At 33.2% G+C, this 144,179-nt stretch overlaps 6 protein-coding genes across 8 annotated transcripts; 1 reads left to right on the top strand and 5 right to left on the bottom strand.

Moving 5' to 3' along the window:
- Positions 1 to 5,409: 5,409 nt before the first annotated feature.
- On the bottom strand, positions 5,410 to 10,206 carry LOC123702762. Of its 2 annotated transcripts, XM_045650547.1 has the most exons (12): positions 10,071 to 10,206; positions 9,481 to 9,680; positions 8,952 to 9,186; positions 8,357 to 8,568; positions 7,907 to 8,089; positions 7,308 to 7,460; positions 6,805 to 6,977; positions 6,474 to 6,548; positions 6,361 to 6,393; positions 6,118 to 6,147; positions 5,992 to 6,024; positions 5,410 to 5,683 (listed from the first exon to the last, which is right to left on the bottom strand). In XM_045650547.1, the coding sequence occupies exons 1-12, from the start codon at positions 10,108 to 10,110 to the stop codon at positions 5,428 to 5,430; spliced, it is 1,623 nt and encodes a 540-aa protein (XP_045506503.1). In that variant the 5' UTR covers positions 10,111 to 10,206; the 3' UTR covers positions 5,410 to 5,427. The 2 variants fall into 2 exon arrangements, with proteins under 2 accessions (XP_045506503.1, XP_045506504.1); XM_045650548.1 differs by lacking the exons at positions 9,481 to 9,680; positions 10,071 to 10,206 and having other exon boundaries at positions 8,916 to 9,102.
- Positions 10,207 to 10,795: 589 nt separating this feature from the next.
- LOC123702634 lies at positions 10,796 to 14,623 on the bottom strand (the record flags this gene model as incomplete). Its single annotated transcript, XM_045650397.1, has 10 exons — positions 10,796 to 10,932; positions 11,306 to 11,383; positions 11,817 to 11,989; positions 12,555 to 12,737; positions 13,057 to 13,224; positions 13,536 to 13,753; positions 13,872 to 13,954; positions 14,131 to 14,282; positions 14,389 to 14,519; positions 14,599 to 14,623. Coding segments are annotated over 10 exons (1,347 nt in total), but the record flags the coding sequence as incomplete, so codon positions are not given.
- A 378-nt stretch (positions 14,624 to 15,001) lies between these two features.
- LOC123702635 lies at positions 15,002 to 20,621 on the bottom strand. Its single transcript, XM_045650398.1, has 10 exons — positions 20,582 to 20,621; positions 20,348 to 20,496; positions 19,805 to 19,956; positions 19,484 to 19,566; positions 18,221 to 18,438; positions 17,434 to 17,604; positions 16,807 to 16,956; positions 16,131 to 16,303; positions 15,530 to 15,607; positions 15,002 to 15,242 (listed from the first exon to the last, which is right to left on the bottom strand). The coding sequence occupies exons 1-10, from the start codon at positions 20,619 to 20,621 to the stop codon at positions 15,044 to 15,046; spliced, it is 1,413 nt and encodes a 470-aa protein (XP_045506354.1). The 3' UTR covers positions 15,002 to 15,043.
- Positions 20,622 to 21,486: 865 nt separating this feature from the next.
- On the bottom strand, positions 21,487 to 28,454 carry LOC123702636 (the record flags this gene model as incomplete). The annotated part of the gene is made up of 10 exons (XM_045650399.1): positions 28,451 to 28,454; positions 26,187 to 26,287; positions 25,720 to 25,865; positions 25,104 to 25,180; positions 24,460 to 24,677; positions 24,047 to 24,217; positions 23,523 to 23,669; positions 22,906 to 23,078; positions 22,031 to 22,111; positions 21,487 to 21,592 (listed from the first exon to the last, which is right to left on the bottom strand). Coding segments are annotated over exons 1-10 (1,224 nt in total), but the record flags the coding sequence as incomplete, so codon positions are not given.
- Positions 28,455 to 31,648: 3,194 nt separating this feature from the next.
- On the top strand, positions 31,649 to 71,119 carry LOC123702702 (T-cell leukemia homeobox protein 2). Its single transcript, XM_045650481.1, has 3 exons — positions 31,649 to 32,316; positions 50,536 to 50,764; positions 70,093 to 71,119. Exons 1-3 carry the CDS (start codon positions 31,767 to 31,769, stop codon positions 70,382 to 70,384), a joined length of 1,071 nt encoding a protein of 356 aa, XP_045506437.1. The 5' UTR covers positions 31,649 to 31,766; the 3' UTR covers positions 70,385 to 71,119.
- A 39,941-nt stretch (positions 71,120 to 111,060) lies between these two features.
- LOC123702829 (pro-corazonin-like) lies at positions 111,061 to 119,774 on the bottom strand. 2 transcript variants are annotated; one of them, XM_045650637.1, is made up of 3 exons: positions 119,665 to 119,774; positions 111,699 to 111,889; positions 111,061 to 111,370 (listed from the first exon to the last, which is right to left on the bottom strand). In XM_045650637.1, the coding sequence occupies exons 2-3, from the start codon at positions 111,885 to 111,887 to the stop codon at positions 111,284 to 111,286; spliced, it is 276 nt and encodes a 91-aa protein (XP_045506593.1). In that variant the 5' UTR covers positions 111,888 to 111,889; positions 119,665 to 119,774; the 3' UTR covers positions 111,061 to 111,283. The 2 variants fall into 2 exon arrangements, with proteins under 2 accessions (XP_045506593.1, XP_045506594.1); XM_045650638.1 differs by lacking the exon at positions 119,665 to 119,774 and adding an exon at positions 117,038 to 117,084.
- Between the last annotated feature and the right edge of the window lie 24,405 nt (positions 119,775 to 144,179).

The raw sequence follows: 144,179 nt of genomic DNA on the forward strand, positions 1-144,179 counted from the left end.
GGGAAAGGGAACTATGCGGGGTTTTCTCTGAAAACGCGGGCGGAAAGCTAGTACCTATATATTTATTATAAGGTACTATCTGCTTCCCACATGTTCCTAATCCTTATGAAATATCAGAATTAAAAGTAGCTACGTTACATACTCCTTGCATACTCCATAATTATATAACATCGTTTGCCTGTCAGTGAAAGACTCGTCAAAATCAGTTCATCCGTTCCAGAGATTAGGCGGAACAGACAGATAAAAAATATTTACGTTGCAATGTGAAAGAAGTAATAACAAACACACTTCCGCGTTAGTAATAAATTAATAATATGATTATATTATAGTCAGAAGAGTACCTAGGTACTACCTAACTAATAAGAGGATTGCATTTTGAATTTAAACGTATTTTTAATTACCTATATCTGCAAAGGATAAATAACGAATTAATGTAGCCAATATTGTTTCAAACATTTATTTGATATGTTTGAAACAATAACGGCAACGATAAATAGATTTTGACACGCCACTGAGTGCTATTCAGAGACCACGTAGCACGATCCTCGTTATCCTACTTATACACTTAAAAGCAACCACCTAAAATATAAGGATCTTTTTACTTTTTTTTTGTATGACAATTGAAAATGTTTAAGGTTTATTACGTAAATCGTTTTCAGTCTTGTTTTTAAATATAATTTGACTCTTAATGTGATCACGACGCGTTGTGAGTAAATTTGTCGCTTAATAGAAGCGAAGCGAATAATTGATCTTTATATTAGTTAGATCGTGTAAGAAACTTTTTACAGTAACATAAAAGTAAATTGGTATTTTATTGCAGATTTCAAACATCAGCCCGACAACTCGTGTACGTGACCTGAAGCAGGCGCTCACGGAGCGCGGTGTTAAACCGCAAATGATGACTTGGAAGGTATAATGAATAGAATTATTAATTACTAGCTTTCCGCCTGCGGCGTCGCCCGCGTTTTCAAAGAAAAACCCGCATAGTTCCCGTTCCCGTGGCATTTCCGGGATAAAACCTAGCCTATGTTACTCGTGGATAATGTAGCTTTCGAATGGTGAAAGAATTTTTAAAATCGGTCCAGTAGTTTATGAGCCTATTCATTACAATCAAACAAACAAACAAAGTTTTCCTCTTTATAATATTAGTGTAGATAATCATTACAGAAAAACATTGGAGTAAAAATTAACTAAAGCATGTAATGTAATAAAAAATTCACAAGATCAGTGTCAGAATTACGTCACTTTCGTAGATTTTAATTGTTAGTGAGGAATATATTTCTATGAATATTTTAGCAATCGAGAAGATCAAAATATGAATTTCACGAATAAAATGTTTTCATATTTTCCAGGGCTTCCGTGGTTTCTGCTATCTGCATTTCTACAAATCGGGACCACAAAAGGTATGAATGTTTTTACAAAACTGTGATACTATTACAATATCCTATAATTTCCAATTTGTTGAAATTTTGATGTTGGAATGGTATAAATTTTTGTAAGATTAAAAATGATTTAAATGTAATTTTAATTCAACATTGTGGTAGTATTCTCTTTATACAACCCTATGCCTATTTACTTTTTTCTTCTTTGTCTATCACTAAGAAAAGAGATATGCTGCCAATGTTCTTAAAAAAATATTAATGTTTTGATAATCTCCAGGGCGAAGGTGACAACATCCAAGCGCCGAACATGGACAGCGTCATTAGCGCTCTGTCCCAGATGTGTGTCGGCGGTACGGGCGAACAGACAAACGAAAAACCGCGTCTCTTGACCGTCGAACCGGCACCGCCTCGCACGCCGCACGCAAACACCACTGAGCCACCCGCCGCGGCCGCTGAGGTCATAACAAATGTTGCCTTGCTGGTTAGTAGATTGTACGATTGTTCGATGTATTATATGTACGATTGATTGATTGTTCGATTGATTGAATGGTTGTTATATGATTTTTCGTTCGAATGATGTTTCGATTGATTGATTGTTCGATTGATTGATCTTTGATTGATTGTTCGATCGATTGATTGAAAAAAAATTGGTAGACGGTTGTCGCTTGTGAGTTGTGTGTGATGGAGACTCTCTCTTCGATATCCTAAAATGATTGTAGTGTGAAAGAGCGTTTTATTTAAAAGCGACAATAGCAAAATTTTAACTGAATTTATTTCAATAAATTTCTTTTGCATTCTTACTTTTTAATTTCCTTCGATGAAGTGAAACTAAAACTAAATGAGTAATATTTTCGCGTCATGGCAATACGTCATAGCGACGATTTTGGTATCTTTGTATCTTGCCACAGTAGTTTCACTTCTTACCCGCGTACGCTCTTTTCTATAATATGTTTTTGTTTATAAATGATGTAATTTCCAGGGACACTAATACAAGAGGCAAGGCAACAGCTCGTCCCGAACACCAAGCAGCACGCAACACGAACGTTGGCCCGCTTTCAGCACGCGCATACAAGGAATCGTCGCGCATTCCGATACTAATATGTTTAGATTTAAGGTTGATTTTCCTTTGGCGACCGGCCGTACAAGTTGCGGCACTTTTGTTGTCTGTTTGTTTAACCCGATTGTGTTTTTTATTCGAGATTAATGGTAAAAGTACGTTTTTCTCGATAAAATGTTGTTTTAAGCTTGTAGTTCTACGAAACATGACATCATTGCATTTCTGCAAGCACATAATTATTATGTGTATTTTTTTAAACATGCAATAGAACCTCCACCTCCATGTAGCTTGCTTTTATTATTTGTTATCTGTACTTAATTTTCAATGGGACAATGTTCTGGAACATTCTAGAATGCGAATTAAAATTGTTCTATCACACACGGTCGGTGGGACAATGTTCTGGAACATTCTAGAATGCGAATTAAAATTGTTCTATCACACACGGTCGGTGGGACAATGTTCTGGAACATTCTAGAATGCGAATTAAAATTGTTCTATCACACACGGTCGGTGGGACAATGTTCTGGAACATTCTAGAATGCGAATTAAAATTGTTCTATCACACACGGTCGGGTTATAAAGAAGCGAATGTTCGATTTTGAGTTTAGTTCGAACGAGCGTTTTTTGTTCCCGTCGCACCAACGGCCGGCGCGTTTGTTAGAGAGAGTGAAATATATTTACAAAATAATATATGGATGTTTTGATTCTCTAGTCTTAGAATTTAATCTCTACTCTTGTTTTCAATGCATATTATATTTTAAGTATTCTTCCATGTCGTCTTATAGAAGCTATTTTAGTGTAGAATAGATGAAATATATATTTTTTAAACTATTAAGGTGCTCTAAACGGGACTCCAAATTAATGAAGGATTTGATTAGTTTTAAGGGTATTTATTTGATTGAATTTGGACTCCCGTTTATAAGATTTCGTGCCAACTTCTATAAGATATATTTTAGAACTACTAATTGTCCTATTTACCTTGTGATTCTCGACGACTCTTAGGTCTAATGGTTACATATCTAAGTTGGTATAGAACATAATAATATTATGTCCGCTCTTTTTCAGTATTAGATTTTGGAATTTAAGACTCAAAAAGTGTTATGGGGTGAAAATGTTTGATATATCCGGGAATATTAGCTTTATTAAAGAATTATACTCCATGTTGTGTTTTGATTGTTTAATATTTGTTGTTACAGATGAATTCGTGGAGATATTTTAAAAGTTGCCGTGTTGTATTTTTTATTAGTAATTTATTGTTTTATATAAATACCCGTTCTGAAGTGTTTGTTAAATTTTAAATATGAGATTTCTACAAATTTATACGATTTCTTTATGAGATTTCTTCCAACATTTGCATATAAAAGTTCATAAATATAATATATCTCTGTAACAAAAATACAAATTTTCACATTAAATTTAAATTTGTTGACATTTTCACTCTGTATGTGACATTTAGATGTTATAGTTTGTGAACGACGTTCACGCGTCCTATTGGTCTCTTATAGTGAAAAATTATATGTATTTTATAGTTACGTTTTTATATCGATATTTTTCGAAATTTTACGTTATCTCAGCATAATAATACGGAAGTAGCTTCTAGATTTTATTTTAAGCGTATGAATGAAGATTTTCATTGCGAATTATTGTTAGTTTTTTGTTAGTAAAGTTACAGAACGTCCAAGCTAATAAATAGCAGTTGATTTCACGTTGTTACATTTGGACTGTTATTTTTCACTGTGATATTGTTACGAGTATTTTTCACAGTGATATTATTTTTTATTCGTCAAGATCTTCATTCAAACGACTTATGCATGTTTACTAAACATTTTTGTTAACGCAATAACTGCCTATACAAACGTTCAATTACGCACATAATATGTATATAAGTTGTTTTATTATACACTTGTAGTTATAACATTGGGTAGCGAGCATGGATGGTTCTTGTTTTATATTTTTTTTTAATAAATTTTATTTAACACCCTTTCGTTTTTTTTATTCGTAAGCTCTATACTATGGAAATAAATGTTGTGATGTATTTGCCGTAGAGGTTGAAGTACGAATTAAATTCTATTTTTCTAGTTGATTGATGTTTTATTTCAGTATTATCTTATATCGACTCTGGTACAAGCAATTTAGTAAGGCCTGTTTTATTGGGGATTTATATGTAACTAATTATGTGTTAATTATTTTTTCACATAATTAGTTACAGATCTATCTAAAGACAAAAGATTAATTGGTAGGTAGCTCCCGTACCATGTTGTCCTTTCTTTTAAATGAATAAGGCGAAGTAAGCTGGTTCGAATCCGCTACATGATCGAAGTTTATTGCACACTGCGCTCATTTCAATCATATAATCTTAATATATATAAATCTCGTGTCACAATGTTTGTCCTCAATGGACTCCTAAACCACTTAACCGATTATAATAAAATTCGCACACCATGTGCAGTTCGATAGAACTTGAGAGATAGGATAGGTTTTATCCCGGAAATCCCACGGGAAAGGGAACTATGCGGGGTTTTCTCTGAAAACGCGGGCGGAAAGCTAGTACCTATATATTTATTATAAGGTACTATCTGCTTCCCACATGTTCCTAATCCTTATGAAATATCAGAATTAAAAGTAGCTACGTTACATACTCCTTGCATACTCCATAATTATATAACATCGTTTGCCTGTCAGTGAAAGACTCGTCAAAATCAGTTCATCCGTTCCAGAGATTAGGCGGAACAGACAGATAAAAAATATTTACGTTGCAATGTGAAAGAAGTAATAACAAACACACTTCCGCGTTAGTAATAAATTAATAATATGATTATATTATAGTCAGAAGAGTACCTAGGTACTACCTAACTAATAAGAGGATTGCATTTTGAATTTAAACGTATTTTTAATTACCTATATCTGCAAAGGATAAATAACGAATTAATGTAGCCAATATTGTTTCAAACATTTATTTGATACACAACTAAAACACAAAGAAGCAAATTATTCCTCATCAGGCTCATTCACATTATCATCTCGACTTGACTCATACGACATAGCTTTTACTTCTGACCTAGAGTTGGAATTCTTGTCTTTCCCCCGTCGTTTACCCTTTTTGGTTTTAGATTTACTCTTTTGTTTTGTATGTTTTTCTTTCGGTTTCTCCTTTTTAGAGTGTTTCAGTTTTGCTGTCTGATTTTCGTCGTCATCGTCGTTTGCTTCGCCTGAGTCTTTGGTCTTCGCTGGCTTCTTTTTTGGACTTGATTATGAATGGTAATTACTTGTAAATAAAATAAGATACGTAGATACGTAATTTATAGGTAGGTACATAATAATACGATAGTACTGTCTGTGGCTAATAAAGTTACCTAATGGTATCTATTCATCAAATTGTTAGATATCATACAACAGGAATATAGCAAATAAATACGAATTACATTAACATTATAATTCTCCATTTTACCTAATTAGGATATATGATATGATAGGCATTAAATCTTTTGAGGATACGCATTTAACATGCCAATTAAATTCTAGCCTAAATAATAATTAATTAAACCATGTTACCTTTCTTCTCTCAAAACGTCTCTATCACCGTCACTAAAAAGGTAAATAATTCCAATTAGAATGTTATTATTGCTGTAAGTATGTACTTATATTATTTTGATTAAATATTTTTATAACACATCAAACCTGTCTTCATCCGCTTTATCATTATCCGAACTGCAAACAAAAATCAAAATTTATTACGTGCCTATAAGTAATAAGTACCTAATAACACAGAGATATGTAATGACGATTTTAAAGTGCTTCTAAAAATTTGTGCGTCTAATTGAATAATAAATGTTTGAGTTGAGATATTTTAAATTAAAAAATATCTATTTCAGATAATTATAGTTAACTAGTGACGACAAATAATTGTAATTATTTTCATACCTGCCAGCTGCAGCCTTATTTGTATCATCATCCCTGTTTGGAAAAATAAAACAAACATTACAAATTTCATAATAATTAAGTATTATGTCTTGAAAAATTGATACAAGGCTTACTCTTCCACGTTATCCCAATTGACATCCCACTCTTCATGCGTGATACCAGACCGGAACACCCGCCTACAACTTTCTCTGGAAAAAATAAACCGAAAATTAATATTATGTTTATTAAAAAAAAGTATCCCACAAGCTTACCCACAAGATTTTCTTTCACTCTTTTAGCCACCTTACATCTGTGTTAATTTCATAAAAAAAAATATTAGGTACCTGTGTACCGCGGTTTCATTCGCAGACAAAAACTTTCAACCTTATATTTAAGTAACGTTTTGAAAAATCCTTCATTTGAAAACAATAAAAACGCACCAAATTATAATTGCTAGGTACTTACTCAACATCCTTATTAATAGAACAAGATATGAATTGGCGGTTTCTGAAAACACTGGTATAGAGGAAGGGTCCATGACAACTGTGGGACTTGGGGTCTATTTTGCACGCAGATATTATTCCCACCACTCGTTCCTTGCCTTGGTATCTAACTAGGAGGGGACCTCCATGATCATTCTAGAAATAATAATAAAAACAATGTTTTTAGTTAAAAGTATTAAAACTCTCCTACATAACATACACAGATTAAAAAATTATGAACGTACCTAATCCGTTTTGATTTATGTTCATTGTGATCTTAAAATAACAAGTAATTCTTTTACCAGCAGTTAGCAAGAAAATGTTTATTTTCATAAATTTAAGTCGCGAGATAGGTAAGTAAATAAATAAGGTAAGTAAGGAATATGAAAATTATTGATCAATTTGTACCTAGAATGTAGAAGCAGAATGTTATTAGAGACCACACCCAACACATTGACTGTCTAAATAAATATGTATTGCACTTACTTCACAAAAGCCTCCCTGCTTGTTAGACCGCCGGGCTGTATAGTCATCTGGGTCCCGTAGATGCCTGCCCAAGTCTACATGCACGGACTGCAGGTCTTCAGAAGGTTCCAAATGCCGCCTTGATTCCACATCCGTGCAGTTTGCGTATTTTTTCTGCAGAGTTCGATTTTTATGATATAGCTATTAACTATATAATTCATATTTCTTTAAAAAAAATCAAAATAAGGTTGCCTGACTTAATATAATTAATATTAATGATACACTGTTCGTTGTATTATATCATACATCCTTCCTCTATGATTATATCTTATCACATCTAACGGTGCATTTACATCAAACTAAAATAGAGCTTAAGCTAGAGGAAGAAAATTATTTCGTGATCTTTTATAGTGTCATAAAATCTTTTCGAACGCACTAAGAACAACGAAAGAATGCTCTACGCCTGTTTACACTAAAATAATTTTACATAGTGGGTTAGAATGAGCATTCGCTCGTTTGATGTAAATCCACCGTAAAATCATCCTTCATCCTTCTTTTACAACAACTACAAAAAAGAGACGACGACAGAACCAATTTCATCACTAAAATATAGACCATACATCACAAATTTCACTGAGCCTCTTCATAACATCTTTAGTGCAGATCATATACTGGGTGATAATGCTCCTGAACCTTTGAGCCCACTTCTTAGCACACTGCTCGTTGTCCATAATGCACACTTTGGCTTCTTGCAAATATTTCGAGTTTTCTGGTATGTGCACGCTCTCACGACGATATACACCCTAAATTAAAAATATTATAACACTCTGTAATGATTTTTTTTGTTCTGAATAAATATTTCACCACCATAACATAAAAGTTCGCACCAATTTTAATTTTATGTTATCTCATAAATGGAAGAATTGACCGGCGAAATTATGTTAACGACAGAAGACTGTTTATGAAGTAGAAATTCCACCAAATTCTTTAAATTGCATTCCATATTTTAAAAAAAATTGGTACATTTATGAATTAAAAAAGAATATCCATAAGTCCACGAGAAACCTCACCTCTCTAAACTGATTGCCGCTACCCCAGCCAGCGATGAATCCCTTAGTTCCAGACTTTTCCAATTCTCTACTAACATTGTTATAGCACACAAGATCGGTTGCGAACTCACAGCCATTCTCAACTACACCCAGTTTGAATGGCTTGTCCACTTTTACTATGGCTATGTCATTGGCGGACCATTTTATGCTGTCGTGAAAGTCGAATTTGTAATCTAGAATAGAAAAGATCTTTGTGTTATTAAATATTAACCAGATGAAACTAGAGATAAGTAAAAACTAACAGCATAGATGTAATGCTTGCAACTATGTACTTTTCTACTCTTAAAAGATTTATTATAGCTATAACTACAGTGTGGAAATTTTTCCAAAATCTTTGAATGCAGTTCTATTTCTTTTTAAAAAATAAGGAATGTTTCCTTTTAGCAAAATAAACTATTTTCAGTATTTAAAGTACTTTCCCTCTAGGGCCCATCGAAAATTTCCACACTGTATAGTCCCAAGTCCTATAATCGAAGCTTGGATCATAATATTTTTTTATTTTGTTATTTTACTTACCTATCTATTTTGTGACTGCCAAATTGTAGATAATACTCACTCTTAGGTATACACTTCCAAACAACTTTCCGTCTGTGTTTGCAAACGCATTCGTCGTTCTTATAATCGAAGCTATCTACAAACTTTGTAGTGCCAGAGACAATGTAGAAATGATCAGCGTCTTCCACACAAGCTGCTGACGTCATTACATAGGAAGGGTGGACGATGACACCTCCGCAGAGCCAGCCGCGGTATTTGTGAGCTTTAGCTGACTCTTTTGTTAGTTGGAGGTATACCTGATTTACGAAAACACCAGATATGAGGAATAATAGTAAAGTGAAAAGGAAGGGAAGTAAAAGGTCGTTGTAACCGGTTTTTTACAAATTGCTCATGTAGGTATGGTATGATTAATATACCTACTGTTGACTTCAATGTTATTCCTTTGGAATATTAAATACACTATCCAACTTTCAAACGAAGAGGAAATAACGGTCCCTGACTATAACCAAACTGTCTTAAAAAAGTGCGACATTTTTTCTATGAGCTTAAATCATAAATTAATCTATTGTTTAATTCTTACAAATAGTTACCATATAAGGTCGCTTCCCAATACCAACTCTCTTGCTATACAGAATCCGCCTCGTGTCTACAATCGTGGTGTTCTCGTAATCCCACCCATCGTCTGCGATCTCTTCAATCTCAGTGTTTGAGCTGTTCGTTACGGTGTGATTGTGTCCATCGTTGTTAGTGTGTTTTTGGGTTGTTGGATTTGCTAGTACAATGCCTAGAGCTTAAACATTGTTGTGAATTTAATTTGTTTTAATTCATATTATTCTATCTACATAACTACCTCTAATTTATTGTTCTTATATTAGATTACATTTATATTATAATATGTTTGTGGTATATTAGCTAAATAATTATAAATTGAAAGGCAACTTTGATAATCATTTATTTACCAGTAGGTATCTTGTTTTTTTATTCCCATGCAATAAAGACTATATTGTTTAAGCTATTACCTATATTGGTTAAAAGAGCAGACCGAAAGTGAGCGGATAATGCTATATAAAAATGTACACGCAAGGAACGGTGATATCAGTAGAAATTATTGTTTGTTATTTCTATATTATTCGAGTTATATTCAGAATTCAGATTAGTATTAAAGAAAATATTTTCTTACCTATTGTAAACAGGAAACATAACGACAAGGAGGTCGTCATTTCAAACCCAATATCAATTTAAAAAGGCAATCTTTCTATGCAGGTTTATTGATGCTGTTTTTAATTATATGCTCAATTTATTACGTTGCCTCAGGACATCAAAAATAATGATTTGTAAACTAATTGAAGTTTATTCAATAACTGAATTTTCCACAACTAACATTTTTTTTAAATAAATGGTTATAATAAAAATATGGCATTTTATTATCCTGAACCTGATCCTTTTATTTTGATATTTCGTTAGTTAATTGTGCTATATCCAGTCTACATAAACATTTAATGAAGAATACTTAGTCATGATTATCACTGACTAGCGATCCGCCCTGCTTTCGCTCGTAGTATCTAAAGGTAGAATTTTTGAAACGATCCAATACTTAGTTCCTGAGATTAGCTTGTCAAACAAACAAAATCTTCAGCTTTATATTATAAGTATCGATAGTATAGATTTACTATGTCTAACTACCTACAAGTTTTAACTGCAATGAAGTTTATCGAATACATAAGTATTAAGTATATCGAAAATCGAAATTAATGAAAAGCACATTAATTATGTATTGGGTTTTCAAACCCATGATATATTTTTGTATATATCGAAGTCCCAGACAGTGATTTCAAACAATTTCTGTTCTTTATCTAGGATCAATAAAAACACAATAAGTATTCATAAACACAATATTTATTTAAACTCAAGATACATGTGATTTATTAGCAACTCGATGGTCATCAGCTCGCATTATGAAGCCGCTGCTTGAGAACACTTTATCATCAGCCACTGGAGGAATGCCTTCACCGGCGGTTGCAGCTAGTTCGTTCTTTGCTGGGCTGTGGATTAAATATATAGGCTTTGATTTATATTGTATCAATGGGGATATTATGATAAAGAGTTTTTAAGCTATTGCATAGCTTCTATCGCGGGCCTTGAGCGCGGGGACCGAATCGAGAAATTCCGTAACGAAAAAACCTCACGCTCCCCACTCCGACGGGCGGATGTGTGGCTTGAAGGCATAGCATGCAATAGCTTTACCGCGGCAGTCCCCGAGTGCCACACGTCTTTTTTTATAATTCGGAGCAGGTAGTGCAGGTACTCTTGCCATGATTTAATCTTTCATTATGACATCTGTAAATATGTATACGAATAATCCACGCAAAATTAAGGGTATGTGTGTATAGATAAGATATGGATAAGAAAATATACCCATCAGGATGTTCTTTCCACGACAGAACCTTTTCTTCGTGTGTGACTCCTGAGCGGAATTGGCGTCTACATTTAGGTCTGAAATAAAAAAATATAGCTTAAAAACGATCACATTAAAAATCTTCAAACGCTTTATTTACTATTGACTAGTATATTATCCTATTAAAATAATCAATTATGGATTGTTACCTAAATTATCAGTTTATCATCACTACATAGTACATAGTATAAAACAAAATCGCTTTCTCTGTCCCTATACTATGTCCCTTTGTAAGCTTAAATCTTTAAAACTACGATACGGATTTTGATGCGGTTTTTTTTAATAGATAGAGTGATTTAAGAGGAAGGAGTTTAAGTATATAATTTATTAGGTTTAAGACAAAGCGAGCGAAGGTAAGCTAGTTTACTTATATTCTAGTGATCTTGCATCCTATTATTGTAGATACTCTGTAGTTTTTACATACCTATCTAAAACTAGTTTAAGCACAGTATTTGTCATAAACAAACTTACTCAATATCCTTATAAATAGCACAAGATATAAACTGTCGATTTTTAAACACACTAGTGTATAAGAATGGTCCATAGCATTTGTTGGTTCTTTCTTTCACAAGACAAGCAGATATTACTCCAATTACTACTGAATTTACTCCTTCACCATAAATCAAAGGTCCTCCATGGTCGTTCTGCAAATGGATTTATTATTTACTAGCTTTCCGCCCGCGGCTTTGCCCGCGTTTTCATAGATAAAAACCCGCTCCCGTAGGATTTCCGGAATAAAACCTATCCTATGTCCTTTCTCGGGTATCAAAATATCTCTATACCAAATTTTATGCAAATTGGTTCAGTAGTTAAGGCGTGATTGAGTAACAGACAGACAGACAGAGTTACTTTCGCATTTATAATATTAGTATGGATTAAAGAAACTATGAACTTATAGATACATGTTAGAACAAATAAGTGCAAACTATGCGATTAAATGATTAGTTGGTTTTTGTACTTCAAAGGTATCTATATTATATTTGACGAAATTAATAATTCAGCAATAGATATTATAGAAACTTATGAAATGTTTACTAGCTCAGTATCATCTGCAGCATAAAATTTTGAGTACCTATCGATTAAAATTAGGAAATTATATATTATGTATAAGGAACATTTAGCAATTTCCCAACTCCGTACATAAAAAAATCGCATTTAATCGATTATTAAAATCATTTTGTACGGTAAAAAAATAACTTTTTTATTTACCTCACAAAATCCACCATCAGCCTGAGACACATATCTCCTGGTATCATTACCACTATTTTTATTAGATTCATTGTGGTAAGCGGAATGCATCACAAGGTTGGTTGGTATTTGCTCAGATTTAATGTCTCTTCTTAGGTCTTCATCGTCTGAATAGTTTATGTCTTGGCAATCTACATATTTCTCCTGTAAATATTTTTTCTCAAAGTTTTTAAAATCTAAATTATGTATTTCTTGGTCTTAATATAAACTGTAAATTATACAAGGAGGTTTCATCTATACACGATTTTTCTCTAATTTAGTAGGACAAACGTTTAATCACGAATGTACGTAGGTATGCTTTTAATAATATCGATTACAGCACAATGTTAAAATTGTATTATGTAATAAACATATCTAAATTTCAATTTCAAACAATTTACTGGAAAATATTTTATTCTCTCACACAGAAATAATAAACACTATTAAAGAAATTCAAAAGAAAGAACAAGAAATGCAGCCATACATTACAAATCTCTGACATGGTTTGGCCAATATCTTTAGTGCAAATCATATAATTTTCTATAATATTGTGATATCGAGCACCCCAGCGGCGTTTGCAACGATTCTTAGGAATGATCTCGACGTGGGCTTCTAGAAGGTTCTGTTGGTTTTCCTTTCTGCGGTTGACCCACTAAAATAGTGTTGAATCAACTATTATTATTAGATAGATAGAAGTTACTTAACTATATAAATATTAAATATAACTGTTCCATTTTGGAAAGTTTAAAACTTTTTCTTGACAAGAATTCTGTTCCTGCATATCTTATTTATGTAGATGATTTTATTTAGGAACAATATTTTAGTAAGACAATATTTTACATCAGAATTCAGTATCCTAATCTATTGAGCACTATAGGCGCAAACGTAGAAATTTCGGTAATTTTCGTTTGAAAAGATGTAATTACCTAATAGTAAATTTCGTAGAATTGACGTTTAACAAACCTCATTGTATCTAGAAGTAGTTCCCCATCCAGCAATAGTTACGACATTACCAGGGTTTTCCAACGTGTGACTTTGGTTATTATAACAAATGGGTTTAGGCACAAAATCGCATCCACGAATACGTCTATTAAAATCAAAGCCATCTTCTATCTTTACTACTGCGATGTCATTATTCATCCATCTGATGTTATCATTTTCGTGACCATCAAATACGTAGTCTAAAATTATAGGATTACTTTGCAATATTTAATAGTGTCTAGACATTTTTATTTTTTATATATTAATTAGTTATTTTACTAGGAAAGATCTTAATGATCTTATTCAAATGTTACTTACTTTTGGGAACGCATTTCCATATCGCTTTCTTAGCACCATTTTTTATGCAAGGATTATTATACCGATCATCTTCATCAGAATACCTGTAAATTGATCACGATAAGTATATTATTCTCTTTACCCTTTATTATTTTCCATGCTTTAAATCTAGATTATAAGACTATAAATCTTTAAACAAATAGTGTTCATGTTATTTTATTTCATTTTTGTTTTGCGTTTATTCAAATGAGAGATAGTAAGTAACTAGTGATTTTCTTACTTATAAGATCCAGATACTACATAAAAATGTTCAGCATCTTCTATACATGCTGCTGATGTGAGAATATATTCCTCGTGTATAATCACTCCACCACAAAGCCAGGATCGGTAATTTGGTTTCTTGCTATTACTTCGGGGTAATTTCAAATAGACCTACAACACGTTGTTATTTATTACTGTATATAAATTGAAGTTCTTTTATAAGTGTACTAAATATTTAATTTTTCAAGTACAAATAAGTTTCTAAATAAATACAAACCATATAAGGTCTTCCCTCAGTTACTTCCTCACCATTAATAATTCTTCTAGTTTCGTTTAAATTTAATAATTTATTGACTTCAGGTGGAATTTGAGTTGCAACTTCTATTGCTTCAACATCTGGAAGAAAATCTTTATCCAAATGTAAATAAATAAATAATTTTACAGATGATTATGAAAATGTGGATAAAGATGTTAAAGATTTACTTACAGAAGATGTATAAAAAAATACAAATAAAGAAAAATATACAGTTCATGTTGTATTTCAAACAAAATGAGAAAAGTAAATTATGAACATGTAGATATTTGTTCGAACCAATTATACGCCTTGCGAACAAATGTGACTTTAACAATTAGATATATCAAATTAAAATTCCTGAACCCAAATGCACAGGAAGTTGTAAAAATATTTCAATTATTGATAACAGAATTATTGTTAAAATAAAATATTTCAAATTCAACAATTTTAACGATTTTAATGCTTTTCTGTATTTATAAAATCAGAAAACGCCTCTCTATATGAGTGATGAGTCTTAGTCTTTTTCATTGTATTTTCGTCAAAACATTACAAAACTTATCTTTTCCACAAATTGCTATAGTTGTATAAATATATAATATAATGGGATAAATAATAAAACTGATATAAATTTTAATGTTTATTGTTTTAAATTCGTTTCATTAAATACACGATCTGAAGCTCTCAGCACAACTCCACCATGTTGCATTACTTTATCATATGGAGTAACAGTTTCTAATTTATTATAATTTGTTTGTGTTCCTACTGTTGTATATGTACCATTTGCTTGTATATCTTCTTTATTACGTCTCGATTTAGCAACTTCGTTCTTGGCGGGACTGTAAAAAACATGTTTTATGTTACAGTTGTGATCACGTTTCTTTATATTTACTTTTGTTTCTTGGTGGTTAATAAATTTACAAAGTAAACATCACTGTTATTTACAGCAGTTATATTTAGTGCTGTTTTAAATAGTATTATCTGCAAATAATTCAGGTTGTTCTACCGAGAAGATTTGCAATTTGTTATTATTTGGATAGAATCAAAGGCTATAGATATATAATAATTAATAAGCAAAGCGTTTGAATTTGATTTTTCATCGTTAACTATTAAATAATACACCTACCCATCTGGATGATCGGCCCAACTTATTTCTTCCTCTATATGAGTTTCACTTGTCCTAAATAGTTTAGAACAGTCACCTCTGAAACAGGTAGAGTATTTTATACTATGTTCAAAGCAAGAAAAGGATATTTGCGTTTATTCTTTATCTGCTCCTTTTATTCAACTTTTTATCTCAATTTTAATATTATTTTGTCTTAAATTGTTTGTAAACAAGAATTTGTCTTCATTTAATTTGATGAATGACTTTGTTAAAAAAATTGTAGTATTTGGCATATACTTTATCTAGCTGTTGCCCGCAACTTCGGTTGCGTGGATAAGATAAATTTTCATGATATATGTTTTCATCCCCTATTTCACCCCTTTAGGGGATGAATTTTCTAAAATCCTTTCTTAGGGGATGCCTACGTTACGACATCTACCTGCATGCCAAATTTCAGCCCGATACGTCCAGTGGTTTGGGCTGTGCGTTGATAGATCACTATATCAGTCACCGTGAGTTTTATATATATATATAGATTAGTGTGATATTATATTTGCATGTGTAGGTATTTATAATTACTCTAATAACATAAATATAAATAATATATTAAATCAAGTTATACTTAGTATCCTTATAAATAGCGCAGTTGATGAGGACTCTGTTCTTAAATGCACTGGTATATAAAAATGGTCCATGACATCGATTGGTTCTTTCTTTTACAAGGCAAGCTGAAATAACTCCAATTACCACGGCGTTTGGACCGCTACCATGTACTAAGGGACCACCATGATCATTCTAGAAGATAATAAAATGATAATTTATTTATTTTAATAAAAGGTTAAAATAGACCACATATAAAATAAATATTATCTGATAGATACCTACATCAATTTTTCATTTTAGATGGTCTAGAGACTGGACTCTAGAAAAAGTTACATGAATATAGAAGAAATAGATCAAAGTTAACTGCATTGTACCAGGTATGATGTAATGATTACGAAGAAATAAGCAATTCGGTATTACAATATTTAGTCTACAAGTCCTACATCACTTCCATAATGTTCAATCTTTAGAAGAGTAAATTGAAATAACTAAGTATAAGCATTAGTTAATTGTATGAAAAATTATCAGATTCTGATGATTTTTTTTCTCATCAATATTTAGATTAAGTATTGTTTCTACGGCATGTGCGATTAATTTAACAAAAGTTTCTTTGGCTGTTTTTGGTGTGCAAATATTAGTACCACCTACCAAAGGTAAGATCATTAAGGAAATTTGATAATATTATTTGTATTTACCTCACAAAACCCCCCACTTCCAGCCAATCGTCTCCGCCAATCAGGACCATGGAATGCTGAGTGAATTATCGAGTCATTTGTATTGGACCTTCTCTCCCCTGAACCTAACTCACCGGAGTACATTATATCCGTACAGTCAGCGTATTTTTCCTAAAAGTGACATTTTTGATAACTGAAATATTATCTGAATCTGAATAGTAGGTAATTATCTACATCATGTTTATAATGGCCGAGAGCCGTAGAAGGTCTTCTTGATGCTTGTTTTTATAATATGTTGTTCTATATTTTATTTATTCACATAAGTTAGACAGATCTATTTAGCTTATGTTATCAGTTTATCACATAAGCTAAATAGATTATTGTGTTATTTATCAGGAAGATGTTCGATAAGCCCTTCATTTTCTCAATTTTTATTCTGAAATAGATAATAGTAGTTGTTTGTTTTGAAATATTTTCTGTAGGTATGTTACGTAAATATTTCTTCTTTGATTCTTAAAAAGTTTACTGAATTCAGTTATCATAATCATAAGAATCCGGAAAATAATTACACTTTCTATTTTTATGTAAACTATAGTTTTTCTACCTATAAATAGTTTTTTAATTAATAACAATAAGGTAAAATCTCACCAGACAAGGTTCGCTCAATTCAGGAATATTATCTTTAGTGCAGATCATATAATTATCAATAATATTGTGGTATCTCGGCCCCCAGCGCTGCTTGCATCTCGACTTGGGGACTATTATAACATCTGTTTGTAACAGATCTTGGGATATTGATTTACTGCGTTGATTTACCCACTGAAAGGTTGATAGATAAATATATTTTTTATTAATTTGTGGAATGCCTCTTCATTATTTTAAGTAAAGGATTAAAGGAAGAAAATATGTTGGAGATTAATTTAATTAATGAGTAGGTACTACCACTTCATAATTTCACAAATCAATGCAAGATGATATTATTACTGTAAATAGGTACCGTCTATACAATAAAAATACTTAATAAAAATGTACTTTCTGTTATTTTTTTTCCTTTCATGAACAAGATGGTGACCAGACGTAGGTAGGCTTATTGTGATAAAATTCAATAGGTAGGAAGATAGTAAAATTGTGCGGAAGGCAAGAAGGTAGGTAACTCTGTCTGTCTGTCTGTTACTCAATCACGCCTAAACTACTGAACCAATTTGCATGAAATTTGGTATGGAGATATTTTAATAACCGAGAAAGGACTTTTATTTATTAAAGACTTTTATTGCGATATAATATGTACCACGGGCGAGGCCGGGGCGGACCACTAGTTATGTATAGTTATGTACTGATATTTTCATGACGAAGATTAACTTTTACATTTAATCAAAACCAAATTTAGTGCAATGCTAGTTATTACTATTCCTATTAAATTACTATATTTACGTACATCATTATACTTCTTAGTACTCCCCCAGCCAGCTATAGAAGCAATAGTACCAGGATCCTCCAACCTACTGCTCTGGTTATTATAACAAATGGGTTTGGGAATGAAGTCACAACCTCGTATACGACGGTTGAAATCAAAGTCATCTTCTACTTTAACTATCGCTATGTCGTTGTTCATCCAACGTATGTTGTCGTTCTCGTGGCCGTCGAAAACGTAGTCTAAAATACAATACAAAACAAAATTCTTTATTTAGCACACTGACAACACACACACAACACAAATAGGCGGCCTTATTGCTTTCAAGCGATCTCTGCCAGGCAACCTTTGGATAGGATTAGTTTTAAATAAAAGAAATACATTTCAGACTCAGAATCTATACAAATGATGTATGCAAAAGAGTTGTTTACAGTACGTGCTAATCTCAGAAACTATTGCATCATTTTTAAGCTATTGCATAGCTTCTATTGGTACGGGAGCTACCAACGTTTTAAAAAAAATCATTTTAGTATAGATGGGTTTTTGATATGCTGTTTCTCTTGCTATTTCGGTTAGAGTCCGGGCTGTCTGGTTGGAGCGGATTCTATTCTCTAGCGTTTCTGCCACTTGTCTACAGGCACAGAGATTAAAGTTTTGTCACAACGCCCTTGTATGCTATTCTGTAAACTTAGACTTGTTATAAATTTTCATAATTCCGAAAATAATTCAAGTAAAAATATATTATTGTATTACGTTAATAAGTAAATAAATAATTCGAGTAAATGTCTGATAAGTGATAAGTTAATTATAATGGTGTTCGAATCACTCGAATTATTCCTATACATAGATGTTTTGATTCGAATAAATCTGAAAATGATCTGACGTTCTGGCAACGAGAAAAGTGTTATTGCTTTTTAATAAAATATTTTGAGATTTATGTGAGAAAAATTGTCTGTCATCTCCTCCAGGGGTGTCCCCAGACGAAGGATGAGCTGCACTAGCCCCCTGTGGGCTGTGCCCCTATGGTAAAGACGGTAATGGTGCCACACGTCGTTTTTTTTATTTGTCTTTTACCGTTATCTACGTAATCGTGGTGTTGGACCGTGTGTACGTATTATTTTACATTTAATAATTCAATTTAACTGTTTGATGATTAAGAAATGCTATTTAGTATCCGAAAGACTATGCGATCAGATAGAAAAGAAAGATTCATGTGTGATTAATGTTTTAATAAATAACTGTGTTTTATTTGTATTTTTTATCAAATACAATACTTATATGTCTTACTTCGAGGTACACACTTCCAAACTGCTTTTTTAGCTCCGTTTTTGATACATGGATTACTAATCCTATCATCTTCTTCACTGTATCTGAAAATTTAATTTTGATTCAATAATATTATAAGACGCACAAAGTCGTTTATTCAAATAATATGTTTTTAACTAGCAAGTAATATTATAAATTAATTGAGATGTATTTTTCAAATCAGAACACATATTTTTAAATAAAATTGTTATGCAAATAGATTAAACCAATGTAAAGTTAAACGCCAGGAAACAAAGTAAAGCCAAAGCATAAAACTAGTTTAAAATAAATAATATACAATACCTATAGGTGCCTGAAACTACATAAAAGTGTTTAGCGTCCTCTATACAAGCCGCTGACGTCAGGATATACTCCTCATGTATTATGACACCACCACAGACCCATCGACGGAAGTCTTTGTATCTCGGATTGTTTGATGGTAATTTTAGATACACCTTTAAATAAAAAGAAATATATGTAGATACATAATGTTATTACAATATGAAAATGGTTGTATAATAAAGCTTTTATTAGAAAATCGAAAAGCTTAGACCATTAATTACCTAGGAAATTGACAAAGAATAAGACGTTAAATTTTTTAAATAAATATAATGTTTTACATTTGGTGATGTGGACAATATTATGAAGGAAAATTTTAATCTATGTTTAATTCACGTATACATATATGAACGTCTGGAAACCTTGACTATTAAGCAGCAGCTCGGCTTTTCTTGCTTTTCTAATAAAGAAAAGCTTCATCTATCACAGCCTTCATTTTAATTGAAAAAACTAAGAAAGTGCTTTTTTTTAACAGATTTGCTAGAAAATATTTATCTTAATTCTTACCATATAAGGTCTATTATTTCTCACTTCGTCTCCATTTAAAATTCTTCTGCTCCCGTTTATAATGTTCTTAATATCAGTTATATTCGTTTTAGAGATAATATTTTGTACATAATTAGGTATTGTGGTTGCAACATCAATTGATTTTATACCTTAAAATAAATGGAATAAGATTACATTCACAAAAAATCGTTAATTAATTCTCATTACCTTTCAATTCGTTATTTTAGTACTTACTAAAAAACTGTGAAACTAAAAGGTAAACAAAAATAAACATGTTCAAATATAGAAACAATAATTTATCATATTATTTCGTCATCAATTTGGGATTGATTCAAAACATTTAATAAATACAATTTCACGGATGGTTTAAAGTTTTGATTGAAGCGCGATGAGCCGATGAATATTATTAAGTATTTATACTTTATAGTATAGGACCTGCCTCCTGGCAAAAGATATTTTCTGCTCTTAAAAATATGAGTAATAGCTTATTGGCTTTATTTAAGTTTATATAAATTTAAAAATATTATTTTGTTCTTTCTTAGTCATAAAAAATGATGTAATTTTAGTTAAGTAACTGCCTTGTAATGTTTTGGGTATACAGTATACAGTATACATATATATACCAGTAAATTACTTGTGTTGAAAAATAAAGAATAAAGAATAAAGAATTGGATTTGAAATGCGATTTTGAGAAAGACATTTTTTATCCTCTAAGGAAATTGTTATTGTTACTTAGTGTGGCCGAAAGGCTAGGCGTTGCCCCGGTATGGCGAAAAGACGTGGGTTCGAATACCGCCTCGTGATCGATTTTTTTCTGTTCTTTAAAAAAATTTGCAAATATTGTACGTGCTTTTAAATATTTTTACAATGCCTCAACTATACCTACAATAATTTTCACATATAGATCAAAAATTTTTCTTTCCCATGTTAATTTAATATGGTTTTCACAAAGGATAGTGTTTTTGTTGTCCTTTATATTAATAAAGTCATGTGAATTGTGATTTTTTATTATTAATCGTTATTTGCATGGACATGCTAAAAATTAAAGATTAGAACTATTATTGTTAAAGGAGGGAGAGCATTTATCATTTAAAAAAAACATACAGAGATATTTTACTAATTTATATTTTGCGTGTTTTTTGTTTTAAAATAATTTTCCCCTTAGTAGCTGAAGTTGCGATCTGTTTTGTTTTCTTTGTATTTCCAATACGAAGCAAGTTTGATTTAGATTCACTCTTAGCAGCACTGGAATAACATATAAAGTTCAAAAGTTATATAAACGATTAATTTATTTTATTATAAGTTACCGACAGATTATGATTTCAAATAAAGGCGTGTAGGTTTCAATACGGAATCTTACAATAGCCAAATGGAAGTTTTAAATTGATAAATTAAATAAAAAAATTATCAATTTTAATTTTAAACTTAAAGCAACAAAAACAGATGAATGTTTACAATGTACACAATGTACACAATGTTTATGAATTAGTTTGTTTTAGGGAATTCTACAACATTTTACAAAATTTGCTTATAACACAAATACAGGTTAATTTTCTATAGGCCTTCGACGAAAAGGCTAAAAAGCTAAAAATTAATAAAAAATATTATGTCATCATTCTATTCTTATAATACCTAATTGGTTTTCAAGATTTATTAAATAATAATAAATTAAACAAAAAATACCCTTCAGGATGACTCGCCCAGCTAAAAATTGTCTCACTCATGCGCGTTTGTGATGTCCTCAACAATCTTTTACATGATGCACTGCAAAAATATTTTAGAATCGTTTGAGGAGGTTTGAGGAATTTTGTTAAAATAATAAAAATTATAACATTAGCAGCAGATATAGCTTCTGAAAAACACAATTAAATCGTTAAGATACCATAACTATACCAGCCAATGCGCCTTTAAAAAGATAGTAAATAGGCGGATTTCGGATCAAGGCGAGAGTGGGAGTCGAGCATGCTTCGGTACCCGAATTGGGCCACGCTCGCACCGGGGAAGGTACCACACCCTCACAGAATATCGGCGCCATAGTGACAGTTTACTGTCGCGTTCCGTACGGTGAGTGAGGGGTCCGGAGGCCCACATCCCTTCCCATTCCCTCCCATCCACGCCCCTTCTACCGAAACCCTCCTCCTTCCAAATCCCTTTGAGGACAGCAACACATCCACTTCCCAGTGGAGTGGATGCTTATGGGCGGCGTGTATCGCTTAACATCAGGCGACGCGTCTGCTCGTTTGCTATCCTATAGCATAAAAAAAATCAATGCGAAGCATTTTCCACGCAAAACAACACGGTCAGTGTTGACGTGGCTAAAGAAAATGACAGCATACGTGCTTCCTTCAGCCGAGCCACGTCCACAAAGACTGAGTTGCGTCGCAAAGTATTACGCTGCTCGCTCTGTAGGACCCGCTTCTTGATGTCAGTTTTGAATTTATTTGGAAAAAATAGGACATCAATAACTACAAGAAGGGAATTCTAATTCTAGCTTATATTTATATAATACTACACATACAATATAACTACTCATGACTACAAATATTACCAATACGTACGCCATATCCTTATTAACAGCGCATCCAATCAAGTGGCGATTCTTCCACACGCTCGTATACAAGTAGGGCCCGTAGCACTGTCGCGTGACGTTAGCCGTCTGACACGCGGATATCACGCCCACCACTACGGAGCCAGTGCCGTAGCCCACTACGAGCGGCCCGCCGTGGTCGTTCTATACAAGTTAGTGGATATAATGCATCGAATGCATATACAAGTACGACCCGTAGCACTGTCGCGTGACGTTAGCCGTCTGACACGCGGATATCACCCCCACCACTACGGAGCCAGTGCCGTAGCCCACTACGAGCGCCCCGCCGTGGTCGTTCTATTGAAAAATTTGATGTAATATAACCTATAATAAAATAAATATAGCCTATGTGACTCGAAAATAATGTAGCTTTCTGTTGGTGAAATAATTTTTTGGTTCAGTAGTATTTGTAGTGTAATGTAGTCTATATAACGCAATTTTCAGATTTATCCGAGCGCGTTAGATTAACATAGGTAAGGGACGGTACCTATTGATGAGTACCCCAAGACTGTATGATCAGTGTAATATATCATGTTATAATAGCTAGTTAACAAAATCAATTGGAAGCCATGAAATACCCAATCTTACCTCACAAAAACCTCCCGAAACAACTTTAGACCGTCTCGTAGCATTGCCATGGTTGTTAGAATGTATGTCGGTATCATGTGGGACGATGTGCCTCCGCCCATCCTCCTCATCTGATAACACCAGCTCTTTACAACTTATCCCTTGTTCCTATATTTTTATTGAATTTTTTTCAGTTATTTTCTTAATTTTCTTAAGTGTGTGGAAGTATAAGTTACATAGAAACCATTAGACACTATGTAACCTAGGCGGCACAAGTAAGTTCAAATTAGAAACGTCTATGGTCACATAAATGAATGGTGTTTTCAAAAGATGTGTGTATTAAGCTGATCCATCTCTGTATAAAATAATACAAAAAATTATAAAACATTTAACTCAGCATAAAATTAACTCTGTTGAAAAAAACGATGTTAAAACGAATAAAATACTTCAAAAGTCAAGTACAAAGTTAACAGTCACAAATTACAAAATAAAAGGTGACATATCAATCAAAATTACTAACATATAAAACACGACACACAAAGTACCTTACAAAGATCGTTCATATTTTCATCAGAACCATCCTTCGCGCACACCATGTTCCCGTCAATGATGTGATGGTACCGCTCCGGCCAACGAGCCTTGCAGCTTTTCTTCGATATCAGCTTTACCTCCGTTTCAAGGAGGTCTGGTGAATTTTCTGTTGTTAGGCCATATACCTGCGGTGAGGTTAGGGTAGGTAGTATTGTCTCGTATTGTAAAATGCGTAAATTCTTGTATATAATAATTTATTTTTATTTTTGTATTTTAAATCGACTTCAAAAAAGGGAAAACTTTTTCAATTCGACCATACTAGTACAAGATAATGAGACTCTAAAATTGTAAAGAAGTAGGTAACTATATTACTTCTACTTGAAATCTATGTTCAAACCAATTAAAAAATTAAATACGAAACACATACATCCCCAAAACTATCCGTAGTGCCCCACCCAGCGACGGACGCAGTAATGCCCGGCTTCTCCAATTCCTCACTTTGATTATTATACGCTATCTTTTTTGGCACGAAGTCGCAGCCTCTAATCCGTCTCTCGAAGTTAAAGTTATCCTCTACTCGTACCACCGCTATGTCGTTGATCATCCAACGTATGTTGTCGAAGTCAGCTCCATCGAATACGTAATCTGTATGGTGTAGTTAGTAATGTCATCGAACATGACGTAATCTGAAGCGCGAGCAAAAAACTATAGTAACTATAGTATTCGTATCGTCATCGATAGCACCCTGTATCTTGTATCTAATCTGTGCCTGTAAGGGAATAAACGGAGCGTCTTTGCCGTCCGTAAAAAGAACTAATTTATTCCATATAAAAAAATTGTTACGTTTGCGTAATAGTTTTTCTGCTTGCGGTAGTTTTACTGCCTCTGGTAGGTAAATAATTATATCTAGTAAATATGTAGACAAAAACGAAATAACATCTATTTAACTGATAACTTAGTTGAATGAAAACATCTACGAGGCCCAAGTTGCTGAGTTTTATGCTAATAACAAATTCATTTGTGAGTGAGGATACCTTTGTCAACATAAATAATGTTTTTTCCTATACTTACTCTGCGGAACACATTTCCATACCGCTTTCTTAGCACCATGTATAATGCATTCATCATTTGATCCAACGGGAAACCATCTGAAATAATTTATTTTCCGTATTAAAAAGCAAGTTCATTTGAACAATAATAGTATTAGGAAATAGGACGATGTTATTTGAAAAAATGTCGTTATATGCTCCGTCTGTACTTTTGCGGAGTCATATTTTAAAGATCACTACAAAATATTATATACTTACTAGCTTACCGCCCGCGGCTTCGCCCGCTTTGTCTCAAACCTAATAAATTATATACTAACCTAATAAAACCTTCCTCTTGAATCACTCTATCTATTAAAAAAATAAACCGCATAAAAATCCGTTGCGTAGTTTTAAAGATTTAAGCATACAAAGGGACATAGGGACAGAGAAAGCGACTTTGTTTTATTCTATGTAGTGATATCATATATGATATTATCTCTACAAAGTATAAATTAATAAAGCTTGCTGTCTGTGTATGCTTAAATCAATAATTAGAGTGATTGAAGAGAAAGGTTTTAACATGTAATATTATGCTAAGTTTCCTAGAAAGCGGGCGAAGCAGCGCTTGGAAAACTAGTTTAACAATATTTTTTAGATACCTATGAGTACCAGACACAACATAGAAATGTTTAACATCCTCTATACAGGCTGCTGACGTCAGAATGTATTGAGCGTCGATGATCACACCGCCACACAGCCAGTTTGGGTCTAGTTTAGTTTCTGTAGTCGCAGGACGTAAGTACACCTGCAAAAAGACATTTTTAGGAATAAATACAGAAGTCAAAAGTATATTAAAAGGTCGTTAAATTATTTAACGTTGTTTGCCGTAGATTTTACTTATGTACATGTAGTATGTAGATGAAAGAGATTGATCTTAAAGATTTGATTCATTTGGTGTTGTGACTGACTGACTGGTCTCTCTATCAACGCACAGCAAAAATTACTGAAATTTGGTATGCAGATTGTCACTATGATTTTGGCATCCGCTAAGAAAAGTTGGATAAATTCTACCTCCAACAAAATAAAAAAGGGGATGAAAGTGTACAATGAAAACAGCTAATCTTACCATATAAGGTCTAGTATCTCCGACTTCACTCCCTCTCAATATGCGTCTAGTTTTGAGAGATAGTAAATCATTTGTGGTGTTTTGCGCATTAAGAACATTAACTGAAAATAATGAAATAAATTATAGTGTAGGTACGTACGTACTTATGACTAAAAATATAAATGTATATCACTGGTGTAGGTAAGTATCACTACATAGTATAAAACAAAGTCGCTTTCTCTGTCCCTATGTCCCTTTGTATGCTTAAATCTTTAAAACCACGCAACGGATTTTGATGCGGTTTTTTTTAAATGGATAGATTGATTCAAGATTTAAGTAGGTATTTAAGTAGATTCAAGATTTAGGTTTAAATATGTATATACCTAATTTATTAGGCTTTATAGAGAAAGCGGGCGAAGCCGCGGGCGGTAAGCTAGTCAATTATAAAACTTTTGCTGCTAATGTATGTGCGTATGTATAAGTAGTGAAAATCTTACCATGTTGAAAATGAAATAAATATATTAATAAAGTCACGAAATATTCCATTGCGCTGAGACTCAAAATCAGCTGAAAGTCATTTCATTTCACGGTCGCTCGACCGTAGATTTACAATTAAAATCGATAACATGGGACATTTTTAAAATCTAATAAACTAGCTGCGCCCCGCGGTTTCCACCGCGTGGCTCCACTCCTGCAGTTGGTCTGCGTGATTTTATATAGCCTACTCGAATTACTCGATAGCCTTGCTGCCTTCCTCGATGAATGTGCTATCTAACACAGAAATAAGTTTTCAAATCGGACCAGTAGATCTTGAGATTAGCGCGTTCAAACAAACAAACTATTCAGCTTTATAATATACACACCGGCACAATTAGCGGAACAGAAAAAAAAGTGAGACTATGAGATAATAACGCATATATTTGACGAAAATGTAATTAGACACAAAATAACAAGTTGATTAACATCTTTTAACAACGACTTTGAAAAGTTTTCGTTATTTTTTGTTGAAAAATAAAGAAATTTGAAATAAGTGAAATTTTTAGATGATTATGAACCATCACAAAAAAATAAGAAAAGTAAGCATTAAATGATTTGACAATAAAATTAAAGTAAAAATAATAACGAGTGTTTCCCCCTCTTGCTCTGATTACGGTTTCCATTCGTCTGGGCTTGCTACAGATTATGTTATCGATGATTTCTTGAGGCAACCGCTCTCACTCCTCAAGTAATGCGTTTCCAAGTTCATTCAGATTGTTGGGGGGTGGCATTCTGGATTTAACCCTTCTTTTTAGCAAGTCCCAGACATGCTTTATCGGATTCATATCGGGGGAATTTGCTGGCCACTGCATCACCGGTATACCTACGTGGCTCAGATATGCCTGTACCGATTGTGCACTATGAGCACGAGCATTATCTTGCATTAGAATAAAGTCGTCACCAATAAATGGGGCAAATGGTACAACATGTTCTTCTTAAATGTCTCTGATGTATTTATCTGCTGTCATGGTCCCTCCTGTGACTATCACTAACTCCGTGCGAGCTCTCAAACATATCCCTCCCCAAACCATAATCGAGCCGCCACCGTAAGCCAGTGTGTTCAAAATTAGACTATATTTGGCGTTCTATTCTGTCTCCATATTCGCTGTCTCCCATCGATCTGTTTTAAAAGAACTCTGCACTCATCAGTAAAGAGAACCTGCTGCCATTCGTTCAAATCCCAGACGATGTTCTCACGTATAGGTTTCTGTTCCGCTAATTGTGCCGGTGTGTGTATTAGTATAATACAGTTAGGTGGGAAAATACTAAATATGGCTTGGTTTTTAAAAACTACAAAAACTAATCTATATTTATTTTTATTGCTTATATTATATTAACTAACAAGATTAAAACTTAGATTAAAATATGTAAGAAATAGCCATTTACACTTTCAAATAATAATTTAGTAAGTCGGTAGGTACCTACTTTAGTTTTTACCCGACGCAATTGAGGGTAGTTCTGAATTCGAAGTATTTTTACTGCGTGGTCTTTGATCGATGTAATTAGGCTATTTACCTAATTAGAATTTTTTGCATATCGATGTACTGGGGACTTTATAATTATTTTGTTTTTATTATGACGTCTTATTTCCAGACAGAACGCCATGAGTAGATAGAACTGACTGGCAAATACCGCAGTTCTATGCACATGCGTCAACTACCTACAGACTGTACCAAGGAGGCGGTCAGCCTACTTCTATATTCTATGCACATGCCTTGAAATCAGTCTTACTAAACCTATTTCCATACCCATTATTATATTTACGTATGAATATAAATCAGAGATAAATATAAATAGGTATTATATAATAATATTATACGAATGTAATCCCCTTTAAATAGCGACATCTGGTGTAAAAATTCGAATTTGACGCAGCGCACAACTTTATACTACACTATTCGACCATAGATGGCGCTAAAACAAAACATTTATAGTATTGCTATTCACCGATAGATGTCAACTTGTATTAATGGTACGCGGTTCAAAAAGTTTATTTATTCATGTTCTTGAAAATAGGAATAAACCAACAAAAAGCGGGAAAAAAAATTTTAGGGACGCTTAGAATTTTACTTTTAACGTATGTAGGTATAACAGTGAATTAAATCATAATCTTTAACTGAAATCAAAACTTACAACAATCAAATCTTGAAAACGGAATAGTTGTATCTGAAAGCAGAAGCTTTATGGAAGAAGTAAGAGTTAAATTAGAGCTTCTCGTATTACCTATAAAGTGATATAATAAGTTTATTATAAGCTGGTACCTAGATATAAGATTACTTCGAGCAATAGTTGTGCTATATGTACTTACTTATCATAGAGTCATAGACACCTATTGATATCAATCACATAATCAACAATTCCTTAGAAAAGTATAAATGGTGATACCATTATCACCTATCACATAAGAGGTAAGGCCTAAAGGAGATATGGATAAAAAAATATTAATTAAGTTTTAAATTCAAGATAAAACACATTGTGCCCTTTATTTGCGCAGTGCGATAAATAACATAATAAGGCTTAATTTATTATAATTATTTTTTTGTTGTGTTCGCTATTGTCAGAAAGAAGGATCTTATGAAAGAAAAACTTAAGAAATGTTTGAAATACTTAAATTGAGAAAACATAACCGCTATATTTTAAACTTGACGCATTTGAAAGTTTGCGCGAAGACAGGACAGCGTCTGTCGGGTCAGCTAGTGAAGAATGAAAAATTTCTTGCTATATCTACTACTACCTACCTACCTACCAAGTTTTGTAAACAGAAAAATAAACAGGAATTCATTGCGAAATAAATCTTCTTGGCCTAAGTAATTTTTGTAAACTAATATCAAGTAAAAGTATAAAAAAGGTAGAGACAATTTGTTCTAGAAGTTATCTAAATTAAATCTAGATGCGTATAAATATTTGTATAGGTAGTTATAGGTAACCAAATCAAAAATATCTTACAAAACGAAATACCTACATTTATTTCATTTATGAAAGCAAAAATATGAAAAAATAACGCATATAATTAGAAGTAAAGTAATTACCTATATGCGTTGTTTAATGTTTTTTTTCATATTGTAGGTAAACACCTATTAATATTAGATATGTTATTTTCACAAAAGCTCAATATTATATTATCTGCTCTGGGTGCTTCGTGAAAAATGTGTTCATTTTATTTCAAAAAGCTCACAAAACAAGAAAGCTTATTTCATATTATGAGCGATGTAGAGCAAAAAAGTAGCTTTTGTTGAAATTGCAATCAAAGAAAATATCCTTTGACTAAAAATAATCAATTAGTCAAAAAATATTTTAGATAACAATTCAGTCGAAGCTTTTAGTAATTAAATCAATTTAATAAAATATATTGAAAGCTTTATGAAAGCATTCCATAATTTGGGTATTATTTACCTATACCTAAGTAGGATTGAATTTGTATAGGAATGTATAGGAACCTTTAGAGTTTAGACATAGTCGTCGTAACTCGTAGATACCTTCCTACATCTACTATCTGAACGTTGTCTATGTAAATACATATTATCTACCTACTTAAAAAATAAATAAATATTTCAGGACAATTTTCACACACGGCACGATCTGATCCTATAGTAGGTACCTACCCTAAGCTTTCGCTTTTGTTATGGGAACCAGATGGCTGATAAACATACTTACATATATAATTTTAAATAAATACGTTAGTATATAGATAATTAATAACCAGACACAGAGCAAACATATCTATGTTCATCACACAAAATATATTTGCCCCGGGTGGGAATTGAACCTACGACCTCCGACTTGGAACTTGGAAGGCCAACCAAGCCAACCGGCCAGTCAGTGTGTTAATCTTTAACCGTCTTCAAAAAAGAAGGAGGTTATTTTAATTCAACTTAATTCGATGTGTTGTTATAGGTTAAAATAAATATACGTTACCTACAAAATATGTAAAAACTATAGGTACCTACCTACTAAAAACAATTATTCGTTAGCGTTAGTACCTCAGTACACAACAGATACCTATTAAATACAAGCATGGTTCTATTATGAAAATAGGTAGGTAATAATTATACTGTGTTTCTATTATCATTAAAACTGCATTAACATTAATATTAACTTATAATACAAATACCATTAGGTCCCAAAATAGACTAGCGAATGAATCATCAATAAAATGAAACATGGCATTTCATTTCAAACACTAAGCATTAATGTAAAAGCAATGACTATTCATAGTTTATCACGGTAACCATAATCTAACGCCCTTTACCACTCCGACTGTCAAAACCAATACAATAAAACAGTTATCTTCCACAATACATTATTACTTATCTCAATAACATGAAACCTGGGCCCTATTTTATTATAAAGTGCATTGTCTATAACCCACTCGACCGCCGAACGTAAATAATTTAACTGTCTTAAAAGATTCAAAAATAGTTCCTTACATTGCCCCCCCTAATATGTACACCATTTGTCAGACCATAAGTCCATAACTTGATTTAAACAGCGCTTTACAGGACACGCCCACCGAGAAATGCTTTTATCTCGCTCTGGCACGCCAAATTTTGCTATTCGGTACAATGTAGAGATCCCGCTCTACCAAATAATCGACAATGTGTTTACGTTAGATGTGTGTATGTCAAAATAGCTTACGTGCTGGTCACTGTTATTTGAAATCATACTTATGTATCAAATAATACAGTTCATTTTCACTTGACTTCAAATAAGGGGTGAAGTAGAAAAGGGACAATTCGAAAGAGACAGCACAAGCCATTCTGCTAAAGTTACTGAGTCCAAACGAGTTTTTATGTTTGGAAATCGTATTAAGCTTTTGTCGGAAACTGTTCCACTCAACGAGCATAGTTGAGTTGCGGACAAACTATCGTTTGAAGAGGTGGGGCAGCTGATTGGCTCATTCTTTCTGACATTGTGTTTTGAAACGTTCGCCGCGGGCGGTGGTTAGTTTACGCGCGAATTCATCGAAGCCGCGTTTTTGCACAGATAATCGAGTGTTCGAAATTCGAATATGTTTAATTTTTTGTGAAGTAAACAATTTGTGCCAGTGTTTTGAATTCGACGAAGATGTCGTCAATACATTCTGATGATGACCAGGAGGAGATTAACGTAGATTCTGACAGTAGATTGTCTGGTCAGTGCGATAGGAGTATAGGTTCTGAGGACCATGACTCGGAGCACAGTTACCACGACAGATACCGGGATTCTCCAAACGAGCATATGACAGAAACGCAGCCGCGAGTCAATCTACCGTTTAGCATATCTAGATTATTAGGTAAACAGTTCGAGGAGATAGAAAAGCGTCGGAATTCCGGTGAGAGTGACGATAGGAGTGACCAGGACACTGAATCCGAGAGTGTAAAAGACGACGGAAAGGACAATAATATAGCGTTAAATTTTTCGCATAATCCTGGCCTGTATACGAACTCTGGCTTGTTGTTACGGCCTGGCTTGGGTCTGGGCGCTGGTTATGGGTTTTCTGGCAACCCCGGGGTGGTGAGAGTACCAGCTCATAGGGCTCTGGGGGCGTTGGGCGCTTGGGGGGTTGCTCTGGACCCCATGAGACAGGCTGCGGCAGCTGCGTTTGCACATCAAGTTGTGAAGGATAGATTAAATGGTACGTACCTATTGTAATAATTTACGTACAATGTATGTAGATATAATATTATTTATCTGTGAAATGTGAAGTTGATTGTTAAAAATTTTATCGAAATAAAATCCACAAAAATAATAACGAAAGCTTTTAACTTTAAAAGCTCTGTTTTTCGAATAGTTTTTTAGAAGCCGTTTATCCAGTTGTTTTTATTGATTTTTTCTCTAGGTGTTTGGTAGGTAGGTACGTCCTTTTATATTTTTTCGATCTTAACTAAGATTTAAAAAGTTCCTTAATTCTTTTTTATTAATTACCTAATTCCATTTAATTTATTCAAACGAGTAACGGGCATTGACACAAAAATTAATACTATAATAGCATATTAATAAATTTAGATATTCTCATCAAAAGCATAAACACATTTTTGAAAGAGAAATCTTACCAAAACATAAAAAATCGGAATGCAAAATATCCAGAACGCTTTTAAATTTCGAATCGCAATCTCAAAACGATAAATCACTTTTGGCCTGTATGTAAATCTTTAGCCAAAACAGATTCAAAATAAACAAAGTTATCAGTAGTTGCATAAAAAAAGTGGCAACGTCCGGACGATCACCGTTGCGTGTGTCACACTATAATAAAAAAAGAAAAAAGTTTTTTCTTTTTTTTTCCTTTTTAAGTTTTTTTACCTGTCGTGACGCCTAGGCTATAATTTGTCGCGGAGCGTCGCATAAGTACAAATTGGACCTTTTTTGAGGATTAAAAAATATAGATTATAGGTAGCTGATTGATGTCGGATGGGTAAACATTTTAGAGCAAAGATGCCGCCGAAATTTATTTTGATATAAAAACGTAATTTCGAGTAGGGTGCTTACTGGGTAATTAGAAATATTATAGGCTTGTTAGTTCACTATAGATATACATTTTAGCTGCCATAATAGAGTAGCTGATATTCAGAAAACTCCATGTCTTATATATTCTAAAATTATATTTTTTATCCCTTCTAAAATTATATTTTTTATCCCTGTCCCGTTTATATTCTGAGATCCTATTATAATTAATTTATCTACCTAGTACCTACATTGTCTAGATATTTAATTGCAAACATTTTATTTTTCCATCTCCTCCTTAACTTTCGATATCTACTCACAGCAAATCTAATTTTTATTAATCTCTTTAAAAATCTTAACTTCCTAAAAATATTCACTTTAGTTCATTGTACTGAACGTGTTCAAGAAGCCTTGCCAGACCATTATTCTTCCTTACCTTACTTATTATAACACTGCAATTTAGTTATTTTTTGCCCATCCCGGCGCGTGTTGGACCTCCCGATGTGATTTTTTACCACAAATAGAGGAAGTGTCGCCGCCTATAATTGAGACAGCCGTGAATTGGCAACCCAACTCCTTTGTCATTTTAGCGCCAATAATAATTTGACAGTTATTTGAAATAGGAAGTCCGGTTGGATAATTTTGTTCGTCTGTGGTCCGTCCGTCGTCAGTCGGTGCGACGAAATTAAATATTGGCGTTATTACAAAGGATAAAACAATTGACGCATTGAACTAAATCCATAATAAATAATATTACCTATTAATGCGAAAGTAACTCTGTCTGTATGTCTGTTACTCAATCACGCCTTAACTACTGAACCAATTTGCATGCAATTTGGTATAAAGATATTTTGATACCCGAGAAAGTACATAGGCTACTTTTTACCCCGGGAAATAGGATAGATTTTATCCCGGAAATCCCACGGGAACGGGAACTATGCGGGTTTTTCTTTGACTGTGCGGGCGAAGCTGCGGGTGGAAAGCTAGTGACTCATACAATAAAAGGATGGAGTGATTCAAAGTAAAGATTGAAATGAATGTAGAGTTAAAAATTACTAGGTACCTACATAGTATAAAACAAAGTCGCTTTCCCATATGTAATATTACATTTTTAAAACTACGCAACGGATTTTGATGCGGTTTTTTTTTAATAGATAGTGATTCATGAGGAAGGTTTTAGGTAAATCGGGCGAAGACGCGAGCGGGAAGCTAGTGCATCGTAAAATTCGTAAAATATTATGTTGATGCTGATCTTACGTCATCATACGAGTCACTAGACTAGCTAGTTTTCAGACGAATAATTTTGTTTCATTACATAATACATATGCATATTTAATATAACCCGCATTTTAATATAATATTTATATTAAAATGCGTGTTAATTTTCGATTCAAAACGTAAATGACAGCCTATTTAATTAAGAACACGGAAAAAATTAATAAATTATGGAAAAACGAAACGAACTGGAAATGTTTTTAGTAATTTATTTTACTTGCTACACTATAAATCTGAAAAAAAATTAATTCATAAATAACCCAAACATTTTAAATACTAGATAAAAATCGGCATTATAATTTAAATGAATCCGGTTCTTTTTTTAATTATTTTTTTTATATAAAATCTCTCAGGTTAATAAACTTTACGTGGTCATTTAATGATCATTAGAAATATAGTTTTAATAATCTGTGGAAATATCGGGAAAATGGTAATATGATCTGGAGCGTATCTGACTGGCTGGTTAGTTACCGTTTGCGGTTAGATGACTAGACTGGTCGAAAGTGTTAAGTGTGGTCTTTAGAGTTACGCAGGAATAGGGTATTATGGTAAAATATTGTTCATTTTAAAAGGAATTGATAAAAATGTATTGAGCAAAAATGGTGATTTGGAATATATATTAATTGATCCATTATCAGATAGGGATCGATATCCGATTACTAAAAGTTAACTGAGCAATTTTGACGAATAATTATACTTACCTACCTACTGATAAAATTTAAAAAAAACCTTGATGGCATGCAAATTATTGAACACGTTAAATAGGTAGGTAGGTAGGTAGGTAGGTAGGTGAGTACCTATCTGTATTTAATCTCTCTGAGAGTCCGAGATATTAAATATTACCCGAGATATTAAATATTACATAGACTTGTTTCTTCTTTTTAATAATTAATATGCAATTATTTCAAAAAAGAGACAGTTGGTGAATTTCCTTTCCGCGTTATAATGTTACAGATTGCCTCATTGAAGATACGTACTTACCTACCTACATAATTTAGAAAGTTTCATCTCAAAACTTATTTTGCAATCAAAATTATTCATAACAAAATACGCTTATGAATAAAAAACATTAATTTGTATCCATAAAAACGTTTTGAAATCAATAGCCGTCGTAATCGGTTAGATCTTGTAATACCGTTTCCGGTTATTGGAAGACCGCAGATTTGCCTAATGGGTACTTTACAGTTTACAGTGTAACGTAATACTATCGTTTTTATTTATTTCATTGGAAACTTAGTGATTATATACGCAAACATTATAAATTACTAGCTGCGCCCCGCGGTTTCACCCGCGTGGCTCCGCTCCTGTTGGTTTTAGCGTGATGATATTTACATAGCCTTCCTCGATGAATGGGCTCTCTAACACCGAAATAAATTTTTAAATCGGAGCAGTACTTCCTGAGATAAGCCCGTTCAATTAAAGAAACAAACTCTTCAGCTTTATAATATTAGTATAGATAATACCTATGTTCTTTTTCCATTTGTTTACCGGCACACAACAATTAAACAAAGTTTGATAATATTAAAATAATACATGCTTACTTAAATACAATTATCATAATATTATCAGCATGCACATTGCACACTGCTTAATCTGCTACTTGCTAGCATAATATTATCATCTCAAAGTATTATTTCTAGTTCAAGATATATAATTTCATCCCTAGGTAGGTAGGTATGGACAAAAAATAATAAGACAAATATAGCAAAATGTTACAACTTACACCTAATGAGCTAAACCGCGGTCTTTGCTAAATATAACTACTACAAATATTTCTGTATTTTTACTGCAATACCAGAAACAGTTACTACAAAAGAATATTACTGCAAATCCAAAGCAAAAAAAAAATTAAAAAACAAAGATTACGGTAGACTCCCCCAATTACATAAACGCTTTGTTCAACCGCTTGTAATTACATAATTATTCTGTAATAATAAAATTGTCTTCAATTCCACGATTTACCTTATTTTACCTTCATTTACCTCACAATTATTTTCAAGCGAATAACCATAAGAATTCAGGGCAAGACGTTTATCAAGACATTTGCAAATTGTGCATTCAGAATAAAGCTGTTTGCTTGATTGTTTTATGAACACAATATACATTTATACGCTATAAATAATAATATATTAACTCGGATGATTATAATTAATGATTTTGTATTATTTTAAAGCTTAATTTAAAGTAAATATAGGTAGGTATTGTAAAGGTTAAGGTAACCATTAAGTATACCGTGTTTTTATCTACCTATCCAAGATTTCCAAGTAGTGAATCCCCTTTCTCTTCTAAACTTCTAGAATCTTCTTTGCTTTCTGATTGTAGATCTATCAATTATTGTATTTTGTCAATTGTCTTTATTATTTCAGTAAATTTTAATTGTAGCCTTTGAGAAAAAATCATAGTTAGGTACTTGAAATATAACTAAATAAATCTTTACGGTATATTTATTCAAGTACGTACTTATTAGGTATAATTTATATTGCGAGAAATAGCAAGTAATAAATCTAACGCAAACGGGTTTAAATCTTGGACAGCCATCTTATAGGTGGGCATTATGAGTCAAAATTTAGGAATCAGAAATGTTAGTCTGCCTGAGGCTGATGTACGAATAGTTATGAAACAACTCATATATTATTTTTTATCTTTGAACTATCCTACCTATAATAAAAAGTATCAAAACGCACAGTTGAACGATTTCAGGCTACAATAATAATTAAAAAATTCATGTCCCGAAGGCATATTTAACCTGGTTGACAAAATATTATGTTTTCATTCTAATTCAAAAACTAAGCAATCTTTTCTTCAACATTGGTAACGTTTGAGCTTTATTTTCAAAAAGATTAAATATAGGCTGTAACGATTTACTATTAGTTGTTACTTTTAAAATGTAAAATTTTCAGTTTAAACCCTCCCTACGGGAATTTAGTTTCATTAAAAACATTGCTTACTTAGATTAGTATCTACCTAATTCTGAAAAGCACATAATATAGTTCTCAATAATAAATTAATAAATATGTTTAGAAATTCAACACAATATTCCTCATATTAATTCTACAGCGGCCGAATATCAATATGTTTGTACAACTCAATCCGTTTGAAGTCCGCCGACGGAGCTAATAACATAATTAATAGCTATTTGTACATAATTTCTGTTTTACAAATGTTTATTTATTTATGGCGCGTCATTTGTGTCTATAAAACAAAGTGATGATGTTGGAACATGATCAAACAGTAATGAGATGATAATTGATATAAATACTTCATTCGCTTATGGTTTTTAATGAGCAATTCGTTTAAACACTCGATTACTCCGAATTTGTATCGTATGTAGGTACCTAACTTCCAATAAATATATTTTGGTTTCTACTTAGTACTTGTATTGAACATTCATAAAATATGACTTTTGAAGTATCTTTATGAAGCAGATATCAAAATACAAGCGTTCGTAAGTAGAATCATTCAATTAATTAGATTGATTCGTTTTTAATTTTTAAAATAAGGTCCGTATTTATGAGCGACATCATATTAAAAGACAAAATTACCGTTTAATAATGTAAGATGTAGATGCCTTTATACCTATCCCTAAAATGATATTATCAGTGAAATAACTACACTTTTGCTTTCTACAGTATTTTACTCAATAGAAATCAAGTGCAGTCATATCAGATTCAGATATTAGATAAAAGCAGTAGGTAGGTACAATACCTACATACAGCTGCAGCGTACTGCTGTTCATATTCATATTCTTCCACATTCATAATATATAAAACGTTAACCAATACACATAAAACGAACATGCAATGGCCACAATATCCCAATCCATAGCAATCTATATCATTTTTCCCAACCTCTCTCTCATTTCCCCCGGGATGGTATGAATATTGAGATCATGTGAGCCCGATGATATGAGGATAATATTGTCTTAACACCTTATTTTTATAGCGTATGAAAATGTATGGTAATCTGGAATGTTCGATTGTGTTTTTGCTTTTGTTAAGGGTGGTTTTTTGTGGTTACAGGTTGTTTAGTAGGATTCCTACTACTAATATTATAAATGCGAACGATTGTGAGGATGTGTACGTGTGTGTTTGTTACTCTTTCACGCGTATATTACTGAACCGATTACAATGAAATTAAGCACACATATAGAGGTTAACTTGGATTAACACATAGGATAGGTTTTATCCCAGAAATCCCACGGGAACGGGAACATTGCGGGTTTTTCTTTGAAAACGCGGGCGAAGCCGCAGGCGGAAAGCTAGTCTTTATACCTATAAGCACCAATATTTTTTGTTCGGTTTGTATGTTTGACGGCTTGCTTTAAACCACTACATGATGTGTTATTATTTATTAATTTCCAATGCTTTTATTTGATTCTAATCTAATGTAAAATATACATACTTTCGCATTACCTCTTACAGTGTTTTATTGTGTTCTTAATAACGTAAAAATGTCATTGTCTTTATCATCTGCAAAAAAACCATAACATCATCGCGTTAACAGTCATTCACGATAAAATTCCAATAGAAACGCACTCAATACTTTAAAATATGAGCCATAAACTAAGCCCAATGCTGATATATTTTATCAGCAATCCATAACGTGCTAGGTTATAAAAGAAACCATACTTCAAACGTGAAAATATATGAAAGGCCGCGGGCATAGCGCGTAAAATATGATACCGCTACGCTTCAGAAAGATTACATATTCCTACAGAGAAATACAATTTACCGAGGGGACATTTATACTCATTTTGTGTTATGAAACGGTGAGTTTCATAAGTTCTCGTCTTAATTTTTTATCTATAAATTATAAATGGTATTTCAAAAACACCGAGAAGGAATGCCGGGTATTCTGTGATAATGTGTGTATACCATAGCATGATAGCACCTACCTATGCTATTACGATATTTATTAAATACTGTGTCTGCCTTGAAATTGGTAATAGGTAATGAAGTTTTAAAAAATCAATTCAACCATTATGTATACGTAATCTTAAAAATAATGAGTGTCATTTTTTTCAAAATCTAAATTTCATTTGAAATAGCAGCATCAATCAAATTAAGAAACAATCCACTAAAGCCCTTCTCACGCGTTACAAACATACACGCGACATACAAAAATGACGAAACATTTCAAAGAAGTATTTAAATTTAATTTTACACGATTATCCGTAATAAGGCTGATAAGCTGGGTTGCGATGACAACCGCGGGACACAATTTTAATGAGGTCGTGCGTATAATGATCCGTGCGGTCACAAATTGCTTTAGTTCGAAATTTCGTTGCGTGAATGGATTTAATACGATCTTTGTTATTATATTTTGGATGTCTGATATTTGAAATATCGGTACTTATGACCTTTTTTGTTATATTATCTACTATAGAAATAAAGCTAAGGCTGTAAGGCATTCTTTCGTTGTGATCGTGATGAATCTATAAAAAATTGAACAATCTAATAATTAGGTAATTATTTGGAATTTTATCGACCTCATTGTAACTGTAAGAGTTTTTGATAGAAAACTGAAGGCTTTTAAAAATAAAACTGAAAGCGAAAAAGTGAAAAAAGTGAAAAGTAAAGAAAAAGTGAAAGCATATACTTACGATAATTTCACAATATTTGGTGTAGTTTCACACCCGTATTCACAAATAGTACTTCCCTAAGTAAAGCATCAACACTGTGCCAAGGGTAACACTTCTCAGTGCGTTCCATTCATCGAGCCTTTCTATTCATAGACAAAACTTAAGTAATGCTTGGCAAAGCAAACGCACTGCGTAAAATGGCGACATGTGATTGGTCCATTTGTATTGCTAAGTTCATGGTAGAGTTTGACAGGAGTAAATGACAATGACAATCAATTCGAACCGTTTGTTTAGAAACATTGTTCATTTGATTTATCGTGGTAATTTTCAAATAATAAGCTTACACTTAAAATGTCGCAGCACCACGTGACTGGAAATAAAAAAAATAACGTTACGGACGCAATGTGGTCAGAGAAATTTTGTTTTACTATCTTCACAAATTACCTAAGTTTAAACATTGTAATGTTATTACTTTGCTATTATGTATGTAATTTTAACTTGGTTTGATATGGCATATTGACGCCAGTCAACTAAGGAAAACTTAAACGAAAATTTTGAGTGACGTATAAAACAATATGAGTACATAATTGTATTCCAGTTCTAAGAAAATACCATTCACCACGTCGGAAAGGGAACTAATCGTGGCTCTAGTACGAGACCGACCCATTATTGAAGACAAGCGAACTAATTCAAAAAATATTGAATTAAAAAAGCAAGCTTGGGAGGACTTGACTGTTGCCTTCAACTCACAGCCATATATATATAAACAACATCTTTCGAAAATCTATAACGTTTTCTAAACTCTTCCGAACCATAGTAATCAAATAAGGATCTTGAAAGTCCCGTACCACTTTTCTTCTTATTATTGTCCTTTGTTCAAATATCCTATCGTTAATATAATTACGAATTATTCTTCACTGCTATAATCCATTTTGACTTTTGAGGTCGAAAGTAACAACAAATTAAGACGACAAAAAAAATATAACTTCACACGTTTTGTACACGTGGCCTGTTTTTGGTCTACTATGCGTTGTCTAAAGTAGCTAACGAAGTTGCTTAGCTGTGCGTTCAGTTTATCGAGCGCATAGTGCGCTTCACCACTTAAGTATTGTTTGTGAAATGATTTTGCTACCCCTATGCGTCCATGCCTACTATGAGACCTCACAGTAACGTTTGTGAATACGGGTGTCAGTAATGTAAGTAGATTTGTGCCTTGATCGTTTCGTCCTAAAGATCCAAAGGTTTCATAGTCGGCAACAGTCACAACACACAAACTGAAATGAATACAAAATATAAACAATCACTTCTAAATCAGACGTAAATTGTTTGAACGTCACGAATGACAAATTATTTTAAACTACCCGCATTATGTTCAGGTTATTAGCAGGTTATTAGGTTATGCGGATAGTAAAAAATATACCGGCCGAATTGATAAACTCCTTTTTTTGAAGTCGGTTAAAAATAGGCTGATTTATATATTATATACTATTCTACAAAATACCTATTTGAAAGTACCTACATAGTATAAGTACCTTCTTATAGGTACTATGTAGGTACTTTCAAGTAGGTATTTTGTAGTTGTATTGCTACTATGTAATGATAATAATGACAATATAATAGGGATATTGTAGATTTTCTTTATTAACTTTACTGTATGACATTTTAAACACAATCATCACGAACCAATACTTCTACATCCAATTAGATTCAAAAGAACAAACTCTTTTTTCGTTTCAAAACATACATAACATTTTCAGCAGCAATATTGTATGTCTACATCTCAAAGCACTAAAGCGCAATGTCATAAAGCTTTGCCTTTGTTCCAAACAAACGTATGTCCGAAAATGCAACCGATTTTCCAATTGCATCGCATTCGTTCCTGAATATTCCATGAGAGTACAGGATTGAAGCGCGTAGTAACTAACGTGAATTGGTATGGTTGTTGCTTGCAATATATATGAGACTTTTCCGTTGTTTTTTCTGACCATCCGGCGTAATTGTGATATGCGAGTGGTGTTTTTGATTGCGTTCTACGTTGTTGTGTATGTGTTTATTGGTGTTTAAGGGGAAATTTCGATCAAAGTGGAATTTGGTGATTGTTTATTAGATGATAAGTAGTATGGTTCCTTTCGTACCTTCTACTATGTTGGTACCTATTATTACAGGTACCTATTATTTTATATCTACAGTCTACATAATCACTTATTAGTATCTAAATATTATGTGTTTATTATTTCATTCGTATCTTACTAAAATATTAATAAGTTAAAAATAATACCTAAGAAATCAGATTGAGACATAGTAATAAAATTTAGAAACAATGTTCACATGTAAAATGTTGCACCTAAATAAGCTATCTACATTCTACATAACACATAATAAGATTACTCACAAATACATCTTCCAGCTAAGTAAAGCACATTCAAATTGTTGCTATCAATTATTCAAAACAGAAGTTGAATCATACGGGTATATAAGTAACTTCCGAGGTGTAGACAAATGCGGCCATCTGAGTGATGGAGTGACTGGCTCTAATCCCAGGTGACGACTGACTCCAATTAGACGGCAAACATTCATCTTCCCGCCCTCGGTGCAATTTTTTTTTTCAAGTTTGAATATGGAATGGTATCGGCGCGTTGCTTTTTATTTTGTGTGTGGCCAGTTTGTTGCAATGTTTTTAAAGAGTTGCAGAATTAAAAAATAAAATATGCAGATTATATAAAATTATGTGAATTAAAAAAATAATAATAATTAAGCTATAAAGAAATAAAATAATATTTTTTTTAACTGTAACTAAGTGTAAAAATCTGATCTTTTATATGCCTTACTTAAAGAAAAGTCTTTTAAACTTCAAGGTAAGGCAACATTAAAAAGAAAAATTCCCATTTCAATACCAATATGCAAATACAAAAGGAAATAAGTAGGTAGCCGAATGTAATAAATCATAAAATGATACAACGAAACGGATTGCAAGGGTCACAACCCAAGGGATGGTATCATAAAGGGATTACAGAGACGGTTAAACCCTTTCAAACTTAATTTGTTTGTTAATTTTTCTCTCCGTTTATTAGACAAGATTAGGGGCCCATGATTATAAAACAATTTACTTTGATATGATTTTTATTAGGGAATTTTTAAGAAAGTGGACAGATTACGTAATTAAATAATAAATATAGCCTCATATTATTTTATTTATAATAATCGTAAAAGCTTTTTTTTGAGGACTCTGCAATATTGTATAAATAAAAACCTAAGTATAGATATTTATTTTAAGATTAGGTACTAAGATAGAGGTTAAATTAAAGCATTTGTTTTATTCCTGACTCTTTGTTTTTGCATCAGTATACTTTCAACTGCGCTGCGGTTAGATAAGTTGACGCCAATTTACAGCTTGGGTGGTAGAGAAGTAAGTAGGTATGTGAAATATTATAATCTAAATATAGTGGTAATTTTTATAAACTTGTATTGTTATTTTCGGATGAGATGATTTTTAATTGCAAGCCAACAGCAAAGTGAATCGTGCTTATAGAATATAGGGTACCTAGTTTTTCTTTTGCTGGTATTTTTATAAATATTTTGTAGCGCTTTTTGCAGTCTATTGTGTTACAAATAACTTACTAAGTATAATACAAAAAGCTTGAAAAATTTGACATGTATACCGTTTCTGATATCAAAGATCTCCTGTAATACTGAAATGTTTTATTCTATTAATCTATACTAATACATATTATAAAGCTGAAGATTTTGTTTGTTTGAATGCGCTAGTCTCAGGAACTACAGGTCCGATTTAAAAATTATTTCGGTGTTAGACTGTTAGATAGCCCATTTATCGAGGAAGGCTATATTAAGACCAACAGGAGCGGAGCTATGCAGGTGAAACCGCGGAGCACAACTACCTATAGTGGTTAATAAAGATTATTATCTAACTAGCTTTTCGCCCCGGCTTCGCCCGTGGTACCTACATGTTTACGTTTTTTTTCATAAAAACTATCCTATCTCTCAAGTTGGATCGAATGGTGTGCGAATTTTATTATAATCGGTTAAGTGGTTTAGGAGTCCATTGAGGACAAACATTGTGACACGAGATTTATATATATTAGAGAAGATTAATTTGTGGCAAGGAGTGGAACGTAGTATTTTTTTTTGTGATAGCTAGTCTATGCCTATATATAATATAGCTATGTAAAAATGAATTTGAAAGCAGACGAGCATCAGTTGCTTTGATCAGCTAGTTACATACTCTGTACTTATATATATATATATATATATATATATATATAGATATCTCCATGGGCACTATGTTGATCAAACGTGCCATATAGTTAGTAATTATTTGATCCGTTTTCACTTGTTGATCCGGTTGGTATTAGTGGATCCATTGCCACACCACCGTCCGTATGTGGATCCGAACGGAGCCACAAGTGTCACCATCAGTAATAATAATAATTACGTGCTTTTTATACAAATCCACCTTTTTTGCGTTTTAGCTCTTGTTGATCCGATTCAAATGAGCCAATCAGAGCCCACCGAGCTCAGCCATTGGTCGCTTGCGGCCTTAGCCATTTGAAGGTTTAAAGACATTTATTCCCGTTATAGAAACGTATGTTGCCGTTCGCCTTCCATAATTTGTTCGGATCTTCGGGAGGGCAAGATAGCTAGCTCGTCTATTAGGATAGTGGCGATTTGATGTTGAGAATATAATATTTGTATTTATGTTTTTATGTAGCGCTTTGCGGATGAACATACACGTATTATAAAAGTATAATTGTTTTAAATTCATTATTTTAGTGTCGTCGTAGATTTTATTTGTAGAAGTTAAAAAAGGATAGTTTAAAATGATTTAATGATTTTATTTTGTAAAATTTGGAGTGCCGCTAATTTATTTTTGTAAGCTTTCCCCCAGACTTCTATTAAATACATTAGGTGCGGCTTTGCTAACGTGTTGTAGATGGTGTGGCGTAATTTATGGGGTATGCAAGAAGTAATATTACGCAGAGATCTAAGAAGTGCTGATAATTTATTTTTTAGATGGTCGATATGATAATTCCATTTCAGAGAGCTGCCGATTCGCAAATCTAGGTTATTTCTCGTGGGTTTTATGTTCTAATACAACACCGTTAATTTTAAATGGAGCGTATGGCGGAATAATTTTGTTATGAGCTTTGAATTTAGATATATTTATTTTTAGGAGATTGCATTGAAACCATTTATTTAATTCATTTTGTGCTTGCGCTATCATGTCATGTATAGAGGGAACAAAATAAAACAGACAAGTGTCATCCGCATAAAGTGTTAGGTGACCATTTAGCTTTAAATCTTGTAAATTATTAATATAAATTAAAAAAAGCAATGGGCCTAGAATCGAACCATGTATGCCACAAGTAATTGGTAAGGGAATGCTATCGTGGTTATCTATTTTAACTATTTGTGAAATATTTATCGATTTTTTAAATATGATTTCAGCATATCTAGTGCTTTACCATTAATGTTAATGGATGTTAATTTCTTTATTAAAAGTTCGTGAGAAACGGTATCGAAGGCCTTTTTTAGGTCAATAAACACTCCCAAAACTATATTGTTTGTGTCAATGTTCTGTTTCATTTAAATAGTTAGGTCCATAGTCGCTGACAGAGTGTTACTTTTTGGCTTAAATCAGTATTGACGCACTGAAATAAAATTAAATGAGTCTAAATATTTTTCTGATCTCGTGTGTAAAATCTTCTCCAATATTTTTGACAATACTGGCAAAACCGAAATTGGCCTATAGTCACCAGGTTCAAATTTTGAGCCACTCTTATAGATAGGAGTTACCTTTGCTATTTTTAACGAGTCCGGAAAACGTCTTTGAATTATGGCTTGGTTAAAACAGTCGCTTAAGGTATGATTTAATTTTTCTTTGATGCATTCATTTAAGTAATTGCTTTTGTAGTAATACCATCAAGACCTGTACTACAGTTTGAAGTAAGTTTTTAAGCTTATTTATAATTATATATTTTTACTGGCTTCGGTAGGTCTGAACTTATTAGTGAGGTAATTTTTAAAATTTCGTAGTTGTCTTTAGATTTCCTCTCCTCTGAGTTATAAAATGTCAATTCTGGGAAACCAGCAAAAATTACATTTTTTTCGCGGCTCTTTCTGTCCCGTAGTTCCTTGATTAAGTTTTTATTTATATGAAGTTGATTTTTAGACGTAAAACCCGATGAGTTGGCTCATGACTGACTGATTTATTGATTGAAGATTTAATTTCAGTAATTTTATTTTACTCTCACCCTGGTTTATCTGGGATTCTAATTGAGAAATAGTACTCTTCAATAATATGTTTTGTTCAGTAATTATCATACATGCTCATGACTTAATTTCATTGATTTGATTCGTATTTTGGCGAATTAAATTCAAAGATTGTTCGTTGGACGATTTAATTTCGGTAATTTGTGTTTTTACCTCAGAAATGTTTTCATGAATTTTGTTTACTATTTTGTTCATTTGAGCATACATATTTTTCAAGTAATGTACTAATACGGCTCAACTCCGACCGAATATCCTTCATATCATCACTAAATCTGCAATCTTGTTCTAGCGGTTGTTTCCGTTTTCTGTAAGTAATTTGAGTATCAGTTGGCGTAGAACTCGTAGAAAACGAACTTAGCTTCGATAGATCGGGATGCGATCCACCGGTAGTACCCACTGCACCACTGCTGGTTAAACGTGTTGGCGATCTGCGTACACTCATATTTACTCCGCAATGGATAATTTGTGCAGGAATATGAGTCGTCATTTGTTTGACCTAAATCTAACATTTTAATTATTTTATCAGATTGATATCAGAATCAGGGCAAAGGCGAACGCTACATGTCAATAAATATTATGATAATTATCTTGATATTTACTGATGATTCAAGAGGTAGGTTGTTATTTGTAGGATGCATACTACTTGAGAATTATCACCGTCACTGTATGACGAAAGGTTCGTAAATATCTATCTTTTTAGGGTTCCGTATTTTTAGTTTCACAACATTTTCTATTAGTTTCAATTGAATTACGGTCAACTTCTTCAACTTGCATAAAACGCAGGAGATTTTTTGTTAGCCCTAATTTCATATCAATATCATGCAAGTGCATATAAATGGAACAGATCAACATACGACTTATGATTTGGTATATAAAACGGAGTCAAGAAGTGTTTGAGCATTTCAAAATTTGAACCGTTACTGAGTCGAGTTCGTCTAGTCTAGGCGGATTTAGCAATGTATGGAACATTATACCTAACTATAATATGTTTGTGTACGGAGCCAACAAATACTGTAGTGATTACGAAAAATTAATCTACGTTACTTAATATACAGTTTCGTTTTGTCGGATCAAATAAAGCTGTAATTTTGATAATATAAATGGATCTGATCAACATACGACTTTGGATTTGGTATATAAAACGGAGCCAACAAGTGTTTATGGGTTTCTGAATTTCGGCCGTTACGGAGTCGATTCAGTTCGAGATCTTAGCAATAAAAATGTTGAGTATATCAATATCTCCATGAATACGTTTGGCAACGTCGCTGAAATATTTGCGCCGTTGCCACTCCGGGCAAGATCTATGCAACCGGAGTCGAGTAATATGGGGGAAAAGGTGGAGTCGGCAATGCACGGCAGTCGGGCTGGATCAACTTAGTGCCCAAGTTGGTATTTATATATATATATATATATATATATATAAACTATAATGTTTTTTAACAGCATTTAAAAAGACAAGCACTCCACTTTTACTGAAACAAGGGTAAAGCCATAGAAGGTAAAGGAAACCACATAGAACCCAGGCATGAATCATACGCCGTAACACGATTAGGGAAGCGCAAATCTTGTTAGCCCACCCTTTTCCATCCTGATACTGTCTGACGTAAACTTTGAATTGAACAATTGTGTTTGCTCTGTTTTTGGTGCGTTTAATTGTATGCGTAGTTTTTTGTGGTTATGTAAAGCTTGGAATGATATTTTGTCATTTTTAACGGACTTCAAGAAAAAGGAGGAGGTTCTCAATTCGGCCGCTATATTTTTTTTAGGATCAGTCATCAGTAATTCTTAAAAGTATTATTATAATGACCAACAAGATGATAAGATAATAGCTAATTAAAATAAATTAAATCGGACTAGGTTCAGATTTATCTATCTATCAACAGAACAACTAGGTAGTTTTTTATAGGTTATATAATAAACATAATAGATATTATGTGAAAAATCTTGGTTCCAATCGCAAAAAATTACGTTTGCAACATCATTTTATAGATATCTATAGAATATCTAATATACAATTAATAATATTACAGTTTTCAACCGACCTTGTCATTCCCAAAACTTTTTTTCAACATGTTCAACTTGAATTTGCATCGAAAATCTTCTAACCTACCTACAGCTACCTTCTTATATCTAGGAATATATTTATTATTTTCAGACACACATTTAAATGTCGCTCTTCGATTGTTTTTATATAATCTAAACATTTCCTCACCCATATACTTTTAAACGACATATCTAAATACATACCATGTTATTACATGCAGTAACTCATGTATCATGCACAAGCCCCACAATTACTATTTGTGGTCACGTAAAGCTGCCATTACCGTTCGACCAATAAGGGCAGGCTTAATAGGATTCCATTTTTGAAAACATTATGAAACTTCGACACGGAATTCGGTATGTATTTGTCAATTTGACATGTGATAGGGATGTAGATTACCAATATAAAAAGTTGGTAAAACCGTTTTATATTTTTTCACAGAACTTTTAGACCTGAAAGTTTTTTTTTTTTTACTTCATACAATTTTCTTCATTCCTTGGAAATCTGAGCACAAAGAAATGAGCACAGATAACCTCTATACCGTTAATTAATATTCTATATATCGGTGGGTATCCTCAAAATCGAGCCGCCACGTCGTAAAAAGGAGACAAAACATACATACACCTATACCTAAAAAAATTATACTTACACAGTTAACCAAAACCCATTTAAAGTTATAGGTATACCTAGGTACATAATATCATAACAACGATATTGTAAAATAAATTAATATCGCCATAATGACACACGTTTCACGAACAAATTACTAGTGACATTGAATTCAATATCCTGTTTAAAATCAACTCATCTCATGGACGATTTAATGCAAATCAGAACTATTACAATAAACATGATCATTATCTGTATCCAATCGGTCGGTTTTTAATGTTTGAAAATAGAACATAGATAATAGAATATTGGTAATATTTTTAATCTGTTTAAGGCGGAGGCTTTTGTCACGTATTGGTCACGTAGGTAGCGTTTTTCAGTCAATATTTTACTGGTTCATAAAATTATGTTTTAAATAAAACTAAAGGTTGTCTTTCTAGTCTTAGATAGGTTATAATATAATGAACGAAATATTACATGAATGCAATGAATGCATTTACAAAAAACCTTTTTGTATTTTTTTTTTTGCTCTTGATTATATTTTGGATTTTTAATTAAATAATAAATCAAAACAAGTCAACCTTAATCATTATAGAATACTTAAATTAGGTACATGATACAATCATAACGTTCAGTCCATTTAAAAAGTTAAAAACCATAAACAATTACCAGTGTTGCCAACACAAAATTGCCAGTACCATTTTTAAACTTTTCGGTGCCTACGTTATTACGATCTTGCGGTTATCTGTATTCGTTTTATAGCGTTTTCCACGAATAGGCGCGTAATTTAAGATTTAATATGAATGGAGCGTTTTGATTGCATTGTGTATTGCTAGCAATTTAAATTGAATACAGGCTATTTAATGAGATTTTTATTTATTCATGGCGCTTTGTAATACGAGTGTTGTGTCATTAAATCGTGATTTCAATTATAAAGATAAGCTCGAATGTAATCTTGGACTAATTTCTGTAATAGCTACGATGTTATTACTGATAACTTGAGAATGTTTGAATAATATTAGTGTTATATCGCTACTAATAGTTAGCAGGTAAGTTATGTTCGTGGTTAATAGTTTTTGAAATAAATTAGTTTCTTAGTTCTGTAGGTAGGTATTTTACATAAATAATAATAGAACAATGGAAATAAAATATGAATAATCTTTCTTTTTTCAAGTAATAAAAGCATCAAATTTAAAGAACAATTATACGATACGTTAAATCTGAATTTATTGTAATGTAAGTCAATGTATATTAATAAAATAAAATGAGTATTACTGTTATGTACCTAAACCTAAATTGTAATTTCCATTAATAGATACTGTAGGTATACAGTCATTGAAATAATACCCTCTAATACAATAATAATAGGTAGGTAGGTACTTTTTATAAACCAACCCCTAACATTATTAACACTTAAAGGTAGTTCTATCAATAAAAATAGCAAAACAAACTTGGCACATAGGTATATAGCGCTATATGCATCATATAGATATAGGGTGCTATAGTATATGGTTCTGCCCTATCACTTCTTGAAGTTACAAGAAGAATATAAAAGCTCTCAATCCCCAAACTAGAATATGATGTAGGTATATTATTAACATCTCAATTTCTTTCAGCATCATTCCCAATCACACGACGCATCGGGCATCCGTATCAAAACAGGACGCCTCCAAAACGCAAGAAACCACGCACCTCCTTCACAAGAATGCAAATAGCCGAACTAGAGAAAAGATTCCACAAGCAGAAGTATTTGGCGTCCGCTGAGAGGGCGTCATTGGCAAAGACGTTGAAGATGACAGACGCGCAAGTGAAAACGTGGTTTCAGAACCGACGGACCAAGTGGAGGTAAGTTTTAAATTCATTAATTCTACTATTGGGGGTCAATAAGTTTAATTAAAACATGTCATATATTTCTTTTTTATGTCACTATTACAAAACTCGAATATAAATAAAAAAGTATGTATACTTACCCAATTCTTTCACTGTTCTATTATCAATATACATAGGTATTTTTAAAATAAATAGACGAATCGATTTATGAATGACGAACGCATTGATTTTTTTTAATTTATACATTGTCTACTAAAATTTACAAGTAGGTATTTACGATATCATTTTGCCGTGCCTTTAGCCGTGTGAATATATAATGATTAATGACTATCTTCGTATCAGTTCTTTTTCAAAGAAGCAAAAACAAAACGCTCATATAAAACCTCTCATTAAATGAAGCTAATATATTTAGATGTTTTAAAATATCTAATTTGTATTTAACATAATATACACCGAAAAAGGAAAAGACCAGATTCAATATTATTATCACAAGTAAGATTTTAACAACAGTTTTGCATAAGTCCGGTATGACTAATTGACTACCTATATATTATCTATTATCGAGTGCCAAGTTATAATTAATATTTGCTATTCAATTTATGAAAGAATTAAAATAAGGCTTCCGAAATACATATTTCAATAGAAGATAACTAATAGGTAAGTGGGATATAGAGAATAGATCGTGTCGGTTCAAATTTTAGTCCTAATAATTACTATATTTATCATATTTTGCGTATTTTACGTTTTACAATTTTAGCGTCTCGATTCTAAATCTTTATCAATTTTAAATATAATGCATCATTCCTGAAGTTAGAATTGAACATAAAATATATGTTATGACCTTTTATTTCTAACAAGTACCTACCTAAATTTTACTTACTTACCTAATACCTATCCCCGCGATCCTGTAATAAACTCCTATTACATTATTAAAGGTTGCCTGGAAGAGATCGCTGCTTTAGCGATAAGGCCGCCATTTTGTACGTGTTTGTTTGTATGTGTTTTTTCGTATTTTCCTTGTTTTGGTGCAAATAAAGTATTTTCATTAATTTATTCATTCATTCATACCTATATAACGTTATGTAAAAGCTTGAGTAAAAGCGATACTCTAGCCAATATAAGAGAACTCAAATAGAAAGTAGAAACAACTAATTGACACACAACAACAAAAAAAGTCACATGGAATTCGAAAGAACGCTAAAGCGCGGCAAAAACAAAATTCCAATTCTGTGTGAGACAATGCGTTCGTGTTGGTGGCACAGCGATTACCGTCTAATGGACAAGCGCTGTTGTGTTCGCCACAGATAACCCATGCTCGATACGAGCGGCGCCAAGCCACTGCTTTTGTGAAAAAAAAAGAGCCCGCCAGATTGTGCGTGATATACTGGCTGATATACTTTTAATTGTTTTAGTTATTGCTGGTTAATGAAATATAAATAATGTACTTGTCAATTGTTTATTTTTGCAAAAAATTAAACAAGCAATGGTTCGGTCAAACGTGAAAAAAGAGACATTCTTCATTGATATTCTTAATTATTGTAGAAAAATGAGATGAGAAAAAGGTAGAATTCAAAAAAAATACATAAAGAGAGGAATAGTTTTCTTAAAACTGCATATGACATTTAGGTACATAGCACAAAAATCATCCCAAAATTGCCACTTGAAAAAAAGAAGAAGACAAATGCTCAATAAATTCATTAACCCAGACAAAAGCCTATAATACAACAAAATACGATAGTCTATTAACTCCGGCCGATTTATCACACGTCTGTTTGTATTAACCAGCACTTAAATATTATCTTTAGTCCTTGTTTTGTTTAATATTAAAAGTGTTATCAACTAACGAGGGACAAACAACCCTGTGTTGCCAGATCCCTTTGATTAATGTGGCGGTTAATGCTTTTGACGTAACTAGAAATTGATTTTAAATTGACTTAGCTGTTTATTTAATTAACTGAGATGATGCTGTATGGTGATGGTGAACGGTTGTGTTGATTTTGATGCTATTTCTAGAATTATAAGTTATAGTACAATAGGAAGGTTTTCTAAAAGGTTTTAAGGGTGGTGACAATATGATATTAAATGAAAAAAAAGTTACACAATTCAGTAATGTCAATTTCATGTATTTACACTCATAATAGTCTACTCCAAAACATATATTCGTGCTGCTGCGGTAAAGCTATTGCATGCTATGCCTTCAAGCCACACCTCCGCCCGTCGGAGTGAGGAGCGTGAGGTTTTTTCGTCGGAATTTCTCGATTCGGTGTCCGCGCTCAAGGCCCGCGATAGAAGCTATGCAATAGCTTAAAAGCCTAATTTTATAGATCCAATTTAATTCAAGCTGGTTTAACTTGACATGAAGTCAAATAGTTTGTATAACTATACAGAAAAACTATTCCTATAACTAAAACTTGACTAAAACTATAAAACAAAATCTTTGACTTATATAAAAAAAAATTATGCATTACACAACTTTTAAAAACTTTCACATAAAATATTGGCAGTTATACCGGAATGCTAAGCACCGTGACTCATCCATAGATAAAGTCACCAAATTAATTCAATCTCTACGAACAATACATTAATATATTAACGATTTTAAAACATTGAACTTTAAGTCGCGAATAAATATCTGACGGTATTCCATCAAACTGATAAGAAACCAGAAACCAGAAAATCAGTTTTAATTTAATTGCGCTATATCCTTATGGACTATTTATTATTGAAATGTCATCGAATACAGATTAGACACAAATGAAATGGCATTTATAATCTGTGATAAATGAGCCGTAGCATTGTAACTTTTTAGTTCTCTTAGAACAAAGTTTTATGCATAAGGTGTTAGGTATTAGGAGATTGTATACACTAAAGCAACTAAGATAGAAGTACCCTCAATTACTTTACAAATAATTACATATTCATTATTAAATAATTGATGATTGGTTGTGTTGACGTACTAACACAGTATTTTTAGAAAAAAGACAGCTGAGACCTGCTTTTAAATCGAGACTTATCTTTAAAAAAAGCTGTTATCCTCATTGATACAATTTTCCAAACTAGTGTCGATATTTTTGTTACAAAAATCAATTATTAGGTTTCTATCTATCTGTCAAAAATAATCTAAATCCGATCAGCTGCAGCGGTCCAAATAATAATAAAAAAACGCAGCAGATAGCATCCTATAATTCATTCGCATTAAAATACTGGTATTGATAAGTGCATTTGTATGTATAATATATATATTAATCCTTGAATGCAGTTAAACATACAATTAATAAAATATACTATAATATAAGCACAATACAGATAATACAAATTATCTAGACACATAATATCTACTAACATCGATTATACTATAAACCTTAATAAATAGAGGTCTCAGATACAATGCTTTTACTCCTTTAGTACACCGACGCGTTCGCGTGCGGCAGCGAAACATCGAAAAATCTGTCAGTACTATGGCAGGATTTCGCATATGATATGTCTCACTCTAGCACATAGATAGATGAAATAGTTGCGTCCTTGTCAGTATAGTTTCGCAAGGAACTGCGAAATGGCCATTACACAGACGCATTGCGAAACAGTTGCGAAAACATTGCTGTGTACTACGCCTTTTTGGTACACCGACGCATTCGCGAGCGGCAGCGAAAAAACGAAAAATCTGTCAGTAGTATGGAAGGTTTTCGCATATGATATGTCTCACTCTAGCACATAGATAGATGAAATAGTTGCGTCCTTGTCAGTATTGTTTCGCAAGGAACTGCGAAATGGCCATTACACAGACGCATAAGTTTCGCTAGTGAAGTTTCGCGTGAGTTTCGCATCGCATAGCGTCCGCTCGCATTCTGTCGGTGAGGACAGATTTTCGCGTCCATGGACAATGATATTATATAGAAGTGATATAGAAATAATATATACTAGCTTCCGCCCGCGACTCCGTCCGCGCGGATGTCGGTCTTCGCGTGGATGGTTTATTTATCCATTTTGAATACCTCTGATAATAACATCTTATAAATATCTATTGGACCCAATTCCCAAATACGGCTAGGCCTATAATAATACGCAACGTGTGTTCGTGGTTCTACGGAACAACGTCTATGGATAAAACTGAAAAAATGAAGATTATTTTTTTTCTACGTATTTTTCCAGGATAAAAAGTATCCTATTTTACGCCCAGGATAATAAGGTATAATTATACCAAGTTTCATCGAAATCGAACCGCTAGTTTTCACGTGATGCCTTCACATACAGACAGACAGACAGACAGACAGACAGACAGACAAAAATTTTTTTAATCACATATTTGGGTTTGATATCGATCCAGTAACACCCCCTGCTATTTATTTTTTCAATATTTTCAATGTACAGAATTGACCCTTCTACAGATTTATTATATGTATAGATATAGACAAGAGGTACCTAGATACAGGTCAATTAAGGAAAGCTGGCATGTTCACAGTACTCACACTTATGCAATTTCACTTACAGTATGTTCAAAAATAAATGCGATTCTAGTTTCATTTTAGACTTGAATTGTAAAATGGGTACGTTGTAGATAAATATATTATGCAAATATAATTATGAAAGCTCTCATAATTTACCTATAAAAATTATACTTTAAAAGTAAATCAATTGAAGAAGTTAATTATTTATTCTAATAATAATCAATTGGATAAAAGTATTAATAATCATTCAATTATCAAATAATAATTAAATTTCAGGTCATAAAAACAATACAAATAACACGTGCGCTCACTCCCAACACACGGATGGTTGTTTTGATAATGATTTAAATAACGGACGTCTTCTGCAGTTGCATAGCAGTCTTGTCCTGACTTTAGTCGAGTAAAGATATCTAAGAAATATTATATTTGTAGTAAGTACGTAATACCTACCAATACGCGCTAACAAATATGTGTTGTTTATTGTATAATTTTCACACTATTGGTTTTAAACTCAAACTCAAATATTTATACAATTAGACTTCTTCTAGAAGCACTTTTGAATCGTCTTAGCAGTTTAACAGTTTTAACATTTACCACCAATTCAGAGAGCAGTATCTATAGAGAAGAAGAAGAATCTATTTAATCATACCTAATCGTAATCTTCTACTTCACTGAAACTCTCATCGCTCGAAGAACTCGCCGTCAGTAAATGAGTCAGTGTAATTATCTACTTTTGGTTCTAATTGAATATATTTTTCCTCATGTTCTCGCGTCTTTCTCCAAACGTCACTAAACATATCCAGACTAATATGGCATTTGCTTCCTTTCTAAATAATTCTTCCACAGTTTTCAAGTTAAAGTTCACATTTTGTGATGCTACTTTCCCTTTAATTATGCCCCATAGTAACTCTATTGGGTTGAGTTCTGGATGGTATGGTGGAAGGCGCAATACACTATGTCCATGATCTTTGAGGATTGCATCAAGTAAAAATTGTGTATAGTTTGGCTTATTTTTTTTAATAATGTGATAACTCTGATTATTAATTAGTTATTTGATTTTTGAAAAAAAAAATGCCGATTTTAGTCAAAATTTATATTTTTCTAATAACAAGATCCTTATCATCCAAATTTCCACCTTGGTGAGAAAAATTGACATTTCTAATGAAAATGAACAAAACATTAAATGATTTTATTAAATACTGTAAAATAGTCTATAATTCTTCCATTTACTGTATCACAAAATTCTTCATAGATTTTTAGATATTCGTACTACACCAATTACATCACCCTGTATTTATAAACAATTGCAAAATATGACACATACATAGGCCGGGAGATACTGACACAAAATTTCGGGTCATTTGTAACAGAATGGCGGTTCTACAGAGGTCTTATTACGCAATGACTAAAAGAAAAATGATGGTCAGAACGCTGGTACCGGCGGACTAGTCGCGTGGGCGTTAGTCGAACTCGTCGTATAAATAGCGAAAGTCAAACGATTTGTAACACAAACATTTTAGAATTTACCGATAGCCCATAAAAAAGATGTAGTCCGCCGGTACCAGCGTTCTGACCATCATTTTTCTTTTTGTCATTGCGTACTAAGACCCTTCTAGACCGCCATCCTGTTACAAATGACCCGAATTTTTGTGTCAGTATCTCCCGGCCTAACATGTGCAATGTGTAAATGTGTTGACGTTCCAGCTCTTCTTAATATATCAATACGCCACCAACGTGCCAAAATGCCAATTGCCATGGCAACTATTTGTTTATTTATATACTATATTGTGATTTGTGAGTATTATAATAACGTATCTATACATAAAATATCATTGGCCATGGATGCCGAAAATACTGAATTATTTTTGCATTCTATTCGAGATTATCCCGTATTATACGCAATTGGACACGCAGATTATAAAAATACGTACAAAAAAGAGGTAGCATGGAGAAAACTTCAAGAAAAGACTCTGATAGATGGTAAAAAATTTATTGTTTATATTTCATACATTTTATGTTTTTAATTTTCTTTGAAATAATTTACAAATTGTGATCGAACATTAAGCGCTGCTAAGTCTGCCCTATGTCTATTGGCATGCATTGGTACGAATGCTCCTAAAGTGTCCGAAAATTGTTTATTTTCGTATGTGTATACTGCAGCTTTAACAATTTTAATAGTATTATTCAAATCTGTTTCAAAGGGCCTCAAGAATATTCTAAATTTTTGTGCTAAAATGCCAAACGCACATTTTACTACTACTCGTGCCGTACTTAATGATTTATTAAATCTTTTTTTATCATTGTCATTCATTGCTGCGTCTCTTGTCTCATTAGAAAGGTTTCTAATTTAAATCTTCAATGAATACATGTGGTGTAGTCTGTTTGAAACCTGGCAAAGGTTTTGGAGCTGGCAAATTCAGATACCGTCCACTTTTTAAAAGCTGATAAAATGATGAGTTCTCAAATATTGTAGTATCGGAATCTTTACCATAATTATGATCCTACATCTATGTAAGTAAATTTGTAATGTGGATCAACTATTGCCAATAACACAGTAGAAAATCGTTTTTTATAGCAATAGAACAGTGAGCCGCTGTTAGGTGGAAATTTAATAACAATATGCTTGCCGTCAATACTCCCGAGGCAATTAGGAAAACCCCATTATTATTTCCAATCATGTTTTAGTAGAAGGAACCGGGATGTACTCTGGCTGTAGTATTTTCCAAATTTGTTCGCATACTTGAGTTACTATCTTTGAAACGGTGCATTCACCCAAACGATAAGAAAAATATATTGTTGTATATGTGTCACCAGTTGCTAAAAATGACATTGACTGAGATGACATTCTGAAATTACGTCTACACCTGCAGTCGTCAAAAATGACAATGGCATATCAATGCGAAAAAGTTGCGAAACATTGCTGTGTAGGTACTAACGTTTCGCTGATATTTCGCTACGCTGTAGTTTCGCAGAGATTCGCTGCCGCACGCGAACGCGTCGGTGTACTAAAGGCGTTAAGCCTGCCTTAAGATAAAGACGTGACAAGTCGCTATGATATATCGATAAAAGAGGTTGGGCGCGTAACCCGGTATCGATAATAATTTATTATAAAGGATGTTTGTATGTACGATAAATTAACATACAATGATGAACAACGGTACATATTTTCTAGTGATAAAATTAATTGAACTTAATATAACATTTTGAGTGCTGATTTCGTCTGTCAAAAATATTCTGCAAAATCTCTAATCGATTACACGAGCATTACATACCTACACGTTGACTAAAACACTTAGCCTGTATGTAAACACTATTGGAGAATTCTGAATTCAGGTAAAGGCGATAAATAGTACATTCAATATAAATTTGTATTCCTTGAAAACAATGGTAATAAAATAAGTTTCCAATACATTTATAGGATTCTCCAAAAGCACCAGATGTTATAAATACTATAACAAACCATTTGAATATAGATTGAGGAAAAATGTATTATGTAGCTTCGTATTAAAATTCATCAATATTCAATTACATTAACACATTTTAATTTACATCTTTCCTTTTAAATATGAATGGGAATTGATTCTAATGAGGGCTATTTATATGTATTTTATCTTGGCGACATTTTATATTACCTTATCGAATATCACGTGTTTTAATCGCTTATTGTTAGATACATTTGCTTAATAACTAACAAGATTGTTTAGAGAAACGGATCCTTGTAAAGATCAATCGATTACATTATAATTATTATAACCAAAACTTAAAAATCAATAGTAATATTTTGGCAAGTACCTATAAAAGAGTCGACTCTGAACTCCTAATCTTTGTAGAAAACTTGATTTCGAATGACAGAACTTTTGTGCCTTTTATCTATATTGGAGTGTTGCTTTAATATGATAATTGAGATGGAATCGCCCGACATATTTGCGTCCCCCAACAAAAAGTGTAATCGCTGTAACAAAGCTAAGCTATTAAGTGTTTATACATATGGTATAGATGCAGCATCAAGCAGGCGGTAACACAGGGTAGCTAGGGAGATAAATATTGTATGAGGAACACAACTCGGCAGTTTGACTCATCAATTATTAACCGCAGTGGAAAAGACGAACGTTCGCCTTTTTACATGTATTCGCAGCAAGTTTATTGCCTATTTTTGTGACTTTTACTATACCTCTTAAGGTTTATTTTACGCTCGTTTGTGTGCTGAGAAAATGGCTTCATTTGTGAAATATTGTATTTCTGGTTTATAATGCCGTATGATGAATACGTTTTTTAATATTCTTACGAAACTTTTAATTGAAATGCTGCAGTAGATTTCATGATAGTACTGCAGTCTGATCTACCTTGAGCGAGTGTAGACAGAAAAATGCGTTTAGGTCAAATCATTGTTAATAGTATTGGATATGTAATAGTACCTATTGACTTTTAAAATCAAATTATAGTGCATCAGTTATCAAAATTTTATGTAGATTTAAAACAGCGTTTATAATAATTTCAACGGGCTTATTATATTCCATTCTGACGAGAAGAGCAGGATAAAATGGTTCAAAATAAAAAATTTACCTCAAACACCGTACGTTCAATACAGAATGTTTAAGCTTTTATTTCTGGATAAGGGAAAGGCAAAATCCTGCAAACTATTCACACATTCTCGTAGCCAATTCAAGTCAATATCGAGGTGTAATTCCAACAAATCGAATCGAGATCGTACCACATCTAACACACTGTAACCCAATGGGAGGAGAGTCCTTATTTATTTACTAACCCTGTTTCATTTCCTCCCGTAATTCCTTTCCATTGTATAAGTGAATATTAAAACTCCCCGAATTAGGGGGACACGTTTGTTCTATAAAAACAGCGCTTACGCTCCTTACAAAAAGGAACATTTTCGTTACTGTTTCTTGAATTACTAATTCCTTATCTTTGTGCTCGTTCAAAGTATTGTAGCTCTTATCCTTAAGTTCATTGGAATGAAAGTAATGTAAGTGTGATTGGGTAGATACGCTTGTTTTTCTTAAATGCGATTGAATGTCTTTAGTATAATTGCTTGCTTGTAGGTTGTCTCCTTCAGAATTACGAAACAAATCCGTATCCCGATTGATACAAGACGTCAGGGAAACGGTGGCTTAACAGGACAATTTTGCGTGTTCATTTATTCTCATTTCACATAGTTTTTCTTTTTTTAGAGATTAGCTATATATACACCACTATTTTTTAATCAGTACATAAAATTTTACAGGGTGTTAAGTACCTTTAACCAATCATATTTGTGTAAGAAATAATTAAAAACACTAACAAACAGAAATGTCCCAAAATTGTCCACATAAATATGTAAAAATTGTTAAACCTATTCTTAGTCAATGACCCACACTAGGTATTGTGTTGTAATTTTCTAGCGTACGATTTCGAATAGGTCCGCTGGACAGCTCCATTGATAAATTCCGGCAAACTCGCGTCGAAGCTCGCCATCCTTCACCCCGCCACCCCCTTTCCCTCTGTGGCCTGCGCCCGCGTCGCAGTTCGCAGTTCGCAGTTCGCACCCCAACGCCGAACGCGTTGCGACAACGGACAAACAGTGCCTAATTGTTAGCGGAAGTGAGAACTTGCTTTTTTTCGTCGCGTTTGTTTACGTTTTTCCTGGTACAATATCATATCAATTCATATCACGGGATTATGTACTTATGCTTCGTGCGTTCTTTTTGAGTGGAGAAAATGCGAGTGCAGCAGTACGTATGTACAGATAATAGTACCCGAGTCCCGAACGCTCGATCGCCAAATGTACGAACCGTCCGCGTCGTGGTAAATGCTTACCAGCAGGCGTTGTCACAAAATGCTAACGTGTTAGTAATGTACTAGCGTATTTTTAAGAGGATCCTCGACGTAGTACGAATGTCGAATAACGCTGCGGTTCATGAATTTCTCACAGCGGAGTTTGGAAGTCAGTGGATCGGTCGAGGCGGGCCTGCTGCTTGGCCTCCTCGCTCACCTGATCTCACACCCTTGGACCTCTTTTTGTGGAGTGAAATTAAGTGAACAAAAGTGAGCCGGTTAGTGTCGAACAATAATTAAAACAGCGCATATTGGATGAAGTGAAAAGACAAAAAAACATACCTACTTACTTCTCTCGTTAAAAAACAATTTAATAAAACGTGCATGTCTGTGTATTGATAACGGTGGTGGACATTTTGAAGGACAATTTTATTATTGAAATACTTGTAAGGTTAGTTAAGATAATTGTAAATACCAGCTGATTCTAACTTCACACGCCAAAATCGTTTTTTCTTTCAATACAGATTAGGTATTGTAAAAACAGCTGATTCTAATTTCTTAAACACGCCAAAATCGTTTTTTCTTTCAATACAGAGTAGGTAGGTATTGTAAAAAACAGCTGGTTCTAACTTCTTAAACACGCCAAAATCGTTTTTTCGTTCAATACAGATTAGGTATTGTAAAAAACAGCTGATTCTAACTTCTTAATTTATACGTCAAAATTCGATTTTGATATTGTTTGTTTTGTAATTGCATACCTACGTACCTATTTAATTTATTGTAAAAAAGTAATTATTCAGGTCCTAAGCCCGGATGATGTATGAAGGGGAGATTTGAATTTAGGAAATTAAAATAAATAAAGTTAGTAACTACATCTCTTGTTTCATTTTATTGCCCAAGGTTAGGTAATACTATCAATGAATAAGTGAATGAACTCTGCAATGTGTCTATGATTTTAGTGAGACTTTCTTAAATAAACAAATGACTATATCTTTGCTATCTATCGATATTATGTAATTCTAACATCATGATCACGATAATAAAGTATTCGCTAACATGTCCTTAAAGTTTTTGTACTGATTTAAAAATAGTGGTGTATAGCCATGCTCACTGCCATGTCCTCGTGCATCCTCCCTTTTAGCTAAACGATGTCCAAAATTTTTATTTCCTCGGATATACAATAGTGTCAACAAACATTGTAACATAACACTATACTATCGAACTACACATGCAAGAAAGTCATAAAGAAATGGTTACAAACGCTATCTTTTGAAGAAACCGAACAATTACTTAAAGGACCACTGAGCTAACACACATGCCTTCACTCACAAACAATGACACATACTCACACACACACACACGCAAACTCACACACACACACACACTATCACGAACACGCGTGCTGCAAACCGCAAAATAATGTACTTTGTGTTTTTCTTTTATTTTTTTTTTATTAATTGTAGTAACTTCCATTACATTAGATTATTTACCTACTTGTTAACTCTCTACTGTCCATAACATATGTATATAACCAAGAAGCGCAACTCAGGGTCCCAAGACACAAGTATTCCACTTAGTTTGGGATCCACTGTCGTACTTTAATTGTAAAACATAAAATGGACAAATAAATTTATTTCATTTCATTTATTTCATTTCATTTCATTTCATTTCAATTTATTTCATTTCATTTCATATCAAGTGCCTTGTAAGTTGTGATCCTCCTATGATATATTATGTCTGGTGACTTTTATAATTTTAAATTGTTGTCTTGTTATATTGTAATTTGTTTAATTTCCATAGCATACGCCTAGTTTATACTGGGTCTAGTATAGTGGGATACGTTTATTAATCTTTAAAACATTGACTAGTACAAAATGTCAAATCTCTTAACAAATTCAAAGATTTTAAAAACTTCACTTCGTCTGGAAAATGCTTGAGGCAGGATGTTCATTACACATTCACTCTTCATTCATTATTTATAAAGATTTTATGAGATTCATCTCGGAACTTTTGAAATGTTTCTTGAATTTATTGTATTGTTTTGATTGCTGTCCATTTTATATATATCATCTTTAAATAGTTCATATTTTAAATAAATATTATATTACTCGAATGTGTTATATCTTTAAATCTAGTCTTGATTTGGATATCATGTTTCACGGAAAAGAGAACCCAAGGATGTATTAAAATTCCTATATACCACTTATAAGGTGAGAATTTATATCATTTCATTCTAAGAAACTCACGAAATTAATCTCAAAAATAAAATTTTCATTACCAAACGTTTCCCCTTATTAATATCACCTTAACATTAATTTAAACGGCTTATAAAATAATCAAGCCGAAATTGCTAATTGCCAGCCGCCACGTTTGGCTTATTTAAGGAAAGTTTCATTGTGCTTCACTTTATCTAATTATAAAGCCGGCGGCTTAAAGTGGTTCACCCTATAGTTAGTGCGGTGCGTATCTTATCGATAATTTAATTTATTTAAGATAAGCTCGAGTGAAAATATATTTAGTGTTACACATATCTGTGTGACAAATTCCATAGCCGCTGGTAGTAAAGTTCAGTGGCTATCAACGAGTTTATTACCTAAAGTTTATGTTATTATTTATAATAATTATTAATAAGATATTGTTAATTTAACTTAATCCATATTCACTCCCTGTGTTCTGCTACGCGTATGCATTATGAACTTAATTAATCTTCACATCGTCTACACATGTAATTTAAATGACTTTATATCCGATTTAAATCATATTATCTACATTTGATTGTCTACGTGGTATCTTATCCACACGTTTTAACGTTTTCATAAACCCGATATAGTGCATTAATTAAAATTATCGATATTGCACCGCACATCACTAGTTCGTTCATTTACCGTTATAATAAAGTTCTCCGCGATAATAGACTTAGCGCTTTGTTCAATGATTCATTAACAGACGGTGCCGCCTGGCAAGTAGGTCCATATATAGCTGTCAATGTTTGGGGGTATATTGAAATTATACTGAAAACAAGAATTTGTATGTGTGCGTGGTTTTTTATGTATCTATTGTTACCTGACTGCTTGTTAAGTGTGTGGTGTATTATAGGCTTTACTATACCTAGTAGGGATGCGCCGAATACCGAATACATATTCGGTATTCGGCATATTCGGCATCTTTTTCACTATTCGTATTCGGCCGAATTATTCGGTTTAGGTGCCGAATATATTCGGTATGAGTATTTCTACTTTCTTGGCTATAGAACTAAATAAATAACTTCATATTATGAATGATTTATGTCATACTATACACAAGTCAAAGAAATCCTATGAAGAATGTTTGAACCTAAGGTATACAGGGTGTAATCGTTAAGTGTGCACAGGCGATTATTCCGTAACTTTAACAGATATCAAAAAACCTTAAATTGATATTGAAAGTAATGACCTAATGAGTAAAATGACAATAATAATTTTTTAAAAATAAAACGAGAAATATCCAAAAATGTTACATGAAACGCTCCCATACATTGTCCCATACAATGTTCGAGACGACGCGACATCCTCGATTTGAAATACCATTGTATTCCACATCGAGCTCTATTTACAGTCTCTAAATGAACTTTCATTAAAATTTGCGAAATAATTATAGCACAAAATCAAATAACAAAGCAAAACCTTTCATATTAAATGTTTGAAATAGTCCTATTTCATACTAAATGTATGGGAGCGTTTCATGTAACATTTTTGGATATTTCTCGTTTTATTTTTAAAAAGTTATTATTGTCATTTTACTCATTGGGTATAGTACTTTCAATATGAGTTAAAAGTTTTTTTTTTTTTGTTTTTGTTAGTTAAATCGAACAGCGCCCCTAGCGGACGTATGGGGAAGCTTTGATTCCCCATACAAATTTCGCTGTGACGCAGACGCGATTGTAACGTTTCGTACTCGATGAAAACTCGCACTAGGCACACCGTTAGAACCGGTTTACGCATCAAAACACGTCAAAACATTGAACCGAATAATTCGGCCGAATATTCGGTTCGGTAAGGTTCTTACCGAATAGTATTCGGTATTCGGTTATTCGGTGAAACCACTATTCGGCGCATCTCTAATACCTAGTATACCTGTGTAAATTATAAGAAGATAAATTATCGAAGAAAGACCACTAAAAATAATCTTTTTGACTACAATAAGTAATATAAAAAAAGAATACAATAAGTATAATGAGTTAGATGTTCAATATATTCTGAACTTTTTAATAATATATTTCATAAACTATTATTATACATATTTAGATATATTTATTTCAAACGTCGATAAATAATTTCCTCAATTTGACACTTACCTTAATTTAGTAAATACGCAGAAAGGGATAATAAGGGACAACAATGTATCATGATCAACTCTGAATTAGAGATATTAACTCGAAATTCATTCCCTTGTCAGTTTTAATTACCCTTAAGTAATTAACTTGCGATGAAAGTTCACGAAATAATAATTTATTACGTTTGTTTTCATTTCTCTCACTTATGTTGTTGTTTTCCGTAACACCGACTACAAATAAATCTACTAAATTAATTTTTACTTGGATATTCCATTAGTAATAGAAAAATCTCTAAATATTCCTCTTAAATTAAATATTAAAGTACCTATGTAAATCTTCATTCACCAAGTTTCTTCTTAATAGGTGACAAGTGACCTAAGACCTCATTTACATTTAGTCCGATTTCGCCGTTTAAATTATTGAAATCATTATAAACTTATTGCACTAAAACTGTTATCAATCCGAAAATAAATCGATTTAAATTAAGCTCGAAGTATCCAATGATTTTCTTGATAGCGATAATCCTCTAATTGAGTCGCTTTAGGTTACTCAATGTGATATACTAAAAGCCTTAAAAGCCTCCAATGAATATTTAACCATATTTGTATAGAGATAGTGTTTGTTATTGATTGCTTTTGTATTCGCATGCAAATGAATATTAGAGCAGTAAGTCGGCTATCTTAATTAGACCGATACAAGAATATACGTAAATGCAAAGAACATTACTAATACAGCCGCTTGTGTAAGATAAATTAGACCTTCTTGACTATGATTTTCAATATAATGCTATCTCAAAGTCGGATAGATAAAAAATATAAGACTTCTGTTACTATGTTGAAGGCGGTAATTCTTTGTTTTATCTAAAACTGAATACAATCTCTCAAAGATGACTATGCAAACTACTTGATTGGCTTATTGAATATTTGTACGTATCTTTAGATCTTTCCTTATGTTGTTGTGATTATATCTGTATGTAAATAACATGTTAAGTTGAATGAGGTGGAAATGGTTCTGTATTTTTACGTTCTATCTTGTCATGATAGTCGTATTTTAGATCTGTGTCTATGTATCTGAGTTAGGTATCTTGATATTCTATATCTTTGTTATGCTGCATGCGGAATTACCTATTCTTTCAATACTTACCTAATTAAATTCATAAATACATTCATTTTTTTAATAGAAAATAAATATACTAGATTAACATAAAGTTACCAGATTGTTACAAGCTTATTCCCTAAAATTCCCAAATTCGTGTCACCCAGTAAGTTATGAATAATTTTAAAGAAAGCACCATCACTTAAGGCTTCGCTTTACCTCGGTTCAAACTGTACATAAACTTTTACTTATGTTAATAAGCAATGAGGTACTTAGCGTGAACGTATTCACCCTAAGTTAAGTGTGAGCTTAAGTCTAACATTAAATTTTCTGCTGGATTAAAAGCATTTTGCAAAATTGCCATGCCGTGTTCAAAATGTAAAGAATTAGATATTGATTATTTTTTAATGCAATAGGTACTAGGATTTATACGCGTTATGATTAGGTATGTCGTTATTATAAATAATACACAATCAATTGTTAAAATGCGTTCCAAAATTGATTATAACATTTGAATGCTGAAACTTTAGAGTATCTTGAATTCAGCTGTAGGTACTATGTAAATAGTGAAGAGCTGGTACTTTACCTATAAAACAGATATATAGACCTACAAATACCTTATGTAATCTGAATAAATGGCTAGACCTCATTTTCAGTTGTAGGTATCGAAAACAAATTAAATACTGGATTACAAACACAACAATTATGTTATCAGCCTAATATCTACATAACAACCATGTTAAAGCAGAACATTATTAAATTTACTCATTTAGCGATTGACTATAAGTGCTGATTTACACAGGGTCAGTAGACAAGTCAGTCGCGGCGCCGAATTTCGGCGCCGCGACTGACTTGACTTTAACTGTTTACATAGACTTCAAGCCTCTGTAGTCTGTACTGACTTCAAATCTGTTTACACAGGGTTTTTTTTCGGGTCAGCACTGATTTGCCTCGAATTTGTAGTCAGTTACTGACCCTGTGTAAATCAGCACTCACATCAGAATTTCCGTGGGTTACAAAATATTCTATCTATTATAATATGATTCTTTTTACTCTTTATAATAATTATAACATTTAAAAATTCACAAAATAATCGATGCAGTCGACTTGTTCCAATCGACATTCTAAATTCTAATCAACGCGTCGCTCGACTAATCGGGCGACAAATCCGGTCCCTTATTAATAATGCAAGCACTTTGTATTATGTTAAGTGGGGTCTCGAAGTTTGCAAATACTTGACTTCGTTTTAAGTTAACGAGCTTTGTATGTAATGACTTCATTTTGAGAGAATTTCTTATACTATTATTTAGTATTAGTACGGTTAAGATTTTTATAGGAGACTCATAATCTCTAAGCTCATAATATTATAATTTGTTAAAAAAATTGTATTAATAAAAGGATGTAATATAAATAGATACAATCTAGATGTAACCTTTACGAATATCCATTAGTTGTTTATAAAATTATACAAGAAGTTATCTTTTTGATAAGGACCAAAATAGATATGTAGGTAGGTATGTCTTTGAGATTATTTTAAATATTCAGTATTAATTCGCTTCATATCAAGCAACAGATAGTAAATATATATATTATATTCATATACGTATACGGTATAGTTCATTAATAGCTATAAGAGTTTTCAAAATCTCACTTAAAACAACAATTTTATCAAAATAGTAATAAACTCAAGGAAAACACGTAAAATAAAATCTAAGAAGTTAATTATGTTCTAAAACATGTTTTTAATCGACACATCTTAAATAAATAAGCAGTTAAATTAAATTACAATTAATTCCAACCGAATTCGAAATTGTTATAATAAAAATCATGTACTTATGCTTTAAAATTAAATACAAAGATACCAACTGGAAACTACTAATATTATTATATTTAATCATATCCTACTAATATTATAAATGCGAAAGTTTGTGAGGATGGATGTACCTATGTTTGTTACTCTTTCACGCAAATACTAATGAACCGTTTGCAATGTTTAGCACATATATAGAGGGTAACTTGGATTAACACATAGGATAAGTTTTATCCCGCAAATCCTACGGAAACGGGAACTATGCGGATATTTCTTTGAAAGCGCGGACGAAGCCGCGGGTGGAAAGCTAGTCGATTATAGATTGACAGTTCGCGGCTAGACAGCCTGGATGGAAATTAGCGATCTAATGATTAACTAATTGACTTGATTCTAATTGAATAAACCTTACCTCATGTATTATTTAAGGCTGTTAGTGTACCTACGGTTTACAACCGAGCCTGTTTGAATTTTAACAACTTTGATTTGTCGATGTACCTATCTACGCTACGGTCTACTTTTATTTTTAACTAGCTTCCGCCCGTGACTCCGTCCGCGCGGAAAAATTAAGAAAAATTAAGATTTTTTTCTACGTATTTTTTCGGGATAAAAAGTATTCTATTTTATGCCCAGGATAATAAGTTATAATTATACCAAGTTTCATCGAAATCGAACCGTTAGTTTTCACGTGATGTCTTCACATACAGACAGACAGACAAAAAATTTTTGAATCACATATTTGGGTTTGGTATCGAGTATCGACCCAGTGCTATTTATTTTTTCAATATTTTCAATGTACAGAATTGACCCTTCTACAGATTTATTATATGCTAGCTAGCTACTACCGCCCGCGGTTTCACCCGCTTTGTCAAAATCTTAATAAATTATATCGGTACAATAACCTTCCTCTAGAATGACTCTATCTATTTAAAATACAGCATCAAAATCTGTTGCGTAGTTTTAAAGATTTAAGCAAACATATACCTAGTGACTGTTATATGCATACCTACTATGTAATGATTTTCACCGTACATTATTTTTTAGGGAACTTTACTTACTTTTCTCTTTCTTTATAACTTGAAGAATTGAGATTGACATTATAAATAATAGTATTCAAAATTTTACCAAATGATAATTTAAGGAAGGGCGCACAGCATAAGAAAATCGAGCTTTTTTTCATTCAAACTTTAAAAAAACTTAACAAACGATATACTGAAATCCTCGATAATCTATTAAAGAAACCGCATTCAAATACGTTGTGTTATTTTAAAGATTTAAGCATAGGTCTGGATGGAAAGACAGACTTTGCTAAAAAGTTTTTTCATCATTTTAGAGCAACAAACATCTTGTTAATATAGTCTGTAAATACACTTACCTAGTCTGTAAATACACTAACAACTGCTCTTCAGCTCTTATTAGATTCATTAAAATGTACATTTAGCTACTCGTTATTTAAATTTAACTAGGTATCAGTTAAGTGTTAACTATGGCCGGTCAGTCGACTAATGCATGTTGACTATTTAGCAAACATCAATATTAATATTTAATGATATAATAGTTGTTTCACACCTGTGTTTAATAGCTTAGAACGAAAATACTTGTAAATGCCAAATCTATTTGAATATTAGTTGGATAATGTATCTTGAATTAATGATTTCGTCATTTGGTCATATTAACTGAAATATTGAATGAAAGCTTTATACAATTCTAATGATATTTTCAACTTTTGAGCACATACTATCATTATTGTATAGACGTACGAGGGCTTAAAGCTTTCAGAAATGTTAATAAGGTTTTATTTACTACATATTTTGTCATTGGAAATATCCCAGAAACTGCTGAAACAAACATAACCAAAATAATAAAAGTTAATAAGTAAAGAATAATTAATTTATTCCTTCTTAATTTGTTTCAGACGTCAAACAGCTGAAGAGCGGGAAGCGGAACGTCAAGCGGCCAACCGCTTGATGCTTTCACTGCAAGCTGAAGCGCTGAGCAAAGGCTATATGCCTGAACCACCACCGGGTGCACCGCTTTCAGCGCTTCATTATCAAAATCCACAGAACGCTCAAGCGCCCGCGTCGAATACAGCGCTAAGCGCTTTACAGAACTTGCAGCCATGGGCTGGAAACCATGCCTCTTTTATGAACGCTTCGAATCAAGCGCCGACAGCGCACCCGCCGCCCGTTGCGTCGCCTATTTGTTGAAATTCTAAATTCAAATTTTACTTTTTTATGCACAGCCAGTAATACATAAAAATGAGGTTTTATGTGCAGTATATTTTAAAGCATTTTGTAAAAACGGTAGAAATTCTAATAATTGTAAATAGTAAAACAAGGTAGATTTTATGTAGAGAGTAAATAATATTATATTATGTAAAGCATGTAACAAAATAACACATTTAGTAATCAGTAATCACTATAGTTCTCACTTTAAAATTTTTTTCTTTATACATCAGAACTGATTTACTTATGCATATAAAAAGAAAGTTAGATACTTATTTAATACATCACAAATCACAATATTATTATGATATATAAATGCTTTGAATTCTTTTGTAAAAATAGTTTGTAAATAAATATGTAGGTAGTTACTTAAATAGGTAGGTAGTTAATGTTAAGCTCATATAAAAATGTGTAATAGAAATGGCTGTATAGTCTTAGTAACAATTTAACATTTCGTAATTTTATTAATGTAAATATAAATACAGACAGTATTATTAAAATAAATCTAACTAAATGGAAAAAAATATTGTAAAGCCTGAGTAATTAATATGCTAATTAGTAATTAGGATATGAAATAAAATACTGTAAATAAAGGAGATAATGTATTTATTGGATGTTTACTGTTAATGACGCTTTTGAATGAAAAATGTATCTCTTCAAGAAAATATGCAGAATCTGGGCTTTAGAGTTTAGACATGCACTATGTAAAATGTAATAGTTCTGTATCTTATCTATCAGTTATAATGTAGCTTATCTATCAGATAAAATAATCTATTAAAATTTACTTTATTTAGGGCTGATTTTTCAATCCTTGGTTTAAACCTAAGAGCAATTAACCTATAGAGTACTTGTATCGAGCGTATACAATTTACATATATTTGTTTCTCTCTATCTAAAGAAAACGTCGTATGAAAGAATGAGACAGCTATAGACAACAAGCTACGTTTCAACATAGTCATGGCACCATTTTTACTATAGGTACGTATTTAGATAGATAGAAGGTGATAGTGATGGGATGTGCTTCAATCGATAAAATCGTGAATGTATTTTGCATTTACGGTTTCGTGAAATAATAAATAATAAAAAAACAAAACTTATAATTAATTTCAGTTGAATACATTATTTGTTTAATCCTACGTATATAATAAATGCGAAATTATGTGAGAAGGGATGTTACTCTTTCACTGCGGAACCGATTACAATGAAATTTTGTACATACACACATAGGTTAGGTTTTATCCCGGAAATCCCACGTGAACGGGAACTGTGCAGGATTTTCTTTAAAAACGCGGGCGGAAAGTTAGTACATTATAAAAGAAATTTTAAAACTTGAAATGTAATTTAAAATAAAGAAGGAAATGATGATAAAGTTAAAGGAGTGAGGAGAAAGGCACAGTCAGCATGAAGGAATCATGCAGCATTTTAACAAGTTAATAAAAGGACAGTCTGAATGAAAACATTTTCCTAACATCCTACTAATAAATCGAAAGTTTGTGAGGATGGATGTTTGTTACTCTTTCACGCGAATACTACTAAACCGATTACAATGAAATTTGGAAAAATTACTTTTGATCCCGTAAATCCAACAGGAATGGGAACTATGCGGGTTTTTCTTTGAAAACGCATGTATATTAAGTATGTATTTCAATAGTAGTTTCTCATCTATGAGAACTGTCATTTAATCAACCGTTTAATTTTCACATAGTTACACATTTAAAGTAGGTAACTTATGTGTAAAAAATTTCAAAATAAAAATTCACTCTCTTTAATCAAATGTATTTATTATCTACAGGAACAAAAAAAAAAACGTAAGCGTAAGATTGCACAATTCTTCTAGAGTATCCATCTTGATAACACGTAGGCTCGAAATGCAGTGAACACAATATTGCAAATTGTGGCGGCGTCCAATCAACTCATGTCTCACGTTTTATACCCATTTTTTATTTAGCTCTGGAAATCTAAAACAAAATGAATTTATTAATAATCTGAAAGAGAAATTAATAAACAACAAACGAAAACTAAAACACATAGGGCAAATAAAACAACCACGTGGTATGTTTTATTTTCCTGCGGTAAAAAATTTACATCTATTATTTGCAACAACAACTACATATAAATCTGATTTATGAAACAAAATAAATAAATCAACGTTAATATGAAATAGATTTTTTGGCATAAATCGATAATATACGCTAGATGTGTTACAACACTACGGTGGTAAACAAAATGCCAAACGTGATATTATTGTGACGTTTTTTAAAAATTATTTCATTATTTTATATTCCACAACCCCATAAAGTGGGTAAATGTTACAGTTACAACATAAAATTACAAAAAAGCGCTTGATAAAACCTTCAAATAGGTTTAAAACATAAATATTTATCAATTTGCTGAAAATCACTTACCGATGGAAAGATATTTTTACATTGTTTTTATCCAAAACTCCCATTCGACTAGTGATAGCCGGTTGCTAAACATGCAATAGTTATTTTAGCACACTGACAAATAAAAAGAAACACTGTACACTTTATATTTTCTAAATATTTCGTTAAAAACACTTGACGCACTGAGCCCACCAGCTGGTTGGAAAACAAACTGACTGCCGGCGCGCTACGTTTGAAGACAGTGCAGATACTCTATCGCTATCTCAATCTGGCTTATGCTGTTATTGACTAAGAGTAAGTAGATTAGAAAATATGTATTTTGTTCTGTCTTAATATAAGAACTCTATAGGTTAATTGCTCTTAGGTTTAAACTTATTATATGACAGTTTACAGGTGACATGTTAATATGAAAAATCGGCCCTAAGTGTCAAAAGTTATCAAGGACATTATCAGCAAATGATGACACTGCCCCTTACCTTTTCCATTATTTGAATATTTACATTCCTTGAAGCCAATCATGCAACAACCTGAAATTTTGGCAAACTGTCAAACTGACATTTCAAATGAATCAAATGTTATTTTGACAGCACAGATAATCAAACTTTAAAGATGTTTAAAAAACTATAATGTATGGTAACTTTTTTTTTCTATGACCTACTGAGTACTGGCTACTGTACTGTATAGATAATATTAAAAGTTTATTGATTCCTTTATCGCTATATTTTTAATAATCTATGTAGTTATAGCTTAATTATTTGTAAATATAGCATAATGTATTGCCTAATAGATCAATTACTTATTAGTATAAGACTTCACATAACCCTAGGTCACAAATAATGGAGATATGAAATCTGTATGTACTTCAGTATTACTGACTTTACCCGACATTCAGTAAATAAACTCAAAATTCCTAATATATTGTTTTATTTTTAACTTCTTCAAACAACGTGGGGTAACTTATTCGACACTTGTAGCATATTATTGAAAAGCATAATGAGAAATGTTTTCTAGCCTTTTATTGAGGCACAAGACGTGGGTTCGAATCCCGCCTGGTGATCAACATTTCTCTTCTTTAAAAAAGTCTAATTATATAAATAAGAAATTGAATGCTACAAAATATAACATCAAAGGCATAATAAGTAGGTAGTTAAATATATAATGAAATTCGTTAGAAATTAAAGAAAATAAACTACCTATGTTTAAATGTCTGTTTGCTCACACTTTAGGTACCACTAGAGTAAGTTAAGTTTATTTCATCATGACATTTAATTTGCTAAATCGCTTATGATCATAATTCATAACTTATAACCTTTTAATATACGACTAGCTGTGCCCCGCGGTTTTACCCGTATTGCTCCGCTCCTGTTGGTCTTAGCGGGATGATATGCCTTCCTCGATAAAAGGGTATCTAAAACCGAAAGAATTTTTCAAATCTGATAGTAGTTCCTTAGATTAGCGCGTTCAAACAAACAAACAAACTTTTCAGCTTTTAGATTAGTTTCAGTAATGAAAGAGACATCTAAAGCTAGGGAAGTACATACTGCATTGGAGGTAGATAGGTAAGTATATAGCTACAGTCAAAACGTAAAATATCATAAGTAGAGAAACATGATCTTGATTAATTTTTCACCGATAGGTACCTACAGTAATTATGAAAAAGGTTATACTAATTAATAATATGCAAAATTTGTTATGCAAGAAAATAAAACCGAATGAAAGCTTTTATTGAAAATACTGTCTGTAACCTTTAAGAGATAAAGGAACGAATAATCATTAAAGACTTTTTTTCCTGCTTGTATGTGACAGTTACATAGAATTTTTTTAAACCATATCTATACATATAATAAATCTGTAGAAGGGTCAATTCTGTACATTGAAAATATTGAAAAAATAACTAGTAGGGGTGTTACTGGATCGATACCAAACCCAAATATGTGATTAAAAAAATTTTTGTCTGTCTGTCTGTCTGTCTGTATGTGAAGACATCACGTGAAAACTACCGGTTCGATTTCGATGAAACTTGGTATAATTATACCTTATTATCCTGGGCGTAAAATAGGATACTTTTTATCCTGGAAAAATACGTAGAAAAAAATTAATCTCAATGTTTCAGTTATCCATAGACGTTGTTCTGTAGTAGGTACCGCGAACACACGTTGCGTATTATTATAGACCTAGCCGTATTTGGGTCCAATAGATATTTATAAGATGTCATTGTCCGAGTTACTCAAAATGGAGAAATAAACCATCCACGCAAAGACCGACATCCGCGCGGACGGAGTCGCGGGCGGAAGCTAGTATCAAATAAATTCTCAATTCAGAAACCACCAAAGATGATGAGTTACGGGAAATAAGCTCTTGAATGTAAAAGAAACAAATAAATACCTTAGTAAAATTAATATTAATAATGAGGAAATAATTTGACTATCCATCTATCTGAATCATGTAGGTACATGGGCGTAGCTAGCCACGGGCTCAAGGTGGGGCAACAATAAAAAAATAATATGTAACTAGCAACTGTATGTACCCAAAGTCATATCCAGGTCTTCGAACCGCAAATGCCGGTGGCACGGCCGGCGGCGCAGCCGCCGTCATTTGCGAAGGCATTTGCGAAGGCATTTGCGAAGGCATTTGCGAAGGCATTTGCGAAGGCATTTGCGAAGGCATTTGCGAAGGCATTTGCGAAGGCATTTGCGAAGGTATTTGCGAAGGCATTTGCGAAGGCATTTGCGAAGGCATTTGCGAAGGCATTTGCGAAGGCATTTGCGAAGGCATTTGCGAACGCATTTTGGATCTATTTCGTGATGTGGTAGGTGAACAATAAGGTGTTTGTGATCCAAAATCTTCAGCCGTTTGGTCGCTGGGCGTATGACAATTATTTGTTAATCAGTCATTGTAGAGGTAAATAATACTAATGTTTTGGTCTCATTTTCTGTGTCGACTGTCGACTTTCGAGAATCGAGTGTGAATTTTCTTACGGATATTAAGCTTAGTAGTTAGTACCTGGATAATTCAATTTTTAGATTTGGTTAGGTACCTTCCAGGTCAAAGCCTGGGTGGGGCAAGCGCCCCACCCTGCCCCACCGTGGCTACGCCCATGTGTAGGTATGTATTTTTGCTATCGTTGCAAAGCTAGTAGAACATAACAATAACATTTAATTCTATAATATGTTGCTTAGGTAGGTACGTTATAAAATACAAAAGCAATAATCATTATTAGAAAAAGGCGACCAGACACAGCCACAGGTACAGGGGCCGTATTATGACCTCTTATTTCCAGACAGCTTATTACGCCGTGAATTGAACTGACTGGCAAATTCGTATCATACCATAATTAATCATGGCAGGTTATTGTGATCATAATATGGCCTCGCTGGAGTAAAATTTTGGCATGCATGAAAATGTGTTGCTATCACTGCTAAACGTGTGCTACATTGTCACGCTATCCATGTAAAATACTTACCTAACTATGTATGGTAGCATGGATAGCATGACAAGGAAACCGTGGGTAAAAGCTAGTCTAGTATAATATCATAAAAGCTATTAAAATAACAAAGATAATAAAACTACACCAACGATCAGACATCCTTCAATAACTAAAGATAAACGTCCTAAATTGCTTCCAAACCTCAAATTACGTTAAAAAATAAAATGACAAACAATTGTCTTGGAATAAACGAAATCGATTTGGGGAATGGTTTCCGTCCAAAATGCTCGATTTAACGACAATTTCGTAATATCTTTGTAAAATGGTAATATAATTTTAATATGCTTGCGGTGTAAGGATCGGCTTCGATTATAAACGAACGTGACTTCTGTCCTGTTATTAATGTCCGTCATTTTTTGTTCTGGATACGTTTAATGGTGGGTCAAAAATGTTTGAAGAACTTCTACGTCCGTTGTACTTTCCTGCATGTTTGGGAAATCTGAAACTATATCTTTCCCTATACCTTTTCCTTATATTATGTTATAACAAGGTTCTAAGCGTCTTATATTTTAGTGTTATGAAATATAAGCCAAATAAAACCGCCCAAGTGCGAGTCGGACTCCCGCACCGAGGGTTCCGTACAAACCTGCAAGGTTTACAATTAAAAAAAAATATTATGTGATGTAACTAAAAATTTATGGTTTTCGTAATTTTTCTTTTATCTATGCTATAAGACGTTGCTTCGTACCAAATTTCAAGATTCTGAGTTCACGGGAAGCACCCTGTAGGTTTTGATTCCCTTGCAAGTGTCAAAAATTTGCGGCATAAACGGCTGTATCTTTTTATTACGTTGGCTTAGAAGTTTGATTTTTTTCACAGCTTCAAGGGACAGTAGACCTGAGTAATTGATATAAATTTCAGCTTCATACCTCCACGCGTTCCTGAGAAAAAGGGTCTTGACAGACGGACGGACGGACAACAAAGTGATCCTATAAGGATTACGTTTTTTTCCTTTTGAGGTTCCTGCTCGAAGATACGTAACTGCTTTTACTTACGTACCTATGTATAAAGGTATCTGTGTTTTTCTCTTCGTCTTCTTTCTCGATCATAGATAATAATGTGTGATGATAATGAATTCTACATCAAATAAGATAATATTTCCGCCTAGGTATACCTATTTATGTATTTATGGGCAATATTCAATTTAAAAATAACTTGTACTGAATATTTTCAATACGAGATTTATGAAAAAGTTCATAAACTAATTTTAAAACATTATTTTCCCCACTTACGTCATATACGAACAAAGTCACGGTTAACAGCTAGCACACAAATGTATATTAGCTACGATTGAGGTCGGTAAAGTCGTGTTTAATACGACTGCGGTTCCATAATGAGACGGGGATGGAACGATCCTCGTTTTGGTCAAGGAACTGGTATATTTGGAGGTCCTGAGTTTTATGCAATGACTGTATTGAAGATACGTTTGTTAGTAATTACGAAAAATTGTCATAGGGAGCTTTTAGCTTAAAGTTGTTGCTTGTTCAGTGTTCTCTCTTCCCAGTGTCGATTTGGCATACCTAAACTATAGAATATAGTTCTATTCAATTAGTGTTTAATTATACAAGCTATTATCGACTAGAAAATCGTACATTTTTCATGATTAGCTGATTCTAGTAGTTAACGCATATTGTAAAGCTTTTCATGCGCTAGTAAAGCAAAGCAAAAGGCCACACTTAATTTTAAAATAAATAACAAAACAAGGCAAATACCTAAGAAACAGGATCATTATGCGAATTCCAGTGAACTCAATATGATAACACCGTGGACATCCAAGAAGGAACGTATCAACATGAACAATACGTAATTGATGAAACAAAGGGATATTAATTTAATGGTTATACGGTATCGGACCACCACCGGACCACCAGGCAGGAGGATATCTCGGGTATATAAGCAATTCACAAGTGAACTCGTCATTCTCGCACCAGCTCTCTATAGTTAAGGTCGTAGATTAAGTAAAAATTGTAATTTGTTTAAATAAATTATTTTTTTTAAAAGTAATCTCGACCGAGTTATTTTTACTGGCGCCCAACTTAGGGGCTTAACGAGTGAATTAAAGTAAAACATCGTTATTACGAAAAAGTTCACGAAATCTTTCAAGGTTGAAAGTTAAGCAACCCAAAAATAAATTAGTGAAAATACAAGTTCGAGGAAGATATGAGAAAGGAGGTCATCGTTGGATTTGTGCTGTAAGTACCGTTGCATAATCCTTTCACCATTCCTTTCCACTTGAAACCCCCGACTTTTATATATAACTATAGGGATACGGGAGAGAATCACTCTCCTTCTGAAAGTGAGAGCAGTCTTAGTGATTTGTGTTATTCAAATTGCTCTAGTAATCCAACTGTCATAGACAATATGGATCCAAAAACTTTGTTATCGTTCGTTCCCACATATGATGGTGACGCATTTAATTTGTACAATTTTATAAACTGTGCCAAACATTGGTTACAAATCGCGGGTGGGGACACACCACCAAACGTTATGTTATTGTTGAGTAAGCTAGAATCTAAGGCCGCCATGACTATTTCTATGGTAGACCATGATTTCAAATGGAAAAATATAGAATTAACCTTAAAGAAAGAATGTGGAGATAATAGGGAGTTTAATACATTATTAATTGAATTATCGAATGTTAAGAGAAAAGGTAGTTATAAGGATTTAATTTTTGAATTAAAACAAAAGTTATTTTTTATTAGAAGTAAGTTGTTAGACAAATATACCGAGAAAACGTTAGTCGACGAAGTTATGGAACCGTATATTAATACCGCGCAAAATGCGTTAAGGAACAGTTTACCTTATCATGATCAAATTTATGTATCAAACTGTGGTTTTGAGGAAACGGCCGCCCGAATTCTACAATTAGAAGCTGAGGGTAGGTTTGACAATATTAAACAAAAGTTTTCGAGTATTTTACCGCCGCCGCGAATTGTTCAGCAGGGTTATTCACAACATAAACCAAATTTTACAAACCAAAAGCATAGTTATCCTAATTATCCACAAAATCCGAGGATAAATTATAATAATAACAATTATAATCACAATCATAATCAAAGTAATAACAATAACTTCCATCAAAAATACCCATGGAAGCCTAATCCAAATAATGTGTTTAATAAGCCACAGAATTAACTTATTTCCATTTAAATATTTGCACACCCAAATAGTGGGTAGAATGTATTAGCGCCTTAATATTGTAACAACACCTTTTTTGTAACTACATTCTTGTAAATAAATGAAATTTGAATTTGAATTTGAATAGTTATTTTAAGCGTAATCAATATCGCCCGATTAATAGAAATTTAAATGAAACAGAAGACGTGTCCATGCGGACAGCGCCTCAGTTACGCCCAGGTCAAACGAGTTTAGGCAAAGGGCTAGTGGCAGAGGAAGTTTTTCATAGTAATAATATAGAGGAAGCAAATTTTTACAAAAAGGCCTCTCAAAAGAAAGGGCCATAGAATTTAATTTTGTTAAGTCTTATTTACCTTATTTCGAAACGGATGATCCAAAATTAAAAGTTTTAATAGATACAGGTAGTCAAAGATCTTTTATGACGGAAAAAGCTTCGAAATATTTTGAAAGTTACTATAAGCCTGAGAAATTTTCAGTTCGTACATCTCACGGTACGTCAACTCATGTAGGTTTAATCGAAACTCCGTTCTGGTATAAGTACTTTGATACGGGTGAAGGAACAATGAAGTTTTATATATTTAATTTTAGTGATCAATATGATATTTTAATGGGTACAGATATGATTGAACAAGTTAATGCTAAAATAGATTTAAAGGAGCGTAAATTAATTTTGCCAAGTAGTGAAATTTTAATTCACCATATGACTAATGAAAATTATTCAGATATTAATAATTTATGCGAAACTTATAAGGATTTATTTACGGAAGATGTAACGAATAGCGCGACTACATCAATTAAGCATAAAATAAATTTAATTAGTGATGAACCAATTTACCAACGTCCTTTTCGTTTGCCGCAAATTCAACAAGAAGAAGTTGATAAACAAATTATTAAATTATTAAATGAAAAAATAATTCAACCTTCCGAATCGCCATGGTCATCCCCAGTGCATATAGTGCCAAAGAAAATCGATCAATCAGGCGTTAAGAAATGGAGAATGGTAATAGACTATAGGAGGTTAAATGAAATTACAAAATCCGATAAATTTCCATTGCCAAATATTGAAGAGTTATTTTCTAAGTTACAAGGGAATAAATATTTCTCTACTTTAGATTTAACTTCGGGTTATCACCAAATTTTAATGGATAAAGAATCTATTGAGAAAACGGCATTTAGTACGCCTAATGGGCATTATGAATTTTTGCGAATGCCATTCGGTTTAAAGAACGCTCCCGCGACGTTTCAAAGGATGATGAATAATATCTTAAAAACGGAAATAAGTAGGAATATATGTTTAGTTTATTTAGATGATATAATTATATATTCAAAAAATAAGCAAGACCATATAAATAGGTTGCAGCAAGTTTTTGAAGCGTTACGTAGGGTTAATTTAAAGTTAAATAAAAATAAATGCGTATTCATGGAGGAGGAAATCGAATTTTTAGGTCATGTTCTTAATAAAGACGGACTAAAGCCAAATCAGTCAAAGATAGAGGCAATTAAGAAATTTCCGATTCCGAAAACGTTAAAAGAAGTTAGAAGTTTTTTAGGATTAATAGGTTATTATAGAAAGTTTATTCCTAATTTAAGTAAGATAGTTAAGCCTTTAACGGATGCGACTAAAAAGAACGCGATTATTGATATTAATAATAATAAGTATAAAGAAGCATTTGAGTCGTGTAAACAATTATTAATGAATGCTCCGATTTTAGCATTCCCTGATTTTAGTAAAACGTTTGTGTTAACAACTGATGCATCGGACATAGCTCTAGGTGCAGTATTAAGTCAAGAAAATCATCCGATAGCGTATGCGTCGAGAATTTTAAGCGAAACAGAAAGAAAGTATAACACTACGGAAAAAGAATTGTTAGGGATTATTTGGGCTGTTAATCAATTCAGACCCTATATTTACGGTAGGAGATTTATCTTAAGAACAGATCATAAAGCATTAATATGGTTATCTAAATTAAAAGAGCCGAATCAAAGACTAACAAGATGGAAACTTAAACTACAAGACTATGATTACAAAATTGAGCACGTCAAGGGTAAAGAAAATTACGTAGCTGACGCATTAAGTAGAATACAAATAAACCACACAAGTGTAGATTCTGTAGCAGCGCATTGTGGCGAGGAATTATCGTTAGCTAGTACACCGCGTAATAATGATACAGCAATAACCACTGAATCGAATTCTTGCTCGGACAATAGGTCGTTGAGCAACACAATACACTCTTGTCAACAAGACAGCGATACAGGTATTCGAATCATTGATAGTTACCCACCTAAACGTCTCAGACGTGTTGTGTTTGAAAGTGCTCCATATGAAAACGCGAAATTTGAAAAAGGTATGTGGTATTTTTATATTCCACCTAACAATGAGGAAGAAGTTATTAAAAGATATATGTTAGAATATTTAAGTAAAGAAAAATATGCTTTTATAATACCAAATGACGAATTGTATTATAAAATCTCTGAAGTTTATAGGAAGTATTTTGATCATAGTAAGTTTAAGCCAACTAGATATACTAAATCATTGATAGAAATAGATGATAAAGAGGAACAGTTAAAATTAATTAAAGAATGTCACTTATTAAATAATAGACATGCAGGTATAGAAATTGTGTATAAACAATTGCGTGAAAAATATTATTGGGAGAATATGAGAAAAAATATTAAGAAATATATATTAAATTGTGAATTATGTAGGAAGGAAAAATATAATAGACATCCAAATAATACACTATATTCGGAGACAGAAACTCCACATGAACCGATGTCAGTATGGCATATAGATTTTATGTCTTTAGAAAGACAATGGTATCTAACGATTATTGATAAGTTTTCGAAATATGCTATTATTAAACCTGTAGATAAAAGTAGAGTATACGATGTGTTGTACGAAATATTTGCATTAATAGGGGCACCTAATAAGATAGTGCATGATGGTGAACAATCGTTTTGTAGTGAGATTGTCACGGAACTTTTTAAAACTTATAATATTATTAATCATACTACGTCACCGCAACATCATAAATCAAATTCGGATGTTGAGCGTTTACATAGTACTATACAAGAGTTATTTCGTTTACAACGTGAATCAGATTTGGACCAAAATCAAAAGATTAATTTTATTGTACATTCTTATAATAATACAATGCATAGTGCGATAAATATGACGCCATTTGAAGTGCATTTTGGTAGAAAGCCTAAGTTGCGTAGTTTTGATAATTTAAAAGTAGTTATACAGAGGTATACTGCCCAGCATAGAGATTTTGCGAAAGAATTAAATCAAAATGTTCATAAATTGTTAAAGAAGCAAAAGCATGATAGGAATAAAAGATTGAATGAAAGAATTAAACCCCCGAAAATATTTAAGGTAGGTGATACAGTTTATTTGAAAAACTCTATGGCGGACAGGCATAAAACGAAATCAAGATTTTTAGGTCCATATAAAATATTGAGTGTTGAACCTCATAATAAATATAAAATAAGTAATGGTAAAATATATCATGTAGAGGAACTAATTGTTTCAGAATCTACTTCACTTTCGGATACAAGTTCAAGCAGTTAGAACCGTCAGAAAATGTAATAATAGTCGAATTGAAGCCTGCTCGAATTTTAGAAGGAAAGTGGTATATTATTCATAAGTTAGAAATAAAACCAATTGTATTAAATTTAGAAAATATACAACAATCTGTAAACTTTGCTTATAAAAATTCTAAGATAGATGATGTTAATCATATATATCAGAGAATTAATATTATATTAGAACATGTTAGAGAGATATGTAAACATTTAAATATTCAAAGTAAGAATAGGATTAAAAGAGGATTAATTAATGGTTTAGGAAGTGTAATTAAGTCGATAACTGGTAATTTAGATCAAAATGATTTAGATATGATTCAAAGAGATTTAGAAACTGTAAGAATTGCTTATAATAAACAAATATCGGTAACAGATGAAACTTTAGAGGAATATAATAAGCAGATTGCAAATATTACGTTAATTCAGGAAGATATTAATAATCAATTGTTAACTATGTTAACTAGTAAAGCGCAACAAAAGGTTGCTATATCTTTGTTATTGCAAGCTCAAACTTTGCAAGATGTAAGTGAAAGATTAACAACAGCTATTACGTTTGCTGAACACAAAATGTATCATTATAGTATATTGCAATCTCAATTGTTAGAAGATACGATTAATAGTATTCCAAGTGAAATTGTTATATCTAGAAATGTAAATGATTTAGAAAAGTTTATTACTGTAGATTGTCAAATTATTGATGGAATAGTATACTTTGTAATAGAAATACCATTAGTTAAGAATAGTGTATTTAGGACAAGAAAAATTGTACCTATTATCCAACATAACCTATCCTGTTCCTATCCTATTATGCGAACGGTTACTTTAGCTTACAATGAAGAAGAAATGTATGAAGCTGAAGATTGTATTGAAATAAATGAATTAATTTGTAAAGGAAATATTTTGACGAAAGATACTTGTGAATCTGAAATACTAAATACAATGAATAGCGAAAAATGTCAAATGGTAGCAATAAAGTGTCCTAAAGAGGAAATTTTTGAGATATCCCCAAAAGCAATTTATATGTATTTTAATAAGACAACTGAAGTTGGAATTAAGTGTAATAATCATAGAGAAACTTTATGGACTAAGCATACTAATATATTATATGGAGAAAATTGTGAGTTGAATGTTTCAGGAAAAACTTTATTTCACACGAGGGAATCAACAGACAAAATAATTATTGGTAAAGTGGATTTACAGCCAATGGAGACTGTAACTGAAATAGAACTTAGCAAGTATGATAGAAAGAAGATTTCATCTAAGCTAAACGAATTGAAGAGGATTCCCGCATTTAATTTTGAAACTCACGATATTATTCAATATAGTTGGATAACATTTATAACTATTGTGATAATAATGTGCCTAATCTATGTTAAAATTCTCAGATCCAGGTTTCGTTCAAAAACCTGTACTTCGAATTTGGAGGGGGACAGTAAAGCAAAGCAAAAGGCCACACTTAATTTTAAAATAAATAACAAAACAAGGCAAATACCTAAGAAACAGGATCATTATGCGAATTCCAGTGAACTCAATATGATAACACCGTGGACATCCAAGAAGGAACGTATCAACATGAACAATACGTAATTGACGAAACAAAGGGATATTAATTTAATGGTTATACGGTATCGGACCACCACCGGACCACCAGGCAGGAGGATATCTCGGGTATATAAGCAATTCACAAGTGAACTCGTCATTCTCGCACCAGCTCTCTATAGTTAAGGTCGTAGATTAAGTAAAAATTGTAATTTGTTTAAATAAATTATTTTTTTTAAAAGTAATCTCGACCGAGTTATTTTTACTCGCTTGTGAATCCGAATCCATCAACGGTTTTTTTCATATCTTAATAGGTTAAAATAACTCGTGTATTTCCTATTTGGATGAAACACAGTGGTCAGCGAGTACAATTGCGTAACTCCGAAGTCCCTTAAAAGGAGATAACGTAATTCGGGGTATTGCTGTACCACATCCAAACTTCGTACATTCTATACAAACTCAAATTACTTCGCGTCCCGGATTATATTTGATGCGGCGCTAATCAGTCTCACTTACTTGCTAATTGCTTTCCGCACCGCTGCAAATTATATTTAACGTGTTTAATATACCTCAAGTATTACCTGAGCTCCCAGAAGCTGTTATGAATGCCTTCCCTAATAATATAACGATCGATGCTTCGTCACTAGAGAGTAGAAGACAATTCCTATTGAATAACAACGCACTGAACATTCGTATGTAAAGCATGCTTCAAAATGTATGTTACGATTTGAGTGGGCATCTATTGATAATAAATAAATAATAAATAAATAAAAATAAATAAAAATAAATAAATAAAATATTGAGACTTTTTCTAGGTTGAAATTAGAATAAAAGCTTTTTGGGACTTATTTTCTATCAATTTAAAAAAAGCGGAATGTGGTAGAACCTGAGTCTAAATAGAGTATTACGTATCATCATAGCCTATCTATATCCAAATACAAGGTATCTACTACATGTTAAATTAAACTTTCCTAAAGCTCTACAATATCAATAAATTAACTTGATGAGAGGTACTTTTATTTTTTAAGCCTTTCAATCGATTCCGCTACTGATTTTAAATATTTCACTTTATTAAACTTTAGAAAAAAACAAAAAAATATTAAAACTGTCTTTAAAAGGACACGTGTTCCGTTTGTTAGGACAAGTTATCTTTAAAAAGTTTTAATGATCGCGTGAGGGACGTCAAATTAGCTCCCAAATGAACTGCAAGCGTACAGGATTCGAACCCGAGACTTGACGGAAGATAATTGTTGTAGCGTGTTTTGGTTTATACGGAGTTGAATTTTGGAGTTTACTGACTTTGAAAAATAGTGATGAATAATGTAGAAAATAGTGCTCTACATAGAGTTCTTTCAGGTATATAATTATTTATAAAGTTTAATTAAACTAAGAATCATAATACAATGTGTCGTTACTAGGTACTTGATATTATGTAAATGGGAATCAATAAAATGATTAATAACTTTGATGTAATACGAAATTCACTAACATCACTAAAATAGTTATACCGTAGAGTAGGTAACATTCAGATGTGAACAAAACTATTACATTAAGCAATATTTTATGTAACTATCTTAATATTGGAAAATGGTCCGCAAGTAATAGGTATCTAAATATTTAGTAATCTGTGGAAAAAAAGGTCAAATTTTAGTTTAACTAACTACTCATATAGGAACTATATTTCTATTAATCATCATTAGACGAACAATGCACATTATATTATTTCTATATTACAATAATTTAACATAATATACTTAGATTACAAAATAAAAGACAGATGGAGCATTGCCGAACTAAACCGAATGATTTATCGTCATTTTCAATAAAGCTATGTGTGCTGTCATTTCGCCGCTGCACTGTACGTACACGGTGCTTCTGTGTGCGTGTAATGTTACCGGATATTGAAAAATTTCCCAAATTTTTCCCCGACTAGACTAGACTAGAGAGACTAGACTAGAGGGTTATGTTTTTCGAGTTTATGTATGTATGTATTTGTTTGTGTATGTATATGTATGTATTTCTTTGACACGCCCTGCAGTATAAACCGTTGGACCGATTTTGAGATGTGAGGTTTCATTGCAATCATCTGAATTATTATGTTAGTTGCGGTAGTGACGTAGGCTAAATACATAAATTAGCAGTCAAGTTTTAATTTTTATTTTAAAATAATTTCGGGTTTATGATATTTTTTTTTATAATAATATTGTAAAAATTCTTTTATTATATAAAGTACCTGCCTACTAAAGTTATATATGGACAAAATAATTATATTCAATTTTAAATTATGTAAATAAATCACATAAAAAAGAGTTTCAATATTAACTATAATAATTATATTATTTTTTATTTTTCAAAATATGTATATGAATGCGAATAGCGGTAGTTTTTAGTCGAGAATACGGGAAATTTTATTTTCATCGTGGAGTTCACATAAATTAAATCGCCAGCGAAAACGACTATGACGTTTTTAAGCTTTATAAAAGTAACAAAATAATGTATTATGCTCATTGAGATAATATGAATATGGAGCAGACATCACGAACAAAATCTGTGCGCCAAGCGCGGCGGCGCGGGGCGCGCGAATGACGGCTAGACAGTCATAGATTATGCGATGTCACTGACTCACCGCTATAGCGGCGACACTTTGTTTCATTCTGTCTATTTTATTGGGTGCCACTGATTACATGCACGTTGACTTGAAATTTTCTTTGTACTTACTTAATATTTATTTTAGGTATAAACTGACTTTACTACGCGGGGCTAACTATATCTGGCATATAAGTAAATAGTGACGTCATATGGAATAATTTAATTTTTTTCGTGTTTTAGGTTCAGTCAGGGAAGTTTTATTCCTTACAAATTGAGCCTTTTTTAGAAAAAAAATAATTTTTCCCTTTCTTCACGGCCCAGACATGGAAACCTTGAATAGAAAAAATATTAATTACTTATCTCTGAACTAGCAGTCCGCCCCGGCTTCGCCCGTGGCACATATTTCGCAATAAAAAGTAGCCTATGTTCTTTCTCAGGGTCTTAAGATTGTCTGTGCCAAAGGAGAATGCCCATGAAAGTATGGACCACAGTACAGTGTTGCGTCAATGCCAGAGTGGTTTTGGAGGGTTCTTCGATATTCAAAAGATTTTTACCAATTGATTTTTTTGTGATAAAAACAGGGGTTTTCAAGATATTGAGAAAAATGTGAAATAACCTCAAAACTTAAATAACCCCGATTTAGTTAGGTTTATGTGTGATTTAGGTAACATTTTATCGTCCATAGGTTATTTTTCGATTACTTAACATATTATTTAATCTATGCGTAGAGCTTATGCTTTCAGACAAAGTCTATCTGTTCATCGGCTAGTGTAGGTAGGCACCAGAAATCTTCCGGGACGGATTTCAAGAAAACCTAAATATATACTTAAAAAATGCCAATTGAGTTTTTATTCGGTTTATGTAATTCGGTTTATGTTGTTGTTGTTGTTGTTGTTTGAATCATTTTTTCACTACATATTCGAAGAAAGAAACAAATAAGAAATAACTGGTTACCTACCAAGCTATGTCATAATATTTTTTTTTTTTATATATACATATTTATATTATTTTACTTCACTGTCTTTGTTAAAACAACCTACAGTGTATAAACAATACCTTAAAGAGTGATTTTATGTTAATTGATTTTTTTTTATAATTCAATGAAAACAATAATCGATATTAATACATTTAGCTATTTACCATAGTAAATGTAATAAGTTACCGCTTGGTTACCGTGGTAACCTGTAATGGACACTAATTAATCTATAATAATGGATCTAAACAATTACATGTCTTATTAGATTTTACAAAACATTCCCTGTTCAAAATATATTTTCCGATGGTAAGAAGGCCTCTAAATTGCCGAGATTTTTTTTTAATAGTATTGTTGTCTTGATGCATGAGAAAAACCAGTACCAAAAATGGGCATTCTCCTTTCATCAAAATCGGTCCAGTAGTTTATGAGCCTATTAATTACAATCAAACAAACAAACAAAGTTTTCCTCTTTATAATATTAGTGCAGATAAATAAATAATAATTCAATTATACGTTCAAGTCAGTAGCTTATACAATATCAATTAAAAACTTGATTAAAATCAATTAACAAAAAAAATTGGTGATTGAGTAATTGATTTTCATATTTCATGATTTCACCTTTTTCAATTAACAACCAGTCTATGCTTTTCTAAATATGTAAAATTATTATTTTATACTATAAAAATATACGCCAGCAAATATTACTAACAACACTTATTTCATGCCCAATGTCATATCTTAAATTTTTAATCTATGACAAAATGTCGCCCGCCAAAAATTTTGCTCTAACTAAGTTTTAAAAATTATTATCTAATTACTTACTGATGAAAAGTTATTCCTTTGCACTTTTCCGTATTCTTTGTATTATTTGTGCAATATCGTAACACACACGTAGACATATTTGATGCGTTTCACTTTAAAACAAATAAAAAATGAGCGTGACGTTCGCGCCAATGAGCGGAGCAAGCGACTGAGTGCAGTTACGCCAGATGACGTATGTTGAGCGGAACATATGTGATGTAGGCGGTATCGACTCCATATTAATATTATCTCAATGATTATGCTTATTAAAATAATCTAATAATGATCATGAACCTTTCGTGCACTATAAAAATAATCACATTCACGATCGAAAAATCCAACAGTATTACCCTGAAGATCTTATAACCAATTCACCGTTTTACCAATAAAAATGGCAAATTCATTTTCAAAATACTGGCAACATACGTTGAAGTTTTGTATTCCTTCATATCTGTAAAATTATTATTCGTATAAAGAAATAAATCAGCCAAATAATCTACAGAAAACCTGTGAAACGATGTTTTATCTTTTTTTTTGTTTTCGGGAACAAATTTTACAGCGTTTTATTATCACAAGACGGCATTTTTTTACTAAAATTGCAAACCCTTTTTGACGTATTGCATGACACTTTATGCGCTATAGCACTGGTGCAGCGACGTATTTGTTTTTGATTTCGTATTTTCTTTGACAAGGGCGACGGGCGGTTGTCATGCTCCATCTGTACTTTATTTTGTAATCTAAGATAATATATAACTCATTTTCAACTCCTTCCAAGTCGGTTAAACGGCCCAATCCAAGAAGCAATTACGGCACATTTGACAGAATATACCGAATTGTCAACTCGTCCGATCGTACGATTTATTCGTCACGGCACACCAATCACTGATTGCTATACTGTGACGCTGATTAACGTTCGATTGTGTCACGCGATGTTTACTTATACTGCGGTGTTCTTTTTTTAAAGTGGAACGAGATTCGATTTTTTTTTTAATTTTCGAGTAATGTTAAAAGTCTTAGTTGACAGTTCTTTTTTTAATAAAAGAGGTTTTATATTAAATTCTAGTCGTTGTAGTATCCAGCCAGGTAACACGCTTAGGTTTACCACATACAGATTGAAGGAATCCTACCCATTATAATACGATTTTGTAATCTGGTTTGTGATGAACTTAACTAATTTTAAAGTTACTGTTAAGTTCGTCAACATCAATTACTTTAAATACATAGATACAGAATATGGAAAATAGTAACTCTGGGTCTCTGGTAGAAACGCTGAGGCAAAAATTGTGAAAAGGCTAAATATAAACAGGACGTTAGCCAGCGAAGGTAAGTAAACCCCAGTCCCCAACGCGTAGGTAAATAATAATGCAGTCCAAACCTAAGTCCAGATCGAAACGCGTTAATATTTAAACATAGTACTTTTCAATGTTAAAAATTCTCTCTTCATCCCTATTTATTTTCATCGCCCCAACTCGATAACGCTTTTATGTTTCCCCCTACGAACAAAATAAAGAGTGAATTTAAAGTTAAAATTGACATTGACGGATGACAGTTAGACGCTGACCCGAAATCGTCTTCGTTCAAATATTCAGACGCTGTCAACAGTTGATCGTTCACTTGTGGTTCATCTGTTGTCTGTAAGCACAGAGTATTACATAGTTATTGTTTGGTATCTGTGATCGTTGTCTTAAAGCTTTCAGAAACAGATGAAAATAACTAGGGTTCTTAATTCAAATACAGTCAAAAGTTACAAGAAAAACAAATATTGGACCAGTCCTGTTTCAAATGTTTCCATTTACCACGATATTATAGGTACTATGTATTTACCAGCTATAAGGAAATATTTCTTGTAGGTATCTAGGTACTGAAAACAAAAATGCCTCTTTATTTCAAACTCTATGATAACTTAACGAGATAAATTCAACGAACTATAGATTCATACGATAGCGTATCTCATATCTGTCAAATATCTCAGCCATATCAAAATGCATATTTCCCACTTGACCCTACATAATCTCTCGATAATCCTTGTATCTAAAATTTCATCAAATATCCGTGCGAATTGCAGTAACCAATATAACAAGACCCCTGTCCCATAAAGTGCTATACCCTTTGTACTCTAGACTGTTCTAACAGCGAAGGAAGAGGGAGGTCATGCTAAATGGTCAGTAATCCCCTCGAGGTAATTCTCCGGAGACAAATTATAAATGTTTGTAAATCGTCACACGAAACTATCTGATGCACTCCCACGCCCATGGTTATTATATTTCTTCGTAATTTATATTGTAGTTATAATTTTATGTTATTATTAGTGTTCTTATCAATGTAGGATCTGTAATCACGCTGTTGTTATACTAGTTAGCACAGATAAATGTTTGTTTAAATTTAAAATAAAAGCTATAAGCCCAGTTATGAATCCATTTTGTAGAGAAAGGCGTTTATAAAAACATCACCTTATTAAGAATCACTATTAGGTATCACTGAATTAATTATACATATATGTATTGAACGTAACATGCTCAAAAATAGTGTAGATTTCAATTGATAAGCAGAGAAGTACAAAAATGCATTTGCCCATTACATTTGCATTTATAACACAGACATTAACCAAGCAAATCTCACGGACGCCAATTTCCACTTTTTATTAACTCGTAAAACCTCCCTCATATGATACAATAACAGTTTTTGTAATTCCCCAAACTAACAAGTGCGCCTTCATAAACTTTCCATCCACCCCACAAAGCTTTGGGGTTTGACTCCCAAGAGATCACCGGTGTTAACTGACTCTCGATATTGATTCTTCACCTCACCCTAAATCATACTTTAACCTCTTTGACGTAAGGCTTGAAGTAGAAAAACTTGCAGATGAGACTTTGCATCTTTCGATTTTGATCAGGTAATTGGTTATACGCGCGATACTGGTAAAGCAATTGAAGAATTACTACCTACACTATAAGGTTCAATCTATAATGAAGCAGTTCTAGATACATTGAATCTTCTAGAACGTGAACCAAGGCGTGATTCCCATAATCTGCTACGCTGGTGCAACAGTGAATTTCGCACTTGACGTTAGCTCAATGGAAAACATCTTGTTTAAAAGAGATATAAATTAGATGGGGTGTTCGTTTGGCCCCAGCGGATTGTTTGATACCATTGAATTCTCACGGCCGGTTAATTTCACTAGCAATTGATGACGTGGAAAATTGGAATGTTCTAGACATGTGGACAGCGTTTTTAATTGTGTTATGGTGATGTACCTATGCGTTAATAGTCGGGTTATGAATAGTTTTGACAGTTCTGATTAGGTCGTGTAGAAGTAGAACGATGAACGATTTGTCCAAAAGGTTCGATTAGATTAGATAATTTTATAGGAGAATGCAGATATTGCAGGTTATTTTTTATTGCGCTATCGTTAAAAATTAAAAAGCTCTACATAAAAATGAGTAAATGTAAAATTGCTTCCTTATAAAACTGCTGATAACTGAACATTTTAGTGACTAGCATAATAACTAATATTGCACCGAAAACATATTTTTTAGTTTTTATGCCTTTCCATTGACAACAAAAACAAACAACACTCACATCAAGGTCTTGCAGTACTTAAATGTTTTATTCTCATTAATTACAATAAATTCATTACTTAATTGGGTAATGGACTCACGCCATTAAACGAGCAACATAAAATGTTTATTTATTATAATGTCTTTAATCGAACCTGCAAGAAGCCATAGTATAATAATACTATGAAGATACTAAAGCGATTATGACAAATGGCAAAGTAAATAGATTAATATTTAATTTATCCTATTATATTAATGCATCGAACGATTACATCTGGTTACTACTGGGGTAGATTATAATATAACTTTATCACACCCCTAACATAAAAGGAGCGGTGTATTGTGTAATGCGTTTTCAAGTTAGGGTTGGCACAATTGATTTTATAAGAATTTAATTGATTTTGAAATTTCAAATGCATCTTACGTACAGAAGATAATTTATTTTTTGAAAGAGATTTTTCAATTAAATTTTTGGAAATTATAAATACCTGCATTGATTTAAATATTATAACAACTATTTTCTTATTCAGTATTTATTATAATAAAAGAGTTAAATATTTATTAAATATCGAGATTCATAATTATAATTATAACTCCTACATAAGATAAGAACACTTTTTTTGTATCGAAATTAAACCCTGACAGCCCTAATCCCACTTTCATACAAGGATCACCGCTTACAAGTAGCTGTTAAATTGTTTTGTTTGTTTGTGTGACAGATTGTTTTATTGCACGGTCATGGACAGATGTAAAACAAATATTTTTTGAACCATTGTTTCTAGAACAGTAGAAAGTCACAGTAAAATACTTATTAGGTAATAGGCATTTTTTTAAATAAAATAGTGTGCTTATGATCGAGGGAAAGAATAATTTTTTACTGACATAATCATGCCACATAGCATAAAATAATAAAATGTGAATATTTTAATAATATGAAGTAAATTTTTATTAAAGAAATTACCTGCTATTTTTCAATTATTATTAATATTTCTCATCCCTTTGTTTCAACGCGAATAACCTTTTTTTTTTACCTTTTCAATAAATTTTAGGGTACCTACAGCAAACATAGTCACAAACAAGTCACAAACAATTAATTCATGCCCATGTAACAGTCAAATATTTAATTTCCAAGTATTAATATATTTAAGTACACAAAGATATACCTCAGAACGCCATTAACATTTCCAATAATCGAATTAAAGCCACAAAACTTTATTACGAAGATTCCTATCAAAATAATTAAGATCGATACTAATTCAATCCCAAGCAAATAAATATTTCAAACAACCATTTAAGCTTGAACCCCCATTTCTATTGTAAATCATGAAATAACTAGATGTTGGGGTGTCAACTTAAAATAGATTATTTTCATAGAAGCCAGTTTAACGAAATAGAGAACGCTTGTTGAAACGAAGGCGTATTAAAAATTGATTATTATGAAAGATTCCTTCCCTTCCCATCCTGGATTATGCCGATGCCTGTTATCCCGACCTGACCGAAATCCAGTTGGACAAACTTGAGCGACTCCAAAATGTTTGCATACGCTTCATATTTGGCTTGCGCAAGTATGACCACGTGTCTCAATACAGGAAAAAGCTCAAGTGGTTACCAATACGTCAGCGTCGGAACTCCCACCTTCTCCAACTCCTATACCGTGTCCTGTTCCATCCTAATACTCCCAGTTACCTTAAGGAAAAATTCCAATTTCGTGAGAGTACGGATTTCAACCTTCGATGCTCTGAAAATGTACTTTTAAAAATTCCACCTCACAAGACCAAATTTTATCAAAATTCGTTTCATGTTCAAGCCATACTCCTGTGGAATGCACTTCCGATAACGATACGTCGCGCTAAATCTCTGAACATATTTAAAAAACTAATTTACAACCATTTCTTCAACGAGCTGTAATAATATTTTTATTTATACATAGTTATGTATTATGTATCATGTATGATATGTATGTATGTAAGTGTATATGTATGTATGTGTATTTATAGCATGTACCTATTTATAGTATTGATATCAATATTTATATTGTATTTACTTATTTATTTATTATTAGGTATCTATTCTTATATATATACGTATATAATATGTATATGTACATATTTTTATTTTATTTTTATTTTTCTTTTTTTGATCCTTTTAAATCAAACACCACCCATCTAATTTTAATTCGTATGACAAATCCTATCCAAAGGTTGCCTGGCAGAGATCGCTTATAGCGATAAGGCCGCCTATTTAACATGTTATGATTTTCTTTTTTGTTCTTTTTATTTTTGTGTTAATCTTTTTTGTGTGTGTTAAATAAAGAATTTAAATAAATAAATAAAAATAAATAAAGATTAATATATTACTTTACTCTCAATTGTATCAAATTAGAAATTTTCAAAAATATGTGGAGTGTCTTTTTCTGCTCACTTAGATTTAGTTTATAGCATCGCACTACAATGAAACAACGACGAAATAATACTGAAGAATCAATGAAAAATACGGCTGGAACCGCAATGCACAGATAGTTAAGAATTGGGAAATATGAAAAAAATTCAAACACATATTATTATCTCACTTTATTTAAATTTTTGACTTAAGTACTTATATCAATAAAGATATATTCTTATTATAAGTAACAATACATATTAACTCACGCTATGAACGTCCCCTTGCCCATTAAGGGACACGGGACTTCACTCTAATTCCATTGCAATTGTGAACAAAACGATGGGATATTGTATTATAATTGAGTTAATATCGGGGGATAGGAGTTTATCACGATAACAGACTTATGTTTGACGAATTAAAAAGGGTGTGCCTTTGCGAATTTTGTGTTTGGGAGCCATGTTTGTGGCGAGGTTGTGAGTTTGAAATTGGCTTCAATTATGTGTTTTTTGTTATTGGTATTATAATAATTAAATGAATAAATACGGTTGATAAGATGGTTTAAAAAATGATATTTCAATTAATTCTGTAGTTTCATTTTTCATTTCATTGAAATATATAACTAAATTTTTATCTACATATATTTAACTAAATCGAAAAAGCACCCATTTGGAATGTCTAAGTAGGTAGGTACAATATCGGCTGGCTTTTACTCATAATAAAAGTTGATTACCTATCTTTGAAATCACAGATCACAGAAATGTTCGAAATGGTTGCTCCATTAAAAGCATAATAATGGATAGATACCTTTCTTAATACTGTTGAGGTAACTTACTAGCTACAGTACCTAATATCTACTACCGCAGAATAATAACTAGTGCTTCTAGCCTTCTACTCAAAAGTTTATGTTCTCACCAAAAGTATACCTATAAGACGCACACTATTGTATTTTAGAACACCCAACTAAATTACCTACAAAATATTCTATATTTAGCTTGAAACTTTCAAAAGCACAATTAACATTGAAACCGCGAAAAGTAATTGATTAACTGAAATCGAGTTACGTCATGACGATAAATTTAATGCACACGCCGAATTACAGTGTAATTACATTTGCCTCATCTGTCGTTCTGTTGATCAAGTATGGTGCAACTCGTTCCGTTCATTTTGAGCGATCTAGAATAATAAAAATAAGCTTTTAATTTAAGAAATTTAACAATTGATTTTAGTTAACACAATTTCATTTAAAAAATCCTACTCATACGCAAACTACGATTTACACACACACATTCTTTTCTTATATTTTGGTTATTAAAGTTTACAATTGATGTGTGTGCACTATAAGAAGCATGTAAGAAGTGGAACCATGTAACGTAGTTTACCACATATAGGTTTATGAAAGTAAAATGTAATATAAACAAGAATCATTCAACATGTCGCAAGTTTCTGATATATTAGATATATTTCCCGTGAAAAACGACAACATACCTTTTGTAGATATAAAAAAGTCCTGATAATAAAAAAACACACACCGTCGACACTCACGACAAATAATTAATTAACAGAATATGTTTATAAATTGTAATATGAAATAAAAGGTTTGTCATGATCACAGATCACAGAAAATAAAGGTCATGATTCAAATTAAATTTTCAGGCCGAGCGACGAAAGTTGAGTGATTGGGTAATAGTCGAAATTTTAATACAGCTATTAATGCCGTCCACTATATTTAATTATTTTGCTCTGTTTTATGGTTCTGGGCGACTGATCGATACTATAAAGATATAATATAAAAATGCAGTTATTGTTGTAACGTTTTATTTTATAATGTCTATCCATACTAATATTATAAATGCGAAAGTAACTATGTCTGTCTGTCTGTCTGTTACTCAATCACGCCTTAACTACTGAACCAATTTGCATGAAATTTGGTATAGAGATATTTTGATACCCGAGAAAGGACATAGGATAGGTTTTATCCCGGAAATCCCACGGGAACGGGAACTATGCGGGTTTTTCTTTGACTGCGCGGGCGATGCCGCGGGTGGAAAGCTAGTACTCTATAGGTAGTAGGGTAAACTCACCTAATTGTGTGACTCACTTAATTCGGAGATACAACGTTTGGACTCTTACACAGCGTTATAGGAGTAAAATCCAATACATTAAAATTAACCCTATGGTAGGGTAATAAAGCTTCTTTTCGTGTACAAATTTTTGTTAAGATCGTGCGAGTGAAATAGTAACAATCACGGGATTTGTCATTGCGCCCGCCATGTTTGACGTTTCACCGGTAGCGTGCGACTATGCTGTCATTATTTAATTAATTTTAAATAGAAAAGGTGAGTTAAAGTTCATGATACTTTGACAATTAATTGTTAAAAACATATATTTGTTGATACCGACAAAGGTTTTAGTAATTTTTCATTTGTTTTTACACAATACCTTATTTCCTGGGTTCAAAAAGTTAACGATTCTCAAGATTGCAACTCAAAACAGTGTCACCGAATTAACCAAGCAAACTTTTATTATTTTCAATTCGTGTATTAATAATTGTCTTCAGTACGTATACGTTAGTAGTTTAAGTCAGAAAATATTTATTTTTACTCAGGTAAAAAAGTAGGATCGCTTTCAAGCATTTTAAAAGAGTCCGTTATTTTTTTTATCGAGTTTTTATCACATAATTAAGTGAGTTATTTTTTTTTATTTTAGACAGCATGGAGGAAGACAAAAATAAAAATAGAAAATATAATGACACAACCCTGACATCCGCAATTCAAAGTATTCTGCAGTCAAAAATGAGTCCGTACACACTACACACAAACAATTTATAAAGTCCAATATTGTTTTTTATTGTTCCCCTCTTTTGATAGTTTCTCGTTGATTAATAAATACATAATTATTACTTTCAATATATTATATTTTTTATTAATTTTATTTTTTTATTAATTTTTGTTACTTTTGTGTTAAAAAATAATAAATACTCACTTAATTCGGTTATAACAGAATTAGAGAAGTACTATCACCGAATTAAAGTGATTGTCACAGAATTAGACAAGTCATCGCGGTTTGATTAAGCTCATTTTACGCTGAGTTAATTCATATATGTTAAGATTACACTTGCTCATATGATAAATAGAAGACTGATTAATGATCCTATTAAAAATAAAAATAAAATTTATAAAGTTTAACCTGTTTTTTTTTTCATATTCTGTTTTGTCACAGAATTAGATGAGTTGACCCTAAAATTTATACATGTGAAAAAGGCAATCTGTATTTCTATGAGTATAAAGGTCTGATAAATTTGTTATGAGTTATGACTATTTATTGTCAAGTTTAAGTTGTATATCTCAAACGTAATCGTTACATAAAAATAACGATATAGTGAGAAAAAAAAGCGCGTATGCCGAGCACACGTGTCAGAAGTGAAACTTCTTTGGCAAGATTCAAAGATACTAATATCCTAATATCGACGTCTTACTCCATGACGTGATGTTATTCCCATGGCTATCTTGAAAATTTACTAAAAAGGCGCCTAAAGAAGTTTCACTATAAAATACAATAAAATGAATAGTATATATACTTACGTATATAAGGCAAGGTATAGGTAATATTAATAATTGTCCTAGGCTCGATAGGTACAAAAGGTCCTAGGTCGAAAAAAACTAAAAAGCTGGAACTGTCTCTACACTTAACTAAATACGACAGACATGTATTATTCATATAGATTCCATAATATATTTGGATTGGCCTAATTTTGTTTACGGAATATATATAATATATATTTCTGGTCACGTAGCTGTAGGTCCAAATCACGGCAAAATTCGTATGAAACTTTCATATGTTTTCCTATAGCAATAGATATGTGTTACGTATGATTTTATTATATCTTTTCTATTAGGTACATTGCGTTATATATGTACTAGCTTCGACTTCTCTTGGTTCTTCTCTCAAAAAATACAATTCAATAACTAGAGCTTTATTCGTAACCTACAAAAAGCTCTATTGGAATGCAATGGTATATGCATAGTGAAGCAAACACGAAATATCAAAATAATTTTGTTTAAAAAAGTGAAAAGACATATACAATAAGTAGGTACCTACCTAACCAGAGTAGATAATTCCTTTTTAAAGTGATGAAGTTTATAATAATTCTGTCACGGCAACAGCTAGTCCCTTCTATTCTACTTCTTTCTCTAATCGTTTTCATAACCATTTCTAACACACTTATAATTCGCAGGTAGAGCGCCCATTAATTTAGCTAATAATTATTTTAAATTAAAAAAATACTTGAATCAAATTATTTCTCCCTTATCCTATTCGTTAGCAAGTACAATAATCTCGTTATGGTCATCTATGGGCGACGCATTTTGCTTACCACTCGGCAAACAGGCTCGTTTGTTTCCCTATAGCATAAATAAAACCATTCGCTTTAACTCATCATACATTCAACGGTTCAACCTTATTCCTATATCCTTCTTATTCCCTCAAATCCTAACCAAAAACCTACATGTCCAAAGCTCATATCCGCAAATCGAGTCCGCACATCTCTAATCGCCTCGAAGGGTAAGCTATGGTTGCCGCAGCGTCGTAAATGTCCCTGACAAATAAGATAACAATACACTCAGTAGGGGTGTGCTACGGCTTTGTACGCGGCGCACGTATCGGTGCTTGGTGGTAAGCGTCTTGATACTTTGATGCTATTTATTTCTACTTATGAGTCTATTATTTCTATCTATTATTATCTTATTATTATGCATATGACTCGTAGGATATTTTTGTCAACATTTACAAATGTCTGTGTATCTTGTATAGTCTTCTAGGTGAAGATATAGAGCAGATAAATGACATTCATTAAAATTCCACAAAATCAGAAAACCATAAGTTGCCTAACAAGCTCGTTGTTAAAATGATAAATATTTAATAAATTATAAGATTATGGTAGAAAAGATTATACATAGGTACTTAGAGAAGAATTGGAGAGGTTAGTGAAATTTAACTGGTATACCTGAGAACAAAAATATATTATATCTACCTACCTACCCACTAGGTATACATATAAAATTCATAAACCAGATAAAGTAAAATTAATTTTGTGTACAATAGGTGTAAATGTTAAAAATATGTATTGACGTTTCAAAAGTGCTTCTCGAAGAAGTCTAATTGAATAAATAAATGTTTGAGTTTGAGTTTTGAGTTTGAATATCGTAAATGTTGTCCGGACAGAGGTTATCATTACTGGTTTACAAAAATTAATTAATTAATTAACACTTGTTGGACACGAAAAAAACTTTAACCCTTTTAAATAATGAGTAAGTATTACCTTTAATCAATCTCTATTTTATCTGACAAGCTTGTGAATTTAATAAATTATAGTATCAAGTATCAAAACCATTTGCTCTATGTACACAAGGCATTCTTATAAAAATTATATCATAGCAAGGTGTATTTAGGAGTGGGCGTTATATTGAACAATTCTACGTGAAGAATATAACTCGGAGGTAATGGACTTATTTAATTTGTTATCAGAAAGTTAACCATTCGTACTTATATATCAGGTATATGATATAAGTAGAGCTATATAATATTATTGTCCATTTATTATTATTTTCAGTAATATCACAGAATATTTAATAGTAGCTAACGCTAGCTAGTACCTATGTAATAACATCATTTAGTTACGTATCATTTCATTTGTAAGGCCTCTGCAGTTATTGGTAGAGAACACTCATCTATGTATACTAATATTATAAAGCTGAAGAGTTTGTTTGTTTGTTTGTATGTTTGTTTGTTTGTTTGAACGCGCTAATCTCGGGAACTACTGGTCCGATTTGAAAAATTTTTTCGGTGTTACATACCTAGCCCATTTATAGAGGAAGGTTATAGGCTATATATCATCACGCTACGGCCAACAGGAGTGGAGCTACGGGGGTGAAACCGCGCGGAGCAGCTAGTGAGTAATATACGTAAATACATGCATTCAAAGTACCTGCCTAAATATTTTGTGAACAAACAAATCGTCTTCGTAATATATAATTTTAATTAAAATTATCTTGTTTATTTCAGGTTGTTCTTTGTCTTGCTAGTTCCATACAATAGGTACACACACGTACACGAAGTGATAATAAAAAAATTAATAAACCTCAGATATTAATACGCATTTACTAATACTCTTTATTACTATAAGCTCTTTTTGCTATCCACAAAATAATATTACCTACGTTCAACTTAAAACAATCACAATACATTAACGTTAAAATTAAATGAAATGCAGCGAATAAGTGGGGCTTGTTTAATATTACTATTATATTCTCTTATCAATTATTATTAATTATACGTTTATATTCTCTTATCATTGGACAGTTGGACTTAAAAGGTTTTAAAGCATTCAATATGAGATCGAAATGAACACAAATCACTTGGTGTAACCCCATTAGGCGCGAGTCCGCCATTAATATAGCGGGTTCTGTAGGTATTTTTTATTGTTTTTATTTATTTTATTTTATAGAAAGTGTTAGTTTTAATAAGATTTTTAGAAGGTGACTGGTGAGGCATAGGTTGGTATAGGTAGGTATTACTCTAGCTTCATCAGTAATAATAATAATATATGAACATTATTTATATGAGATTCGACATAAATTACTTTCATTTTTTATTAGTTCGTAAAAACCAATTGTGTAAAATAATAGAATATGTTAAGATACATTTTGGTTATTTTATGCCTTTAGGCCTTTTATTAAATAAATAAAAAATAAACAAATTATTTAAACATTGATGTAATTGCCAATTTGAATTAATTTAATGACTTCTATTTTATCTTAATGATTCCTTGTTTTTTGTTTATTCGTATTTGCACATCTAACTATCTTCTAGTAAACATTTTGCTTTTTTTTGGTAATTTTTTTTTTTTGAATTTGTAAATGAAGTATTTTGTGAATTTCACACGGAACTTTAAAATCAAAGGCATAAAAGGAGAAATAGTGATAAAGAGGCAAAAAGGTAAACTTCGAACACGTATTGGGCTAAATATAAATGTCTCTGAGAAACATTAAGATAACGTGAGGAATGTTAAAAGCTATTTAATATTATGTTCTTTTCAAACTTTATTATTAAAGACGGTATGGCACTTGGAAAGTAGTTGAGTTTTAAAAATATGTTTTTTAAATTGGTCATATTAAAAAATAGGTACTCTTTATTTTTAGTAAACGTATAATTCAGCTAATTTTTCCATTAGCCTAATTTGGCCTGGCTAATTTGGCCTTAGAAACAGAAAAACAATATGTGTATATTGAATATGAATGTATTTTTAAAATAGAAAACCTTACTTATAATACGAGTTAATTATGTGGTCAGGTTATTCAAATATTTAGTAAAAATACACATTTTTATTAAAAATAGTAGGCGTGTTTCTCATAAAATAATGTGGCTAGCTTTTTATAGAAAGGGTGACAAACAAATATTTCTCCTAAAATGTTGATAATTTTATAAAAAAAATACATTCAATTCGAAACTTTTGCGTATAAAATTATAAAACGTAACTTTCTTGTTGCCATACCGTAATGCCTTACAAGGCAGAGGTATTTAAATGAAAGAGTGATAAACGCATCGTATTAATGTTCCACACGACCCCTTTTACAAACACAAGTAAACCCAAATGCAGTAGTTAACTAAATTTTAACTCCATGTTTTCCAATAATTGCTTGTATGCATTTAACAGAGAATTAATAAGGCGTATGCATTCTGTTAAATTACTTGTTTATATAAGGCTTTATCTTTATATTTCCGATTTACAGAAATCGAACGGGATACGATTTAAAATATTGTTTGGGTTTATAGTCTTCACTCTTCAATATAAATAAATATTTGTGTTTAAGTATTATTTGTTTTATTTGTAATTCTGTAGTTCCTATTTTATAAATGACAAGTAGGCAATTGTAGATATTCAAATAAACTAAATTAGTAATTTTTTTTTGTGTGGTAAAATCTTCTCAAAACGAATAAAAACATCGAGGTTAAGAACATTATGGGCATGCAAAAATTAAATTAATTTTCATTTATCCTCTATCCACACCATCACTGCTTCAATCGGTGAAGGAAAACGTCGTAAGGAAGCCGGCATATTACACAAACATTTCAACGACATGTTACATCTGCCTGTTAGCCAAAATGGTAGATTATGGAGAAGTCCTAACCGTGACTTTGTGTTTCCGCAAGGCATAAAATTGATTATCTAACTAGCGGTCCGCCCCGGCTTCGCCCGTGGTACATATTCACGTTTTCTCTACATAAGAACCATCCTCGAACTTCAAGGAATATTATAAAAAAAGAATTAGCCGTTCTCGAGTTATGCGCTTTCCAACACATTTTGGGATTAATTTTTATATTATAAGATAATGATGATACCTAGTAGTAACAAATTAATTATTATTTAATTTGTCTTGCTGACAAAAGTTTTGTCACCTTATTATTTACGAAAGCTTCATGATTATAGTGATTATAGTACCTAGTAGGTACGTATTTTTTATGATTAGAACAATCTTTTTAGTCCCAGCAGGAATTGGAATTAAGACAGCAAAGAAATGATAATAGGTAGGGTAAACTCACCTAATTGTGTGACTCACTTAATTCGGAGATACAACGTTTGGACTCTTACACAGCGTTATAGGAGTAATATCCAATACATTAAAATTAACCCTATGGTAGGGTAATAAAGCTTCTTTTCGTGTACAAATTTTTGTTAAGATCGTGCGAGTGAAATAGTAACAATCAAGGGATTTGTCATTGCGCCCGCCATGTTTGACGTTTCACCGGTAGCGTGCGACTATGCTGTCATTATTTAATTAATTTTAAATAGAAAACGTGGGTTAAAGTTCATGATACTTTGAAAATTAATTGTTAAAAACATATATTTGTTGATACCGACAAAGGTTTTAGTAATTTTTCATTTGTTTTTGCATAATACCTTATTTCCTGGGTTCAAAAAGTTAACGATTCTCAAGATTGCAACTCAAAACAGTGTCACCGAATTAACCAAGCAAACTTTTATTATTTTCAATTCGTGTATTAATAATTGTCTTCAGTACGTATACGTTAGTAGTTTAAGTCAGAAAATATTTATTTTTACTCAGGTAAAAAATTAGGATAGCTTTCAAGCATTTTAAAAAAGTCCGTTATTTTTTTTATCGAGTTTTTATCACATAATTAAGTGAGTTATTTTTTTTTATTTTAGACAGCATGGAGGAAGACAAAAATAAAAATAGAAAATATAATGAAACAACCCTGACATCCGCAATTCAAAGTATTATGCAGTCAAAAATGAGACCGTACACACTACACACAAACAATTTATAAAGTCCAATATTGTTTTTTATTGTTACCCTCTTTTGATAGTTTCTCGTTGATTAATAAATACATAATTATTACTTTCAATATGTTATATTTTATATTAATTTTATTTTTTTGTTACTTTTGTGTTAAAAAATAATAAATACTCGCTTAATTCGGTTATAACAGAATTAGGGAAGTACTATCACCGAATTATAGTGATTGTCACAGAATTAGACAAGTCATCGCGGTTTGATTAAGCTCATTTTAACGCTGAGATAATTCATATATGTTAAGATTACACTTGATCATATGATAAATAGAAGACTGATTAATGATCCTATTAAAAATAAAAATAAAATTTATACAGGTTAACCTGTTTTTTTTTTCATATTCTGTTTTGTCACAGAATTAGATGAGTTGACCCTACCCTAACCAAGACCCGCACAGCTATCAAAACTAGTTTAATCTCAAAACTAACTTTTTTATGCTGATTTCTAACAAAATAACTTTGGAGAAGCTATAAACTTAAATAATTTCTAACAATTTTTGACTAAATAACCTTGTGCCCCAGTATCAAGTTTTAAATATTGTCCTAGATTTAACACAATAAACGAGACTAACCTAGAAACTATCTCTTACTAAAACTTATACACATAATACACATCTTTCGTACATCTTCATCCTATCTTTGAGATGGATTCGCAATATGGAGCAAGTTTTATCAACGAACGTAAATCGTGGGGTCGTCGCGAAATAAAGTCGTCACGATATCGTATCGGCCTCGCTGCCCACGGAGCGTCGCATGTTGTATATTAGCTATGATAAGGAACAGCTTACACTGGAATGTAGAGTATGTTTTTATGTTACAATAAAAAAAAATTAAGTAAACTGTACAATATTATAATTTATGATGAAATTATTTGTTAGGGGGTTAGGGCTTCATGCTTTTATTCTGGCTCTTTTATAAGTTACTAGTCTGCTATAAATTTTGTATATTTACTAAGATTAATAAATTATTATTGCATTCGTTACCTACATACAAACGTTAAATGTAGTACCTATACGTAATAACAAAAATTAAAAAGTAAGTACAGAACTAGTTGAATATTACCTGAACTTTGTAAATCCTGAACCTACCAATAGGAAGGTAACAATTAATTATCATTGTAGTAAATAACAAACATGAAGATTTATTTTCAGTTTATCACCATGATGGAGTTTGAATAACATTCTTAATCAACAAGTATTAGTTTAACACTACCGATATAGATATTAGGTACCTACCTACTCTACCATTCTATTTCCAACCAAGCTCTACATAGCTTGAAAAAATGATCACATGAGAGCTATTCCTTACTCAAATCAAGGCATGCTAGACATATGCAACTCCCCGGGCCGGCTTATCTCGCAAATAAAATGTAAGCCATGTCGCTCTCAGCCAAGATCTTTATTAGTTACAAGTCACTATTTCTGCTCATAGCTTAATGTTAACGCTGTCAATAGAGATATCACCTTTTTACTGTGATGCATAATAATTGTACCTACTTATTCTATGAAATGTACGTTTTTGTGAAAGTTCAGTGTACAATGTACGTATTGTGATAATGGAGTGGATATAAATTTTCATACTCAATGAATATGCTTTTTGGTGCAAGCAAAAAAAGCAGACCTTAACTAAATTTTTATAATTTATACAATTTTTGGTGAAAGTTCAGGTGAAATTTCAGGTTGAAATTCGTCATGTGACGTCATGTAGGTACCTACATACAAATAATTAGTTTTATATATTATACCTACTAGCTTACCGCTCGCGGCTTCGCCCGCTTTCTCTAAATTTGAGATTTAAACTCTCTCAAGTTGGATCGAACTGCACATGGTGTGCGAATTTTATTATAATCGGTTAAGTGGTTTAGGAGTCCATTGAGGACAAACATTGTGACACGAGATTTATATATATTAAGATGAGCCTTTTTATCTACTTAAGAAAATTAACTAAAATTAAGCTAGATGCAGATGATGATGATACCTATAGACATTCAATACCTACCACTTTCCTGCTTTTTTTGTGTCTTTGCCGAAAGACTGTAGTTAGGTACAGTACCTATTTGCTATTTAGTCACGTAGGTACTTACCTACTCACGTGTATGATATTTTATTAGGCATAGGTAGGAACCTTGGGTACTGTTAGGAATAAGGGTGAAGGTGTTTTTCAAAATCTGCTTTAAATTTCAAAGGTAGGTATGTTGTTTCGAAAGTTCAAACAAACAGACAGGTGCAAATGACTCGATTTTAAATAAATGAAATTGTATATAGTTTCAATTAAGGGCACAGTCGCAACAGTCATTTATAAAATTGTAGAGATTCATATATAAAGTTCTGGATAAAAGTAGAATTTAAAAGCCATTCCCAATTTATATTTCAGGCGCGCCATTAAAATAACATCAAATTAAATTCCCAAATTACTCATTCAGAACGGACGTAACATTTATAAAAATAAAAGTCAGACGGGGGAGTTTTAAAAACGTAGGCACTGCGCAAAATCAAAAGTCATTAATGTCCAATAAGTTAAAAAAGTTGGCGACGCACAATAAATCATTTTTATATTTCATCTTTCGCGAGTCTTTTTTCATCAATTTAACACGAGTGGAAAAAAGGCATTCAATTGCGTGTTCTGTGGAGTTTTTTTAAATGGTAACCTCGTGAATAATTTTAGCCAATCGCGTGCTTGGAACGCCGGCTGTTGCCTCCCTCCCGGCTCGTGATTGGTCAGTTTAGGATCTGATTGTACGATGGTTGAACGGATTTCGTTTAGGGCATCTCATTCTTACGATATAGTGATGTTCAAGATAACGTTGTGGTACTATCGAGTTATCGACCACTTTCCATTGCTTTGTAGATTCCTGCAATATAACCTGAATCATTTATGACGAGTTGATAGTGTTTCTACTACCTATAGCGTATGTTATCCTCGTTTATCACACTTAGTTCAGTTTTTGGCAGTTCTGTAAAAAAACGTAAACAAAACATAGCCTATGCGTATGGTAAAAGCGGTTAAGAAATATCTGCTTATCAACTTGCATAAAAATATCCAGAATTATTACTAATCGAGTTACACATTTCCTTGCATAAATTATATTCCATCAATAAATCACAGTATACTCGTATAATTTGGGCAAAAATATCTAATGTAAAATTACAATAAACGGCAAAGATAAAACCATTACATAATAAGCCCGGATTCATCATGTCAATATCTACTAGATACATTAGCCATTTTTTTTGCCATAATATGACAATAAATGGAAATAAATTAAATTTACATAACACACATTTCAGACATCATTTTATGTAATAACTTTTAGGCAGTGTTAAGTGTTAGCTAGTGGTAGATAAGTATGTTGCGGAGGAATTCCAACCAATACACGGGCCCCATCATTAAAGCGGCTCGCCGCTCGTCGTAACGCAGTGGGGTTTGAGTCGGTAAGAATCCGAGATAATTCACACGGCCAACCCACAGCTTCATCTCCAGGGGCCGTGGGCCTCTATGCAAGATCTATTTTTTTTAAGTGGGAAACCACTTAAAAAAAAGACGGGTTGCTCTCCGGGAGTGCCAGCAGAAGTGAAAACTTGATTATTAACGTTGAGTTCTCTCCATCTTTCTTACGCTTTTTCGATCAGGTCACGTGTCCTGACGCGAGTTTAAGATTTTATACTCATTACAGAAAAAGTGCTCAACGCCGCTAAAGAAGTTTTCACTTCAAAAAGGTAGTGGTAAATATTAGATGGAGTAAAATACCAATAAGTTAAATTTTAAAATAATATTTTTTTATTTCATATACATAATATGGTTTAGATTAAAAGACTATCGATCTTAAATCGTCTATAATAATGAAAACGTATATATAAAAAAAAAATAATTATCCCTCGGTTCGATTTCTATTACCTACTACAGTACCCAAATAATAACTTCTTACTAAATAATTATAAATACATAAGGTAGGTTAAATTCACTATTTAAATTTTTTTCTTTATTCAATATTTTTATTTTAAGACATAAACTTCCATTCTAATATAAAATTTAATATATTTTTATCGATATCTAATACATAACGTCGACAACACTAGCAGTCTAATTGAAACGAGGCAAGTTTGAGCTGGCTGAATGATTTTGAAACAACTTACAGACGTTAAAATAATTTGTATTGACATATTTTAATAATTTGTATGTTTTTTTTGTTTTCTTTACATTTTATATGAATTTAATTTAAAACGTTCAAATGAACTATTCCTATTACTTATTACCTATTTCATTTGGTATAATATAATAAGTAACTGTTAAATTATCAAATAGGTACCTATACAGACAACAGATATGCCTAGTAGGTATTGATTACCTAAATCAAGTAAATTTATTTCTTACTTTTTTTATTAATTCATAATTGCATGAATCGACAAATAATTTTTAGGATGCCTACGATTTTAAGTGTCTGAAACCGAAAATTATTATCTAAGTAAATAGGTACCTAGCTAAAATGTCTTTAATTTTAATTCATATATTTATCTAAATCAGTTATCTGGATCAGACGCAAATTTACAAACAGATTTACAAGTAGGTAGGTATAGACTTTTGTGTTTGTATTTATAGATATTTGTGCTATCTTAGTATAAAAGTAGCACAAATATCTATAAATACACGGTACCTATCACATTAATTCACACTGTGCGTTCCAACAAACCGCATTAAATTCAAACTTATCGAATCAATTATTCAATCTATCGATATCGATTGTACCTAATGGCAACACTAATCGAACATGCTTTTTGAAAGTTAATTTTGTGTAACAACTCAAAGCTTAATACACCAATAATGATGCTTGTTACAGATGATAGATGAAGCACAAATTACTAGGAATACCTCTATTTATATGGTTTATTTAATTTAAACCTTAGTACGAAGGGATAGAAGCTATAATTGTTCAACAGTATCGTTAATGACGTATGATTAACGTATACATGTGGGTAATTTATTGTAAATGCATGTTCATGCATATCGTAAATGGTATATAACATGTAGAAGTAGTTATACTAGCTTACACATTTGACTTTACTCCTAAAATTAGAAATGTTTTTATTTGGTAGGTAGGTACTTTATTTTTTCAATACAATAATTATACGTGAAACCCCAACCTAAAAGTTATAATAGAAGCCTATAATACAAAATACAGAATTGACATGACATTCCTACATATAGGTAAGATATTATTATGACATAATATTTAAAGATTTAATAAGATAGGAATTAACTTAAAATATTTAAATTTCAATCAATGTTTTTTTTTCACACTTAAACAACACAACTAAATAATTAATATTGAACGATATGCACTGAGATATTTTTTTAATAATCCTAGGTTGAATTGGTACATAAATACTAGATACTAGGTATAATATTATATTAATTATCTGAATTTAGTTTCTTTACTATGCATGCAGCACGAAACCTTCAATTACTCTTCAACTAAAAATACTCACCGACATCTAGTATGCAGCATTATAGAGCATTATTTAGCAACTAGAATTATTATTTTGTGATGGAAATTAGAACACGACTTTTATATAAAAAGCTCGGTTATTATAATTGTTTCCCTATAACATTGCTACATAACGTATGACATGTACTGATATAATATTTTTAAATAATTTAAAATGGAATAAGTGCAATATTATCACCGTCGTTTAATTTTAAAAGTACTAGTAATTTAAATATTAATTAGCGACATCTAGTATTGAATAGCATGACAATATAGTTCTTCTTACCATAATTAGATGGCGCTGTTATCAAATTATAACTTAGTACTACTTTTTACGACTAGATGGCGCTGTTATCAAATTATACTATAGTACTACTTTTTACAACCAGATGGCGCTGTTATATAATTATAACTTAGTACTACTTTTTACTACTAGATGGCGCTGTTATCAAATTATACCATAGTACTACTTTTTACAACTAGATGGCGCTGTTATATAATTATAACTTAGTACTGCTTTCCACAACTAGATGGCGCCTTTATAAAATTTATATTTAAATTTTTACATATCTTGTCGTTTCAGAGCATTAAATTTCTAGAAATTCAAAAAGATTTCCTTGCGAATCTGCCACCTGGTTATGGAAAAAGGAACTAGGAAATAGGTACATCTTAATTTTAATCATATTTTGGTCAGGTGATTCGTATAAAATATGTACGGTATTCAAACTTGGGTAGGTACCTAGGTATTTCAAAAACAATAAAAACGAGTCGTTCTGTATCAATATAATATTTATTTATTAATATTACATGGCACTACATTATTTTCTTACTAATTATGTTAAGTAGGTATATTGTATATTGGTATATTGGATTCGTAATAATCTTATAATATTATTAAATACAGCAACAAGAAACAGTAGGTATAGATTCAACAGACAACAAAAAAAACACATTTAACTAGATTACTTACAATATAGTTGTTTGTATAGATAATAAAAACATTGTTAACCTAGGTTAAATTGAATGTTAGATCTATTTCAGGAAGTAAGCTTTTAGGATATTTTTCAGTAAGTACCTAGTAATAGGAAAATATAAGGCCTAGTTTTGTATATATTTTCAAAGAAAAGTAATGGTGTCAAATATTACTTTTATGTATAATAATGTATTTCTGGAAAATGACTAAAAAATCTGGCTATAATTAAATCTTGATGGTACAATATATTTTTCCATTTCAGCTTCAATAATTAATAATTATATAACAAAAACATTGACTATAAAGCAAACGTAATCAACTAATCAATGCGTAATTCCAGCCTTTTATTAAGCATTGATTAAGTGAGAAATCAGTAATTATATTATATTGCTTCACTGTATAATATAATTATGAGAAAATTTAACGAGTGGTGTATTGGTTTATGTATTTTTGAAAACAAATCACTTTCATTTCCTGCATTATTATTAGTAACATTTATTTTTATAATGTTAAATCTGGCTCAATTATAAGTACCTATACCTGTTTTCAATATTTGGTATCAATATCAAAAAGCGTATCTTATAAATAAATAATAACAACTTGGCTCGGTCGGTGTGTTCATTGGAAAGTGTCTGAAACGTCCTGGTGATCGGAACGATACCTCTTCGGGATCTCATCATCTTCATCATCACATGGTATGAGTAACTGGAAAAAATAATTAAATACCTATAATATTAACATTTATGTAAGTAAAAACTAAAATGCATTTGTCGTAGTTATAAGAAGTGGCATTTAACAAAATCATCGTGTTAAGATAGAAGAGTTTTACCAAAGATAGACACTAAATATCTATCTTTGATAAAATTCTTCTGTACCGAACTCTCCCTAAACAGTTGGACTAAACATGAAATTTTAAGTAGGAACCTATGTTCAAATTGATTTTTAAATGCAGGAGCATGTCTGTCTTCCCTAGTTTGTTATAAAGCAACAGAACATCACTATATTTTACGATCATTTATTGCTAAAAACTTACTCTTTCCGTAAAAGGTTTCCCCATAATCAAATACTTCAGCTTCTGCAATTGGCAAGGCGAGAGTATCTTGTCGAGGCTCATCTTGTGCCCGTCGCGTTTGCCGTTCGTCCACCCTCGCGAGTATTGGAAGGTCTGTGACGTCACCAGCGTGACGCTCACCATGACGAGGAAGAGGGTTAGGTTTGACATGACTGGGAAGATTATTATATTATTGTAAAGTAAAATAAGGTGAGTATGTATGTCGATTTTGGATGAACATGTACCTAGGTATAATATGTATATACAGGATGTCTCAAAAGAAAGTTTATATTTTGTGGATGAATAAAAAAAAAGTAAGCGGTGTATTTAAAAAATGTTTATTAATTATTAAAGTGCATAATATGGGAATTTATTTCTTAAAAATAATATCGTCCAAATGCAGTCCATTGCGTTCACGGCACTCATTACGGATACCTAAAATGTTATTTTTCCATGAAATCGTGAAAACCTACATGTACATTGACCGAAGGAACTGCATAAGAATTGCATCTTTATTTTGAATTTTTCTCCAAATAATTGTGACTAACTATTTTTATTTTATAAATGAAATAAGTCGAACCCTATTTACAAATAGGTAATGAACTGGATGCATTGCCTACCAATAACGATATGTTTTGATATGAAACTACATTAGCATACGATATTAATTAATCTTTCTGCAAGTTAAATTTTTGAATAATCCCTAACAATAAAATAAAGGTGAACTATGTACCTATTACCTAGTCTGTAATTACCTCTATATAATAATATGAACTGCTATCTCTAGTAGGTTTATCACTAAGACTTTTCGATTTAAATCCAAAGAGGTAGGTAGGTACCTACCTAGTTATATAAAATAACGAACAAGTTACCTATGAATAGATCATGTAACAAACGTTATTTTGTATTTTGCATTAAAGCCGTATAACTGATACTCCTGTATGCAAACAATTTGATCAAAGGATAACATCTCTGTTATACGTTTCAATATAATAAAAATATGTATTCAGGTAAGTGTTTGTTACATAGTGGGTGGGTAATGCCAAGGTTTTATATCCGGATTTGCTTGTAACCTACATACTATATATAATTAGAGTTTACCTATTTGTTAAAATAGAGTCTCAAACATAGAAAATTCAATAATTGGGTTTGATAAAACAAGTGAAATAATAATGAAGTTTATTTTTAAGGTAATTCTTTTTTCCAGGACACAAGCCTAAGAAGAAAGAAAAATTCGAGAAGCATGCTACACGCTGGCCAGTTTTTCGGAACAACCTACACGTCGTCAAAATTTAGTTTTAGGTGCTGATGAGCTATGACTGATTAATATTTTCTATATGGTTATGTGAGCAATGTAAAAAGGATAGAAATTTAATCAATTGTCAAATAATAAACATGAATAAACGCAATATAACATACTTACAATTACAGTTTTATTATACAAAATGAAACCCTACCTTTCCTACGTACGACGATTATCAGTACATAGAAGTTATAAATATATTCTTTAATTAATTCATTTCACACAGTATAATCATCATGCAGCACAGACAACAATCTCGTAATAGAATTTCCAAATGACCAGCTCTAAATATAGCCAGCAATTTTCCGTTCAGGTGTTAAAACGCAAATAATGAAACGGCTTCAATAAAAGCCCCATTTTGTTCTCCACTGTCCCTCCGGTCTATAATTACAAGGTACGTTTTTAATTTACAAATCGAAATGCAAAGGCGTAAGGATTAATTAAATACTTTAGAAAAATGCAGTATAGAATGACTTTAGCTCGACTTTAGTAACTGGAGGTGACTTTAGGTGTACATGTTTGACTTTAGTGGCACACTTATATGCCATATAATTATGGTATTTAATTTGGGACGTAAACAGCAATAGGTATACCAATGCCATTTTTCCAGATAATAATATGTACATATAAGGATTAAGGAAGGCGAATAAATTAAATTCCAGAAATTTCCAACTTCATATTGTATCAAGTATGTCTACATGATATATGTACATTACAATTAGACTAGTATAACTTATTAGATATGTATAACGTATTAGATGTTTTATCGAACACTAGCTGCGCTCCGCGGTTTCACCCACGTGGCTTCGCTCCTGTTGGTCTTAGCGTGATGATATATAATAGCCTATAGCCTTCCTCGATTTATGGGCTATCTAACACCTTAGAGTCCTATAAGAATAATGCTCTAAGTCTAACACAGAAAGAATTTTCCGAATCGGATCAGTAGTTCCAGATATGAGTGCGTTCAAACAAAAAAAACAAACTCTTGAGCTTTGTAATATTAGTATAGATGTAAAAGCCAATCAATTAGGTAATGCTAATGAATAATGACAAAGAAATGAATAAATGCGAAATACTCCCTTTGATAAACGACTACAATTAAGACGAGTTAAAATGATATTTCTATGGCATGCAAATGAAATTGAATTGAGAACATTAGCAGACGCTACTAGAATCATTTTAATTTTAAATTAATAACTTTCAGTTTCATGAAGTTGTTAGACTATAACTAAGTATAATAACTTAACACGAATTTACTTATGAATTATGTGACTACAACAAAAGCATTGAACTGGCACAATTAATAACAGTAAATATATTCAACATTTACGAATAAATGTTTTTATTTCTTTCTAAGTAGCTCTTCCCGGATTCATCTAGAATCTAGAGAACGTAAAAGAAGGTTAAAAAGTGTAGCATACGTAAATAAATCGATACAATTTTTATTATAGATCAATCATTACAGGTAGGTAAGCAATCAAATCGATTGGGTTGCTTGGAAGAAATCGCTCACGAGCGATAAAGCCGCTCAACGTAGGTGCATCTTTAGCCAAACAACAACTCTGTTACTATCATGTACATAGGCAGTAGGTACATAGATACATATAAAAAGTATCCATGAATTCATTCGTTCATACAACAACTTCCAATAAAAGTTATTCTGTTGCAAACTCTCTTCCAGTTTCGTTTGTGCGAAAGAAAATATTAAAAAAACTACAGTATTTTTATCGAGGAGAAAAACACAAGACTTTATATTGCATAAGTAGCATAATTGCATTCAAATGACATTCTCCATCTAGTTCAATATGTGTTTATAATAATTCCTTGTACAGACTTTGAATTCTATGATATTTCACATTTTATGAATTGATACTGATTACAATAATTCAGAATCATTCCTAAAAACAGAACATTTACCTACTGAAAACAAATATATTAAGCCGATAGCTTAAAGCCCCAATGTTCGGTTTATTTAGTCGTCTGTTAGTATCTTAAAAATTGAAAAGTAAATTAATAAGTACGTAATTTCTTTTAATTAGTATAGTAAGTACTTATATAAAACTAGTGGTCCGCCCCGGCTTCGCCCGTGGTACCTACATGTTTAAACTATCCTATCTCTCAAGTTGGATCGAACTGCACAATATGGTGTGCGAATTTTATTATAATCTGTTTAGTGGTTAAGGAGTCCATTGAGGACAAACATTGTGACACGAGATTTATATATAATAAGATTTATTATTTAACACATGCAATATATTCTAGTTTTACCGTTTGGACGTTATGTTTGAAATAATATTCTCACATGTGCCACGAAGTTTGCGATTGAGTTTACCGTGTTTCGTGTTAGGATATATTTCGTATTGACTTATAGAACGTGCTTTTAAAACTCTGCTATCTGCAGTCTAGATTTTAGGCTATACCAATATATTATCTGTTTTGTATGTTAAATTGGTTTTGAATTCTTGCATGTGCGCTATACATAGGTATTTATTATCTATACTTAATATTATAAAGCTGTAGAGATTTTGTTTGTTTGTTTGAACGCGCTAATCTCAGGAAGTACTGGTCCGATTTGAAATATTCTTTGCCCATTTATCGAGGAAGGCTTTAGGTATAGGATTTATATCATCATGCTAAGACCAACCGTAGCAATGCGGGTGAAACCGCGGAGCACAATTAATATAGTTTTTTTATGAAATTCTCCTGTCGCGCTGGTTGAAGTTAAACGGCTTGACCGATTCTCATGAAATTTTATGTGTATATAGTAGGGCAGGTATGAGAATTGAACAACAATTTTTTTTCATAGGTATCAGTTTGATAGGAGTAAGGCAGCAACTAGCACGATTTATTCATATAATAGATAGTTTATTTATAGATTTTCACCCGCTTATTTATTTATTACTAGTCAAAGGAAATTCCCATAGGAATGAGATGTTTTACTGTAGTAAAAAGCCTATGTAGTAGGCTGAATACTGGAGCCTAAAATCTCCAAACACATAAATTATATTATAAAATGGATCTGTTGTGACGTGGAAGATACACAAACAATAATTATTCATTTGTTATAATTCGATATAATATACTAGCGGTTCGCCCCGGCTTCGCCCGTGGTACCCACATGTTTACGTTTTTTTTTCATAAAAACTATCCTATCTCTCAAGTTGGATCGAATTGTACATGGTGTGCGAATTTTATTATGATCGGTTAACTGGTTTAGGAGTTTATTGAGGACAAACATTGTGACACGAGATTTATATATATTAAGATTAATTTTCCTTGATAAATGGATAAATAGGCATATTATTATATAGGTACCATAGAAAACTTTTTTTAAATTGAAATGAACCGTAAATATTGTAAAATTTATTAAAGATAATACCTAGATAGATATTGAAGAAGAAAACGAGAAAGTTTTCATTTCGACTGTAAATTTATTTGATCACAACTTTCGATGTGAAAATCTTATTTTTATGATTCTTTTTTTTTAATTTGATGGCACTATCCCTGGTTCCAGTTAGTTATTTAGTCCCATTTATTTTTTTCTACATTTCAGACCATTTGAAGACGGATTAGTTTTTTATTAAATAGGTACCTGGTACATATTATGGAAACTTAAATATATCTTTACTACTAGATTTACTTTTTAACTGCATTAAACTTGAATGTATAACCTTTTTTCAGATCAAAATTTGCACCAATTATAATGTTTTAAATATTACATAAGGTAGTAAATTGATATTAATTTTTGAATGCTATTTAATACCTAAGTACATATATTTATATTTGATTGAAATAAAACTTTTGTTTTTCTACCACAATTTGAAATAATATATTTAATATTTATTAATAAATAAATATTTGGTGACCCAAAAATTGTATAACGTTATCGAAAAATAATTATACAGAAACTATTCACCGATTTAAAAAAAAATACGTATCAAAAAAATGTTTTAAAAAACATAAAAACTATTTTACCTCTGAATTTTAAATATTAAAATTGAATAAATTTATATCTTACCTTATAATAAACAAACACACAGAACTTTCGTCTCCTACCCCTAATCCTGGACTACGAGTTTTGTCGCCAACCCTTAGCTTATATACGCAACGGGACGCTATACAGTGTACTCAAATATACGTAGGTATATATTATGTATATTATATTGATCCTTCATTATAAACCCACGCTGCACTAGTAGTTTATAATGTTGTACTTATTTTGAATATAGGTTACTTTATGCAGAATATTTTTAGGTATTTCAAAGTTTATGGAATGCTTCAAGGTAAGTATTTTAAATGGAAAGATGGTAATAATATGCATTATTTAATCTATTACATATAATAAATCTGTAGAAGGGTCAATTCTGTACATTGAAAATATTGAAAATATAAATAGCAGGGTGTGTTACTGGATCGATACCAAACCCAAATATGTGATTAAAAAAATTTTTGTCTATCTGTCTGTATGTGAAGGCATCACGTGAAAACTAACGGTTCGATTTCGATGAAACTTGGTATAATTATACCTTATGATCCTGGGCATAAAATAGAATACTTTTTATCCCTGAAAAATACATAGAAAAAAATCTTAAGTTTTCTTAATTTTTCCGCGCGGACGGAGTCGCGGGCGGAAGCTTGTATAGAATAAGAATAAAGGGTTTAATATAATATAGAACATAAAATGTTCTTTTTCTGTGTGACATAAAATCAAAATACCTAATTGTGGATAAAATTTTAAGAAGATGATATTTTTAGAATATCTACATAATTCAGCAGCAGAAAGTTGATTAATTGAAACGCGGTCATTGTAGAACACACTTCCTCTCGCATCGAGTGTCGCGATCAAACGGTTTTAAAGAAGTCAAGTTCCACAGTTATCGTTTAATAGAACAATAACTATTTCTCGATATAGAGAACAATTTATAAAATGAATGATTATATTAATAATATATAGGTAATTTTTTTATTAGTTGTCGCGATAATCTACCTTCTTTCTGTGCTGTGCGTATTTCACAGAGCTTTTAAAATCAAAACTTATCAAACAAAATTTAAAAGAGGAACAAATTATTTTTTTAATTAGATTTATTTATCCATTTTTACAAACATGCATAAAAGTAATAAAATAGATAGTAGATAAAAATAAGTCTTTAGGATGTATGATTTTTTTGTGACATCTGTAGGTAACTATCGTTTAAATGTAACCCTTAGTTAATATACCTAGCATGACCCAGCCCTATTTCCGATGCATTTTAGCAAACCTCATAGGTTTTATAACCTAATGAAGTAACGAAGCCTTACTCAAATGTGAGAGCAATTAAAATGTTATATTTAAAACATATTACCTAATTTGATAAATAAGATGTATACTATTCTAGCCTGTACTGTGCCAAAACTAGTGGATATTTTCGTGAGCAATTGAATAAAACTTATATTTATGTGTATTGAAGTTTTTAACGTAGGTAGAAGAGCTCATCCAAATTTATTATGTAAATTTTTATATAATTATATATGTACCTACTTAGGTATTTTATTTTGTAGTGTGTAATAATAGTCTATCTTTGTATCAAATTTTATCGAAAACAGTGTGGTAGGTACTATTTAATTGTGGTAGTGTGTAGATTATTATGAATAAACTTCCTGATTCCCGACCCGGCAAACATTCTAGCAGTACAGCCTTTTAAATGCACCCATTAACAGTGTAACTATTCTCAGAAGCTACCGAAACTATACAAAACTTCATAATAGTCGGCCAAGCTGTTTTGGAGATTGGCTTCAATTAATAACAGCTTATTTTAGGCCAGACAGTCACCCTTTCCTGAGTAGGTAATTTCGTGAAACTAAAAACTGCCGAATGATTAAGGGCTCTTATTGCGATGGCTATATTACCTTTGTATGAAAATAGAGCATGGGAATATGACACGTTTATAGTACCTACATATACCTACTGAATATAAATAAATATAATAAAGCGTTGTGTATTCTTAATTTTTTTCTTACAAGCCTATAAAATGCTTATCAGAATGTATTTAAAAAAGTTAAAACAAAACATTAATTTACGATTTTTAGAATCTTGCAAGTTGCAATGCAACACACGCGTTCCGTAGGTACTATAAATGCATTATATTATGTTATTCCTGAAATAATTACCTACCTAAGTACCTACGCATTATATTATAATCGTAGGCACGTACTCGGTACTACGTAGTATATTATCCACAGATATTATCATTGGTCTGTGGTACTATGTTCATAGACGATGTATGGAAATATACAATCCATACAATCAAGATGAAAATTGTTCTTACCCTGTAATTTTAATCACATTATTAATAACCATTATAATATTATAATTAGATAGCTTCTAGATAGGTTTAAATACTGGATATGATAAAAAGGTATATTTTATCTATACTAATATTATAAAGCTGAAGAGTTGGTTTGTTTGTTTGTTTGAACGCGCTAATCTCGGGAACTACTGGTCCGATTTGAAAAATTCTTTCGCTGTTATATAGCCCATTTTTCGAGGAAGGTTATAGGCTATGTGTCATCACGCTACGACCAACAGGGGTGGAGCCACGGGGGTGAAACCGCACGGAGTAGTTAGTTACGAATAAATACAAAAAGTATAAATATTTAGGTACTTACTTCTACCGTAAAAACTGGAAGATGCTTCCTGAATCTGTGTTGTCCGCCGAGTAGGTACCTACCTGCAATGTGGACTTCAAGACTTGCTCTGTGACTTCAAGAGAAGAGGTTCCTTCTAGCCTTCTATAATAGCCCTCCATGTTCTATTGACCAACAAAATTAAATTAAATATTTCGATCAGAAAAATAGCGCATTTTAAATTTATAGGTACTACCTAATCATTTTAAAAGGGTTTTTTAAAGTACCTAACTAACTATCCATTTCAATTTTCATGCGTACCTATCTATAAATTATATAGTACCTAATTATTGAATATGGGATATTATTAATGTGGTAAGTAACTAGGTAAATAATAAATATTTAAAATATAAAAAGAAGACAAAAAAATGTTGGCTTTATTCATATTTCATCAAAACATTAAATAATAATACTGATTACTAATTAAAATATCGAATTTCGTCTCCAAGTCAAGTCAATAATTATTTGAACCTTCCAGTCGCTTTATAAATACCGGTTCTATTGAAAGATGTAAGTTATTAATTATCTGTATTACGTGGGCCACACTGAAAGTTTTGCGTAACTAATAAACAAAACAATTTATTCGTCCAATATTATATTTACTACTTTTTAAAGTATTCTCCGTTACATTTAAAACACTTTTTCATCCGTTCAAACCATTTCTGGAAACATGAGGACCATTGGTCCGAGGGTATGTTTTCTGCGTGCTGTTTGAAAGCAACCACGGCCTCTTCTGGTCTCGTAAATGTCGAACCACTCATTGATTCATAGATTTTTGGGAAAAGAAAGAAATCGCAAGGTTCTAGGTTAAGACTGCGTGCGGCATGAGTCACGTGCTCTATGTTTTCAGTAGCCAAAAATGACTTTGTTTTGTTCGCGGTGTGCGCCGAAGCACTGTCATGGTGCAACAAGATGCGACTTCTAGGTCGCTTTTCTCTTATTTTTTCTAAGAAATTGGGCAAAAAATAGTGGTGTACCACTCGGCATTAACAGTCTTTTGTTACTCAAGTGGGATAGTGCAGACAGGATTTGTCTTAGAGAAAAATAATGCAATCATTTGTTTGCCAACCCTTCTCGCCTGCCTCAATTTGGTTGGTTTGCTGTCACTTCTAAACACCCACAAAGAATATTGGTGTTTTCTTTCTGGAATATAACCATATATACATATTTCATATCCTGTCACGATATTATACACGGCGTTAGAATGTCCGTAATTGTACTTTAATAGCATTTCTTAACACCAATCTACTCGATGTCGTTTTTGTTCTGGAGTGAGTTTAGGAGCAATTCACAGGCAACCAAGCTTCCTAACTTTGAAATGTTCATGTAAAATTTTCTGAATTTGTCTCATACCAATCCCCAAATGTCCTCGAATCTCCTAATAAGTGATATGGCAATTTTCTTAAATTAGTCGTATGATGGTAGCCATATTTTCCTCCGTGATCGCAGTTGAGGGTCGACCTTCACGAATTTCATCATGAAGAGAAACACGGCCGCGATGAAATTCAGCATATCAATGCCTTACAGTGCTCAAATAAGGTGCTTCCCTCCCAAAAGTATTTTGAAGGCGAACAGTGCAAGCTTTCGGAGAAAGCGAACTTTTAAAATCATCAAAAATCATCGCCCTAAAATTGTTTCGTGTTAGTTCCGTTTTTGCTACGGACAACGAACTTCAAGTTGAGATAAAAAAAAATTGACACGAGCTTCCAGCCAAATTTTTTTTTCCTCAACTTATGAGACTTCATAGGTTAAAAAAATATAACATTCAAAATTCAAACATTTATGGGTGGCTAGAAACGCAAAACTTTTAGTGTGCACTAGGTATTAATTCAAATTCAATGGTTTATTATTGGCTGTTATTCATAATTGCGTGCTCAGAAATCGTGCCAGTGTATTACGTTTGGAAAATTATTATAATTTCGTTATTCTTGCTACTGTGATATTTGAAATCTGCAGATTTGCTTTAAAATCGATTATTTTATATTTAGGCATATCCTTATCTTTGAAAATATTGGTGTGACTTCTTAATATGTTCGTAACTCTCTGAAAAAAAAAACTGACCAATAATACATGAAAATGTGGTTCGTAGAATAATTAGTCTGGCACATAGACTACTTTTTACCAGGGTAGGTACCACGGCACGCGAGTGACGCTGCGGGTATTAGATAGTATCATATTATAATAAATTACATATTACATAAAATAAATAGCATACTGTAGTTCTTTAATTCAAACAAAATATCAACTATTACCTACCTCACTACTATATACTCTTTATTTTGTGGTCCTAGCAGTAGTTAGTAGTCTTTAAATGAAACCTAGAAGACTGGATTATAAACTGTTCATGAATACGTAATAGAAGAAAAGCTGAAATAGTATTACCTAGGTACGTAGTTTAAACTTTAAATAATACTTATCTCATCCGACAAGCGGTTGGTTCTATAACTTCTACCTAGGTATATTAATTCCAACTGTTTCATAATGTAAAAAAAATATTATCTTCACTTCATAATGAAGGTCTAGGATTAAAAGATTTGATCGTAAAGTTTCAATGCTCATTAGTCATTATTATTTCTGTGATATTTAGAGGACTTAAAAATACGGATCAAAATGGTATAAGTAATTAGGTCTAATTGTTTTTTATCAGACGATTTCATGAATATGACGTGTATTTATGTGTAAATTATAAATACATACTTAAAATAGAAGGTATCAAAAAATTATACTTTCGATTGTGTGTAAAACGCGTAGATATAGTTTCCCTTGGTGTAGGTACCTATTTTACAAATAAGCGATTTTATTGAGAAACGAAATATGAAACCTACCTCGTTATCCTGAATCGCTTTTTCTTTTGTAACATAATCGTAACGATCACGAATTCACGAGTGTCAAAATACGAGTTTTCGATAACGTTTCCGTATTTTTTGCAGGTTCTTAAAAGTTTAATTTGTTTTTTTTTAACTATCATATAGTTACCTTTCAAATATAATATTTATATTGTGAAGTTACAATAAACATAGGTACCTACTACCTATCGACTTATCAGCCAGCTTGGGTCAAGGGTGGTAGGCTGCATTCATTCCGAAGTGGGTAAAAAAACAAAAAAAAATGAAGGGTAAACTTCGATAAAAATACATATCCACGTCTTTTAATAGTAAATTTTTTTATTATATAATATCTGTGTATATGTTAACGGAAATGTATGTAATCCGTCATTGTATAGAATTCCTAGGAAATGTATGTAATTCCTAAAATCGCACGGAAATGTGTGAAATAAATTATTTTATAGGAAATCTACCTATACATTTCCTAAATAGCAATCGGAAATGTAGAACATCTAAGATATTGGAAGGTACGTGGACGAGGGGGGGAGAGCCGAAAATTCGTAATCAGATATTTTTGGTTTGGATAAGGGGGTGGGTTAGGTTAGGTTTGTGTTTTTTATAACTACATAGAAATAGGAAAGTGGAGCTCCGTGGGCTCGCGATCGTCTTTTTGTAGAATTTTGGAAAAAGACGAATTTCGGCATATAACAAAATGCCGGCCGTTTGTATTACGGCGGATTTTACAATCCAACTGGGACGTGTACACGGGGACAGTGGGACGAGGGGACTGATTAGGTACTTAGTACTTACCAAATGAAAATTTGATTTGATTGAACGTAAGTTGATTTAAGAATTAATGTTAATTAGTAAGATTATAATATGAACATATTCTTATTATTTTACGGTAAGACTGTTACCCAATACAGTGTTTTATTACAGAAATCATTTACTATATACATTTCCTAATACGATATTGAAATTTACATAATACATATATACAATTCCGAGGAAGATTATACATTTCCTAGGATATCTAGGCATTACTTAAATAGTTTATTAAACAATATTTTACACATTTTCTAAATGGTATCGGAATTGTACACATTTCCTAGGATTTGTATACAATTCCTTGATTTCATACATTTCCGGTAACATATTATATGCATATTATATATTATTATGTTCATGTGTTTTTATCAAGTACGTTTTTATCTTAACTTCACTAACTTGTATGTTAAGCGCCATCTAGTGTTTGTGTTGAAACTTACCTGAACGAAACTTCATGTTAAACATTATTATGAATCATTGATATTATTCAACTTTAGCAAAGTCTGCGATGTATTTTTTTATCTTCTAGTCAAAATTATTATAAATATTAAAAGTAGCATACTATTATTTTAATATGAAAAAAGTTTCCGATTGTGAATGAGTTGATGTTCGGATAATGAAGTTGACACAATTTACTAAATCGTTCACCATGACGTCACATGTTATGGAAATATACTCATTCGATTGTTTCATTCATCACTCTCAAATGTGAACGCGTTTCGTGAAACATGTCCGCCTTTTGTGTTTTTTGACGTAAATATTAGCAAAATTCATATTGTGTTTTCAACTGCGTGGTGAATTTTGGTGCTGTACAAATTTATAATGTGTGTGTGATTGTTTAGTGATCTATTCTTATGAGGCTGCTATATAAAACTGGTCCGATGGAGTCTCTCAGAAAATGGTTCTACAAACCAAAGGTACGTCAAAACAACTTTGTTGCAATTTCTATTTTGTCCATATTTATTGCGTTTCACCCTCGCTATTGATATAAAAGTTGTGTAAAGTTGATGTCAGGGTGTGTAACGCAAGGTTATAATACTATTGTATTACGTGTTATTCTTTGTTATTACTGACGCATCAAATGTTTCTAAATTTCCTTCCACCAGTTCTAACTACTGATTGCACATCGAGGCTACACCTATTTCCTTTTCTATTCGCTACAATAGCTGTTTTACTTAACGATAAGTATTGTTTCGAATTACGTCACGATATACCTAACTGATTTAATAGTGTTTGAATAGTGTTTGAATACGGTTATCAAAAGTTATGAATTCAATTTACGAACTGTTTTTGATCTATTTTGTTGGAAAGGACAACATTATCATGCAACATGCTTGTTAAAATAATATCAATATTATATTATTATTATTCCATTTCTGACATTTGACCTTTTAATATGCTGATATTGTTTGGATATTAATTAATATAAAATTAAATTGTTTACAATGTTGATTAATCTATGGGTGGATAATTATCGAAAGTAAACTTTATAAAATGTACAATATACCTATTTTGAAACCAAAGATAGGTAGATCATAGAAGTATGTATGTACTTTAAGCCATGTGTGTTAATGTGCTATATATCTTATGATAACTTACTGGAAAATACCATGCTTAATGAATGTTTGATTTGATGATTGATTCTCTAGTAACAATAAATCTGAATTTAAATAATGGCCTAATTTGGGTAATCATGTGATTACACATAGGTATTTACATTTTGCGATGTGCAAAAATTTAGATTTACTATATTTTTGCCATTTCTACCTATTATGTTAGAATAAAATATTGCTTATATTGAGGGGGAAGATGTATGGTAAAAAATATTTCTATTTGTTTATTTTCACTTCAGTAAATAGTGTAAGTACTTAAAACATATCTTTCATTATCTGCTGAGTTATCAGATAAGTTTTAAGGAAGTACGTCAAAAATATCCTTTGTGCAAATAATATATATATATAATTACTAGCTTACCGCCCGCGGCTTCGCCCGCTTTCTCTAAAACGATTTGAAATTTAAACTATCCTATCTCTCAAGTTGGATCGAACTGCACATGGTGTGCAAATTTTATTATAATCGGTTATGTGGTTTAGGAGTCCATTGAAGACAAACATTGTGACACGAGATTTATATATATTAAAGATATGCAGACATTGCTTGCTGCTTACCCTGCTGTATTTTAAAACCAGCATTCCATCTGCAGCTTCTCCATATTATATACTGGAACCTTGCTCATGACCATAATGTCAATGGTAAAATATAAAAATGGATGTAACTTTTGAGTCTATCACAAACAGACATAAAGGCAGATGCGGTGTGAGGCCTTTTATTATAATAATATGTATATATTCTATATCTCTATATAGTTATATAAAAATGAATCCCTATTTCCTTTGGTCACGGCATCACAAGTGAATGGCTGGACAGATTTGGATAATTCTTTTTATAAATATTGAAGTACGAGGATGGTGAACCACGGGCGAAGCCGGGGCAGACCGCTAGTAGATTATTCCAATTTTCTTAAACTCAAGTCATAATAACTATTTATTTGTACAGTTGAGGTATTTAATATGTATGCATCATTAACTAGGCTAATTAGAATCATAATAAAGCTGTTGTCATTAGTTAATTACATGAAATTGCCTTTGACCAAGTTTCAAGGCATAATTACTTATTAAATCTTGGTAGATGCTGTTTAATCAGTTATCCTATCCTATCCTACTAATATTTTAAATACGAAAGTTTGTGAGGATGGATGTATGTGTAGGTAAATATGTTTGTTACTCTTACATGTAAATACTACTGAACCAATTACAATGAAATTCAGCACACGCATAGGATAGGTTTTATCCCGGAAATCCCACGGGAACGGTAATTATGCGGGTTTTTGGTTGAATACGCGCGCGAAGCCGCGAGCGGAAAGCTAGCTTTATTATAACATGTGATATTTCCAATTTATTTGTCGCGTACTGATAATATTATCAGAACAATAACTTAGTTTACTTATCACGGTCAAAAATAGCCTCAATAACTTCAATGTCTGTGAATTTTTATATGAGTGTATTGATAATTTAACAAGATATTAACAATAATTGAATGAATGTTTGTATGAAATAGTTTGACCTGTGAAAGTTCATCTGTTTTCAAAAATAAGGCTTTGCTTATTTTGTTGATACTCTTATAGCTCTTGATTGATTGTAGCGTGATTTTATATTATAGCCTGTACCTTTCCTGAATACATCTACTATACTACTAAGGGACTCAATGTTTTTAATTTAAATTAGTAGTTTCTGAGCTTAATGCGTTCAAACATACAAACCCTTCAGCTTAATACTATAATATTAGTTATAAACTGTAGATTGTAGTACATTTGTTATGATTTATTTGAGTAGGAATTAAATAATAGGTTGGAACGAAACAATTGTTTGTTGCAACAAGTTGTGTTGACCCCAGTTAGTGGGGCAAGGACGGAATGTTGACGGACAGAAGGAAAGAAAATTATTTGTTTATAAATTGTATATTTATGTGTATAATTTTGAAGTATAGATGTAATTTTTAGCATAAACATGCTCAATAATTCTGTAGTAAAATCAGTTATTTGGGCACAATACATACCCGGTGTGTGTAAAGTGTTAGTGAATTTTTAATTTCTTTCTGTAATATATCAAATTACCTTTGCTGTCAATATTTTAAGGACTGCTCATTGAATGCTCATAAAAGCTAGTGCTGCTATGGAGTATAGAATGTATGAAGAAGGAAGGCATTCTGAGTTGGAGAACAAAAATGACCTGGTCTGCTGTATGAATTCTCCTCGAAATCCTGATGTCTTCATAGTAGACCTGTGCTCTAATGCGTGCAAAATTGACTGATCATGATGATGTTTATTATTTTAAATATCTTATTTCCAGTAACTATAGGTACGTAAGTTAGATCGCCTTCAATCCGACGTCCATTTGCCGCCGATAAACGTCCTATTCGTATAGTTACTTTCACTTTTTTCGCCGCTTTCCCAATACACGGTGAAACTCGGCCAGTTTGCTAAATCTGTGCGAATTAACCTGTTGTTTGCGTGACCCTGGTCTTGTGATGTCCACCTTTGTAGGATTAAAGCAAAAGTTGTATTGTGTAATCATTTCGGTATTCTTTTAAATTATTGGCACTTTTTGTAGGGAATTTTTTATGGAAAGTTAGATAGAATGTATTGAGGTAGGAGTGTTTTATTTGAATTACTAGATTTCCGCCCGCGGCTTCGCCCGCGTTTGCAAAGGAAAACCCGCATAGTTTCCGTTCCCGTGGGATTTCCGGGATAAAAACTATCCTATGTGTTAATCCAAGTTACCCTCTATATGTGTGCTAAATTTCATTGTAATCGGTTCAGTAGTTTTTACGTGAAAGAGTAACAAACATCCATACATCCATACATCCATGCTTACAAACTTTCGCATTTATAATATTAGTAGGATAATTCGTGACTGTTGTTATTTTAAATATAGATCATGGTTACATGAGAATTGCGAAGAGCCTTACATAGGTTGGGAACACGCAAAAGTTGGGAGCGATCTATTTTTTTGAATCACCATCCTGAACCACCATCGGCAATAAGTTTATGTTATTTTTACTTACATGAAAGAATAATAGGTAATTTTATTATTCATTATATTTCTCGAAGTATGTTAGGTACAAACACAGTTATCAAAGTTCGAATGTAGATAAGAACAAGGAAATGGTTAGGCATTTTTGCATAATATTTATTTTTTATGTCTCAATACCTTTTCATTGTTAGGTACTGGGGTAGTTAAGATATCAGAAAATATATAAAAATGTCTCTTAAAAGGCCCATAGCAACATAGAAGAAGGTGCAAATACAATTTTTAGATAGATGTTAACATATTACTGTCATATAAATTACAAAGCAATCTACATAAAGGTATTGATAAGCATTGAACGATCGTAAATAAGGTATTCTCTACAATCGTCCTCCGTGAATGAGAGTAAAATATAAATATTCATTAGTATAGCTTCGATTCTGTTTGGCTTCGATGCAAATTGGAGGTTATTATTATTATTATTTAATCATTTATTGTACCACACCATTTAATATTACAATGTACAGTATTAATATATATTTGTATGGATGCGAAGTACAAAAGGTGACCTTATCGCTTAAAAGCGATTTCTTCCAGGCCAGACATTCAGGTTGGTTTGCGACGCACTAAACAAAATCGACGAATACGTTTTCAAGCGTTTACATTAGGTACTGTTATTCACACTAACATAACGTGCAATTCCTATATTTTACCTTCTCTTTATGTGTTCTATTGAGTTCTATTTTTATAAGATTTTATATATTTATAACTAGTGGTCCGCCCCGGCTTCGCCCGTGGTACATATTTCGCAATAAAAGGTAGCCTATGTCCTTTCTCGGGTATCAAAATATCTCCATACCAAATTTCATACAAATTGGTTCAGTAGTTCAGGCGTGATTGAGTAACAGACAGACAGACAGAGTTACTTTCGCATTTATAATATTAGTATGGATATAGTGCATCTAGATGCATCGCTTATAATATATATATATGTATTATGATTCGTTCAGTAACTTGAATTATTATCTTGTTACCAATAAATAAATTATAATATTTATTACCTGGAACATTTATAGACAGAAGAATATTGTTTTCAATTCTTCAAGTCGCAAAATACTGTTTAATATTATTAAATAAAACTTTATTTTATTATGAAACCTAAATAAAAGTTATTCACTATAAAAAAGAGGAATGGTTACTGTAGGAAAACCCTAGCACAATAAATTAACATCTGTCATCATAATGTTAATCAATATTAATTATGAAAGCTAATCTCCAATACGTAATTATTGTTATTGTTTATTAATTAGTTATTGCAATCACGCCGTCAGTAACAAGCTATCTGTTTCATAGAGACCTTCGTGTTTTGTAGGACACGAGGTTAATGTTTCCACAATTGAGACGTTCTTTAGCGCTCTGCGTTTTATTAGACGTTTATTTAACCAGATTCTACAGGCTTTAGGTTGTATCGTAATTGTTTAATATTCGCTGTTTATTGTATACTGTAGGATACAAGGATATTGCCACTTTTAGATAAGAAAATAATGAAAAAATTCGACGATACAATATAACCTTTACAGTTAAACTTTTAGACCGTTACTTTGCGTGACATTCGCTTGTTTGTTATGGTTGCAAGTAACATTATTTATTTTGTCAAGTCGCGTCTATCTCCTCTTAACTTTCACTAGTAAAATTGTTCATAAGAAAATGTCATTTAACTATTTCTACGAAGTTTATTCCGTCATTAAATATAGGTAGTTAAAACAAGATCGATCCAGCAGTTAAAAGATGCCAATCAGAATGTTTTACGAACGACTTTTTTTCTCACGACTCATCTTTAGTCTGTCCATACATATGTAAAACATATGTATACCTACACTGGCTTTACTCATTATTTTCAGCATTAAGGCGAAGTTGAACACCTTGTCTTGAAGGATGGTCGTCCTTGCGAAATGCAATTCCAATTTGAGGCGAAGCACCCTATAAATCCTACTTACTTACGATTTGCACAACGAGTGACAATTAAGGACTTACGACTACATTGTTGTTGGCATTATGTTTTATCAGACGTTTTTAAACGTTTATACTGCCTTGATAAGATTTATTGTAGTTCTTTATATCAACTGTTTTTTGTGTTTGTGTACATAACACGTGTTTGAATATTTAAATATGATTGTTTACATAGATAATATCTTTTAAATTTATTTAAATATGCTTACCTAGTTATGTATTAATTAGATTTTTGGAACATGGATTTCGATGGATTATGTATGGATTTTTTGAACATTTATCAATTTTATAGGTAGGTACTTACTAGGTATTCAATACTCGTTAGTCGTTATCATAAAATTATAATTTTAATAAAATGTCTCTATTTATAATGTCATTGGTTATAAGCCGTTTTCCTTGCAACTAACTACGTTATTACATTTACATCCGTTAAATCTATGTACATATTGCATACGGTTAAATAATAATCACTGCCTTAATTACTTTATTAAGTGGGTACTTAGAAAATCAACGTCTCTAACGATGTCCAGTTAATTCTGTCTAATTATAGAATACCTACCGGAACCTTTTAGTTTCTATGGGACATTAATAATTAAACTTTTTAAAGTATTTAATAGACATCCAAGCGATTTTATGCAATCTAGACTAGATTACAACGGTTATTGGTCAATGCCAGAGTCACATTTTATTGATTAAAGTCTATATACTTTAGATCGATAACGACCCATCTATTGTTATATTTTATTCTATTTATATTCTGTATCCATAGTTATATCTCTCAATATGTTGAATGTCCTCTTTTGTCGTAAACTTATAATTTCTGTTTTTTGAATACCTGAAGTTATTTCTAGGTAGGTAGGTATGTACGATTAAATTTATTGTTACGATGACTTGTTTTAAATTATAACGTATGGTAATTGCAGTAATAAAATTAGTCTAAACAATGTACATAATATGTTTAATATCGTAAATATTCGCTTCAAATGAAGGTAAATATAAATAAAAACATTAAGTTACGGCGTGTTTTAATTTCACAAGCAACTACTGCAAAATAACCCATTATTACTTTTCAATACTAACTAATGGGTTATTTTATAGGTATTTACAATTATTATTGTAACGCTGTCTGCTGCAGCTGTTATGGCATCTTATAATGTCCTGGTTTTCTTAAAAAAATGTGTATTTGAGTGCAATAAAGAATAAATTATAGTTAATAAGAAATTGGACACACGATTCTAGTAAGTGCATTTCGAGAAACGTCCGGAACATTTAAATATGATGATTCGTTACAATGTCGAGGTCGGCGCTCGGGAGTCGAACGTGATTTCAATTGACGGCAATAAAGTGACGATTACTTGGTGCAGTTCAAAGGGGTTTCGTTGATTGTCATTGTGCATTGCAGAGACAATGGTGTAGAATTGTAGATATATGCGAATTGCGAATCTAAGAGAGGGTATTGGTGGTATGCTTATAATATTCTAAAAGTTGTGAAGATATTTATATGGTTTGTAGATTGTAGGTAGGTAGGTATTTACATTGTTACATTAAGCTTGAATTGGGCTGTAGACGCTGTAGTGCATCTTTGTTTGCTTATATCCGTAATAATTTAAAAGAAATGGATGTTCTGAATATTATTTACATTCGTATTTAGGAAGGGATTGAATTTAACTATCTTTCTGTTACTAAAATGTGAAATTACGTCAGGATGAATTGATGTTTTTGAAGGTGACTGACGGGATCACAACATTTCTCAACAACATTTGACAGATGTAGATTATAGTCTAATAAGTTAATTTGTATTTAACAAGCTACATCTTGAAACAATATTTATATTATAAATAACGGCGCAATTATTCCATCATGCCATCAGTTTTAAGTCAGTAAATAGGTACTGCAATTTTAAAGTTATTTTTCGTGTCGTCTTCAACCACGAATTCCATTTGTATAGTAAATTATTCCATAAAAGGTATCCTTGCCTTTTATTCAATGACGAGTTTCGTCTCATTAAGAAATAATGGTTATACGCAACGGAAAACATAAAATGCTATGATATTACAGTAACTAGTAACTACTAACTACGTCGATTTCAATTTGCACGCAATTGGCTTACTCATTAGTGTGATAGGATTAAAGTAAATAGTTAAGAGAATTATCGTAACGAGTCAGTTTAACGGTTAACTGTTAAAGAATTAATATTGGTATGACTGTACTACGAAATTTCTATAGCCAGTTAGCACCTACTACCATAGTATAAAGAGAACAAGTAAGTTATCTTCGAACAAAGGTACATCGCGCTGTTTGTAGCTCGGTTCCTTCTCAATCTCATGGGCCGTTCTTTAGGTACCGTGCACTCCTAAACGCCTGGAGACGGCTACTTGTTCTCTTTATATACTATGCTACTACGATATCCATGGGTGGGTATAGCCAGCTGTCTTTATATTTATTAAGATAATGATTTATTTCATCGAACTAACGCAAGTATAGTACCTATACGCGATTATTATCTACGTATAATTGATTTATATCGCCTGTCTAGAGGTATGTCTGTTGATTGATATATTAGTGAACAAAGCACAAAATACATAAATTATGTAATGTTTGATGTAAGTATTTTGTGCTCTTATAGGTCTTCATTCTATGTTAGTTACGGTAGAATCTATATTAACTACATATTATACTTCACACGCTTTTGTTTCTTTTAAGTGCGTTGCTAATTTTTTAATAATCGGCATCTTGGTTTTCAAAAATACTGTTTTCAAGAAAATACACAATTACCTTAATTCTAAATTAAAGGTGCATTTTAAAAATGTGTCCTGTATTTCTGCATATCTTTCTAACGTGTTTAAATGACTAATAGGTTAAGTTAACAATCTTTTTGTTTTTTCTTATCATATTTTTATACCTTTTGTAGTTAGGTATGTAACGTAGGTAGTGTTCAATATGAAGATGAATCATACTGTAACAATGAGCGTATAAGCTAGAAGTTTCGGTTCAAATTATGAATGGCTTTATTTAGTTTCAATTAACTCGTTAAAACCCTGTGGTGAGGTGGCCTTAGATCTTTGAGTAGCGTTTCTATTTTTATTAATAATTAAAGCATTAAATTAAACAGATATAAAGTAGACTTTCGCACTTTTTTTGCGGAATGTTATAATCTGTTTGGTCTAAATTTCACTCAGATCCGTAGAGCCGTTTGTGTGTGAATGAGTAACAATCATTGATCTAAAACAGCCTTTTGCTTTTAAATTACATAGTTGTAGGAATTAGAAATACTAACTACATTATTTATAATTCTATATTCTGCTTCTTGACGGCTAGATGTGCTTTAGAAACATCGATATTTGTATTTTGCTTCACAACACAGGGATTTCATAGATTGATCGATTTTTTATTTCGATTGTTATTATAAGTCGCTTGTTTATACAATATTGTTAGAAAATTAATATTTATTAGGTATATGTCTGTGTGCGTATTAATGTTGTGTGTGTATAATTAATGTTGATCTGCTGTTTGCGTAAAACTATATTATCTACTTTTAATGATTCACAAGTCCCGGTTAAGCTGACGCGTGTTTTCCTGCTTCTAAAATAGTGCTTGGTGACATCTTTTGAGATTTATAGCGGTCTTATTGGCCATTCGCTGCATAAAATTTTCATTAATATTATCAATCCTACATATTCTTATTACCTATTACCTTTACCTAAACGCGAAGTTTGTGAAAATGTTTCGGTACAGTTTGTTATTTTTCTACGCAAAATCATCTTCTGGGTTTTGTATGAAATTTAAGATACAGCGTTGATCTATGTCTAAGTATGAATTGGCACAAAGGTTAGCATTTAAAATAATATTATTACTTACTTCAAAAAAATTACTTACGACAAAAGGTTTAAAAATCTCGTAAAAAGTGAATACAAAACAGTAATCAAAGCCTTGGGAACAGACATTCACTTATTACGTATTCAATGATACCAAGGCTATCTTATAAAAACCTTTTTTTATATCTAAAACTGCAAATTTACAATTTTCTTAAAAATACATGTCTTTTTATGATTCTGCAAGAGGATTCTAGATTTTAAAGTGGAATAACCTTTTAAAATAGTTTATGTGATCGATTCGAGGCATGATTAATGATTTGCCTCTCCAGATGCAACCCTGATGCTGACCACGATCCTCAGACATGAGGGACTGACAAGAGAGAGAGATGTGATCGATTATTATTTATTATGTGATACGATATATTTTTTATTATAAATTACCTATCTTTTATTAGGATGTGAAACGATTAGATGTGGCACATAATCTTATCTCAGATACTACCTAATGACGGTAATTATAGAAAATGTTAGAAAATTTGGGTGCATTAAATTCAATATTCATATCATCATATTATAAGCAGTTACACAATGTAACTATTAAAGGTAAACGTTATCAAGGTATTGTTTTTCAGTTTTCTTTAGATTATTATTAGAGGAACTTATAGGTATCATTATACTTATAATATATGCACATATGTACATATATTTGGACATTGATAAATCGAGCCCACAGACATTTAGATCTATTGTCTGTGATCAAGCCTAATTAAAATGTAATATTTTAATTAGGCTCTATGTCAATATGTGCCTACATAGATACGAAACGAAGTCATTATTTGACGTGTGCTGAATAGAAAGAATTTCAGCTGAACAGCTGGTTCTATTCAGGTCATTCAATAATTTAAAATTTAAATCCTACAGCAGCTCAATTGACGATTGTACGAAGCTTTCTCTCACTATACATATAATATGAGGCATGATCATTGATCGCGTCATTGGCGACAGACCTTTCAATTTCATTTTGTTTTTTTTTATTTTTTGTCAAGACCGGTTTTATTCGCGCGCTCTTTTTGTTTTTTTTTAGCTGCTAGTAAATGTAGGAGCTAATAAATTTATAGTTATGGGTTTATTAAGGTGTTATGTAAATTGCTTCTTTGTGCATTTGTAAATAGATGCGTATCAAATTTTAAAGTTCGACACGAACAAGAAAAATTATTAGATTATTATAGAAGGTAGCTCTGAAGGAAGACTTATTGATGCTTTATGGGCTACCACTATCATGCCTGGTCTTATCAGTTATCTTTCTGATACGTATAGGTTTTGTTTCGTTAGAAAACCCATGTATTTTTTCCTTTATTTCGATCGAAATTAGAAAAAGAAATAAACTGCATACCACTGCACTGCACATTACGGGAAAGTACTGAATACCAATAAACGCATAACTATTTCAAATGACGCACAATGCAATCGTTACTTGAATGGTGCGTTAAAATTAAATAATAATTAAGAATCGCTTAAGGTACGTGATCGTATTTAGAATGAGAATAAAGTTCTGTACATTGAATGTAAACAATTAATAATATCATCTTTAAAACCCATTATCTTCATCAAAAAATATGAATAAGTACCAAAAAGGCTTTATGATTACAGTATTTTATAGTGTTATTTTTTGACCTGTATTAACAACGAATCCAACAAAATGAGCAAATTATACTGTAAACTTATATCCAAATCTCTATCTTATTACTATAGGTATGCGATTTATCTCCAATCGATTTCCCAGTAAGTGCGCAATTTAATAGGAAACAGAACCTATGCAGTTTTCTCGAGGAAAACACTGCGGATTTTACAATAACCACTTTATGAGAAATAACCGTTACCTGACGCAATGCTTCACGTAAGAATAATAAATGCGTAATGTTTTTTTAAAACAATATGAAATAAAAACACGCAAGTAATCCTTTTAAACAGCCTGTGTTAGAACTATATGTATATACTACAGGTTAAGATTCACTTTGAACTTCGGCCATTATGTGCTTACTTAAGTACAGATTATTATTAATCGTTGTTAAACTGATTAGATAGTTTATTTTTTATACGGTACAATTTATCCATGTCAAAAGTGTATGGAAAATGAAAAATGAATGATTTTATTATCATGTTTTATTCATATAATCTTTTCTTCTAAATATATAAAACTCAAAAGTTATTGACTGACATAAGTAGTGATCCATCAACGCATATAGCCCAAACCACTGAACGGATCGGGCTGAAATTTGTCATGCAGGCTATGTTATAGTACCATGAAAAATTATTTTCCACGCAGGCGAAGCTGCGGACAATAGCTAGTGTGGTATAACTTTAAAATACACGTGAATACGTAGCTATTTTTAAGATGGAAATATATTTATACGAATAAATAATAAAGGTGAAGCGGAAAATTACACTGTGTATTGGTTTTGATAAATAAATATGAATAGCTATCGCCGCTTATCAGTTGACTGGCACGTGCTAATATTAAGTAACACATTGTTGGCGTTTTGTGAAAGATATATATATATATATATATTTTTGTTATATTCCTATTTCATACGAATGTAAATATTTATCGTTATTTACATCTATACTAATCTTATAAAGCTGAAGAGTTTGTTTGATGGAACGCGCTAATCTCAGGAACTACTGGTCCGATTTGGAAAATTATTTCGGTGTTAGATAGCCCATTCATCGAGGAAGGCTATTGGCTATATATCATCACGCAAAGACCAACAGGAGCCGAGCCACGCGGGTGAAACCGCGGAGCGCAGCTAGTATTGAAATATTTACCGTAAATAATTAACGTGTCAGGTGCAAGTTTAAAAATAATACATGACAGGAATTTGTAGAGTTGTTGAGTTTGTTGAGTTCATACTTTTTTTCTTCTAGTCATTTATGGATTTATATATTATGTATTGCGTAATATTGCATACGAGGTCTGTATACAAAAATAATGAACACACTAAAATTTGGGAGTTATTTAAAAAAAAATAAGCCATCAGCCAACATACGTAGCTGACGGAGGTAGACAGTTTTTTATTGTAGGTATATATATTTTAAATAACCGGTTGGCTAAATATAAACACAATTTGTGCCATTAAAGTTTAAACATACACAAATAAGTCGAACGAAGGCTCGAATCATAAAACAAACAAGCCATCAAAAGCTGTAAGCATTTAATTACGCTGCTCGCTATAAAGTACGAACTAGAGCGAATCCGATAATTATACTCTACTACATAATTATAGTTAGTTCTATTCAACATTGGCCAGGTGGCCAAAGCCACCCGTGTGGAGTTTCTGGTCTCCTATCGGGCGCGTCCCCAGGTGGCGGATAGGGGGAGGCCTCCCAGATATGGGGGGTACCGGAGGTATTGCCGGCGCGGACCAAAATCAGCTTGGAGGAACTCGAGGGCTATGTGCCTTCGTCGCAATTTCTGCTCTGCAGGGAGTTTCCCTGTGCAGTTGCTGGGTTCGAGTTCGAACAGTGCTGCTGTTGGCGGCGACGTATGGTAACCAGTGGTTGCGGACGTTTTAGTCCTACTGGGCGAGGGGCTGCTCTGCAGCGGTGGATGGCGGTTGCTACAATCGCGGCGCGGCGGGCTGGGCGGCAGGTTTTCTGGCGTCTGGTAAGGGGCTTCGGCCTCCCGTCGGGCAATCTGTTACCCGTCGTAGTGTTGTTGTCACGTCTAGCAGCTACGACGGACCAGGGGGCTTGCCTTAACCGGCTGGTTCGAGAGGAAGGACACCTCATCAAAAACCCTCAAATCTGCGTTTTCAGTCCAGCGGCGTGGATTTCCTGTCCCTTTTGGACAGTTTGGCTCGGGAGTGCGTGAGCTTTAGCTGTGGCCTCCCATGGATACCGCCCGACCTCCATGGTGTATAAGGGTTATCTGGGTGCAGGGGGCACCGCCCGGACGGACTTTTTATATCCCCCATACTCGTGGGAACAAATATGTCACTTAACCCGGCCCCATTTAACGACGACTTTAGCAAAATAAATATGGACAATGATGGACAATATGATTCGGATGACGTTAGGACAAGAAGGACGAGAGCTGTGGTGCTTTCAAAATCAAGCTCAGCCAACAGCGTGGTGGATCTGCATTCCTACGAAAAAGGAAGGCTGTGGCGGAAGAGGTCCCTGGATAGGAGCCGCTCCGGTTCAGATTCAGAGGATGGAATTGGGGATTCAAAAACCCCTTGCCAAAAAACATCAAAAAGAGGGAAGGGCCGCACGCCGGGTACGTGCGCCGCTCGGCGTGCAGCCAAACTGGACGCGGCGCGCAAACTGGAGACAGAGTTGCAGGCTGAGCAGGAAGTCGCGGAGTGCGCTGAGCGCATCGAGGCGACGCGTGCTAGCGCTCCTCTCCCCCCCATACCAATAAAGGAAGGGAACACGGCGGAGGCTCTTAGCCTCCGAATTGCGGAAAACTTGGCCGCCATTGAGAAGGTGCGGTCCAGGTCAAACAATTTGAAGACAACTTTCAAAAAAGTCCTCAAATTGGCGCACGATGACATTGAACTGTCGGTGGCACAATTCAAGCGGCTGACAGTCTCTGAGGAGACACGGCTTCTGCAGGCGGACAACTCCCGCCTACAGGCCGAGATCGACTCCCTCAAAAGGGAGCTCGAAAAGGTGAAGACCCCGCAAAGCGTACAAGTGTGTCCTCAACCGCGGGAACCTGATGCTGATCTGGTAGCTGACATTTTGCGCCAGGTTGGAGACATGATTAACGCCAGGTTTGAGGCCCTAGAGGAGCGTCTGCCGCCGGCTAAGCGCTTAAGACCGGCGCTGGCGGCGGATAACAGGAGAGCGTCAGTGGAGGGCGTCCAACAGGCGACCCAGGACCTTGTCACTCTCCTACCACCAGCAGAAAAAACGTATGCAATGGCTGCCTCGGTACCGCAACCGGGCATATCGGCGACGGGGTCCACTCCAAAACGGGCCGTGAAGCATGCTACGGCTCCAGTCGGGAAGACTGCTTTAAAGCAGCAAGTGGCGGTACAGGTTGCAGCGACGGCCATGAAGCCGAAGCCGAAGGCCAACAAGAAGAAAAAAGCGGCGTCGAAAAGCGCGGCGAACTCAAAACCCGCCAGCAAAGTCGCGCCCTCCATATCAGCCCCATCCTCAGACCCCCTCCCGCAACAGCAGCCAAAAGAAGAATGGACTGTTGTCGGGAAGGGCGGGAAGAAAACAAAGGGGGCCAAGGCTAAGAAGCCTGCGGCACAGTCTCGCAAAAAGCGACACAAGCTCCACGTTCCCTCTTCCTCGGCTGTCGTCCTGACCCTTCAGCCGGGAGCGGAGGAGCGTGGCATAACCTATGCCAAGATCATGATGGAGGCGCGGCGTGGGATCGATCTTGGGGAGATCGGCATTGGTGCGATGCGCTTTAAGCGTGGTGTTACCGGTGCCAGGATATTGGAGGTACCTGGTGCTTCCAGCACAAAGGAAGCGGATGCTCTAGCCACCAAATTGCGGGAGGTATTAGGCGAGGATAATGTGAAGGTGACCAGGCCAGTGAAGTGCGCAGAGCTGCGAATTACTGGCCTGGATGACTCGGCCTCTGCTGAAGACATTGCGGTCGCGGTCTCACACGCAGGGGAGTGTTCCGTCGAGCACGTAAAGTGTGGTGCTCTGCGTTCTGGCCCTCGGGGCGCAATGTCAGCCTGGGTGAGCTGTCCGGTGACCGCGGCGAAAAAGTTGGCGCAGGTGGGGCACGTTTTGGTGGGATGGGTTTCCGCAAAGGTCTCATTAATCGAGCAGAAGCCCCTACGCTGCTTCCGCTGCCAGGAGCTAGGCCACGTAAGTGCTACGTGCTCATCACTCGAGGATCGGAGTACCATTTGTTTCCGCTGCGGTGAAATGGGCCACAAAGCGGGTGAATGCTCTGCTACCACTGCTCACTGCGCCCTTTGTGCAGAAGCAAAGCGACCAGCAGAACATCGACTTGGAAGCTTAGCCTGTAAGGCCCCCAAGCCAAAAAAAGGCGGAATGCGGAAGCAAGATGGCGCTCGGGTTCCATCACGCTCTGCTCTGGTGCCTGCTGAGGTGCCGCAAACGGAGGCAGCTATGGAAACGCAGTAATGGCCCCACTGCGTTTCCTACAGGCCAATATCAACCACTGTGCTAGGTCCCAGGATCTTTTACTCCAAAGCCTGGCAGAGTGGGAGATTGATGTGGCGATTGTGTCTGAGCCGTACAATGTCCCCGCCTGGGATAACTGGGCGGGTGATCTGGATAGCTTGGTGACACTAGTTGCACAAGGCGGTACACAAATAGAGCGAGTGGTCAGGCGACGGGGCTGCGTATCAGCGGTAATTAACGGATACACCGTCGTGGGGGTGTATTTCTCGCCAAATCGCTGTCTCGCTGATTTCGAGGAGTTCCTCGTCGTGTTGAGAGATATGATCGACCTCGCGCAGCCAATGTCTGTTCTCCTGGCCGGGGACTTCAACGCCAAGTCCGTGTCTTGGGGTTGCCGGGCAGGTGACGTGCGAGGTACTCTGCTTGCAGACTGGGCGGTCGCCTCTGGGTTAACACTTATTAACCGCGGAACAGAGCTGACATGCGTGCGACAGAGGGGTGGCTCTATTGTAGATATCACCTTCGCGAGCCCCGCTCTCGCTCGTTGTATTCAGGACTGGAGGGTTCTGGTGGACGTGGAGACGCTTTCGGATCACCGCTACATCCGGTTCAGCGTCTCCACGCCCTCGACGGCTCACAGTCGATTCCTCACTGGTGAACGCCGTCCGCGCTGGGCGCTTGGAAGCCTAGATAGGGAGCTTCTCATTGAAGCTGCCATAGTGCAAGCCTGGCTCCCGACGCCGCAGGGTGACGGTGTTGATGTGGAGGAGGAGGCCACTTGGCTTGCCGATGCAATGGCGCAAATCTGCGACGCGAGCATGCGGAGAGTGCGGTCAGTTCCACGAAGGCGACAAATGTACTGGTGGTCCGCCGATATCACCCAGCTACGCGCTTCTTGCGTAGCTGCGAGGCGGGCGTACACCAGGCATAGACGCCGTAGACGGCGTGATGAAGAGGAGGAGGCGCGGTTATACGCCGTCTACAGAGACTGTATCGTGTCTCTCCAGGGCGCGATAGGCACAGCAAAAACTCGCGCATGGGAGGAGATGCTCGAGGGTTTGAACCATGAACCCTGGGGTCGGCCTTACAAGAGGGTGAGGCAAAAGCTTCGCCCTTGGGCCCCGCCCCTATCTCAAACTCTGGAGCCTCGATTTCTGGAGCAGGTGGTGACGTCCCTGTTTCCGAATCGGGGAAGACATTCTCCCCCGCCGATGGTATCCACAATGACTGTGCAGGAGGAGTATGCTGATGAAAATGTCCCGGTGGTCACGCGTGACGAGCTCGCAGTGGCAGTGGAGCGGCTCAAAGCAAAAAAGACTGCCCCCGGCCCTGATGGTATCCCAGGGCGGGCTTGGGTACTGGCGCTAGAGTCACTTGGACCCAGGGTGGAACAGCTCTTCACAGAATGCCTTCAACAGGGCCAATTTCCCCGGAGGTGGAAGACCGGGAATTTGGTCCTGTTGCAGAAGGACGGACGCCCGCGCGATTCGCCCTCGGCTTACAGGCCGATCGTGCTGCTCGATGAGGTGAGCAAGCTCTTTGAGCGCGTTTTCGCAGCTCGCCTCATCGACCACCTGGAGGGAGTGGGGCCGGACCTGAGCGAAAACCAGTTTGGATTCCGCCGGGGACGGTCCACCATTGATGCGATCGCTGCGCTGCGTGAACTCGCAGACAATGTGGCTGATGAAGGTGGAGTGCTTTTGGCGGTGTCTCTTGACATCGCCAACGCTTTTAACACGCTACCATGGAGTTGCGTAATTGAGGCGCTCCGCTATCACAACGTGCCCGAGTACATGGTGCGATTGCTGCAGTCCTACCTATCAGAGAGGGCTGTGGCGTACCCCACACGCCGTGGATGGATGGAAAAGGAAATGTCGTGCGGTGTTCCACAGGGCTCGGTTCTTGGGCCTCTCCTGTGGAACATCGGTTACGACTGGGTCCTGCGCGCCACTTATCTCCCGGGTGTAAGCGTGCTTTGCTATGCGGATGACACCCTGGTGACTGCGCGTGGGGCCTCGTATAGGGACGCGGCCCTCCTTGCGACCGCTGGGGTGGCGGAAGTTGTGCGCCGCATTAGAAGACTTGGTCTAGAGGTGGCCCTGGACAAGTCAGAGGCGATTTTGTTTCGTGGCCGTCGAAGGGCGCAGGCTGCTGGATCAGCAATCCAGGTGGGCGGTGCGTCCATCAGCGTTGGTCCCACGTTGCGCTATCTGGGCATCGTGTTGGACAGCAGCTGGACATTCGTGGAGCACTTCCGTCGCCTAGCCCCCCGGCTTGTTGGGGTGGCCGGGGCACTTGGAAGTCTGCTCCCGAATCTTAGAGGGGCTGGGGGTGCGTGCCGTCGTCTTTACACCGGCGTCATTCGCTCCATGGCCCTCTATGGTGCGCCCATTTGGGCTGACTCTTTGAGCGCCCGTACCAGACCCCTATTGCGTAGACCGCAGCGGGTCATGGCGCTCAGAATCGTGAGGGCATATCGCACGGTGTCCTTCGAGGCCGCGTGCGTAATGGCGGGGACGCCCCCGTGGGACCTGGACGCCGAAATGCTGGCAGACGTTTATCGCCGCGTCGCCGCGTCTAGATCGCATGGGATCAACCCATATCTGGAGCAGGTCCAGCAATGGAGGGCTGATGCTCTCGAGCGGCGTTTCATTGAGTGGAAACGTCGGCTCGAAGAGCCCAGCGCAGGAGTAAGGACGGTCGAAGCAATCCGACCGGTCCTACGTGAGTGGTGCGACAGGCGGCATGGGGCCATCACCTTCCGCCTGACACAGGTACTGTCCGGACACGGTTGTTTCGGGCGGTACCTGTGCAAAGTCGCCAGACGGGAGCCGCAAATGGCTTGTCATTGGTGCGACTGTCCGGAGGACACGGCAGACCACACTCTCGCCGTGTGCCCCGCGTGGTCAGAGCCCCGAGCTCGCCTGGTCGCAGTCGTCGGCCCTGATCTCTCCCTGCCTTCCATAGTTCGCAAAATGGTTGGTGGCGACAGATCGTGGTCCGCGGCTATCACATACTGCGAGTATGTGATGTCGCAGAAGGAGGAGGCAGAGCGGGCCCGCGAGAGAAACCCTTCCTCGGATCCGATTCGGCGTCGTCGTCCTATTGGGCGTCGTCGCCGTGTCGCGGCCGCTTTACACGGTCGCGACCTGCCTCCCTGATGATGGGCACCGGATGGTGGAACGGGGATATAATCCATCATCCGGTGCGGAGAGGCGGCGTGAGAAGTGTTCCACTCACGCCGCCCCCCCAGGAAGGTAGACCTGGCGGCCTCCCGCCACATTCGCGTTGGGCCTGGAGATAGGCTGCCGCTGACGGGTCTGCGGACGCGGTTCTACCGAATACCCGCGGCCCCGTCTATAAAGCGGCACGGCGGAACACAGTGGAGTTTAGTCGGTAGGTCCCTGCACTCAGCTGGGTGAGTCCGACATAACCCAGGGCTCTTTCCCCGAGTGCCCTGGGTATGCCTAAATGCATTCTCCACTATAAAAAAAAAAAAAAAAAAAAAAAAAAAAGGTGGCCAAAGCCAAAGGTTCGTGTGGTGACCCTGAACTTGTGGCGCCAACGGGAGCATTCAGCGCGCCCTTCGGGGTCGCGTGAAGGTTGTCTAGTGACGTTGGTTGGAATAAAAGTTACCCCCGCAGTAGGGTTGACTCTTAATAGTTATTTTATGTGAGAGGCGTGCTATATTTTTGTATGATAATGTAGTTTTTTGGATTATGTTGATAGCGTATACGTGTTTTTGGTGGTTTAAGATTCATTTAAATAAATAATGCATCTTTAAAAAAATTAGTATAAGGCTTAAAAAGTTGAACAGCGAAGGAATTATGGAATATGATTACCACTCCAATTGATATGGTATGTATAATTCCTATTAGATTATGAGGATTAAGTACTATTAACTGTTATATCATATCTTTGATTATTTATTATTAAATGATGTACAATTGGAGGGGTAGGTACTACTTTCTAAGGTTCTATATGAAATGCAAGTGGCGTAATCAACTTATGAAAGTAGATACTGTCTATTTACGTGCATTGTTTCTATAAGAGAACTCTCGTCGATATTTAAATGACGAAAATTCTAGGTACCTACTGTATAGTATGCTGTATGATGATATAGATTTATCTATTTATTTAGAAAGTATGTATATAGCAAGTGACAACCCTAGCATATTCGCAGTCCGCATTGTGTTTATAGTTTTTGCGGTCGTCGAAATTTTTATTTCAGTTGGTTTTCACTTTTCAGCGATTTTATATTAACAATATTAGTAAAATAAACTATTATCTGTGGAAGCTTCTAGAGAAGA

The sequence above is a fragment of the Colias croceus genome, chromosome 24 (assembly GCF_905220415.1).
Source record: "Colias croceus chromosome 24, ilColCroc2.1".
Classification (NCBI taxonomy): domain Eukaryota; kingdom Metazoa; phylum Arthropoda; class Insecta; order Lepidoptera; family Pieridae; genus Colias; species Colias croceus.

Bases quoted from the DNA above. Each gene is read 5' to 3' on its own strand.
- LOC123702702 (XM_045650481.1), top strand. From the start codon at position 31,767: ATGTCGTCAATACATTCTGATGATGACCAGGAGGAGATTAACGTAGAT. The intron at 32,317-50,535 runs GTACGTACCTAT...AATTTCTTTCAG, and splicing joins TGTGAAGGATAGATTAAATG to CATCATTCCCAATCACACGA. The intron at 50,765-70,092 runs GTAAGTTTTAAA...AATTTGTTTCAG, and splicing joins AACCGACGGACCAAGTGGAG to ACGTCAAACAGCTGAAGAGC.
- LOC123702762 (XM_045650547.1), bottom strand. From the start codon at position 10,110: ATGACGACCTCCTTGTCGTTATGTTTCCTGTTTACAATAG. The intron at 9,681-10,070 runs GTAAGAAAATAT...ACAATGTTTAAG, and splicing joins ATGTTTCCTGTTTACAATAG to CTCTAGGCATTGTACTAGCA. The intron at 6,394-6,473 runs GTAAGCCTTGTA...TTTTCCAAACAG, and splicing joins AATTGGGATAACGTGGAAGA to GGATGATGATACAAATAAGG.
- LOC123702829 (XM_045650637.1), bottom strand. From the start codon at position 111,887: ATGTCAAACCTAACCCTCTTCCTCGTCATGGTGAGCGTCACGCTGGTG. The intron at 111,371-111,698 runs GTAAGTTTTTAG...TATTTTTTCCAG, and splicing joins GGAAACCTTTTACGGAAAGA to TTACTCATACCATGTGATGA.
- LOC123702635 (XM_045650398.1), bottom strand. From the start codon at position 20,621: ATGTTTATTTTTGTTTACCTTTTAGTTTCACAGTTTTTTA. The intron at 20,497-20,581 runs GTAAGTACTAAA...ATTTATTTTAAG, and splicing joins TTTAGTTTCACAGTTTTTTA to GTATAAAATCAATTGATGTT. The intron at 19,567-19,804 runs GTATTGTATATT...TTAAATTTTCAG, and splicing joins GTAGTTTCAGGCACCTATAG to ATACAGTGAAGAAGATGATA.